Genomic DNA, 144,174 nt, shown 5'->3' on the forward strand with positions numbered 1-144,174 from the left:
AGCAACATGATCAACTGAAACCGAATGCATCAGAGATAGCATGCAATGTAGAAATGCCTTTAGTTTCTCAAGGAAATAGAAATGTCATCTAGTTCACTATCCCCAGTTATGAAGATATTCCCTCTCCTAAACCCTTATAATATGTTCATATAATCTTTACTTGAACATTTACAAAGATGAAGAATTCATGACCTCATATTGCAACCTATTTTATTTTAAATTGTTTTAATATTTAAAAATTCTTCAGTTTGAACTAAAATAAAATATTTTCATATGTTCCACCCATAGTCCTAGTTCTACATCTGGAATCTACACAGAAATATGATCACTTTTCTATTTGGCAACACTTCAAATATCTAAAGATATGTATTCTTCCCCCACCACCATTTTCATACCAAAAGTCATCTTCTCTTTTCTAGTTCTAGTTTCTAACAACTAAAACTTATTGGAAAACATGTAATTAGAGAAAGGGAAAGTTCAGTAGCTCTCTATTTCATGCAACCTAGGAATACAAGAGAAATATTGGCACCTTGATCACACTTAGTCTTACAGCCAACTGAAACTACCTGGAATACTGCAAAAGACATACTTTGGAAGTGTGGTAAAGATAAAGTGATTATTTGAAAAGTCTGTGGATTCAGAACCACCTCAGAATCCTACTCATCATCCTTTAATTGTTGCAATGAGATTTTAAAAAGAGATTCTTGACATTCCTTGTTACAATGTCAATGTGACCAAAACTAGGGAAAAAAAGACATGCCTCTCCTTACTCTGAGAGAACTCAAAGGAAATATATCTCTTTATATTAGTTGTAAGTTATACTTTCTACTTGATTATGATTTTTTTCTAATTTTGAAATTTTTTCAGGGAGCTTCATATGTTGGTAAAAGCACAGGTGTCCCAAACCAATATAATACTAATAATTTGCGAGTATATATGATATATGAAATCAGATAAACGCCCTTTTAACAATGACCGGATATCTCCCTTGGAAAACTGAACACGTAATCCTTGTGCCTTGGAAAATCAGATTTTGAGAAAATAAAATTCTCAATCAGGACGCGTGGTGGCGCTGCAGGATAAGAAGGAGAATAACTGATCTGCACTAAAATTACATTCTCCATTACGCTCTGACTCAGACTGGGGAGAAGAAGCCAGAGAAAGCAAGCTTTGTTAGCAAGAGCTGGAAGAGGGCAGGGCCCTTGAAAGGAGCTATTTACCCCACCGCCTACCATAGTGTCCATACCAAGCATATTTTAAAAGGGATAAGGATGGAAACAGGCGAGAACACAATTCGGAAACAAAGGCAAGTTCTCCTTTTCTTTGTTTTCCTGTGCATGCCTAAGGCGGGTTCGGAACCCAGAAGGTTTTCTGTAGCAGAGGAAATGGAAAGTGGCTCTTTTGTAGGCAATGTGATTAAGGCTCTGGGACTAGAAATGGGGGAGCTATCTAATAGGGGCGCCCGGGTCGTTTTCGAAGGAGTCAGACAGTATTTGCAGTTCAATCGTAAAACCTGGGATCTACTTGTAAAAGAGAAACTGGACCGGGAGGAATTGTGTGGGCCTACCGTTTCCTGCGTATTGCCTTTCCAGATCTTATTAGAAAACCCATTGCAAATTTTTCTGGCTGAGCTGCTAGTAGAAGACATAAATGACCATTCGCCTATATTCCTGGACAATGAGATGCTCCTGAAAATCCCCGAGAGTAGTCTTCCGGGAAAGATAATCCGTTTAGACGGTGCACAGGATTTAGATGTTGGGATCAACAGTCTCCAAAACTACACTGTTAGCCCGAATCCCCATTTCCAAGTTCAAATACGGGCACGCAGTGAGGGCAGGAAGTACCCAGAATTGGTGTTGAACAAAGCTCTTGATCGAGAGGAATTGCCGGAGATCCGATTAACTCTCACAGCTTTGGATGGCGGGTCTCCGCCCAGGTCTGGGACTGCCCAAATTCGAGTTCTCATAGTGGATGTCAATGATAATGCGCCTGAGTTTGGGCGACAGAATTATGAGGTGAGGATTCCCGAAAATAGCCCCCCAGGCTCCCTGGTTGTAGAGGTGCATGCTGCAGATTTGGATACAGGAAATTACGGGGAAATATTTTACACATTTTCTGATGCCTCCGAAGACATTCGCAAAACTTTTAAGATAGATGGATCTTCAGGTGAAATTTCACTAATAAAAACAGTGGATTTTGAAGCAACTCAGTTTTATGAAATTGATATTGAAGCCACAGATGGTGGAGGTCTTTCTGGAAAATGTACAGTCGTAATCCATGTGATAGATCTGAATGACAATCTGCCTAAACTGACTATATCCTCGATTACCAATCCCATCCCAGAGAATTCACCTGAGACTGTAGTAGCTGTTTTCAGAGTTTCAGATTTGGATTCGGGGGAAAATGGAAGGATGGTTTGTTCCATCCAAGATGATCTTCCTTTTTCCCTGAAACCTTCTGTTGAGAATTATTACACGCTGGTAACAGAAGGAGCACTAGACAGAGAGAGGAGAGCTGAGTACAATATCACTATTACTGTCATGGATTTGGGGTCCCCAAGGCTCAAAACTGAACACAATATCACCATATGGATCTCTGACATCAATGATAACCCTCCAGTGTTTACTCTGACAGCCTACAAACTGTACCTCCAGGAGAACAACAGTCCTGCCCTCCACATTGGCAGTGTCAGTGCCAGGGATAGGGACTCAGGAATCAATGCCAAAGTCACTTACTCCCTGCTGCCCCCAGAGAATGGAGACCTGCCTCTCTTCTCCTACATCTCCATCAACTCAGACAATGGCCATCTCTATGCTCTGAGGTCCCTGGATTATGAAGCCATCCAAGCTTTCCAGTTCACGGTGACAGCAACTGATGGTGGTTCCCCATCTCTGAGCAGCCAGGCTTTGGTTCAAGTTGTGGTACAGGATATGAATGACAACTCTCCCTTTGTGCTGTACCCCTTGCAGAATGGCACAGCTCCCTGCAATGACCTGGTGCCCAGGACTGCAGAGCCAGGTTACCTGGTCACTAAGGTTGTGGCTGTGGATAGAGACTGGGGACAGAATTCCTGGCTTTCCTACCAGCTGCTCAAGGCCACAGATCCAGGACTCTTCACTGTGTGGGCCCACAATGGAGAAGTTCGAACAGCAAGACCCATCAGTGACAGAGATGCCATCAAGCAGAGGCTCCTGGTTCTGGTGAAGGACAATGGGCAGCCTCCTCTGTCCACAGCAGCCACACTGAATGTTCTCCTAGTATATGGCTTCTCTGAACCCTACATGCAATTCCCAGATGCACCCAAGGAGCAAGTTCAGACTGGTTCCCTCACCACTTATCTAGTCATTTCCCTGGCCTCTGTCTCCTTTCTCTTCTTGGTCTCTGTTATTATGTTCATTGCTATTCGCTTGTGGAAGAGGAATAGGGATGCCAGTGATGGTAGTCAATTTGAACCAAATGGTCCTTTCCCAGGCTACTTATTGGATGCCAATGGGACAGGGACCTTGTCCCAGAGTTACCAGTATGAGATGTGTCTGACCAGTGGTTCATGGACAAATGAATTCAAATTCTTAAAGCCCATTATCCCCAGGAACCCTGCTCAAGAGGGTAGGAGTGATTTGGAGGAAAACCCATCCTTTAGGAATAGCTGTAACTTCAGTTAGGGATAGAACTATTTTGGGATGCGTGGTTATTATGTTTTGTCATTATTCCTACCCTTTTATTTTCTATCTTTATATGGCAGAGGAAAATTCATTTTAAAAACATTTGTGCATGCAATGTCCCTGAACAATCTGCAGGGATCTAAAAAACGCTATCCACAAGCAGAGGATAAACTGTGGGAGTAAAAACACTGATGAAAAGCAACTGCTTGACTACAGGGGTTGAGGGGATATGACTGAGGAGAGACTCTAAATGAACACTCTAGTGCAAATACCAGAAACATGGAAATGGGTTAGAATCGAGAACACATGTGATACCCAGTGGAATCGTGCGTCAGCTATGGGAGAGGTGGTGGGATGGGGGGGAGGAAAAGAAAATGATCTTTGTTTCCAATGAATAATGTTTGGAAACGACCATATAAAATAATGTTTAAAAAATAAAAATAAAAAAACATGTGTGCTACAGACTTCATATTTGAATAATAATTTATGAACATTAACTCCAGAGAATAAGCTGAAAAGTTAAAACATGAAAGACATAATCTATGCATATATATACATATATTGCCAGATAATGCCTTCTGTGGTGTGGGAAGGAAGGGAGGGACTACATTAAAAATATATGTGCTATAATTTTTCATGTTCTCCTTTCTCCTGCTGCTCTCTTTTTCCTCTCAAAATTTCTCTTCTTTTCGTTCTGTGTTTGAATTTTGTCCAGATTATGTTAATCCTCAATCCATTTCTCAGAATAAAGGAACTACATTAATTTTGCATTCTCATTTCAAAATTGTATTTTAACATTTTTGATGCAATTAAATTCACTAACTTCTTTCAGTATACTGAAACGTTTTTCTGTCATAGATTATATTAGCTCTTTTAATCTATATTATTTGTGAGGAAAGGTTTTCTAAAATTGTATTAGTCCCTTCCTTTTTCTCAAGAATCACAACTACACTTCTCTCTAATCTGACTAGTGATTTATTGATAACATACAAACTCTGGGTGGAATACTCACAAAAAGCTAGAAGGAAGTACATACTTCTTCTGCACTGCCACCCTTAGATCTCAATTTTCACCTGGTTTGGAGAAATGAAACCCCCTATAGGTAACCACAATCCATGCAATCAGCTCTTTCCAGGCTATAGAATAGTTCTGAAGTAGAAGGAGACAATTTAGCATTCCATATATGTTTTATTGAAGTAAACAAAGTAAACTGGAGTCTTTTAGAAATTGTCAGTCTCCAGATATGTTTGAATATAAGAATCATCAATCAATCAGCAAACATTTATCACATGTGCTATCCCAGGTATTGGATCATGATGAATAAGTCAGGGAAGAATGAATACAAAGATTGGCAAGAATTCCTTGTTGTCAGGGCCTCTTTAAAAAATCAAATAACAGATGAATCTATCTACATAATCCTCCTCTGCCCTTTGGTTGAAGGGGCCCAGTGACTTTACCCTTGCCATCTCAGTGATGACAAGTCTGACTCCTCTGAAGCATATATGCAGGTACCAGGAATAGATTTTTGGTTCATTTTTTTTTAAAGATGAGTACAAATTACTTTCAGGTTGTGCTAACTATAATTTACTGTAACTATTCTTTTTTCTTCATAATCATTAGGAAATTGTTTTTAGCATTGTTGAAAATAACTTCAGGCAAAAGAATCTAAATTTGAGTTCCCAAATAACAAAGTTGGAAAATAAAAATAACACCTACATTAAGGAACTGATTGATTTTTAAAGGAGTGGTTTTTAAAAATACTGTCTGTGTGTATATATATGTGTGTGTGTGTGTTTGTATATATCTGTGTAGGTATATACATATGTACACAAATGCATATATAATTCTTTTAAAATTTCAATATGTTTAAAAATTTTTATTTTATTGATTAAGAAAAAATTTCTTACACGATTACATAATTCATGATTCTATGATTATAAGAGATTTAGATTACATTATAAGCGATTTAGGTTACATGATTCATGTTCTTTCCCTCCCTTCCTCTCAGCCTCCTCCCGTAATCAAAAAGCATTTCCACTGGGTTTTACATGTGTTGTTGATCAAGAACTATTTCCATATTATTGATATTTTCACTAGGGAATCATATCCCCATTGACTTATGTGAATAAGCAGTTGTTTTTCTTCTGTGTTTTTCCTTCCACAGTTCTTTCTCTAGATCTGGATAGTGTTCTTTTTCATAAGTCCCTCAGAAATGTCTTGGATCAGATAAACTCAGAATGGGTGAATGACTTCAATATAAAGAAGGAAACTATAAGTAAATTAGGTGAACAAAAAATTGTATACTTGTCAGAACTTTGGGAAAGGAAAGATTTTAGGACCAAGCAAGAGTTAGAAAAAATTACAAAATGTAAAATAAATAAGTTTGATTACATTAAATTAAAAAGGTTTTATACAAACAAAACCATTGCAACTAAAATTACAAGGGAAGCAACAAATTGGGGGGAAAAATCTTCAGAACAAAAAAACTGAAAAAGGTCTGATTACTCAAATTTATAAAGAGCTAAATTGATTGTACAAAAAAAATCAAGATATTCTCCAATTGATAAATGGGCAAGGGACGTGAATAGGAAATTTTCAGATAAAGAAATAGACTATCAATAAACACATGAAAAGTGTTCTAAATCTCTTATAATCATAGAAATGAAAATCAAAACAACTCCGAAGTACCACCTCACACCTAGCAGATTTGCTAACATGACAGCAAAGGAAAATAATAAATATTGGAGGGGATGTGGCAAAATTGGGACATTAATACATTGCTGGTGGAGTTGTGAATTGATCCAACCATTCTGGATGGCAGTTTGGAACTATGCCCAAAGGGCTTTAAAAGTCTGCCTACCCCTTGGTCCAGCCATAGCACTGCTGGGTTTGTACCCCAAAGAGATAATAAGGAAAAAGACTTGTACCAAAATATTCATAGCTGCTCTCTTTGTGGTGGCAAAAAAAATCAAGGACAATTCGGAAGGACTTAAGAGAAAGAATGCTATCTACAGTCAGAGGAAGAACTGTGGGAATAGAAACACAGAAAAAGAACAACTGCTCAGTCACAAGGTTTGATGGGAATATGATTGGGAATATAGACTCTAAATGATCACTCTGGTGCAAATATTAATGTTATAGAACTGTGTCTTGATCAATGACACATGTAAAACCCAGAGGAATTGCTATAGCGGCACCTTGCTTTAGATAAGGGCTGGGCAAGTACAAGTAAATTGCTGAAGTCAAATGCTCTTGGTTTGGAAGCAGATAACTTGGTATTGAATGCTCAGTTTTCCACATTCTATCTGTATGAGTTTGGAAGGTTCACAGTCTTTTGGACTTATGCTTCCTTATCTTTAAAGAAAAAGGCTGGGAGCAGCTGGGTAGCTCAATGGATTGAGAGCCAGGCCTAGAGATGGGAGGCCTAGGTTCAAATCTGGCCTCAGACACTTCCCAGCTGTGTGACCCTGGGCAAGTCATTTAACCCCCATTGCCTAGCCCTTACCACTCTTCTGCCTTGGAACCAATGCACAGTATTGACTCCAAGACAGAAGGTAAGGGTTTAAAAAAAAAAGAAAAAGGCTGTACTGATTTTCCTCTAAGGTTCCTTCCAATGATACATCTTTGATCTTAAATGACTTTTGAGGTCCCTTCCAAAGATGAAGCTATATGAATGTATGAAAAATTCATCAAGGAAATATTTATAAATTTATTTATTATAAAAATTTAGTATAAAAAGTTTAAGGGACTGACCAATCACAGACACTTTCATTAAGAATAAAGACTGTTCTAAGTTTGGTGACATTAATTATTCTTTAGAAAAGATTCACTTATCTCAAGTGATATTCATATATGTCTAGAACATTAACTAACATAACTAAATAAATAAACATAAATAAAACATAAGCATAAATAAAATAACATAAGCTAACATGGGAAATAGGATGGGTTAGAAGAAAGTCCCAATGCTGAATCCCTCTCAAGTGGTCAACATTATCTAATCCTTTTTAGGATTTTCAATTTTTTTTCTTTTGGTTTTCTTATGGCTACTTACAAAAGCACAGATTCACTGTTGATTGTTACCTTAAAACCTTAATGAGGATGCTCCCACTCAGACATTCTTTGGGACTCAAGGACTTGTGTAAAGATTATATATCTTCTCTTCCCTAGCATAGAAAATTCTCTTCCCTAGTACAAAATTTTTGGAGTGAAGGTAATGATCTTGTAGACATGTTTTAAGAAGGGTGAAGTTTCATTTTGTTTGGATTTTTTCCCCATGGTTACATGATTCTTGTCTCCCTTCCCTCTTTCTTCCCCTTCCAGTAGTTAGTAAGCAATTTCCCTGGGTTATACATATATTATTACTCAAATCCTATTATACATATATTATTAACTTTTGTTAATCTTTGAAAACCAAAACCCCAAATCATATGCCCATATAAACAAATAATAAATCATATGTTTTCTTTTGATTTCTACTCCCACAGTTCTTTCTCTAGATGGGGATAGCCTTCTTATAAGTCCATCAGAGCTGTCCTGGAGCATTGCATTGCTTTTAGTAGCAAAGTCAATTACATTTTATCTTTCCACAATGTTTCAGTTACTGTGTATAATGTTCTCCTGGTTCTGCTTATTTCACTCTGCATCAGTTCATATAGATCAGACAGGGTCAAGTTTGAAAGCATGAGGTATCCAAACTACCACACCTCCTAATCTAACCAATTCTGGTCACTTCCATCTCTTCCCTCCTGCTTTCCAAGTGATTTGATCTCCTGGAAATCATAGATGATACGGTGTTTCCTGAATCCTAATTACTTACCTAATTATTTTCCTTTCCTCTATCACCTTTCTCTTTCTTGCGATTCACTTGTAGAAGAGGAAGAGGGATGCTAGTGATGGTTTTAAAATTTGATCCAAGGGGCCCCTTCCCAGGAGACTTGGTGGAATGAGTAGGAAAGGGACACTGTCCCAGAGTTATCAGCGTGAGATGTGTCTGGCAGTGACTCAGTGAGGGACAAGTGAATTCAAATACCTGAAGTCCATTATCCCCACCCTTCCTCCTGCTCAGGCATGTGAAAAGGGCTCCTTGGAAAATTCACCCTTAAGGAATAGCATTTTCCTTAAGTAGTTTTAAGATCCATTTCACTGAATTATATCCATCTGCAACTATTGGTTTCCTGTCCTTTTGTTGCACTTTAAAACAGACATTGTATGCTATTGTGTTAAAGTATAATTTCCATCCCATCTCCTTATTCACACATATTTTCCTCTTCTCCCTGAATCCTTAGCCTACAAAACTTTCTTTCCTGAGACTTTTTTTTTCTCACTTCTGTGTTTGGGTTTTCTCCAGATTACTTCTTCCCCATTGTTATTATTATTATTTGAAAGAATAAACTGTGATATATTTTATTTTCTATTTTAAACTTAGAATTTAGTTATTTCTTCTAAATAATTTAACAAATGTGTTTCAAACTACTTTAATTTGGTTTCTGTTGAATTCTCTCAAGTTTCATTTCCTTTATAAGTGTAAAAAATGGCATCAATATTTTATCTTGACATTAATTAATTTCAATTTTGGTTTCTCAAAATGATAATTTGGGTCTGGCTCACTTTTAGATTTTTCTCACTCTTTTATTCTTTTTTAATTATGAAATTTCTGTTGTCCTACAAATATCTTATAACCTTTCTCTGGTCATTGTAATTGATAATTTCTTTTTCTTTATGTATATAGTATTAACTTGTATTAATGTATTAAGATGTTGAGCATCATGGAAAGTATTTTCTCAAAAATGGTATCTGATATTGATCCTCAGGTGTAATGATTAGTTATAAAAATAAGTAGCAGTGAGGAATTGATATAAAACATGTGAAGAATACACTTTTATGAAGACTGTATCTTTATGAAGATAAGCAAGAAGGTGAAAATGAATTATTTTGAAGAAGGAATGTACCTAGATTAAGTGAAATTTAATTATGAAGAAAGCATAAGTAATCTGACATTTCAGTTGCCAATAACATTACTAATGATAACTAACAATAAAATTTACTAACAACAACTAACCTTTACTTGTTCAAAGGACATATTATAAAAGATATGGTACTCCAACATAGTTTTACAGTATGACTTTGAATGTTGTGGGGGCTTGTAGAAACCATAAACCAAAAACAAAGTCATTTCATATGAATATTTCTTTATTTTCTCTCTTATGAATTATTCCAGTAATATCATAGATTAGAAAAATGCCATTCCAAGGATGTTTCTCTCTTGGTCAAATTGTTTGCTTTTACAATATCTAAGAGATTCCATCATGAGACCATCTGAATGTGATCAAAGAATCTGAACCCTAGAAGAATTATGAGTTCAAAGATCTAGAGCTGAAAGAGATCAAAGAAGTCCTCTGATCTAACTCTCTCAATTCACAGCAAAAGGAATCTGGGTCTCAGGAAAAATAATGTCTTTCTCATATTACATAAGTATTAATAGAAGAGTTTAAGGAATGCTGTTTCCTCTTAATTTAATAGAATATTTCCTCCTAATCAAAATTTTAAAACCTCTAATGTATTTCTTACTTCTCAGAGGCAGGCCAAAAAATCACCTTCAAAGAGATACCCTTTGTAATAGAAAAAGAAAAATTCCCCTGGACCAAGATCCTATGGGATGAGTTTCTAGGGAAATACATGAACTCAAATTATTAGGCAGTAAAGAGAGAGGTCCCATCTTTGTTCTGGAGAATCTCACAGTTATATCAACCAGTTCTGTTATGTAGAACATTTAATAACCAGTAATATGAGATCAGGACTGCCCAAGTACATGCTTTCTTTTTAATTACTTGAATGGAAAGAAAGTTTTGAGGCTGAATTTACAGTGCTATATACCTTCTTTCCCATATTGCACTTGCTATTTATTCTCACATTCATTCAAACCCTCCAAAAGTCATAGCCAATGAATGGCATGGATGAATCTGTGGCATTTTCTGCAACCTACTGGCTGTATTTGGGACTTGAGAGTCCTGTAGGTTTTCACATTTCTTAACTTGGAAATATACTTAGATCTATGAGGCATCAAAATCACCCTAAACCAGGATGTGATGCGATTTCTGAATGTATACAACACTAATACAGATCACCCTGTCAAGAGCGAGATATATCCCTTGGAAATACACAGCAGAATTGAGGTTTTGAAATCGTGTGCTAAAGCACGTTTGGAATGGCATTATGATCCACGTGGTGGCGCTGCAGACTAACAGGCAAATAGAGCTATGAGGCTAAACCAGGACTCGGAAGGAAGTCCTGAAACGCAGACTTTATGGAAGGAGCGGTGAAGCTTTGTTAACTGGATTTGGAAAAGGAAACCACCCCTGTATGTTTCTGAAGTTTCTCTGGTGACTGTTTAGTCTAGCTGCACTACTCGGAGAGGACTGATGACAGAGTGACTAGGGGCGATGATTCTGCAACTATGCCAAGTGTTCTTTCTGTGTGTTTTACTGGGTGTGTCTGGGGCAGTCTCAGAGTTGAAGCCCTTTTCCGTAGTGGAGGAGATGCAGAGAGGCTCCTTTGTGACCAATGTGGCAAAGGCCCTGGGGCTAAAAGTGGGGGATTGTCAAATCTAGAAGCCAAAGTCGAATTCAAAGAGAACAAAGAGTATTTACAGCTACACTAAAAATACTAGGATCTGTTCTTGAAAGAGAAATTAGTCCTGGAGGAGTTGTGCGGTCCCACTGAGCCCTGTATGCTGTCTTTCCAGATCTTGCTGGAAAATCCTTTTTAGATCTTTCGGGATGTGCTGATAGTGGAAGATATTAATGACCATTCACCAGTCTTCCTAGACACTGAGATGACACTGAAAATCCCGGAGAACACCTCCCCCGGAAGTGTTTTTGTACTAGAAAATGCTCAGGATTTAGATGTAGGAAGCAACAGCCTCCAGAACTACACAATCAGCTCCAACTCTCTTTTCCACATTCAAATTCTAGAGGAACCAGGCGACATGAAATACCCAGAGCTTATACTGGAAAAAGTTCTTGATCGAGAGGAGCACCCTGAGCTCATTTTAACCATCACTGCACTAGATGGGGGAATCTCCACCTAGCTCTGGAACTGCCCAAGTCCTTGTCCTAGTAGTCGATATTAATGACAATGCACCCGTGTTTGCTCAGCCGCGTTATGAGGTTCAGATCCCTGAGAACAGCCCCATTGGATCTAAGGGTATCTCAGTCTCCGCCACAGATTTAGATGCAGGAAATAACGCAGATATATCCTATACGTGTTTGCACGCCTCTGAAAACATTCGCAAAACTTTTCAATTAACAGAGAAAACTGGGGAACTTTATTTGAAAGAAAAAGTAGACTTTGAATTGACTCAGTCTTACATCATAAACATTTTCAGGCCACAGATGGTGGGAGCCTTTCTGGGAAATGTACTATTATTGTTCAGGTGATTGATCTGAACGACAACACCCCTGAACTGACCATGTCTTCACTTACCAGCCCCATCCCAGAAAATTCACCTGAGACTGTAGTAGCTGTTTTCAGGGTTTCAGATCTGGACTCTGGGGAAAGTGGAAGGGTGGCTTGTTCCATCCAGGATGATCTTCCCTTTGTCCTGAAACCTTCTGTTGAGAACTTCTACACCTTGATAACAAAGAGAGCACTGGACAGAGAGAGAAAGGCTGAGTACAATATCACTATTACTGTCATGGATTTGGGGTCCCCAAGGCTCAAATCTGAGCACAGTATCACCATATGGATCTCTGACATCAATGATAACCCTCCAGTGTTTACTCAGACAACCTACAAACTGTACCTCCAGGAGAACAACAGTCCTGCCCTCCACATTGGCAGTGTCAGTGCCAAGGATAGGGACTCAGGAATCAATGCCAAAGTCACATACTCCCTGCTGCCCCCAGAGAATGGAGACCTGCCTCTCTTCTCCTACATCTCCATCAACTCAGACAATGGCCATCTCTATGCTCTGAGATCCCTGGATTATGAAACCATCCAAGTTTTCCAGTTCACAGTGACAGCAACTGATGGTGGTTCCCCATCTCTGAGCAGCCAGGCTTTGGTTCAAGTTGTGGTACAGGATATGAATAACAACTCTCCCTTTGTGCTGTACCCCTTGCAGAATGGCACAGCTCCCTGCAATGACCTGGTGCCCAGGACTGCAGAGCCAGGTTACTTGGTCACTAAGGTTGTGGCTGTGGATAAAAACTGGGGACAGAATTCCTGGCTTTCCTACCAGCTGCTCAAGGCCACAGATCCAGGACTCTTCACAGTGTGGGCCCACAATGGGGAAGTTCGAACAGCAAGACCCATCAGTGACAGAGATGCCATCAAGCAGAGGCTCCTGGTTCTGGTGAAGGACAATGGGCAGCCTCCTCTGTCCACAGCAGCCACCTTGAATGTTCTCCTGGTGGATGGCTTCTCTGAGCCCTACATGCAATTTCCAGATGCACCCAAGGAGCCAATCCAGACTGATTCCCTCACCACTTACTTAGTCATTTCCCTGGCCTCTGTCTCCTTTCTCTTCCTGGTCTCTGTTATTATGGTCATTGCTATTCGCCTGTGGAATAGGAAGAGGGATGCCACTGATGCTGCTCACTTCAATCCAAATGGTCCCTTCCCAAGTCACTTGGTGGATGTCAGTGGGACAGGGACTTTATCTCAGAGCTACCAGTATGAGGTATGTCTGACCAGTGGCTCAGAAACCAGTGAGTTCAAATTTCTGCAACCCATTAATCCCACCCTCCCTCAAGCAAGTGGGAAAGACACCATTGAAAACCCAACCTTAAGGAACAGTTTTTGCTTCAATTAGGTTTGATGGTTTGACAAACTCAGAACCTCCTCTTCCCCTCCCCCCCTTAAATCTACCCTTGGTTCCCAACCATTAGTTGCCTGTCTTTTAGTAGCAAAAAAAGTAGATATCTATGTTATTGTGCTGTATTATATGTTTTTATCCTTTCATTCCCCCTCCACACATTTTTCTCTTCTCCCTATATCTTTGCTCTCTTAAGTATTTCCTTCTCTCCTTTCTTTTTTTTTTTTGTTCTTCTTATATCTATGAATTTTCTCCAGGTTATTCTATTTCCCCATATCAATTTCAAATTGATTGAACTATCATGTATTCTCTAAATTTAGACTTTCCATATTTCTTACTCAAGAAATATAGCAAATGTATTTCAGGATAATCGGTTATGATGTTGGCTAAGTACTCTCACATTTATCTTCCCTGTATCACCTGAAAAGGAATATTTTCCAAGACTTCATTGTTATGATGTCAATAAATATTTGTATTTCTTCTGAAGGGCTATTTGGGCACTTGTTCTAACTTTTGAATTGATATTTTTCCTTTTGTCTCTTTTTATTTTTGTGGTGAAAGATTTTCCAGGAGTAGTGATTATCTTGTAACCTACTGGTTGTGGCCAAAATACTTTAAATAATTGCTCATGAATAAAAAAATCTTAAGATATTTGCTTGGATATTGTTCTCAAATTCACTGAAAATACACTATAATTTGTGGTTTCTGATTTAATCCACAAAGTATTATCTCTGGGTGAAAATTTATTTTTTAAAAAATCACCAAAAGTCACTTGAATTGATGGAAAAACTTTTAAGAATAAATCTTTCTGAAAGTAAGAGAATTGTATGATAAATCATTTTGATAAAAGAATTTGTTCAGTTTGGAGACAATAGTGAGGGATACAGACTAGTCTGAGTACTGAATTTACCAGTGGAGTTATAAATGATTATATCTAATTTTTACGTGTCCTTGTGTGACAAGAAGTGGTGTGGTTGGAGCCTCTGGCTATAATGCTATAAAGTAAATCTAGTCAACTACCTTGAACATACATAGCATTGTTCTTCTGAAATCCAATAGATTTAATTTTACCCATCCTTCAAAATCCCAAGACCTGAAACAATACATTTAAATGAAGAAGCCTTTGCTTTTTCTTCAGGTTTTCTAAATAATTCCCACTTTGAGGAATATTCATGTCAAGGTTGCCAAATTTTTGGGCAAATGAGTGGTTTCAAATGCTCTGCTTTAAAAATATTGGTTGGTGGTCTTACTGCAGTTCTAATTGGAACCTTTCTCGATTTTATCACAGAATGTCAGATCTTGAAGAGCATCTACCCCATTGATTTCCTTTTATGCACTTAATGTTCAATGTTGAAGAAATTCAATTTATAGTAAACTAGTAATTTTTCCAGAAGATGTAATTATCAGGGTTGGAGCGTAGAAGAAAATTATGTTTATTTGAGATCAAAATGTATAATTTAATTTTTAAAAAAGATTTTTTTTACTTTAAAATTTGATTAAGGGAAAAAAGTCTATTTAGATTTCACAATAGGTCAAATACTTTTCTTTCCTCTATGATCTGATATACAGGACATAGAAGATTTCTTCATCTTGCAGAACAGTTGTGATTTAAATAATCCCTAGAGAGTTGTCAGAGGCACAGGAATATAGATGTTAAGTGATTCAGCAATGGTTACATAACTAGTAAGTGTCAGAATTGGGATTTAATGACTGGGTATTCTTGAATTCAGATAAAACCCTCTGTTCCTGACCAACCCTGCCATGCTGTAGTTTATTTTGTGACATTACTGTAGAAATGATCTAGTTGTGTTCAGTAGTAATCCCATAATTTCCCATAATTAAAAGTTAACATAGGGAAGATAAAAGTGACAAAGGGGGAGTTTCCAATGCCAAAACATTCTCTGCATAGAAAACCATCCCAAACACCATTAGAAATGTCCTATTCTCTCTTTGTTTTCTTCTTAGCATTTCAGAAGTTGATTTGGTGAAATAAGGCTTTATCCTCTTGGTAGCAGAAGAAAGGAATAAAGTTTAAAAGTTCCTCAGAACTATTTAATTTTTGTTTGGATTTAGATTATTTTTCATTCTGAACTGGACAGACAACCCCCAAAATGAGTATTTTAATATAAAAATATATATCAAGCAACAAATCTATTTTACTTACACTTTCCTTTTCAAAGTATGAACATATAATAAATTCACTATATTACTTTAAAATATGTACTGCTCATTTGCTTTTTCTTCTGCTCTTTAGTCTACTCTCTGCATTTTAAAGAATTCTGTAATGATTTTTCTTTTTCTTTCCTTTCCTTTATTCCATTTTCTTTCCTTCCTTCCTTCCTTCCTTCCTTCCTTCCTTCCTTCCTTCCTTCCTTCCTTCCTTCCTTCCTTCCTTCCTTCCTTCCTTCCTTCCTTCCTTCCTTCTTTCCTTCCTTTCTTTCTTCCTTCCTTTCTTTCTTTCTTTCTTTCTTTCTTCCTTCCTTCCTTCCTTCCTTCCTTCCTTCCTTCCTTCCTTCCTTCCTTCCTTCCTTCCTTCCTTTCTTCTCCAAGAATCATTTATACAAGAATCATTTCTACAAGAGTCGTGTCATTAGCCAGATCACTTTCCCCTTCTTTTTAAAAATTACTAGCTTTGAAAACTCTTTATCATTTCCTGATGCCCACAGTCAATTAAAAGAAACCTTTCCATGAAATCTCCATTTTCTAGGAAAACAGAAGTCTGAACTCAACCTGTATAGCCTTAGTTTAGAAAATAGTCATAACTGACTCATAAAACTGACCGATAGCAGCAGTATCCAACATTTGCTAGTTAGAAGCCCCTTGACTTACAGAGACTTTGTATAATTCTAGTTATGCAGAATAAATTATGCTCCATTAATGAGGAGTAATTTAAGAACAAGAGCTTTGTAGAGCCTGCTTTCAATCTTCTAGGTCACAAACTCGAGGGAAATTAAAACATCAGCTACTTTTAAAAGGGACTCTACTTCTTTCTTTCTCCCATCCAACAATGTGTATTTACTCCCTCTCTTACCTTGTTCTTTAAAGGCTGTCTCCCCTAAGAGTAGTAGAATGGACCATGATTTTCTCTTATCCTAAATCATTTTGTTTGCAACCTTTGAAATACCTAATAATTGCCAGTTCTAAATCGACTGAAGGTTGGGCTCGCTTTAAAGGAACTTAAAACAATATGTATATTTATGTGGTTTGGGGCAAAGTTGTGAATGCTTATGGTTTTGATCCAGATCACCGTGTAAAAAAAGATGACAAACTGTCAAATTCAGACCAGAATTCAAGATGTGGTGTCTGATAAGGGTTACAAGTTATTTAAGAAATTGACAGCACCAAGAGAATAATAAAATGAACCGCGTGGTGACGCTGCAAACTAAGAAGAGACCGTGCAGATACCTCCATACTGAGAAAGACAGGAAGTAGAACGAAACCTTTATTAGCTGGAACTGGGGGAAAGGACCTGCCCTTCATGGTTCTGAATTTTCAACAGAACGGATGACATTTGTAGTCTGGTTGACATTTGCGGTCGATCTGAGCTACAAAGATTGAAAGAAGAGGGTCAAGGGAACAATGGAGCAGGAAGAGGCGATGATTCTGCAACAAAGGCAAGTTCTCTTTCTCTTTGTTCTATTGGGTGTGTCTGGGGCAGCCTCGGAGCTGGAGCAGTTTTCGGTTGTGGAGGAGATGGAGAGGGACTCCGTGGTGGTTCAGGTAGCAAAAGCCCTAGCACTGGAGGCGGGAGAGTTATTAAGTCGCCGTGCCAGAATTGTTTTCAAAGGGAACAAAGAGTATTTACAGCTGCACCCTAAAACAGGAGATCTGCTGCTGAGTGAAAAACTGGACTGAGAGGATCTGTGCAGCCCCACCTATCCCTGTGTGTTACCTTTCCAAGTCTTACTAGAAAACCCCTTTCAGATTAAAAGGGCTGAGCTAATAGTGGAAGACATTAATGACCATTCACCAGTCTTCCTAGACACTGAGATGACACTGAAAATCCCGGAGAACACCTCCCCCGGAAGTGTTTTTGTACTAGAAAATGCTCAGGATTTAGATGTAGGAAGCAACAGCCTCCAGAACTACACAATCAGCTCCAACTCTCTTTTCCACATTCAAATTCTAGAGGAACCAGGCGACATGAAATACCCAGAGCTTATACTGGAAAAAGTTCTTGATCGAGAGGAGCACCCTGAGCTCATTTTAACCATCACTGCACTAGATGGGGGAATCTCCACCTAGCTCTGGAACTGCCCAAGTCCTTGTCCTAGTAGTCGATATTAATGACAATGCACCCGTGTTTGCTCAGCCGCGTTATGAGGTTCAGATCCCTGAGAACAGCCCCATTGGATCTAAGGGTATCTCAGTCTCCGCCACAGATTTAGATGCAGGAAATAACGCAGATATATCCTATACGTGTTTGCACGCCTCTGAAAACATTCGCAAAACTTTTCAATTAACAGAGAAAACTGGGGAACTTTATTTGAAAGAAAAAGTAGACTTTGAATTGACTCAGTCTTACATCATAAACATTTTCAGGCCACAGATGGTGGGAGCCTTTCTGGGAAATGTACTATTATTGTTCAGGTGATTGATCTGAACGACAACACCCCTGAACTGACCATGTCTTCACTTACCAGCCCCATCCCAGAAAATTCACCTGAGACTGTAGTAGCTGTTTTCAGGGTTTCAGATCTGGACTCTGGGGAAAGTGGAAGGGTGGCTTGTTCCATCCAGGATGATCTTCCCTTTGTCCTGAAACCTTCTGTTGAGAACTTCTACACCTTGATAACAAAGAGAGCACTGGACAGAGAGAGAAAGGCTGAGTACAATATCACTATTACTGTCATGGATTTGGGGTCCCCAAGGCTCAAATCTGAGCACAGTATCACCATATGGATCTCTGACATCAATGATAACCCTCCAGTGTTTACTCAGACAACCTACAAACTGTACCTCCAGGAGAACAACAGTCCTGCCCTCCACATTGGCAGTGTCAGTGCCAAGGATAGGGACTCAGGAATCAATGCCAAAGTCACTTACTCCCTGTTGAAGTCACTTACTCCCTGCTGCCCCCAGAGAATGGAGACTTGCCTCTCTTCTCCTACATCTCCATCAACTCAGACAATGGCCATCTCTATGCTCTGAGATCCCTGGATTATGAAACCATCCAAGTTTTCCAGTTCACAGTGACAGCAACTGATGGTGGTTCCCCATCTCTGAGCAGCCAGGCTTTGGTTCAAGATGTGGTACAGGATATGAATGACAACTCTCCCTTTGTGCTGTACCCCTTGAAGAATGGCACAACTCCCTGCAATGACCTGGTGCCCAGGACTGCAGAGCTAGGTTACTTGGTCACTAAGGTTGTGGCTGTGAATAGAGACTGGGGACAGAATTCCTGGCTTTCCTACCAGCTGCTCAAGGCCACTGACCCAGGACTCTTCACTGTGTGGGCCCACAATGGGGAAGTTCGAACAGCAAGACCCATCAGTGACAGAGATGCCATCAAGCAGAGGCTCCTGGTTCTGGTGAAGGACAATGGGCAGCCTCCTCTGTCCACAGCAGCCACCTTGAATGTCCTCCTGGTGGATGGCTTCTCTGAGCCCTACATGCAATTTCCAGATGCACCCAAGGAGCCAATCCAGACTGATTCCCTCACCACTTACTTAGTCATTTCCCTGGCCTCTGTCTCCTTTCTCTTCCTGGTCTCTGTTATTATGGTCATTGCTATTCGCCTGTGTAAGAGGAAGAGGGATGCCACTGATGCTGCTCACCTCAATCCAAATGGTCCCTTCCCAAGTCACTTGGTGGATGTCAGTGGGACAGGGACTTTGTCTCAGAGCTACCAATATGAGATGTGCCTGATTACTGGCTCAGGAACCAGTGAATTCAAGTTCCTGAAACCTATTATTCCCACCCTTCCTCCTGCTCAAGCAAGTGGGAAAGACTCCATTGAAGACTCAAACTTAAGGAACAACTTTTCCTTAGTTTTGATGTGTTTTGGTAGATTTAGAGCTTCCTTTTCCCCCTCTTACATCTACCCTTAGTCCCCACAATCAGTTCCCTGTCTTCTAGTAGTAAAATAGAGTAGATATCTATGCTACTTCACCATATCATAATTTTTTATCCTCTCTCCCTTCACTCCAACATTTTACTCTTCTCTCTTTATCTTTGTTCTGTAAATATTTATTCCTCTCTTTCCTTGCTCTTGTTCTTGTTATGTCTGGATTTTCTCCAGGTCATTCTAATTCTCCATTACTTTTTCAAAATGACTGAACCATCATATATTCCCTTTTTATTTAAAACTTGGATTTTTAATATTCCTTACTCAATAAATTCAGCAATTATTTCAAGATGCTCACTGTCAATTTTGGCTAAGTAGTCTCTCTCAGAATTATTCTATCCTCTATCACCTGCAAAGGAGCATTTTCCAAGATTTCATTCTTATTATGCCAGTTAGAAAATTGCAGTTCTTCTGAAGGGCATTTTAGTCATTTATTCTCATCTTTGAGGTGATTTTTCTCCCTTTTTTTGGCAAAAGATGTTGAAGCATCAGCAATTATCTTGTAATCTCTTAGCTGTGGCCACAATATTTTAATCATTGTTTCTGTATTTAATATTGTATATTACTTATAAATAATGAGTGAATTCCATTTAAAATATTCTCACTTGTGGTTCCTGATTCAAATCCCCAAAGTGTTATCTGTGCATGAAAAATTATAAGGAAAAACAAAGAACACTATGGTATTGATGAAAAACTTTTAGGAATACACCTTTATGAAAGTAAGAGAATTATATGATAAGTAGTTGTAATAAAACAATGTATGTCAATTTGGAAACAATTGTGGAGGATACAGACTTGTCTGACCACTGAAGTTACCTGTGACATAAATAACCATTTCTAATACTTAGATATCCTTTAGTTGAGTGACAAGAAGTGGTTTGGTCAGTGACTTTGGGTATGGTGCTATAAAATAAGTCTAGTAAGCTACCTTGCGACTGTTTATAACATTTTCCTTCTGAAATCCCATAGATTGGATTTTAAACATCCTTCAAAATACCAAGACCTAAAAAAGAAATTGAAATGAACATACCTTTGCTTTCTCTTCAGATTTTGTAAATAATTTCCTACTTTGAGGAATATTTATGCCAAGGCTGCCATAATCTTGGACAAATGGGCGCTTTCAAAGCTCTGCTTTTAAATTTTGATTGGTGGTGTTTTAGTGATTCTATTTTGAACCTCTCTATATTTTAATCACCAGAATATTAGACCTGGAAGGGACCTCACAAGTCATTCACCCTTAATTTCCTGTTATATATTTAATGTTCAATGTTGAATAAATTCAATTCATAATATACTAGTAATTTTGCCAGAAGATGTAATCATCAGGTTTGGAAAGTAGAAGAAAGTTGTGTTTATCTGAAACCAAAATGTACAACTTAATTTTGAAAAAATCTGATTGTTATTACTTGAAAAATAAATTAAGGATCAAATCCTGCCATATTATTTAGATTTCATGGTAGGTCAAATATCTTTCTTTTCTCTATAATCTGATGTACAGGACATAGGTGATTTCTTCAGATTGATGAACAGCTGCAATTTAACATAATTTCTAGGTACAGGCATATAAATGTCAAGTGATTCAACAATGGTTATATAATGAATAAATGTCAGTTAGGATTTATGACTAAATATTCCTAACTCCAAATATAGACTCTGTCCTCTAATTTATTTTTGTCACATCACTATAAAAATGATCCTACTGTGTGTAGTGATAATCTGATAATCCCACATCATTAAAAGCTAAAATAGAAAAGGTGAAAGTGATATTCATTTTCCAATGCCAGGATATTCTTTGCTTGGAAAATCACAAATACCATTGGAATTTTCCTATTATCTTTTTGTTTTCCTCTTGACATTTCAGAAGTTGATTTGGTGAAACAAGGCCATTAAAACTCAAAAAGCATTTTCTTCCTGGTGGCAAAGGAAAGGAATAAAGTTAAATGATTTCTCAGAACTATTTTTCTTTTTGTTTGTTTCTATTTAGATAATTTCTTATTCTGAACTGAACAAGCAAGCAAAAAGATAAATAGTTTCATATAAAAAGTAGAATAGAAGAAAAGGGTTGTATATGAAACTGGAAATCTGTTATGTATACTTTCTTTTTCAAAGGATGTATATAATAATAAATTCAGTTTTACTATATTCAACTATACTGCTTGTTTGTGTTTTCTTCTACCATGTGCATGTTCTGTAATGACTCCCATTTTTCCTTCCTTCCTTCCTTCCTTCCTTCCTTCCTTCCTTCCTTCCTTTCTTTCTTAAAAGCTATTATCTCATGTAAGAGTCAAGTATCACTGGCCATATTGTTTCTCCTTTCTCTTCTAAACTGACTAGCTTTGAAAAACTCCTCATCCTTTTTTTGATGTCCACAGTCAATCCAAATAAAACCTTATCAAGATTCTTTTTTCTAGGAAAACACTCTTCTGGGCTCCAACTACTATAGGCTAACTTTTGAGGTAGTCATTTATGATTCATAAAACAGACAGGTAGTAGTGGTATCCAAAGTTTTCTAGGAAGGAACCCTTGGGTCACCAAATCCTTGTAAAATCCCAAGGATCTTTAATATGCAGAAATTAAGAACAAGAACTTCTTAGAGTCTCTTTTTGGTCTTAAAGGTTCACAGACTTGAGATGAAGAGTTTTGGGGTATTTTCTTAAATCCTTGCCTTCCATTCTAGAATTCATACTGTGTGTTGGTTCCAAGGAAGAAGAGCCTTTAAGGCTAGGCAATGGTGGTTAAGTGACTTGCCCAGGGTCATAGAGCTAGGAAGTGTCTGAGGTAGCATTTGAAACCAGAACCTTGTATCTCTAGACCTGGCTCTCAATCCAGTGAGCAACCTAGCTGCCATCAGTTGTTTTTAAAAGTGACTCTACTTCTTTTCTCTCATCCAAACTCAACTATTTACTCCTTTTCTTGCCCTGGCTCTCTAAAGGTTGTCTCACTTTAGTGTTGTAGGATGGATTGTGGCTTGTTCTTAACCTGCTGTTTCGTTCGAAATTTGTGAAAAAAAAAACCTAATGATTGCAACAAGGAATAGAAAGGGCTCCAGCATAGACTAAAAGCTGAGCTCCTTTTAAACGAACTTAAAAATAATACTTATATTTGTGGTTTGGGGCAAAGTTGTGAATATTTCAACATTGATGCAGATGCCCTGTAGAAAATATTACAAACTTCGTCCAATTCAGACCAGAATTTAAGATATGGTGTCTGATAAGAGGTACAGATTATTTAGGAAATTGGCAGCATTACAGAGAATAATAAAACGAACCGCATGGTGGCGCTGCAAACTAAGAATTACGTTAATGCGGAGAAAGACAGTCGAGAACGAGAACAGAGCTTGGTTAGCTGGACCTGGGAGAAAGGACCCTCTGCCCTGCATAATTCTCAGATTTCAGCAGAACTGAAGACAACTGTAGCCTCTGGTTGCCATTTGCGGTCAAGCTGAGCTACAAAGATTGAGAGGAGAGGGCAAAGGGAACAATGGAGCGGGAAGGGGCCATGATTCTACAACAAAGGCAAGTTATTTTTCTCTTTATTCTATTGGGTGTGTCTGGGGCAGCTTCCGAACTGGAGCAGTTTTCCGTAGTGGAGGAGATGGAGAGAGGCTCCTTTGTGGCCAATGTGGCAAAGGGCTTGGGTCTGGATGCCCAGGAATTGTCAAATCGGGGGGTCAGAGTCGCTTTCAAAGGGAACAAAGAGTATTTACAGCTGCACCCTAAAACTGGGGATCTATTCCTGAGAGAGAAACTGGACCGAGAGGATCTGTGCGGCTCCATTGAGCCCTGTGTGCTGCCTTTCCAGATCTTATTGGAAAATCCCTTTCAGATTATTCGGGCTGAACTGATAGTGGAAGACATTAATGATCATTCACCAGCGTTCCTAGACAATGAAATGATACTGAAAATTCCGGAGAACACCTTCCCCGGAAGTGTATTTGTGCTAGAAAATGCGCAGGATTTGGATGTAGGAAGCAACAGTCTACAGGACTATAAAATCAGCCCTAATTCTCATTTCCACAGTCAAATTCAGGACAGTAGCAAGGGTAGGATATACCCAGAGCTTGTACTGAATAAAGCCCTTGATCGAGAGGAACTGTCTGAAATTCTATTAATTCTCACTGCAGTGGATGGTGGAGTCCCACCAAGGTCTGGGTCTGCCCAAGTCCGAGTCATCATAGTGGATATCAATGACAATGCACCTATATTTATTCAGTCTCAGTATGAGGTTCAGATCTCTGAAAACATCTCAGTTGGATCCAAGGTTGTCACAGTCTCAGCCACAGATTTAGACATAGGGAATTATGGAGAAATATCTTACACATTTTTGCATGCTTCTGAAAACATTCGTAAAACTTTTCATCTCAAAGAGAAATTGGGAGAACTTTACTTAAAGGAAAAAGTGGATTTTGAGTCAATTCAATCTTATACAATAAATATTCAAGCCACAGATGGTGGGGGACTTTCAGGAGAATGTACTGTTATTGTTCAAGTGATGGATTTAAACGATAATCCTCCAGAGCTGACCATGTCTTCACTTACCAGCCCCATCCCAGAAAACTCACCTGAAATTGTGTTCGCTGTTTTCAGCGTTTCAGATCTAGACTCTGGGGAAAATGGAAGGATGGTTTGCTCCATCCAAGATGACCTTCCTTTTTCCCTAAAACCTTCTGTTGAGAACTATTATACACTGGTAACAGAAGGAGCACTGGACAGAGAGAGAAGAGCTGAATACAATATCACCATTACTGTCATGGATTTGGGGTCCCCAAGGCTCAAAACTGAACACAATATCACCATATGGATCTCTGACATCAATGATAACCCTCCAGTGTTTACTCAGACAACCTACAAACTGTACCTCCAGGAGAACAACAGCCCTGCCCTCCACATTGGCAGTGTCAGTGCCAAGGATAGGGACTCAGGAATCAATGCCAAAGTCACATACTCCCTGCTGCCCCCAGAGAATGGAGACCTGCCTCTCTTCTCCTACATCTCCATCAACTCAGACAATGGCCATCTCTATGCTCTGAGATCCCTGGATTATGAAACCATCCAAGTTTTCCAGTTCACGGTGACAGCAACTGATGGTGGTTCCCCATCTCTGAGCAGCCAGGCTTTGGTTCAAGTTGTGGTACAGGATATGAATGACAACTCTCCCTTTGTGCTGTACCCCTTGCAGAATGGCACAACTCCCTGCAATGACCTGGTGCCCAGAACTGCAGAGCCAGGTTACTTGGTCACTAAGGTTGTGGCTGTGGATAGAGACTGGGGACAGAATTCCTGGCTTTCCTACCAGCTGCTCAAGGCCACTGACCCAGGACTCTTCACTGTGTGGGCCCACAATGGGGAAGTTCGAACAGCAAGACCCATCAGTGACAGAGATGCCATCAAGCAGAGGCTCCTGGTTCTGGTGAAGGACAATGGGCAGCCTCCTCTGTCCACAGCAGCCACCTTGAATGTTCTCCTGGTGGATGGCTTCTCTGAGCCCTACATGCAATTTCCAGATGCACCCAAGGAGCCAATCCAGACTGATTCCCTCACCACTTACTTAGTCATTTCCCTGGCCTCTGTCTCCTTTCTCTTCCTGGTCTCTGTTATTATGGTCATTGCTATTCGCCTGTGGAAGAGGAAGAGGGATGCCACTGATGCTGCTCACTTCAATCCAAATGGTCCCTTCCCAAGTCACTTGGTGGATGTCAGTGGGACAGGGACTTTATCTCAGAGCTACCAATATGAGGTGTGCCTGACTACTGGCTCAGGAACCAGTGAATTCAAGTTCCTGAAACCCATTATTCCCACCCTTCCTCCTGCCGAAGGAAATGGGAAGGACTCTGTTGAAAACCCACACTTATGAAATAGCTTTTGCTTCACTTAACAATTTGGCCTCAAATTGTTTCAATAGATCTCGTACCCCCTATATTAGCTTTCTTTATGTAGCAAAAAATACACTTCTTAGATATCCAATTTATTATAATATTCATCCTCTTTTCCCTTTTCACATTTTCTTTTTCTCTCAGAATCCTGAACTTGAAAAGTCTTTATTCTCTCAGGTTTTTATTTTACTTTTGTATATGGGTTTTCTCCACATTTCTCAAATCTTTTCCTAATTTTTAGGAATGAATGAATTTTAGGACATTACCCAGCACATTGCAAACTTAAATTTTAATTCTTATGGTCAAATAATTTAGCAAACATATTGAACTTATTCAGCCTTGATTTCTATGGCATTTCCTCCATATTGTATCATTTCCTGTATCATATGTTAAAATAAGTTTTCCAAAATTCATCCTTATCTTGATGAACACAGTTGTGCTCCTCTTGAATTCCTGTCTGACTCTTTTGTTCCTCTTTTCATTTTCTTTTGTGTTGTGAAATTTTCAAAGAGGTGTCATGATTTTTCAACTTTGTTCTTCTGGTTAATATAATTTTACACATAGCAATAGTAATTTTTTCATTATATTTGTAGGATTAAGTTGAATAATATTTTAAACATTGTTCTTCATTTTAAATACTTTCTTTTTATTAGGTGTTTTTATTTTTTCTGATTACATGTAAACAAAACCTTTTTAACATTCATTTTTTGAAATGAGAAATTCTTCTTCCTTCCCTTCCCTTTCCTCTCATTAAGATGGCAAGCATTTTGATTTAGATTATATATGAAAAATCAAGGAAAATAAAGAAAGCAAAAAAGTACATTTCAATTGACATTCATATTCTATCAATTCTTTCCCTGGAGTAGATAGCATTTTTCATCACAAGTTCTTAGGAATTATTTTGGTACATTGTGTTGCTGAAAAATAGCCAAATCACCCACAAATGATCATTATACAATATTACCATTTTGGGGTACAGCGTTCTTTTGGTTTTGCTGACTTCACTTTGCATCAGTTCATGTGAATCTTCTCAGGTTTTTCAGAAAGTATTCTTCTCATCATTTCTTAAAGTACAATAATAATATTCCATCTAAATTATACACTACAACTTGTTCAGCCATTCCTCATTGATGGGAATCCCTTTAATTTCCATTTTTTTACCACCACAAAGAAGAGCCAATATAAACATTTTTGCCTTTTTCCTTTTTCTTTGATATGCTTAGGGTACAAACATAGTAATGGTATTGCTGTATTGAAGGATATTGAGAAGAAAATATTTTCTTAATGATATTCTCTGAATTTGATCTTCAGATGTAATTATTATTGGGAAATTGATAGAAAAATAATGGACATTGAGGAATCAGCATACAATTTTATAAGAATATAACTGAAAATAACTAAAGGAATCATAAAATGAATTATTCTGAATATATAATATATCTCTACTTGGAGATAATTATTAAGGAAGCATATTATTCTGATTTCTCAGTTCCCAGTAATATTATAAATTAACAACAATAATTGATTTTTACATGAGGCTAAAGTGTTATAACATAATTCTGGTGCACTATTTTTAATGAGCTTCTAATACTTTTCTCCTTAAGTTCCACAGATTTGACTCTGAACATCCTTCAAGATAATGTACTGAAATAAAATCACTTCACATAAACATTTCTTTTTTCTCCTTTTCTTGAAGGTATCCTATTAACTCCCCACTTTGTGGGATATGCCAGTCCAGGGCTTTAAACATCTTGTTCAATTGGGTGATGTCAGGTGACCTAATTTTTAATATCTGAATTTGTGGCTCTTGAGAAACTTGATCATGATCCCATTTCAAAATGATCACAGAACTTCAGATATAAAAGGGTTATAATACAACAAACCAGAACTGAAAGACACTTCAGATCTTATTTGTTCCAGCTTCATAATTATACAGATAAGGAAAATGAAGCCCAGGGAGATTAAATTGTTTGTTCAATGTTGCACAAGTAATAATAGTCAGAGGTAGAGTATGAATTTAAGTTGTACATATTGTTCCCCCAAGAAATTCAAGCCAATCTCTTTGGTCATTGTCTTTAATGCATTTTGATATTTCAAACTGAAGAGATATACTTTAATATTATTTTTTTTGTGAAACAAAGCATATTACTGGGAAGTAGAAAAGTTATTTAAACAGATGAGCAGGGGACCAGCTAGGATCAGTGTATTGAGAGCCAGGCATAGAGATAGGAGGCCCTAGGTTGAAATATGACCTCAGATACTTCCTAGATGTGTGACTTTAGGCAAAATACTTAACTCCTATTGCCTAGCCCTTACTGCTCTTTTGCCTTGGAATCAATATAATGGTTTAAAAAAACAATGGGTGCAATCTGATTTTCCAAAGGAAATGACAATTTAAAATATATAAGAAGTTCAGGTTAAGGTGAAAATCCATGGAAGGAGCCTGAAGTTCCTAGAACCTAAGCAACTTACTTAGTCACACAGTGTCACATATGATACTGAACCAAAATTTTCATAATTCCGAGTTCTGCCACTATCCAAGCAGCCAACCTGCCTCTCCTTTGGTGACATTCATGTGAAAATGAACCAGTTCTCTCCAGTGATATTCCATGACTAAGAAGCATTAATTAATACACCAGTAGCAAAAACCTGAGACAAAATAGATGCCCATCAATTGGGATATGGCTAAACAGATTGTGGTACAAGAATGGAATGGAATCTAACTGCACTAGAAGAAAAAACAAAATTGAAGATTACAGAGAATCATGGGAAGACAAATGTGAAGTGGTAAAAAATTGAATAAGACAAAACAGGAAAACAATATAAAAAATTACTTAAACAAAGTAAATGTAAATGACAACCATAAAACAGAACTAAATGTTATGAAATTGTGGTCCCAAAGAAGAAAATATTAGCTATAATATATAATTTGGTTGAGGAGTTAGTTAGCTTTGCTGATGTTTTTTCCTTCTAATTATCAATGATGGATGACTGTGAATGGATAAGGGGAGATATATTAGGAAATTAATATATGTAAAAATGCATCAATAATTTTAAAAAAGTAATACTTGAATGTGAAGTCGGAGAAGGAGAATGTTTCCTCTGACACAGCATCCTAGGATGTGCAACATCAGCATAACATTCCATGAAAGAATCTTAGCCTTTTATTTTGGTTTCCATAGGGTGTTTCACAAGGCTTCAGGAAGATTTTTCACTGAATGAGTTTTCCTGAAGAAACTTAAATACATAGAATATGGGTACCTTGATTCATTATAAAATAAGCACTACCCAAGTAAAAATTATTTTTGTCCTTTACTATGGCCAATGTAGTATGATGTGGGGAAAAGGGGATAGGATTGGGGGGGGGGTAGTAGAAAAGAACTAAAAGGAATATAAATGTTTTTCCATTAATGAATGAGTGAATAAAAGTGGTGTGTGAATTAATGCAATTATTATGCAGCAAGAAATAATAAAAAAAACAAATATGAAGATTTCAGAGAAACTTGGGAAGATTTCTAAGAACTGAGATAGCACCAGAAGCAGGAGAATAAATTACATTGTAAGCACCATATTCTAAATAAAAATAAATCTGAAAGATTTCAGAATTCTAATCAATACAGTCACTCATTATGGCTTGAAGGAACTGAAGGGGAAGTATATCTCCTTTCTCTGTAGAAAATTGACTAAAGGCATTGAATGCACACTTTTAAAAATATTCCTGTTGCATTTATTTGCTTTGCTCAATTGTATTTTGTTATTAAGATGGGTTTTTGTAGAGAGTTAATTCATTGGCAAGTGAAAAAATGTAAAAAAGTATTTATAAAAGTGATTTAAAGAAGAGCTCAGAAACATTCTTTCATATAGGACTGAGATTGGATCATCCTTAGAATAATTGATCCCAATTAAAGTTAAGTAGATCTACTCCAAATTCTTTCCTCTTGCTCAGAATCAGACAACTGGATATCCTTTCTGGGAAAACACAGACAAGATGTTGATTTCCTGGAGTCACCTCCCAGTGTGTGTGGATTTCTAGGAATATACATTCACTCATTTGGTGCTGGTTTTGGTGGGGAGGAATAGTGTAAGTTTTCTCAATGGCAAGGAACCCTCAAATCACAGAGCCATTCCTCCAATCCAGTTAAGCAGTTAATAACTAGCAACATCACATCAAGAATATGTGAGACTGGCTGGTGTGTATTATAGACTCTTGGACTTCAGTGGGGAAAAGAATGTGTAAATGCTTTCTTTCACATGTCAGGCTTACCAATTATTCTTCCCCTACCTCAAAGTCTGTAAAAACCATCTTCGATGGATTACTAAGTAAAAGTGTGACTTTTTGCTCAATTTAAACAGTGCGTCAAAATGCTCTAATGGATATTTCCTTTTCACAGGCTTATTTTTACTTTATATTTATATCCGTAAGGTGTTGGACAAAGTGTCCGAAATCAAGATGCCGTGTAATTTTATAGTATTTGCAACAGTGAGACGTATTCTCTTGTAAAGAATGAGCTAGGAATCTTTTGAAATACATAGAGGAATTCAAGATATATGATGAGAAACATATTTTCCATGTTCTATTAATTGCATTGAGATGATGAGCCGCGTGGTGGCGCTGCAGGCTAAGAAGAGAAAAAATATCGGCAGATAAACCAGTTCCCAGAAAGACAGCCCTGAATCAGTCAAGAAGAGAAGATTTCTTAGCTGGAACTAAAGAATGAGTCCATCGCCATCATGTTTCTGAGATACTAGTCCGACTGACTTGAGTTGTAGTCTCTGGTTACCGTCTGGAGTTGAGCTGGATTAGACAGATTGAGAGGAGCGAACCAAAGGAAAAATGGATCGGGAGGAGGTGATAATTCTGCAACAAAGGCAAGTTCTTTTTCTCTTTGTTATATTGGGTGTGTCTGGGGCAGTCTCAGAGCTGGAGCAGTTTTCCGTTGTGGAGGAGATAGAGAGAGGCTCCTTGGTGGCTAATGTGGCAAAGGGCTTGGGTCTGAAGGCCGAGGAATTGTCAAATCGGGGGGCCAGAGTCGCTTTCAAAGGGAACAAAGAGTATTTACAGCTGCATCCTAAAACCGGAGATCTGCTCCTCAGAGAGAAACTGGACCGAGAGGATCTGTGCGGCCCCATTGAGCCCTGTGTGCTGCCATTCCAGATCTTATTGGAAAATCCCTTTCAGGTTGTTGGGGCAGAATTAAGGGTACAAGACGTAAATGATCATTCACCATTGTTCTTAGAAACTGAGATGCTTCTAAAAATTCCTGAGAGCACTTCCCCCGGGACTGTTTTTCTACTAGAAAATGCTAGAGATTTAGATGTAGGAAGCAACAGTCTCCAGAACTATAAAATCAGCCCCAATTCCCTCTTCCATATTCAAATTCGAGATAGCAGTGAAGACCAGAGATATCCAGAGCTTGTACTGGATAAAACATTGGATCGGGAGGAGCAATCTGAGGTCATTTTAACTCTCACTGCAATAGATGGTGGAGTCCCACCAAGGTCTGGGTCTGCCCAAGTCCGAGTCATCATAGTGGATATCAATGACAATGCACCTATATTTATTCAGTCTCAGTATGAGGTTCAGATCTCTGAAAACATCTCAGTTGGATCCAAGGTTGTCACAGTCTCAGCCACAGATTTAGACATAGGGAATTATGGAGAAATATCTTACACATTTTTTTATCCATCTGAAAACATTCGTAAAACTTTTCATCTCAAAGAGAAATTGGGAGAACTTTACTTAAAGGAAAAAGTGGATTTTGAGTCAATTCAATCCTATACAATAAATATTCAGGCCACAGATGGTGGGGGACTTTCAGGAGAATGTACTGTTGTTGTTCAAGTGATGGATTTAAACGATAATCCTCCAGAGCTGACCATGTCTTCACTTACCAGCCCCATCCCAGAAAACTCACCTGAAATTGTGTTCGCTGTTTTCAGCGTTTCAGATCTAGACTCTGGGGAAAATGGAAGGATGGTTTGCTCCATCCAAGATGACCTTCCTTTTTCCCTAAAACCTTCTGTTGAGAACTATTATACACTGGTAACAGAAGGAGCACTGGACAGAGAGAGAAGAGCTGAATACAATATCACCATTACTGTCATGGATTTGGGGTCCCCAAGGCTCAAAACTGAACACAATATCACCATATGGATCTCTGACATCAATGATAACCCTCCAGTGTTTACTCAGACAACCTACAAACTGTACCTCCAGGAGAACAACAGCCCTGCCCTCCACATTGGCAGTGTCAGTGCCAAGGATAGGGACTCAGGAATCAATGCCAAAGTCACATACTCCCTGCTGCCCCCAGAGAATGGAGACCTGCCTCTCTTCTCCTACATCTCCATCAACTCAGACAATGGCCATCTCTATGCTCTGAGATCCCTGGATTATGAAACCATCCAAGTTTTCCAGTTCACAGTGACAGCAACTGATGGTGGTTCCCCATCTCTGAGCAGCCAGACTTTGGTTCAAGTTGTGGTACAGGATATGAATGACAACTCTCCCTTTGTGCTGTACCCCTTGCAGAATGGCACAGCTCCCTGCAATGACCTGGTGCCCAGGACTGCAGAGCCAGGTTACTTGGTCACTAAGGTTGTGGCTGTGGATAGAGACTGGGGACAGAATTCCTGGCTTTCCTACCAGCTGCTCAAGGCCACAGATCCAGGACTCTTCACTGTGTGGGCCCACAATGGGGAAGTTCGAACAGCAAGACCCATCAGTGACAGAGATGCCATCAAGCAGAGGCTCCTGGTTCTGGTGAAGGACAATGGGCAGCCTCCTCTGTCCACAGCAGCCACCTTGAATGTTCTCCTGGTGGATGGCTTCTCTGAGCCCTACATGCAATTTCCAGATGCACCCAAGGAGCCAATCCAGACTGATTCCCTCACCACTTACTTAGTCATTTCCCTGGCCTCTGTCTCCTTTCTCTTCCTGGTCTCTGTTATTATGGTCATTGCTATTCGCCTGTGGAAGAGGAAGAGGGATGCCACTGATGCTGCTCACTTCAATCCAAATGGTCCCTTCCCAAGTCACTTGGTGGATGTCAGTGGGACAGGGACTTTATCTCAGAGCTACCAATATGAGGTGTGCCTGACTACTGGCTCAGGAACCAGTGAATTCAAGTTCCTGAAACCCATTATTCCCACCCTTCTTCCCACTGAGAAAAATAAGGATTCCATTGACAACAACCTTAAGGAATAGCTTTCGCTTCAATTAGGGTTTGGCATTTGCTTCAGTGCATGGAGGCCATGTTTTATGACTTCTTTTCCCATCTCCCTCCCATTAGTTGGCTTTCTTCCTGTAGCAGAAAGGAGTAAATATTTTTAGCTATTATGTTTCATCATAATATTGTAATATTTTCTCTTCATCTACACATATATTTGCCTCCTCTCTCTGAATCCTTTCCCTGTAGATCTTTCTATTCTTCCTTTTTTAAATTTCCTTAGGTCCCCAAATTATTCCCAGTTACTTTTACTGAGCTATGGCATGCTCCCTTGTTCATTTAAAACTTAAATTTTAATATTCCTCACTCAAATAATTTAGCAAATATTTTTCAAGTGCTCAAACTTAATTGCGACTGTACTCTCCCTCAAAGTTTTCCTATCCTGTATCACCCTCAAACTAATATTGCCCAAGACTTTTTATAATGTTAATGAAAACAATTATGTTTCTCCAACAAGGTGATTTAGACATCTGTTCTGACCTTGTAGAGAATTTTTCCTCCTTTTATTAATCATTTTTAAAAAATTAAAGATCTTTAGAGAACACAAATAAGCTTGTGACCCCCTATAGTTGTGGCCCCTATAGTTTTCATCATTATCCATGTACTTAAAAAATTATGATCCAAAATACTTGGTTGGATATTATTTTTAAAAGGTATGTAGACATACTGAAAATACTATTTTATTTGTGCTTTAAGTCCTGTAAGTAATGCCTGTTTTTGTTAAATCCCAAGAAATATAAAAACACTAAGATATTGTTGAAAATTTTGCCAGACTACACATTCATGAAGGCAGCAAAGAGATATCTATTATAAATTCTTGTGAAGAAAGAAAACATGTTCATTTGGAGACGATCATGAAATACTAAATGTAGACTTCTTACCATTGAATATCAATGACATTAAACATAAATGATGATTTCTAATCTCTACATGTCTTTAACACATATCGAGAAGTGGAGTAATGCCTGGTGTTATTACTCCATAAAGTCATTCTTGTGAGCTACTTTGTATATGCTTATGCCACCTTTTACCTGGATTCCAATAGATTGAATTTATACATTCCAAAGAAGGTCAAGGCATCTACCTCACAAGGTTATGGTGAGGTTCAAATGAGATGATATTTATAAAGTGCTTAAAACCATTCCTGGCACACAGTAAATATCCACTAAATGCTTGTTCCTTCCTCTCCTTCTCAAGGAAACTTAAAAATAAATTTAAATAAATGTCTTTGTTTTCTTTTCTAGTTATTTAAATAGTTTTCCAATTTGGGGAATATGCCAGTTCATGAGTATCACCATTTTGGACAAATTGTCTGCTTTTATAATATTTCTCTGAAGCCTTTTAGAGACTACATCCATAGTCTTTTTGAATTTTATCACAGAATGATCCCTTACAAGGATACCGTGAATAGTCTTCACAATTCTTCCAACTCAGTTCCTATTCAAATAATGTAAATACTGAAAAAATGCCCTTAACAATATATTTCTTGTTTTCACCCAAGATATAAACACCTGGATTTGAAAGTAAAAGAAGGCCATGTTTATTTGGAACCAAAATATATTCTTTAATTTATAAAAAATAGTTTTTGTTATTTGAAAATACAGATTAAAAAGATAAATCAGATCTCACTTTATCATTATTTGGGGTTCAATGTGGGGCAGACATTTTTCTTCTTTTTATGACCTGAAGCACAAGATATTAGAGGTTTCTTCAACTTGAGGAACAACCCATTTGTCATATTGCTAGGGAGTAGATCCAGGCACATAGAATTTAAGTGGCTCAACAATGGTCACATAAATAGTAAGTATCAGAGGAGGAATTTTGACTGGATATTCCTGACTCCAATCTAAACATGTACTAAATTTGACACCATGATACCTCCTTTTTGGTGGCATTGCTATAGGAATTATATGTTGGCCCACAGTTATATTCCCATGATCTTTTATCTTTAAAACCTGAAATAGAAAATGTGAATGTGGGGATATGGGGAGTTTCCAATGTCAAAATATATTCTACAGGTATAAGCAGCATATATTCCATTGAATTATTTTCTTTTTGTTCCCCTCCCCCATCCCCGCTTTTTCAGAAGTTGAGTCAGTGAAATAGGGACTTTGTAAAGTAAAGGCAGTATCTTCCTATTTGCAGAGGAAATACTTTTCTTCTTCTTCTTCTTCTTCTTCTTCTTCTTCTTCTTCTTCTTCTTCTTCTTCTTCTTCTTCTTCTTCTCCTTCTCCTTCTTCTTCTTCTTCTTCTTCTTCTTCTTCTTCTTCTTCTTCTTCTTCTTCTTCTTCTTCTTCTTCTTCTTCTTCTTCTTCTTCTTCTTCTTCTTCTTCTTCTTCTTCTTCTCTCTCTATTTCTCTCTCTCTCTCTCTCTCTCTCTCTCTCTCCTTTTTTCTTCTAAGCTTAGGAAAAACCAGAAACACATTTCCATATAAAAAGAGAACAGAGAATGTTGTATACAAAACTACAACTCTTCATTGCTTAGACCTTACTTTAAAATGCACATAGTGTAAATTTAATGTTATTTTCAAAATTGCATGGCCTATCTTTGATTCCTTCTGTTCTCTTTTGTGCAGGTTTTAAAATACTGAAATAATGCCATTTTTTTTTTGTTTTCTTCTCTTCACCACCCTGAGAGTTTTATAAGAGTCTTTCTCTAAGACAGAAGCCAAGATTCAGTTGCCAAATTACTGTCTCTCCCTTCTACACTGATTAACTCAAGTAAATGTTTTATTATCTTCTCTTGCCCATATTCAGCCAATGGCAAATTTTCAAGGGAAATACAGTCCTGGGCTAAGGAAACTCATTTCCAAAAAGTCAGTTTCCTGGATGGTATTGTTGTTGAGTCATTTTCAATTATGTCCAACTCTTTGTAATCCCAATTGTGGTCTTCTTAGTAAAGATACTGCAGTGGTTTGCCATTTCCTTCTCCAGTTCATTTCACAAATGAGAAAACGAAAGCCATGAAGGTTAAATGAGTTGTCCAGGGTCACACAGATGAATCTTCCTAAATTTGGGCTGACAAATCTTCCTGAATACAGTCTCTGTGCTCTATCCTCTGTGTCACTTGGCTGCCCTGAGTGACATACTGATTCATAAAACAGGTAGGGATAGTAGCCAAATTTTTTTTTAGCAAAGAGCCTTTCTTCCATAGAGCCCTTGCATTATTCTCCTTGTGCAGAAGAATGATGGTTTTTGATGACCAGAAATATTAGATGAGTCTTGGGGGGGGGGCTGCCTTATAGATTTACAGATTTGAGGAAAATAGGAAGCATCAACTGCTTACAGTCTGGATGCTACTGCTTCCTTTCTTTCCATCCACTCCACATTTACTCTCTACTCTCTGTATTTCTGACTCATTTTTTTTCAAAATATTGTCCCCTTTAAGTATTGAAGAGTTGAGTGTGATTTTTTCTTAGCTCAACTAAGTCTATATTCTTGACTGAAACATTCTTTGTACCAACTTAAAAATTATATAGGTAAATATATCTATAGGCATATTTGTGTGTGATGCGGGGCAACGTTGTGAGTCTTTATTACATTTATATGGATCGCCTTGCAGAAAAGAAGTTACACACCATTTGTATTACAAAATAGAATTCGAAGTATTCTTGTTACATGTTCCTTGTGACACCATCTACTCCATCCTGAAAAAAACAATGAACTGCCGCATGGTGGCGCTGCAGACTAAGAAGAGGCCGGAAAATCCGGAGAATGAGCTAATTCCCGTAAAGATAGCCCTAAATCAGACAGTTCCGAAGGAGAAGCTGTGTTAGCTACAGCTGGAGAAGGAGATACACTCTCCTGTTTCTGGGGTACCAGCCAGACGTATGAAAGTGGTAGCTTCTGATTACCATTTGAACTCAAACTAGGCTACACAGATTGAGAGGAGGGAGCCAGAGGAACAATAGAACCAAAAGAGGCTATGACTCCGCAACAAAGGCAAGTTCTCTTTCTCTTTGTTCTACTGGGTGTGACTGGGACGGCTTCAAAGCTGGAGCAGTTTTCCGTAGTGGAGGAGATGGAGAGAGGCTCCTTGGTGGCCAATGTGGCAAAAGGCTTGGGTCTGGAGGACGGGGAATTGTCAAATCGGGGGGCCAGGGTCGCTTTCAAAGGGAATAAAGAGTACTTACAGCTGCATCCTAAAACCGGGGACCTATTCCTGAGAGAGAAACTAGATCGGGAGAAGCTGTGCGGCCCCACCGAGCCCTGTGAGCTGCCTTTCCAGATCTTACTGGAAAACCCTTTTCAGGTCGTTCGCGCTGAGCTTAGGGTACAAGACATTAATGATCATGCGCCAGTTTTCCTAGACACTGAGATAATCCTAAAAATTTCCGAAATCACCTCCACTGGTACTGTGTTTCTATTAGAAAATGCTCAAGATTTAGATGTAGGAAACAACAGTCTTCAGAACTACACTATCAGCCCCAACTCTCATTTCAATATTCAAATTCGAGGGGATGCAGAGGGCAGGAAATACCCAGAGCTCGTACTGGATAAAGTCCTGGATCGGGAGGAGCAGCATGAATTTAGATTAACTCTTACTGCAGTGGATGGGGGAGTTCCACCCAAATCTGGGACTGCCCAAATCCTGGTGCTGGTTATGGACAGCAATGACAATGCTCCTGTGTTCTCTCAGTCCCGGTATGATGTTCAAATTCCTGAGGATAGCCCTATTAATTCCCTCGTTGTTGCAGTCTCAGCTAAAGATTTAGATACAGGAAATAACGCAGAAATATCCTATTCGTTGTTCCGTGCCTCTCAAAGCATTCGTAAAACTTTCCAATTAAATGAAAAATCTGGAGAACTTCGTCTAAAACAGAAACTGGATTTTGAAACATGTCAGTCTTATACAATAGATATTCAGGCCACAGATGGTGGAGGCCTTTCAGGCAAATGTACTGTACTTGTTCTAGTGAAGGATTTAAACGACAATCCCCCCGAGCTGACTATGTCCTCACTTACCACCTCTATCCCAGAGAACTTGCCTGAGACAGCCATTGCCGTTTTCAGCGTTTCAGATCTGGATGCTGGGGAAAATGGAAAGATAGTTTGCTCCATCCAGGATGATCTTCCCTTTGCCCTAAAACCTTCTGTTGAGAACTTCTATACATTGGTAACAAAGGGAGCACTGGACAGAGAGAGCAGAAATGAATATAACATTACTATTACAATCGCAGATTTGGGGTTCCCAAGACTCAAAACTGAACACAATATCACTATACATATCTCTGACATCAATGATAACCCTCCAGTGTTTACTCAGACAACCTACAAACTGTACCTCCAGGAGAACAACAGTCCTGCCCTCCACATTGGCAGTGTTAGTGCCAAGGATAGAGACTCAGGAATCAATGCCAAAGTCACTTACTCCCTGCTGCCCCCAGAGAATGGAGACCTGCCTCTCTTCTCCTACATCTCCATCAACTCTGACAATGGCCATCTCTATGCTCTGAGGTCCCTGGATTATGAAACCATCCAAGTTTTCCAGTTCACAGTGACAGCAACTGATGGTGGTTCCCCATCTCTGAGCAGCCAGGCTTTGGTTCAAGTTGTGGTACAGGATATGAATGACAACTCTCCCTTTGTGCTGTACCCCTTGCAGAATGGCACAGCTCCCTGCAATGACCTGGTACCCAGGACTGCAGAGCCAGGTTACCTGGTCACTAAGGTTGTGGCTGTGGATAGAGACTGGGGACAGAATTCCTGGCTTTCCTACCAGCTGCTCAAGGCCACAGATCCAGGACTCTTCACTGTGTGGGCCCACAATGGGGAAGTTCGAACAGCAAGACCCATCAGTGACAGAGATGCCATCAAGCAGAGGCTCCTGGTTCTGGTGAAGGACAATGGGCAGCCTCCTCTGTCCACAGCAGCCACCCTGAATGTTCTCCTGGTGGATGGCTTCTCTGAGCCCTATATGCAGTTCCCAAATGCACCCAAGGAACCAATCGAGTCGGAGTCCCTCACTCTTTATTTGATTATTTCTCTGGTTTCAGTGTCTTTTCTATTTCTGGTCTCTATTATCCTGTTTATCACCATAGGACTGTGGAAAAGAAAGAAGGGTGAAGGAAATGATTACTTTCCATCCAGTGTCCCCTTCCCAAGTTATTTGGGGGATGTTAGTGGTACTGGGACCTTGTCTCAAAGTTACCAGTATGAAGTGTGTCTGACCAGTGGTTCAGGGACAAATGAGTTCAAGTTCTTGAAGCCAATTATTACCAACTTCCCTCTTCAGAAATCTGGGAGTGGCACAGAGGAAAATCAAACATCTTAGAATAACAATCAGAAATGCAGTTTTACGAGAAGACTTTGGGTGTCTTTTTTCTCCAGTCAGTTGCACTCACTCATTCCATTTTCTTAAGAAGTTCACTACACAACTTTTAAATTATTTTTTATTTGTATTAGTATTAGAAATGAAGTAGCATTCTTAGATAATGAAAATTCTGTTGTCAATCTCACTACAAAATCAAGCTATAAAATCTTAGTTACTGGCAAATTTGTCTTTTTAAAAATTAAACAACCCACATTTTAAATGCATGTCCATTTTTTTCTTCAGTTACACTTTTTTATTCCTTTCTTTTATCTTTTTATCATTAGATTTTTAACCCTGGAAGAACAATGAGCTGGAATAACTTAGATAATGGTCTAATGTGGGCTTTGGCATTGCTATGTGGCATCTTCCTGTACACAGTTTCTTTATGTGAAAATAATATGCTGGACTAGATTATACCTAAAATCCCTTCTAATATTAACCATTTGTTGTCCTATTGTTCTTATTAAACATATAAAATATACAAGAAAAGTTGCCTTCATTTTAAGGAACAGAGAGATGTTTGAGAATGCCTCCCTCCCCTTAATCCTGCCTTGATAGGCTACCAAAATGGACAATTTTTTGTTTCCTTTTACTTATACTATCTAACTGACCTTTTATAACCCGTGGTATAAACATTTGGACCTATTTGCACCATTTATGTTGAAAACTAGGCAGACTAATATCATTTAGAGCCCTTTTCTCCACCCAGAGTAAATTAGACACTATATCTTGTAGATATCTACACCGACATTTTCAATCAAACATTGCTCATTGTTATAAACAAGATAATCAACATGAGTAGGGGTATCTTTCTGTCTAGTTTTATAATATAAGATATTAAAATTTGGTATAAAAAGATAGTTCATATCCTCTCAGTTTCCCAACTTTTAAAATAAGAATAATAGCAGTAGATACCTTGAAGTATTGTTGTATCAAATGAAATTATTATATACATGTAAGTCATTTTTTCAGAGCTTAAAGTGCTATAGTAGTTTACATTCAGGGTCAACAGAGCTACTGACTACTTTATTATATTTTCACATTGGTTTACATGAAATCAATTAGAACAAAAACCAAGCAATCTTTTCTGTATAATAATGGCTACAGTGAAAATATAAAATAAAGAGCCATCATAAGACATTTAAAACTTTTAAGTAGCAAGTATAGCTGAGCTCTCAAAAAATGAGCCACCATTACACATTTTGTTCTTATTATTCAGTAGTTTTAGTCATGTCTGACTCTTCATGACCCCATTTGGGATTTTTTGGGCAAAGATACTGGAATGGTTGGCCATTTCCTTCTCCAAATCATTTTTTACACATGAGGAACTGAGGCAAACAAGGTTAAGTGAGTTGCCCAGAGTCCTACTAAGTCTGAGGCCAGATTTGATCTCAGGGAAATGTCTTCCTGACTCAAGATTTAATAATCCTTCCAATGTGCCACCTAGCTGTTTTCACTATACATAACCAAGGGAAATATATCTGAAGGCATCTGGAGTTCACATCTGAAAATGGGTGAAGATTATAAGAAAATTTAGTGTATCTGGCACAGGGATGTGCTGGAGTCAGCTCTAATGAATTTTCTAAATGTGACTGTTAAATTTTCAATATATTTATTTTTACCCTAGATATCAACAATTGCTACAAATGAGGGCTTGGATAATTGTTTGTTGGTTGTCTAGATTTAATAAAGTATTAACCATGCAGCTTGAAAGTGTGTGTGCAAACATTTTTCATCTGAAAATTTGCTTGTTAAACATTTATCAATACACTCCTTTATTACTCTATTAACATTGATTGAACTTAAAAGGAAAACAATAGAAGGTTTAGGGAATGAGTTCATCGCCAAGCAGTAGGGTAACAAGGAGAACAAGTTATTGACTTAGTATTATAGTTATTAAAGTTAAATTAATTTTTAAATAATGCTCTAGGTTTTACAAAATGCTTTACATCCATTATAAAACTGAGCCCCACTGCATGCCTTATCTGATTCCCTTAATTTCTAAGGCACACCTCATAGTCTTGGTAAAACACTAATTATGTCACCCTGGGTTTTCCAGACATTTTCATACTCAAATAGAATATTTGAAACACTGTATGAGAACCCATGGTGCCACTGCACATTAAATTAATTGTGTGAAGCAGAGCTAGTCCATGTTTGTTGAAGGCACAGCAGTGTCTGAAGGAGAGACAATTCATCAGAAAAGGCAACTTTTGTTTTTCTTAGTTTTGTCCTTTCTGTTTGGGAGAGCTTGAACAGATTTCAATGGAAGAGGAAAAGGAGAGTGAAGAAAAAGAGAACCATTGTAGATAATGTGGGAGTGGTAGGGCAAATTTTCTTTGAAGATAAAAGGAAGCATTTTCAGTTCAATCATGACAACAGATTTTTGGTTTTATAAGAAAAACTGACTAGGAGGGGCTGAATGACCCCTCTAACCTACCTTTCCAGATCTCACCAGAAAAGGCCTTGCAGTTCTTCCAGGCTGAGCTGTGAGTGGGAGACACAAATTTCCATTTCCATGGCAAATTAATACTTAGCTGCTTACTAAAATTTCCAGAAATGGTCATTTGTTTGGAAAAGACTAGAGATTTCAATGCAGGAAACACTAGTTTTCAGAATTATACAATCATCACTTATCCATCTATTCTGGAAAGCAATTTGGAACTACACAAAAAGGACTATAAAATTGTTTCTACTCTTTGATACAACAATATCACTACCATATCTGTACCCCAAACAGATTTTTAAAAGGAAAAGGAACCTATTTGTACAAAAATATTTATGGCAGATTTTTTTTGGTGGCAAACAATTGGAAATTATGAGGATGTCCATCACATAGGGAATGACTGAATGATGGTAATGGAATGCTATTGTGCTATAATAAATAACAAGTCCGATGATTTCTGAAAAATCTGGAATTTCTTATATGACTGAATGCAAAGTGAAGTGAGCAGAACTTGAAATACATAGTCACAGCAATATTTTATGATGATCAACCATAAACAACTTAGCTATTTTCAACGATACAAAGAACTAAGACTGTTCCAAAGAGATCATGATGAAAAATGCTGTCCACTTCCAGAGGAAAAAAAAATTGTATATTCTGAATGCAGATTGAGGTATAACATTTCTCATTTTATTTTCTTTATATTTCAAAAAAATGTGCCTTCTTCCACAACATCATGAATATGAAAAATTTTTTAAAAGAATTATACAATCACCTCAATTCATATTTTCACATTCTAATCTCTATGGCACTGATGGCAGAAGTATCTGGAGCTCATGATGGATAATGTATTGTATTGATAGGAAGAGTCTGTGTTTAGATTAATCCTCATGACTGTAGATGGTAGGTCTGGGATTCTTCAAATCTAGTTTTTGATTATCAACCTCAATGGCAATGCTCTTGTGTTTGTTAGGACCTTACAAAAGGTAGTCTCTGAAAATATCCCAATAGGTTCCTTCATGATGGCTAAAGATTCAGATGTGAGAAATTATGGGAAAATATCTTTGCATTTTCTATGATTCTGAAGAAATTTTATAATGTTCCCATTGAATTCGGAAAAAGGGGAAATTGAATTGTTAAAGCAATTGAATTTTGAGACTATTCAGACTTATGACATAGATGCTGACACAAAAGATGGTGGGAATCTTTCTGGAAAAAAAGTTCTTTTGGACCAATTGACAGATTTGAATGACAATGTCAAAGAATTGACCCTTTCATCATTCACCAGCCCATCCTAGAGAATTTGCTTGAGATTATTTTTGTGGTTTTCAGGATTCAAGATCAAGATTAAGGGAAAAAATGGAAATGTGGTTTGCCCTATATTCAAGAAGACTTCCCTTTTACCCTGAAACCTTCTCTTGAGAATGTTTATTCCTTAGTAACTAAGGGATTGTGATAAAGAGAAAGATGGTACAATATCACAATTATTGCCCTTAATTTGAGATTCTCAAGGCTCAAAACTGAATTCAGCCTTAAAATGATGATTGCTGATGTCAATGACAACCCAGTTGTGTTTATTCAGACAGTCTACACTGTATACTTTTGGTACAATAATGGCCTTGCCCTCTACATTTTCAGCATTGGTGATGGCAACTTAGAGACTAATGCCAAAGTGCCTACTTCTAGCTGTCTCCTAAGATTAGAGACCTGCCCCTCTTACATCTTCATATAAATAAGACAATGATCTTCTGTGTCCTATGATATCCTTAGTTAATGAAACAATTCAAACTTTCCAGTTCACTATAAGGCCAGCTGATGGTAGTTCTTCAGCAATGAAAAGCCAAGTTATGATTGGGTTCCTGACTCTGGACCATGAGCAATAGTTCTCCTTTCATCCAGTATCCTCTACAGAATGGCATAACTCTCTTCAATGACCTGGTACCCAAAGCTGCAGAGCCAAGTTACCTGGTGATCACGTTAGTGGCCTTGTATGGGACAAGGAACATTAATTCATGACTTTCTTACCAACTATTCAAGGCCTTAGAATCAGGACTCTTCACCATTTGGAATGATAATGGGGAAGTTTGAACAGGAAGACCCATCAGTGACAGACCATCAAGCAGAGGCTCTTGGACCTTGTGAAGGAAAATGATCAGCCTCTTCTAGTCACACAAGCCACACTGAACATAGTTCTGGTGGCTGGCCTCTCTGAATACTAACTTCAGCTCCCAGATGTACCTTCACTTCCTTACTCTCTGCTTGATAATTTCTTTGGCCTCTTTTTTTCTCTTCCCTTTTTCTCATTCTGTTCATCAACGTGTACCTATATTAGAAAAATGGGTGCCAAAGATATTGGTCTTTATGTGATTGATGAACCATTCCAAGACCAACCATTACTTTCTAGAGATCAGTGGCACTGGGAACATATCCCAGAGTTACCAGTATGAAGTGTGTCTGACAAGTGATTCCAAAACTAGATAGTTTAAATTCTACAAACTGATTATCACCAGAATTCCTGATTAGAGTAGTAAAAGGTGATCATAACAAAGCCTGCCCTTCAAAAACACAGATCCAGTTTAAAGCAGAATTGCACAGAGATGAAATGCACATCAATTTTCTTCTCTACTTGAAGTAGTGTTTGTTTTTTTTAAAAGAATGTGCTTGAAGTAGGATTTTTTAAATAGTTAATAAAGAGTTAAGATATAGCTATCCTCATTTCCCCTTATTTAGTATGATAAAATTTATACTTGTCTAATAAAAAATAATTTTATCATTCTTCCTATAAAAGTTGATTCTGAAATTTTTAATCAATATTTTCACCTCCATTGAAGCAGATTGTCATGCCTTATAAATATTATACTTTATATTCTTGAAAAATAGGTTATAGTGTTCTTTAACTTTGTAATTAAAATGAGCATTAAGTTATTTAAGTAGTCAGAGTTTATAGTTAATGAATTTATTTGAAGTCTGTAAATGATTTTTGGCTGCTTTAAGCAGTTCAGGTCTTATAAGGATCTCATAATCCTTTTTTCTGTTGTGTAATTCGAGATGAACTTTTGTTTTTCTCTCTTGAAAAATGCTTCTATATCAATGACATTGGTTATTTTTCCATACTCTTAGAATATTATACAATAAATTCCTCTATTATCAATCTGAAATATATTCATTATAAGAGCATGATGTTTGGGGGGGGGAGGGAACAAAGCTACTTCTAAGGAATCATAAAAGAGTTAAGAGTATAGAATAGTAAAAGACCAGAATAAGAGTATTGAGAAAAGTATTGATAAGCAAAGATGGGAAAACTTTGGACAGTTCTGGAAAGGGAAAATGAATAAAAGTATTTTCTCTTGTTATTTGCTGTTGCTTCATTTATTTGGTTCAGCAAAAGGTTTGAGGTAAAATTTTATCCCTTGTTTGAAATTTGTTTTTTTCTTGACAATTTTTGATGACATTTTTTACTATGCAACAAAAATAATGAAAAAAAATCTTAAGTAGGTTAGTACTTTTGGTCTACTCTCCAGTCTTCAATAGCAACAGAATATGATTTACAAACCAATTTCCATAGACATATGTGGGGAATAGCATAGCACAGCAGGAAAGAGAATGCTAGTCAAGGACTCAGTAAAATCTGGGTTCAAATTTCACCTGTGACATATTAGTTGTATGACCATTGACAAATCACTTCTATTTTCTAAGCTTCAGGCAATTCCATACTATTTTAAGTCATAAGAGAATTGTCATCGATATGTATTTTCATACATATATGTATGGGTGGGTCAGTAAGAATTTGAAGAGCTTAGAATCCATGTCCTCTTATAGAAAATGGTGTCTTGAGAAAACTGGGACCATTATTCTAAAAACCAATGTTGAAGTTTGCAGAATAAGGGGCATTCATACATAGGGAATGATGCCAGCAAAGATTTTTGTGTTTTTTCTATATACTTTCATCTATGAAATAATTACTGATAATCACATGAAGCCGAAGTGATGATTAAAGACATCATTAGCCAGTTCTGAGTATTTTCAAAAGACAAACTTCTACTACAGATACCAGAAAGTGATTCCCTAGTCACTGGCTTCCCTTCTAAGTATCTGAAGTGTAGCTATGGCAGTCAAGGACTTTCAAAACTCCATAATCATCTGTATCAACTGTTTATACAAATGTGTCATGAGGTTCAGTAATGGTGTGCTTTGCTGAATAAAGCCCTGGGCAAAAAGAAAATTATAGTGTTAAATTTACTACTTGCTGACTTGAACAGTGTCTTCATCTTGTTCTAGGATACATAGTAAAATTGGATACTCAGGGTAATATACCTCTTTCTTCTTCTCTGATATATTAAGTTTGGGTTTGAGACATTGGTTCCTGGAATCAGTTGCTTTTCCTACAAATAAAGACATTTGAGGATATGTACAGCATTCTGAAGGCCAAAAATACAAGGAAAATTTCAAGCCATCTAGTCATGCTACTCTGTTTGAGGAAATGAGAATATATTTTGAGCAGATAGAATGATTGTGATGTAAAATCTGTACGCTTTATCCAGGTCATAGGCTAGGCTTTTAACTCATTGAAACTCTTCAATGAGACTGAAACCAGGCTGAAAACCATGTTCTCATGGCCACAATATTGCTGCTAAGCTAGATCCTTTCCAACTTGACCAATCTATAACTGACTATCCTGAAGAAATTTATTGGCATTTTCACTATATGATTCTCTAGACTTAAAAGGGAAGACAGTTTGCTTTACTGTAGATATATTGTCATTCGTTGTAGCAGCTAGTTGGCATAGAGAATAAAATACTCCACATAAAATCAGAGAAATCTGAATTTAAATTCTGTTTCAAACACTTACTATTTGTGTCCCAGTAAGCAAGTCACCTAACATTTCTCAGCCTACACTTCCTCATTAGTAAAATTTTAAGGGTCAAATGAAAAAGTCCTTTGAAAAGACCTATGCAAAACTCTATAAAAAGCTTCATATTATTTAATTAGATTAATTAATCAATTCCATCAGCAAGAATTCAAACGAAACATTCTTAGTTTGGAAACTCTTATATTCCCATGTCTTTTTCAACTCAACAGAAGAAATGAATGAGAAGTTCTAAGTGTCTAGTCCACCTAATATCACCTTTCTTTATACAACAATGGAAAATACCTCATATTGCTTCAAATAAGAGCTGAATGAGAAAAACCACAGTCTAAAAATACTAAGAATCCTGTCCCTTCATAGATGCCATTTCTATGTCTCTAAATTGTGTCCTTCTACAATCGAGCAACACTGGGTACTGTTTCCTAGCTCTCAGCCACCACAGAACACTTTAACTGGCCTCTGCAGAATTCTGGACTTAAATTTGGGTTTCCCGCTTGCCAACTGAAAATCACTGGCTTAATAGATATTTTCTAAACCCATTGGAAGACAATTAGACAATTGAATTGGAAATGAAAATGTCTTTGAGAAACTTAAGCCATGAAATGAAAAAATTGCTCCTGGAAGTAATGGTAAACTCTATTTTTAGTGTAATATGTGACTTACATCACTGATTTGGCAAATGGAATTCAACTTACTGAGGTAGGGTACCTATTGATTGTCATTATAGATCATGAAACCCTTCCTCCCCACCCAACCCCCCAGCTCATTTTTCTGGGGCTCTTTTGTGAATTTGTGTAAATTCCTTTTGCATTTAGCTTTCAGGGGGAGAATGTGAAGTTATCCTTTCAGACACTGGGTGGTGCTGTAGGCTAAAGAAGGCCCGGCCTCACCTCACCACCCATCCGAGGAAATACTGAATTAGAAAAAACTCAGAAGGGGAAGCTTTATAAGGAGGAACGGAGAGCTCAAACCCGAGCTTCTTGAGACAACAACACAAGCCTGACGATTGGAATTGGAAAGAAAAGGAGAAATTTCTTTCACTGAAGGGACCTGGCATTCAGGATATAATGAAGCCGAACAGGCAAGTGATATGTGTTGTTTTCTTATTGTGCGTTTGTGAGGCTGGCTCAGCTAAAAACAGGATTTCTGTGGCAGAGGAAATGGAGGTTGGTTCCTTTGTGGCTAATGTGGCAAAGAGCTTGGGGCTGGAGGTGAGGGAACTGTCTGCTCGGGGGGCCCGTGTCCTCTCCGAGGACAATCGACAATATTTTCAGCTTAACGTGGGGAGTGGGGATCTGCTCCTGAGAGAGAAACTGGACCGGGAGGAGCTGTGTGGTCCCACGGAGCCCTGTCTGCTGCCTTTTCAGATCTTACTGGAAAATCCCTTTCAGATAGTTCACGCTGAGCTCTGGATCCAAGATATCAACGATCATTCACCTGTTTTCCCAAACACTGAAATGCTCCTAAATGTCCCGGAAAGTAGCCTCCCCGGGTCTGTGTTTTCTCTGAAAAATGCGCAAGATTTGGACGTAGGAAGCAATAATATTCAGAACTACACAATCAGCCTGAATTCCTATTTCCACGTTCAAACCCGTGCTCGCGGAGATGGAAGGAAGTTCGCAGAGCTGGTGTTGGACAAAGCGCTGGATAGGGAGATGCAGCCCGAGGTCACTTTAACTCTCATTGCCCTGGATGGAGGGTCCCCTCCCAGGTCTGGAGCAGCTCAAATCAGAGTCTTGGTTGTAGACGTCAACGATAATGCTCCTGTTTTTTCCCAGGCTCAGTATGATGTTCAGATCCCAGAGAATGGCGCTATTGGCTCCCTGGTTGCCACAGTCACTGCTACAGATTTGGATATAGGAAACAATGGGCAAATATCATACTCCTTTTTTCAAGGCTCCGAAGAAATTGTAAGTACTTTTGAAGTAAATAGCACCTCAGGAGACATTAGAACGAGAAGAAAACTAGACTTTGAGGCAATTAAATCTTATGAGGTGGATATTGAAGCCACAGATGGAGGGGGTCTTTCAGGAAAATGTACTGTAGTGGTCCAAGTGACAGATGTAAACGACAACGCCCCGGAACTCGCCATATCGTCGTTTACCAGCCCTATTCCCGAAAATTCACCTGAAACCGTGGTAGCTGTTTTGAAGATTCGAGATCAAGATTCGGGAGACAATGGGAAAATGGTTTGCTCTATCGAGGGAAATGTCCCTTTCATCTTGAAACCATCTGTAGACAACTTTTACACTCTGTTAACGGAGAGCCCTCTGGATAGAGAAAGTAGATCCCAGTACAATATCACCATTACTGTCACTGATCTGGGGACTCCCAGGCTCACAACTGAGCGAAATATCACTGTATTAATTTCTGATGTCAATGACAACCCTCCAGCTTTTACTCAGACAGCCTATGCCTTCTACCTCCAGGAGAACAATATTCCAGCCCTCCACTTTGGCAGTGTGAGGGCCAATGACAGGGACTCAGGAACCAATGCCAAGATTACCTATTCCTTTCAGTCTCCTGTAACTGGAGATCTGCCCCTCTTTTCCTACATCTCCATCAACTCTGACAATGGTCATCTCTATATTCTGAGATCTCTGGATTATGAAGCCATCCAAGCTTTCCAGTTCACTGTGACTGCAACTGATGGAGGCTCCCCAGCTCTGAGCAGCCAGGCTCTGGTTCAGGTTGTGGTCCTGGATGAGAATGACAACACTCCCTTTGTGCTATATCCACTGCAGAATGGCACAGCTCCCTGCAATGATCTGGTGCCCAGGGCTGCAGAGCCTGGTTACCTAGTGACCAAGGTAGTAGCTGTGGATGGAGACTCAGGGCAGAATTCCTGGCTTTCCTACCAGCTGCTCAAGGCCACAGACCCAGGACTCTTCACTGTGTGGGCACACAATGGGGAAGTGTGCACAGCAAGGCCCATCAGTGACAGAGATGCCACCAAGCAGAGGCTCCTGGTGCTGGTGAAAGACAATGGGGAGCCACCTCAGTCTGCAGTGGCCACCCTGAATGTCCTCTTGGTGGATGGCTTCTCTGAACCCTACCTGCAACTCCCAGATGCACCCAAGGAGCAGGTCCAGGTTGACTCCCTCACCATTTATTTGATCATTTCTTTAGCAGTCATCTCCTTTCTTTTTCTGGTCTCTATTCTTATGTTTATTGGTGTACGCCTGTGGAAGGGGAAAAGAGATGCCACAGACTGTAGTCGATTTGATTCAAATGGTCCCTTCCCAGGCCACTTGGTGGATGTCACTGGGACAGGAACCTTGTCCCACAGCTACCAGTATGAGGTGTGTCTGACCAGTAACTCGGGGACCAGTGAATTCAAATTCTTAAAGCCTGTTCTACCCATTGTCCCTCCTCAAGCTGCTGGCAGGGACTCAGAGGAAAATCCTTCCCTTAGAAATAGCTACATGCTTACTTAAGTATTATAATAGCTGATCAACAGAAATGTAATGTCATCATTTTGTAAACCCATTTCTACTGCTACTTAATGAATCTTTCATCTTTCATCTTTGCCTAGGTAGGGGGAACTTTGATCCTGATAACAAAAGTTTGTCTTAGAATGTGGTGAAAAGTGTTATTCGTTCTGAAATTTTCCTAGTGATCTTACTTTGGGTAAAATATTTGACTGGCTAATTAAATGAATAGGTAACATTCTATATAGCTTGCACATTTTAAATAGTGTTTTACAATTATATTCTATCCAAAAGAGTAAAATAGAAAGTAGATTATGTTTCCTTTGAAATTTCAATCATTACATGTTTTACCTTTAAGCCTCATATCTCATAATCCATTTAGGCATTTCCCTTTTATTTATCTTTGGGTTGAACTTCTATTTTATAGGATTGTGTTAATGAAGCTAGTGATTATGAGGTCCCTTCTTCCCCTCTCCTCTTGAATATATTACCTATAATTTCAAGTATTACCACAGTGAAATGTCAGAGAAATTTCTGAATAATGGTCAGGCTTCCCAAAGAGGCAGAGTTGACTGAAAACAGTCATAATTAATGGTACTTTTCCCTATAAGATATTAAACTAACAATATCTTCATGGTAGCTAATTAACAATATTAGCATACTGTGATGGAAAAAATTATAAATACATTACAAAGGACAAGGAAATGGGAATATCTAGGTAAGACCTGGTACCTTTCCCTTTAATCCTTACTATTACCAGGAATAATTTATTAATCTATCCCTACATTTACTAAGTAAAAACTAACTCCAACTCATGTTTAAACTCAACTTATATTCAGAAGCTTATTGATATAAACACACCCATATCCACACAAAGCTTGAAATACCTGACTTTGACATTTTGATTTTTAGGTTGATTTTATGTAAATGTTCCTTACAACAAGTGGCTCTAAGTAACCCTTCAGGATAATAGAAAACAGTTATGAACTTATTAAAAGAAAATGTTTTTGGTTTTGGTCCTCAATAATTATATGGGCATTTTAAAGAAAGTCTTTAGATCTCCTGAGGGAAAACCTGGGTTTCTGTTCCATGACCTGAACAGGGCAAAGTACAGGAGAGGCATTAATACTATCCTATTGTAGAGACACCTGTATCACAAGTTATTGATTTTTCTGAAGCTCAGATATTTCCCTCAAATTTCTACTCAACAGAATACTTGAAAGTATTATAAATTTGTCTTTAATAGTTACATAATCTGAATTGATGCAACTGGTTTTCAACTGGCTATGGCTATTCTTTATTCAGAACAAAATACAATTACATAAGAGAGATATAGCTTCATTTCTCTGCAATTATTACTTTTTAAAATCATGAATTAATGTGTTGCTATTTTATCATTATACAAAATGGAGAGACCTACTATAACTGTTGATTTACTTCCCCTCTCATCCTCTAGAGTACTTTTTTATCAATAGTATTTGCATCTAAATTAGATCAACATGTTTTTATTTCTTAAAATATGAACAAAAAGTTGCGCTATAAATAATTTTGTACATATTCTTTCCCAATGTATTTGATCTGTTTGGGGATATGCCTAGTGGATGTATCTCTGTGTTAAAGCAAATGCATAATTTAGAAACTTTTTGCACATTGTTCCAAACTATTATCCAAAATGGGTAGATCATTTCAAAGATTAATTAACAGTGCATTAGTGTGTCTGTCCTCCTGGAACCCCTGCAACAATAATAATTTTATTTTTTGTCATCTTTGCTATTATGTTGGACAAGAAGTAGAAAGTTTGAGATATTTTAATTACTCTTATTAGTGTTTTGGAAAACTCCCACATGATTGTTATCCAATACCTTGGTTTTCTTCCCTTGAGAACTGCCTATTTATCTACATTTTATCTATTAGGAAATTGCTTTTTAATAAATTTGTATCAATTTCCTGTATCTTAGATATTAGACTTTTGCAACTGTATTGCAACTATAGTTGCAAATGATATTTCCTTCAATTATTTCTAAGTTTTTCATGGGACCTTGGTTATCTAGGTCATGTTTTCATTTGGTGTTTCTTCTAATAAATGGTGCAAGCTGTTGATCTAAACGTAATGTTTCTCAATTCTTGTTCAACATTTCCTAGTAGCTTTTATGAAAATTTTACCTACACTAGATCTGATCTAGCAAACATTCCAATAATGTCTCAATTGATTTTGGCTCTCACATATTTAATCAAGTACAGTTATCAACAATTTTCTTTTTTAATCCATATCAAATTATTTTTCTGATCTCATCTTTGTAACTTCCTTTGTATTCTTTATTCCTTGAAATTCTTGACCTTTAGTTCCTCCAGATAAATTTTGTAATGAGGTCTCTCTGAATTTATAAAGTAATCCTTTAGTCATCGTTTAGCAAGGCACTATTTAAATTAATTTCAATAATAACATTTCTTATGTTGGCATGGCCAAATCATGAACAATGAATTTCTTTCATATTGTCTTATTTCATTTCTGTAAAGATTATTTTATATTTGCCATCATATAATTACCTTGGTCTGAGTCTGTTTATTGGCTTCCAGATATTTTATGCATCTTGTCATTTTAAAATGGAATTTCCTTTCCTATCTCCTTCTGCTGGGTTTTGTTGATAATACACAGACAGGTGATCTTTTTTTCCACTTTACTGAAATTATTATATACTTTCTGTTACTCTTTAGGGGTTATCTAAGTAACCTGTCAAATGTTTATCACAATCTCCTCCTTCTTCTTAACCCTTTGATTGTCCTTTTACTTTTTTTCCATTTCAACCAGTCTTGAAGTATACTGAAAAATATTTCCTCTTTTTAAAAAAATCTAACAGAACATGTATTATCACTATTGGATAAGGATCTCAACGTTTTGTTATGTCCACAATACTGCTGAGCCTTTTTCTGTATCATCTCATAAAATACTAGTGAAATGGGATGAATTCATATTTGTAACATGATTTATCTATATATGTTATATTCTATTTTAATAATGATCATGACTGATTATATGATTTCCCAGCTCAACATAGCAGTGACTTGGGTACATAGGCATAAAATTAGCATCAACTAATGAGAATATAAGCCAAAAATCAGGAATATACTCTATTATCTCAAAAGTACTTTTTCGTATAAATATTCAAATGATGCCTTTAATAGTGTTATTGGGGATGCTTTCTAGCATTAATGTCACCGTGTACTTGGACAATTCAAAATTGATAGTATACATAGGTAAATTGCATAAAGAGCCAAAGATAGACCACCTTATATAACCTCTTCACTTCTATCCTTAGCTGATATGATCTTGGAATTGAAATGAAAAAGCTAAAGAATATGGCCAAAAAAGCAGAAAACCTAGAAAAGTTAAAATATATACAATTCAGTTTGAATAATTTTCCATTTTCATATCGGCCAAATTGAGCAAAATGTGGGTTCTTATTTGAAGATAAATATTGATCTTAAGTAATGTTTCACTCTATAAAAGTTCAATTTTCACTTACTTATATCAATGTACATTGAAATCCCCTTTTCTCAATTGGTACATTTTTATGAACGAAATCTATGACTTTGCTACTCCCTGCTAATGGATCAAAGTGAATTTTAAAATGTGTATATACATATATATGTATATATATAATGGCATTTAAGATGAGAAATTATAATGAAATCAATATGGGACTGACTATAGCAGAGTGAAATAGAGAATGGAGTCAATGATCCTGAAAAAATGGAGCATATATTAACCTAATACTACTGTTATTTTCATTGTACATATGTATGACCTAATTTTTTCTCTGTTCTAGTTAGATATATATCATTTGAGGGAATAATTTCCCTCACTCAGGCCTTAGATTAGTTATATGGAAGAGGAAGTTAGATGAGCTTATTATTCATGTCCTCTCTGATTCTAACATTGAATTTTTCTATGGTTATTCCTTCATTTTGATTAAATAGACTTGGTCAAAATTTTGGACTAACACACACACACACACACACACACACACCTGTTGCTAGTTTGGTCACCATCACTGTCATGAGAACTTAATAAATAATGTCATCCAAAGGAATTAATAAAAGTTGGTGGCTGAAAAAACTCTTATAGATCATGTTCTAAAAAAGTTTTTTCTTTGTGTTTTAGAAAGTTAAGAAGAAATGCTCATTTACTCTAAAACCTTAACTTCTTATGTACATTAGGGAGAATTTGAAGTTGGAAACTTCAAGAAAATTTATCAACACTTGTAGACTTGTGATCAGTAAACTATTGATAAATTACTTATTAAATATTAGTTAAGTACATACGGGAAGGGAAACAATGCCCTTTCATTCTTTTCTTTTGTTTCACAATAACTGCTGTTTTCGATGTTTAACTTCAAAGGGAATCTGGCTCTAGCCTCCTAGGAACATAAAATTTCCGTGCCTAAAATTGTTTAAGGCAATGTTTTAATTCTGCCAGGGCTTTGAAAAGTATAACTCCTCTTTAAGGTCACATGGTTAGCTATGTACCCTTATGATGCGCTTAAAAGAACAGTAATTTTAGCAGATGCCATTACCCAAAGCAAACTGAATGCTGAAGTCACCTCGGGAAGGAAAGAGATTAAAGACTTAGCAGGGACGAAGGGACGTTCCCCTACAAGATATGAGGAAATAGAACTATTGAACTCAGAGTTTCTTCAACCAGGAAACTGGGGCAGATTTTTACCAGGACTTTCTCTTACTGAAAGGATGCCTATGGAGCACCCAGTCACCGCAATGGAAATTATGCAGGCAGAACAGGCAAGTGGTTTTCCTTATTGTAGTTTTACTCTAGTCTCAGGCGGGGTCAGAGCCCGGACGGTTTTCTGTGACACAAGAGATGAAGAGCAAGCGGCTTTTGTGGCCAATGTGACAAAGTCCCCGAGGATGAACAGAGAAAAATTGTCTTCTCCGACGGCTCTTGTAGTCTTTTACAGTAAACAAACAGAATTTGCACCTGGATCAGAGTATTTGAGATTTGTTTCTAAAATAGAAATTGAATCAAGAGAAGTTGAGACCCCTCCGAAATCTGTGTGCTTCCTTTCCAGATTTTCCCGAAAAAACTAGTTTTCGGGGCCGAACTGCTGGTAAGAGAGAAAACTAACGATCTGTTCACGTTCTCAGACCCTGAAGTTGCTCTTGGGAATATCAGAAAACGCCATGTCGGGGACTATTTTCCCTTTAAAGATAGTTCAGGACTTAGACGTAGGCATTAACTGCCTTCAGAACAATTTCCCGCATTGTATCAATTTCCTCCTTCATACTCACACCCGCAAGGATGGCAGAAACTTCCCAGATCTGGTGTTGCATAAACTTCTGGATCATGAGGAACAGCCTGAGCTCAAACTAACCCTCACAGCCATGGTGTTGTATCTTCCCTACCGTCAGGATCTGCCCAAGTACAACTTCCGGTATTCAGTCAAGGTATCAAGGATTTAGATTCTAGGGAACAGTATAATTGGCCGGTTCGTAGTGACTGTCTTGCTCTAGATATGGACAATAGAATCAACGGGGATGTGACCTATATCTTATTCCAAATCAAGCTTTTGTAGTTGATCCCTTCCCAGGAGATATTCCACTAAAAAAGCAGGTGGATTTCGAGGCAATTCAGAAGTATGAAGTGGATAGTGAGGCCAGACATCAGGGCCCTTTCAAAAAAGGCTGTTTTGGCTCAACTGATGGCTCAAATTCCAGGGAACTGATTATGTCTTCATTAATCAGTCTTTTCCCATTTCTGAGAATGTGATCTGTTTTCAGTATCCAAGATCAAGATTCCAGAGAAAACAGGATCATTTATGCCATCCAAGAAAATCTCTTTCACCTTGAGAACACTGTTTGAAAACACCTGTGCTCATGTAACCAAGAAAGCACCGGACAGTATGAACAAGTCCAGGTATAATAGGGCAATTCCTATCAGGGATATAGAGTTCCCAAGACCTAAAATTAAGCACATCACCAGTACTGATATATGATAATGATGACAACTTTTCAGTGTTTCTCAAGTATTCTATACACTCTATCCCTCAGAAAATTAGCACCTTACCTTCCAGGTTGGCAGTGTTAGTGTCAGTGACAGGGTTTCAGAAAACAAAGTTAATGTCACCTACTTGCTGCTGCCTTATGGGAACAGAATCTACACCCCCTTTTCTCCTACATCTCTATCAACTCTGGTTGTAGCTATCTCTATGCCCTTAGATTCTTGAATTATGAAGCTGAACAAACTTTCCAGGTCACAGAAAGGGGAACTGATGGTGGTTCCCCAGCTCTGAGAAGCCAGACTCTGGTTCAGGTTGTGGTCCTGGATGAAAATGACTATACCTGAGTGTTCTATATTCTGTAGAATGGCACATCTCTCTTCAATGACTTGGTACCCAGAGCTTCAGAGCCAGATTACTTGGTCACCAAGTCAGTGGCCATAGATGGGGACTTTAGAGAGAACTCATGACTTTCCTGCTAGTTGATCAAGGCCAAATGCCCCGGATTATTCACTCTATGGGCACATAATGGAGAGGTGCACACAGAAAAGCTCATCAGGGACATAGATGCTATCAAGCAGAGGCTCCTGATGCTACTGAAAGATAATGGGGAGTGACCTCTGTCCACAGAAACTACACTACATGGTCCTCTTGTTGAATGGTTTTTCTGCACCTAACTTGCAGCTCCCAGATGGGTCCAAGAAACAAGCCCAAGCTATCTCTTTCACTGCCTACTTGATAATTTTTCTGGGGTCTTTTCCTTTTCCTTTCTTGGTTAATTTTACTATGCCTTTGGAAAAGACATCTCCACCCACAAAAATATCTTTGAAATTCATGTCCCTAGGCCATTCGATCCATGACCATGGCACTGAGACTTTGTCTCAGAATAACCCATATGAGGTGTGTCTGACCAGAGGTTTAGGCACCAAAGAGTTCTAGTCCCTGAAACCCATCATCTCCAGCTTCTCTACCCCTGGCACTGGAATGAACATATGCATAGAAAAAGGAATCTTTCAGGGTACTTAATTCCATTTCAAGTAAAATTGTCTCCTGATGAAAGACTATTCTTTTCTCCTAAATGTGCTTACAGCAAAGTGATGAATTTTAAAGATGTCTGTTTTTATTGATGTTGCTAATAGATTTGTGCTTCTTAAGTTCCAGGCTTCTTATTTTATTTTACTCCCCTTTGTTCAAAGTTGAAGATCAAGTAATTTCCTGTTATGGTGGTAGATCATAAAGTCACCAGGCTCTGAGCCTGGGTGTTTTCCTTCCCTCATAAATATCTCTGTGGCCATGGACAAGTTATTTCACTTTTCTAGGTCACAGTTTCCTCATCTTTAAAATGAGACAATTGAACTAAATGACCTCTAGAATCTTTTCTATCTCTAAAACCTGGAATCTTATATTTCTGTGATCTCATGATGCCAAAAGAATATTCAGTTGTCTATGTAACTACAATTAAATGAAGGAGAAGGATAACAGGACCACAAGTACAGGACTTCATGCAGGCCTTAATAAAAGACCCTGGAAAATGTGTGTTCTTTTTTTATTTGTTGTTTTTTGTTAGTGCATTTGGTTCTGCTAAATAATGGTAAAAGTTTATTCCTTCTTTTTAAATGTTTTGTGACATTTGGATTTTAAAAAATTAATTATCCTAACAATAAAATAAATCTTTGGAAAATATTTGCCACATCTTTTGTAGTCAGGTGATACCTTTGTTGAGTTCTCTGTGCTTTGGCAACAGAAAATCTACCATCTTTTCAAGCCACATTTCATTTATATATGGCTATTAAGAGGGATAGGATTATGGTTTAGGACAGAGTATTGAACAAGTACCCCAAAAGTGGTTCATTCATTTTTCAGCTATATACAACACTTCACTACTGCATTTGGGCTTTTCTTGCCAGAGATTATGGAGTGGTTTGCCATTTCCTTCTTCAGTTATTTTTACAATGGAGGCATTGAGATAAACAGCTAAGTGATTTGTCCAGGGTTACACAGCTAGTAGGTGTGCAAGGCCAGATTTGAACTTGTAAAGATGAGTCTTCCTAACTTCATGCCCCTTACCTGCCCTGGTTTTCTGGAAGACCTAATCTCAAATCTTACTTCAGTCATGGAAAGTTAAAGATATGTTGGAGTTATTAGTATTGTAAAAGTGAGAGAAAGATTCAGTAAATTAAATTTTAGCAATGATTTGGACTGCTCACATCAAATATCTTTCTTCCTGCAGAAGATGGTGTCTGGAGTCAGCTGGGATCTGCTTCTTCTAAAAAAAAATGAAAAAGAAATAGACAATAGGGACTCTGCAATTAAGCAGATAGTTTTACTCTGTAAGATGATCCTGGACCAGATCTCACTAGGTCTAGGTGACCATGCAAAGCATGGATAAGCATTCCTCAATATTCTCTCAAAGCAATTGTGGATCTCAGAAAGCACTTCCCAGAGTTCTGGCTTCTCTCTGCTCAGTATTAGACAACAAGCTTTGATGACCGATTAGTTTTCATAACTATACATTTCTTTCTTTACATTAATTATTTATACATATGCATCAGGGAATATAAGAAAGGGGCACCTGATGAGTCAGTGTTAAATGAATTCAAGAAGAAAAGAGAATGAATTTACATTTATAGTCACATAAAGTCACAAAATCACTTTTGTCCAGAATGATCTAGTACCATTTTGCCCTCTTTGTGTTAAGGACAACATCCTTAGGTTCCTTCTCTTCTCCCCACTTTGGCCATAAAATAGAAATTCTAGAAAGAAGTTTCTTGAATGAAAAGTTTAGAGTTATTGCTTTAGACACAGCTAAAGTAAGTTGAGGACAAGTATAGAACTCTTAGCTAAAATTTCAAGGAATGTTTCAAACCATATAATCTTAAGCCTACATACAGTTTTTTTTAAAAAAAAAAGATGGAAGAATCATGGATTTGAGAACAACTGCAATGTCAAAACTCCTCTTGTCATTAAAGTCATGGATCAGAGATTCCAGATCACTGTCAGGTCAATAGTGAAGATGAAGGTGAACACAATGAGATCCTGTAAGAAAGGTTTGCATTGCTGTTAGTGTGCTTTTCATCTCTAATGTCCCATAGCAGGCTATGACTATTCTCAAAGGCTCTACTCTGAGGTACATTTCATTGTGTGATCCCTGGAGGTGTAAAAGAAAAAAAATTTTCTACTCTGGACATTATCATTGTCTCTAAAAATCTTGCTTCAAGATAACAATAAGCATGTATTCAGAAGAGAACACACCATATTCTTCTTCCAAGGGAAAGCTACCACCTGTCTTTTCTTATACAACAACTATGATTGGGGAAAAAAGAAATTGAATTTTTCCCATCTAATTTTAACCGTCCCTTACACAATAACAGTTACTAATGTTATTTCATGCATGAAAGGGGAATGAGGTAGATGTTAAAGGTGATTGATACTAAGGCTTCTGCTTTGCCATTCCATAAATATTTTTTTAAGTTGTTAAAGTGTAAGTTCCTCTTTGAGCAGATTTTGTTTTTACTGTTATAAGTATTAATCACCCCCTTAGTATCTGGTATGGATTAATGTAAAGTTCTGGAACCCAATATATGCTGATGAGTGAGTAAATCAAAAGCAAAAATCCTGTAAGTCTGACAGGTCCAAAGCCTTCTGAAAATTCTTGATTTATTATGCAATAAGGGAAATCTGGATCAGCTAGGTGGCATAGTACATAGAGCAGCAGGTCAGAAGTGAGGAAGAACTGAATTTAAATCCAGCTTATGACATTTACTAACCCTATTTGCCTCAGTTTCCTCATAAGTAAAATGAGCAGCAGAAGGAAATGGTGAATCACTTCAGTATCTTTGCCAAGAAAACCTTGAATGAAGTCATGAAGAGTCAAACATTATTTAAAAATGACAGAAGAACAAAAACAACAAAGTGGTGCCTGGTATATTAGAAATACAAACACCTTCGTGGATAAAAAACCAAATGCAAGAAGTACAAATACAAATTGCACAATGAAAGAATGGAATTTTGTTTTAAGAATACATCAGATCCATAACACTAATATGGTGAAAAAATTCAACTTACTTCCTTAAAACCTGATAGGTTTTGAATAGAGATAATTAAATCATTTTCCATATCTAAAATTATCGGCATTAATAGGAGAAAATATAACATAATTCTCACCTCTCTCCTTTAAATTTTCAGTAATTGAGAGATTCCTCAGCTCTCAGGTTTTATTTTTACTGGTTAGCTTTTCTGGGAAAATGTTGTTATACCTTGAAACACTTGGTGGCGCTGCAGGATAAGAAGGGTCTAGAGAGCTCAGCATCACATCACAGCAAAAGCAGAATTAGAAAAAAGCTCCAAGAGGATACTTCCTTAAGGAGGAGCTGAGAGCTCAAACCCGAGCTTCTTGAGACAGCAACACAAGCCTGACGATTGGAATTAGAAAGAAAAGGAGAAATTTCTTTCACTGAAAGGACCAAATCTAGGACATAATGAAGCTAAACAGGCAAGTAATATGTCTTGTTTTCTTATTGTGCGTTTGTGAGGCTGGCTCAGCTAAAAACAGGATTTCTGTGGCAGAGGAAATGGAGGTTGGTTCCTTTGTGGCTAATGTGGCAAAGAGCTTGGGGCTGGAGGTGAGGGAACTGTCTGCTCGGGGGGCCCGTGTCCTCTCCGAGGACAATCGACAATATTTTCAGCTTAACGTGGGGAGTGGGGATCTGCTCCTGAGAGAGAAACTGGACCGGGAGGAGCTGTGTGGTCCCACGGAGCCCTGTCTGCTGCCTTTTCAGATCTTACTGGAAAATCCCTTTCAGATAGTTCGCGCTGAGCTCCGGGTTCAAGATATAAACGATCATTCGCCTGTTTTCCCAAACACCGAAATGCTCCTAAATGTCCCGGAAAATAGCCTACCCGGGTCTGTGTTTTCTCTGAAAAATGCGCAAGATTTGGACGTAGGAAGCAATAATATTCAGAACTACACAATCAGCCTGAATTCCTATTTCCACGTTCAAACCCGTGCTCGCGGAGATGGAAGGAAGTTCGCAGAGCTGGTGTTGGACAAAGCGCTGGATAGGGAGATGCAGCCCGAGGTCACTTTAACTCTCATTGCCCTGGATGGAGGGTCCCCTCCCAGGTCTGGAGCAGCTCAAATCAGAGTCTTGGTTGTAGACGTCAACGATAATGCTCCTGTTTTTTCCCAGGCTCAGTATGATGTTCAGATCCCAGAGAATGGCGCTATTGGCTCCCTGGTTGCCACAGTCACTGCTACAGATTTGGATATAGGAAACAATGGGCAAATATCATACTCCTTTTTTCAAGGCTCCGAAGAAATTGTAAGTACTTTTGAAGTAAATAGCACCTCAGGAGACATTAGAACGAGAAGAAAACTAGACTTTGAGGCAATTAAATCTTATGAGGTGGATATTGAAGCCACAGATGGAGGGGGTCTTTCAGGAAAATGTACTGTAGTGGTCCAAGTGACAGATGTAAACGACAACGCCCCGGAACTCGCCATATCGTCGTTTACCAGCCCTATTCCCGAAAATTCACCTGAAACCTTGGTAGCTGTTTTGAAGATTCGAGATCAAGATTCGGGAGACAATGGGAAAATGGTTTGCTCTATCGAGGGAAATGTCCCTTTCATCTTGAAACCATCTGTAGACAACTTTTACACTCTGTTAACGGAGAGCCCTCTGGATAGAGAAAGTAGATCCCAGTACAATATCACCATTACTGTCACTGATCTGGGGACTCCCAGGCTCACAACTGAGCGAAATATCACTGTATTAATTTCTGATGTCAATGACAACCCTCCAGCTTTTACTCAGACAGCCTATGCCTTCTACCTCCAGGAGAACAATATTCCAGCCCTCCACTTTGGCAGTGTGAGGGCCAATGACAGGGACTCAGGAACCAATGCCAAGATTACCTATTCCTTTCAGTCTCCTGTAACTGGAGATCTGCCCCTCTTTTCCTACATCTCCATCAACTCTGACAATGGTCATCTCTATATTCTGAGATCTCTGGATTATGAAGCCATCCAAGCTTTCCAGTTCACTGTGACTGCAACTGATGGAGGCTCCCCAGCCCTGAGCAGCCAGGCTCTGGTTCAGGTTGTGGTCCTGGATGAGAATGACAACACTCCCTTTGTGCTATATCCACTGCAGAATGGCACAGCTCCCTGCAATGATCTGGTGCCCAGGGCTGCAGAGCCTGGTTACCTAGTGACCAAGGTAGTAGCTGTGGATGGAGACTCAGGGCAGAATTCCTGGCTTTCCTACCAGCTGCTCAAGGCCACAGACCCAGGACTCTTCACTGTGTGGGCACACAATGGGGAAGTGTGCACAGCAAGGCCCATCAGTGACAGAGATGCCACCAAGCAGAGGCTCCTGGTGCTGGTGAAAGACAATGGGGAGCCACCTCAGTCTGCAGTGGCCACCCTGAATGTCCTCTTGGTGGATGGCTTCTCTGAACCCTACCTGCAACTCCCAGATGCACCCAAGGAGCAGGTCCAGGTTGACTCCCTCACCATTTATTTGATCATTTCTTTAGCAGTCATCTCCTTTCTTTTTCTGATCTCTATTCTTATGTTTATTGGTGTACGCCTGTGGAAGGGGAAAAGAGATGCCACAGACTGTAGTCGATTTGATTCAAATGGTCCCTTCCCAGGCCACTTGGTGGATGTCACTGGGACAGGAACCTTGTCCCACAGCTACCAGTATGAGGTGTGTCTGACCAGTAACTCGGGGACCAGTGAATTCAAATTCTTAAAGCCTGTTCTACCCATTGTCCCTCCTCAAGCTGCTGGCAGGGACTTAGAGGAAAATCCTTCCCTTAGAAATAGCTACATGCTTACTTAAGTATTATAATAGCTGATCAACAGAAATGTAATGTCATCATTTTGTAAACCCATTTCTACTGCTACTTAATGAATCTTTCATCTTTCATCTTTGCCTAGGTAGGGGGAACTTTGATCCTGATAACAAAAGTTTGTCTTAGAATGTGGTGAAAAGTGTTATTCGTTCTGAAATTTTCCTAGTGATCTTACTTTGGGTAAAATATTTGACTGGCTAATTAAATGAATAGGTAACATTCTATATAGCTTGCACATTTTAAATAGTGTTTTACAATTATATTCTATCCAAAAGAGTAAAATAGAAAGTAGATTATGTTTCCTTTGAAATTTCAATCATTACATGTTTTACCTTTAAGCCTCATATCTCATAATCCATTTAGGCATTTCCCTTTTATTTATCTTTGGGTTGAACTTCTATTTTATAGGATTGTGTTAATGAAGCTAGTGATTATGAGGTCCCTTCTTCCCCTCTCCTCTTGAATATATTACCTATAATTTCAAGTATTACCACAATGAAATGTCAGAGAAATTTCTGAATAATGGTCAGGCTTCCCAAAGAGGCAGAGTTGACTGAAAACAGTCATAATTAATGGTACTTTTTGCTATAAGATATTAAACTAACAATATCTTCATGGTAGCTAATTAACAATATTAGCATACTGTGATGGAAAGAATTATAAATACATTACAAAGGTTAAAAAAATTGAAACTTCTAGTTAAGATCTCTTTCTCTTTAATCCTTGCTGTTAAAGGTAACAATTTATTAATTTGCTCTTACTTTTTCCTCCCAGATCTCAGTAAAAAACAAGTTTAACTCATGCTTAAACTCCTACATTTGGAAGCTCATTGGGATAAACACCCACACTCCCACCCACATAGAACTTTCAATAAAATCTGGCTCTGACATTTAAGTTTTCATGTTGATTACATGTAAATATTCCTTACAGTGGCTTTTATCTAATCCTTTAGGACTATAATAAAGAGTTATGAACTTATTAAAAGAAAATGTTTTGCTTTTGTTCCTTTCAATTAATTATGTGGGTATTCTAAAAAATGTCTCTGGATCTCCTGCTGTGGGAGAACCTGGGTTTCTGTTCCATGATTTGAACGTGACAAAATCCAGGAAAGGCGTTAATACTATCCCCTTACATCCTCAATCATGAGTTATTGGTTTTTCTGGTCAGATTTTACTCTCCTTAAATCTTTATTCATCAGAAAACTTGAAAGTATCATAAATTCATTTTTTATATTTAAATAAACTAAATCCAGACACAATTGGTTTTCAAATGACTATGCCTATTCTTTTTGAATTCTTGTATTAAAAAAAAGTTAAACAGAAAATAATGCAGTTACATGACCACTTCTCTGCAATCATTACTTTTTAAAGTCATTGGTTATGTCTTGCTATTTTATCATCATACAAAATGAAGAGACCTGCTATAACTGTTGGGTTACTTTCCTTCTATCCTCTATATTGGTTTTTATCAATGGTGTTTGCATCTAAATTACTTTACATATTTTATATTTATTTTTAAAAATATGAACAAAAAGTTGCGCTGTAAATAATTTTGTATATATCCTTTCCCACTGTTTTTTTAAAATCTCTTTGGGGATATTCCTAGTGGTTGTATCTCTGTGTTAAAGTGCATGAATGATTTAGAAACTTTTTGGATATTCTTTCAAACTTCTCTCCAAAATGGGTTGATCAATTCAAAGATCAACCAACAGTGGATTAATGTGTCTGTTCACCTGGAACCCCTGCAACAATTATAGTAGTTTTTGGTCATCTTTGCTATTCTATTAGGCATGAAGTAGAATATTTGAAATGTTTTAATTCCTCTTATTATTAGTGATTTGGAGCATTTCTCTATGGTTTTCAATATCTTGGAATTTTTCCTTTAGAGTTGCCTATTTATATACATTTATCTATTAGGAAATGGCTTGCCTATCAGTTGCCTATATCTTGGATACTAAGGCTAGACATTTGGATCCCTTCTGAAAAATGTACTCTTTCCTCCAAATGATGGAACTGAATGGTAATTCCTTGAAACTGATAATGTCACTATCAACTAGTCATCTCAGAAAATATTATTGAGTATGTGGTCTCTGATTTCAGTATTCAAGAAGATTCAAGGGACAATGGAAGAATTGTTTGTGCAGCTCAAGAAAATCTCCCTTTCACCTGAGAAGATCATTTGAAAAAAAATCTGTGCTCATGTAGCCAAGGAAACACTTGACAGGGAAAGCAGGTCTGAGAACAATATGGCAATCACTGTCATGGATTTGGACTTCCCAAAACCCAAAACTAAGTACCACATCATGCTGCTGATGTTTTATATCAATGACAACCCTACAGTATTTACTCAACTATCCTACACACTCTGCCTCCCAGAAAAAGTCCTGCCCTCTATATTGGCAATGTCAGTGCCAGTAACAGGGACTCAGGAACCAATGTTAATGGCACCTACTTGCTGCTGCCTTCTGGAACAGGATCTGTGTCCTTCTTCACCTGAATCTCTGACAGTAACCATCTCTATGTCCTGAGATCCTTAGATTATGAAGCCAATAAAATTTTGCAGTTGACTTCAGGGGCAATTTATGGTGTAGGCAATTCAGGACAGACCTTGTTGAGAATGACATCTCTCCCTTAGTGCACTATTCTCTGCAGAATGGCACATCTCTGCAATGACTTGGTACCCAGAACTGTAGAGGCAGGTTACTTTGTCCCCAAGGTGGGAGGCATGGACAGGGACTTAGGAGAGAACTCCTGGATTTCCTATCACATACTCAGGATTCTTCATTCTACTATGTCTACTATATTAAATGTTAACCATTCCATAATACCTATTATGAATCAGTGTAGAGTCCTGGAAGCCAATATACACTGACGAATGAGGGACTCAAAAACAAAGATCCTAGAAGACTGATAGATCTAAAGCCATTTGAAAATTCTTGATTTATTGTGCAATAAGAGGTACCTGGATCAGTTAGGTGGTACAGTGGATAGAGCACCAGACCCAGAGTCAGGAAGGCCTGAGTTCAAACCCAGTCTCAGATACTTAACTAGCTGTGTGATCCTGGGCAAGTCACTTAACTCTGTTCACCCCCATTTTATCATTTGTAAAATGAGCTAGAAAAGGAAATGGCAAAGCATTCTAGTATCTTTCCCAAGACAATCACAAATGGGGTCATGAGGAGTTGGATACAACTGAAGAACAACAATAAAGGGATACCTGATTTTTGCTAGAAATACAACCACCCTTGTACATAAGAAATGAAAATCAAAAAATTAAAATTCATACTGCATAGTAAAAGAATGGAATTTCTTTGTTTTGTTTTAGGAACATATAAGATCCATAACACTGATATGGTGGGAAAAAATTCAACTTACTGCAGTAATACCAGATAGGTTTTCAATAGAGATAATGAAATCGTTTTCCATACAATTACCAGTACTCATAGAAGATAATACATCACAATTCTAACCTCTCTTCCCGAAATTTCACTGATTGAGAGATTCCTTAACCCAAGTACATCTTTTTTTCTTCACAAATTAGATTCTATGGGAAAATACTAAGTTATACTTTCAGACACTTGGTGGCGCTACAGGCTAAGAAGGCGAGACCGAACCCAGCCAGAATTGGAAGGGGAAAAAAGCCCAGAAAAGAAAAGAAAAGAAAAACTCTGTAAGGAGGAGCTAAGAGCTCAAACCTGAGCTTCCCGAGACTTCAACACACGTCTGATGTTTGGAATTAGAAAACGCGAAATTTCTTTCACTGAAAGGACCGCCTCTAGGACAAAATGAAGCTTAAAAGGCAAGTGATATGTCTTGTTATCTTACTCTGGGTTTATGAAGCTGGTTCAGCAAACAAGAGGTTTTCTGTAGCGGAGGAAATGGAGGTTGGTTCCTTTGTGGTAAATGTAGCAAAAAGCCTGGGGCTGGAGGTGGGGGAGCTGTCTGCCAGGAGAGTTCGAGTCCTCTCGGAGGACAATGGGCGATATTTACAGCTTAACCTGGGCACTGGAGATCTGCTCCTGAGAGAGAAACTGGACCCGGAGGAGCTTTGCGGTTCCACGGAGCCCTGTTTGTTGCCTTTCCAGATCTTACTGAAAAAGCCCTTTCAGATTATTCCTGTTGAGCTCCGGGTCCAAGATATAAATGACAATTCACCCACTTTCTTAGAAACCGAAATGCTTCTGATAATCCCTGAGAATACCCCCACCAGGAACTCTATTTTCTCTCAAAAACACTGAGGATTTGGATGTAGGGGAGAATAACATTTGGAACTACAAGATTTCTCCCAGTTCCCATTTTCAAATTCACACTCGCTCCCTCAGTGAAGGCAATAAATATCCAGAACTAGTATTGGACAGAGCGCTGGATCGGGAGGAGCATTCTGAGATGACATTAACCCTTATAGCTTTAGACGGTGGGTCCCCGCCGAGGTCTGGGGCAGCGGAAGTGAAGGTTGTAGTAATGGACGCCAATGACAATGTCCCGGTATTTGCCCAGTCGGGATATAAAGTTCAGGTCTCTGAGAACAGCCTCATTGGCTCTCTGATTGTCACGGTTTCTGCTAGAGATTTGGACATAGGAAATAATGGACAAATATCGTATTCACTTTTTCATCGTTCTGAAGAAATTTGCAGAACGTTTGAAGTAAATCGGAACTCGGGAGAAGTTAGGATAAGAAAAAAATTGGATTTCGAGACAATTCAATCATATGAGGTGGAAATTGAAGCCACAGATGGTGGAGGTCTTTCTGGAAAATGCACTGTTGTGGTCCAAGTGACGGATGTGAACGACAATCCCCCAGAACTCACCATATCTTCATTGAGCAGCCCTATATCTGAGAATTTGCCTAAGACACTGGTAGCTGTGTTCAAAACTCGAGATCGTGACTCGGGAGATAACGGGAAAATTATTTGCTCTATCCAAGATAATCTCCCCTTCCTCCTGAAACCAACTGTAGATAATTTCTACACTCTGTTAACCAAGAGAGAGCTGGACAGAGAGAGTAGGTCTGAGTACAACATCACCATTACTGTCATGGATTTGGGGACACCAAGACTGAAAACTGAACATAACATCACAGTCCAAGTATCTGATGTCAATGACAATCCCCCGATATTTACTCAGACAATTTATACACTTTACTTCCAAGAAAACAACAGCCCTGCCCTCCACATTGGCAGTGTCAGTGCCAGCGACAAAGACTCAGGGACCAATGCCAAAGTCACCTATTCACTACTAACTTCTGAAATCAGGGGCTTACCCCTCTTCTCCTACATTTCCATCAACTCAGATAATGGACATCTCCACATCTTGAGATCCCTGGATTATGAAATCATTCAAACTTTCCAGTTCACTGTTAGAACAACTGATGGTGGCTCCCCAGCCCTGAGCAGCCATGCTTATGGTCAGGTTGTAGTGTTGGATGAGAATGATAACTCTCCCTTTGTTCTGTATCCTCTGAAAAATGGTACATCACCATGCAATGACCTGGTACCCAGGGCAGCAGAACCAGGTTACCTAGTGACCAAGGTAGTGGCTGTGGATGGAGACTCAGGACGGAATTCCTGGCTTTCCTACCAGCTGCTCAAGGCCACAGACCCAGGACTCTTCACTGTGTGGGCCCACAATGGGGAAGTTCGAACAGCAAGACCTATCAGTGACAGAGATGCCATCAAGCAGAGGCTTCTGGTGCTGGTGAAGGACAATGGGGAGCCATCTCTGTCCACAGAAGCTACACTGAATGTACTACTGGTGGATGGTTTCTCTGAGCCCTATGTGAAACTCCCTGATATAACTAATGATATATTGTGGCTGACTCTCTTACATTCTACTTAGTCATTTCTCTAGCCTCCATCTCCTCTCTCTTCTTATTCTCTATTACACTGTTCATTGCAATACATTTGTTGAGGAAAAAGAAGAGTGCTAGAGATATGGGGCTATTTTGGTTCAAATGGACCATGCCCTAACCATTTAGTGGATGCCAGTCATTCTCGTACCTTGTCCCAGAGTTACCAGTATGAAATATGTCTGACTACTGGATCTGGACCAATGAATTCAAATTTCTGAAGAAGAGCTAATTGTGTGCCTCCTCAAGGCTCTGTCTGGCAGGGAATCAGAAGAATATCCAGTATTCCAAAATAGTTCTAAACTTGGTTAAAAATTGGGACTTTTCAACTAAGACTAAAGGGGATAAATCTTGTTTTAAACTAATTTCCTAAAATTCTTCATTACTTAACATTGATTTTGATAGTCAAAATCTGACTCCCAATATCAGATTACAGATGGTTCTGAAAATCTATTGAATTATCTGGGCTTCAGATAATTTTAGCTATCCAGTAAGTTGAATAAATTCTTATGCTATATTTAATATGTTCGTTCCCAGTATCATTTAAATTATATACTATGCTAGATAATAAAATAGAAATTGGCTTTTCTTCCCTCTCAAATTTATTTTTCTTGAATGACTAACATTTCAGAATGCTTTTCTTATAAAGTCTTTTATTCCTTTTACCTCTGGGAATTTAACTTCTAATTTGTCAGTTTGGGTATATGAAAGCTGTGGCTCTGAAGCTCCTTACTGCTTGCAGGACTCTCCATCTACAATTCAGGTTATTGCTACAAGTGGAAAGAGAACAGTGCCCTAGCTATGGTTAAAATGTGATTGATTTATCACAGGCTTCATTAACCAATACAGATTAATTAACATATGACTAATCAATTATTCTCTTAAAAATAAAAACTAAAACTAGGAAAATATCAATAGTAGTTAATTGACATTATTAGTATGCAATATTGGGGGAAATGGCAAAGTTTAATATGAGATTTAAGAAAACAAATGGCCTGTTTGAATTGAGTATTTTTCCCTATGAAGTCTTAATTAATAACTCATTGTTCTACTCTGTGTTTTTCCTCCAAGACTTAAGTAAATAACTTCAATTCATTCTTAAATTCTTCTTACACTCAAAAGAATATGGATTTGTACGAATAACTGCCAACCAAATCTGGTTCTAAAATTTTGTAGTCTTAGAATGTTTTAATTTAAGACTCCATTACCATTGTTTTTTCTTTAAATTTTTGGAAGAAATAGTAAACACTTAAAGATTTGCCAAGAGAAAGTGTTATGTTATTTACTTAACAGTGAGTAAATTGCTATACCTTCTTGCTAACTAAACATTACTTATTCTCTTACTCAAGTAGAGTTTCCTTTCTGTTCTGTGGGTTCAGTTTGTCAAAACTGCTGAAAAGAGATGGATTGTCATCATCTCTTGTGTACATATAGACTAATTTTAGAAGTAATTTGTGTGAAAACTAGATTCTGCATGTTATATTCCCTTCTCTAATGACCATTTGCAAATAAGATTCAACTATTTTATATAGTATTATATAGTGACAACTAGATGGTGCAGGGGATAGAGAATTAGTCCTGGGGTCAAGAAGGTTAACATTCAAAGTTGGTCTCAGGTGCTTAGTAGTTGTATGATCCTGTTCGAGTCATTTGACCTCTTTTTTACTTATTATTAAGTAGCCAATCCTGCCCAATTCTCTAACATTTCTTTCATGGGTATAACTATATCTAAATTATTTCAATACACTTGAAAAATAATAACTAACTAATATAGTGCTTACAGTTTGTGGAACAATTTAAATATTTTTATAAAATTCTTTCCATTCTCACAACCTCTTGTGAAACTGAAGAAATAGGAAGCTTAAGTGAATTTCTCAATCATGCTGGGAAGTGTCTGAGGCAGATTCTAAATCAGATCTTCTTGATTCTAAGTCCTGCATCATCATCAGTGCCACTTAGCTGTCTTTCAATGAATTTTTACATTTCTGAAATGAAATGAACTGAAGGCTGGAACCAAAAAGCTTTTCCCCCAAATCCCTGCACCAGCCCAAAAAATGTTTTTGGTCTTACTCCAAATAAATGCTTTAAGTCTCTACTTCTCTTTCAAAAATGTCCATTGAGCTATAGGCTTTATTTAAATATCTGACCTAAAATGACAAATGTGATCATTAAGTTAATTCAGGCAAATCCTTGCACATTGAAAAAAGAAATTATCATGCCCTTTGAAAATCTAGTTCAGATGTCAACTTCTGTATGGAAGAATAAGTAGTGACTGTCTCTGCTCAAGATGCTTTAGATGCTAAAATCAATGGGGGTGTAACCCATGCCTTATTCTAAGCTTCAGATGAAGTCAGTCAAACATTTGAAATAAATCCTGTCTCTGGAGAGATTCGACTTAAAAAACAACTGGATTTCGAGGCAATTCAGAAGTATGAGGTGGATATTGAGGCCATGGACATTGGGGCCCTTTATGGAAAATGCACTATTTTGGTTCAAGTGATGGATCTGAACGACAATTCCTTGGAACTGACTATATTGTCACTAACCAGCCCTATGCCAGAGAACATTCCTGAGAGTGTGGCCACTATTTTCAGCATCAGAGATCGTGACTCTGAGGAAAATGGAAGGATGATTTGCTCCATTCAAGAGGACCTTCCTTTCTCCTTGAAGCCTCACTTGGAGAACTCCTCAATAGTAACTGAGGGAGCTCTAGACAGAGAGGTCAAGGTAGAATACCACATTACCATTTCTGTCATGGATTTGGAGTCCCCAAGGCTCAAAACCGAACCCAATGTCACAATACTGATCTCTGACATCAGTGATAACCCTCCAGTGTTTACTCAGACAGCCTACAAACTGTACCTCCAGGAGAATAAAAGCCCTGCCCTCCACATTGGCAGTGTCAGTGCCAGAGATAAAGACTCAGGAATCAATGCCAAAGTCACCTACTCCCTGCTGCCTCCAGAGAATGGAGACCTGCCTCTCTTCTCCTACATCTCCATCAACTCAGAAAAGGGGTATCTCTATGCTCTGAGATCTCTGGATTATGAAGCCATCCAAGCTTTTCAGTTTACTGTCAAGGTGATTGATGAAGGCTCTCCAGCCCTGAGAAGCCAGACTCTGGTTCAGGTTGTGGTGCTGGATGAGAATGACAACTATCCTTTTGTTCTGCACCCCTTGCAGAATAGGACAGCACCCTGCAATGACCTGGTACCCCAAGCAGCAGAATCAGATTATCTAGTCACCAAGGTTGTTGCTATGGATGAGGACTCAGGACAGAATTCCTGGCTTTCCTATCAGCTGCTCAAAGCCACAGACCCAGGACTCTTCACTGTGTGGGCCCATAATGGAGAAGTTCAAATAACAAAACCCATAAGTGACAGAGATGCTACAAACAGAAGCTCTTGGTGCAGGTGAAGGACAATAGGGAGACACCTATGTCCACAGTGGTCATGCTGAATTTACTCCTGGTAGATGGATTCTCTGAGCCTTTTGTGAAGCTTCCAGATTTGCCCAAAGATGAGCTACAGAATAATTCCCTTACTGTTTATTTGGTAATTTCTTTGGGTTTTGTCTCCATTCTGTACCTGATCTCCCTTATCTTGTACATTGCCATACGATTGTGGAGGAAAAGGGTTGTGTCACAAGGTGATCACTTAGGACCCAGCTGTCGATATTCAGGTCAATTGGTGGAAGTCAATGGCACTGGGACTCTTTCCCAGAGCTTCCAATATGAGATGTGTTTGACTGCTGGCTCAGCAAGCACTGAATTTAAGTTTCTGAAGCCAATTATCCACAGTGTCCCTCCCCCAGCCTCTGGCAAGAACTCAGAAGATTGAAATTTCCAAAATACCTATATGCTTGGTTAAATGTGAAAATTATTCAACTTGTATTTAATATGTAAATTTATTGTCTCTTTGGCTTTTCTATGGCTTGTTACTTAGATACTGAGATTTCATAGATCTGTGATTTTTTCCCCCCTACATGGCCAGCAATTTGATTCCTGATAGCCTTGGATCCAGATCATAGAGCTTATAGGCAGACAGGAAAACTTTTTTGTAGTGATTTTCACTAACGAACGTTTTAGCTAGCTCAAAAAATGAAGATATAATGTCATTACATTTTACATAATCTGCCTGTGGTTAATAGCATTTTAACTATATATAACCTTCAAATAGTAAAGTGGGAAGTTGAACTATCATCTCTCAAATTTTAAAAATGAGATTTATTTCTACTGTTGATCAATTTCAGAATTTCACTCACATTCTGTTTTACATACCTGTATGTTTGCCTTTCACTTCATAAGTTTGGGCTCATGAGGCAAGTGGCTAACATGAGGTTCACTTTTTCTATGTTAAAAGTGAGTTCCCTGCTTTACATAATAGATACATTCCATTATTTCAGTGTTTCTTTATTAAAATAGTGTCAAAACATGGAAGGCTTGTCATTTACCTGATTTGAGAATTCCAAGAATACAGTCCATAAATGATAGTTTCCCAGGCTCAACGAGATGAAGAGATTTACTCATAGTTGAAAAAGTAGGTAGTGTTAAGTGCAATACTTAAACCAAACCCTTCCTAAAGCCATGTTCCGCATTCTACCAAAAATGCTATGACACCTGTTCAACTATCTCTCACAAATTATTTTCTCTGCTCAAAAAAATTAGCTCCCTGCTTAGAGTTGGGGAAAATAAACTATTATAATTTTAGTACTTCATCTTCAGACAGTGAAAGAAAACATTAAATGGTCTTGTAAGAGGAACATCTGTTATGAAACTACAAAACAGGCATAGCAAATGTGGAGAAAAATGCCAGCTATCTAAATGGGAACTTGTGGTAGCTTATATTAGTAAAGGTACATCAGCATTTTGTGGCCTTAGTTTCATCACCTTTACTAAAGAACAATTTGGACTATGTGAGCTACAGTAGTGTGCAAATTTATTGAGACAACCAATAATTTTGATAAGGTTTCATTTTTTGACAGTAATGGTTATATGTATGTGCCAATGGTAAACTAACTCAGAATGCCTGCTCTTAATCAAATAAAATCAGATAAAATTTGATTGAACTGAACTTTAGTTTTCTATCAGTGGAGTGCTAAATTTCATGGTATGGTATACTTGAATATTTTGCTACTATCTTTGTGGTTTAAATATTATGATTTTTTTAAATGGCTATTGATCCAAGGAATGAACAAAGGTTACAGTTCTTAAAGCACACTTCAAAGATTTAGAGGTATTATAGTATCTGTTGATGTTGGAAAGTCAAACATTTCACAGATCATTTAAATTCATAATGATAAAGAATCAACCACATTGAATTGTGAAGGAAATATATAGTTGAAATTTAAAAAACAACATGGAAAATTGGCTCTTTTTTTACTGGTTTGAAATATATTTGAACAATGGCTCAGAACCTACAAATTCCACTTCTCGAAGCTAATTATCCTCACTGTCTTTCCTCAGCCAGCTGTCAAAGACTAACAGGAAAATCCAACCTTAACTTCCTAAATGGTAACAAACTTGATTAAGCTTTGGAATTGATTACCTGAAACAATCTCATCATTTTGTGCATCCAGTTTCTTTCCCAAAAAAGTCAATTTATGGACTTTTTTTCAAACATCACATTAATAAAGAAAATGAAGCAATAGAAACACCATGCTTAACTGCATACACATTATTCCACATCCATATTCATAGTCTTCCCACCTCTCTAGTGAACTTTCTCATGGTCAATCTTGTTCTAAATATTCAATGTTCAGGTTTGGGTAAAAAAAACCCCTAAGATATTTTTTAAATTATTAACTGCTTAGAGACTGTGATCTCAGAGAGCTGAGATTTTTGCCAAGTTAGAGTGGACCTCTCTTCAGATCACCAAAGTGTTGTTTCAATATAAGATTTTTTGCATCCTTGAAATTTCATTTTGGTAACTTCAGTCTGGGGGGGGGGATGTGTGATTAGTGTATTTACATCCTACCTAGCTTGCTTATTATTAATATCAATGAAGTGAGATATTAAGTTATATTTCCTTGCAAGTATATAGAATAATATTTTATCTTAAGAGGTTCATGTTTCAGAATTCTTTGATACTTTGCTTTAAAAAAAGAACTTCATCTTCTGTTTCAGAATCAATATTAATTTTTTGTTCCAAGGCAGAAGAGTTGTAAGGACTAGACAATGGGAGTTAAGTGATTTGCCCAGGTTCACATAGCTAGGAAGTGTCTGAGGCCAAATTTGAACCCAGAATCTCCCATCTCTAAGCCTGGCTGTCAATCTACTGAACCACCTAATTGCCCCTTTCCCTTACTTATTTTGAGCATTTTGTATCTAAGTCATATCAAGTTCATTTTCATGTTTTAAAAATGCAGGGAACACTTAACTAAAAAGGCTCTTTCAAAAATATCCAAATATCTTACTCAAAAGAACATTTGCCTCAAAATATCTGAAAAAATACCTCAACTATTAATTTCACTTCCTCAGTCTACATTCACACTTAGGTAACATTCATTAAGAGAAGTTTAAAAAACTCAGGAAGTTTAATGCATAATATTCTGGATTATTAAAAAGAAAATTATTTTGAATTTTATTTTGTTCTGACCATCTAGTGAGGATAGAATAAAGGAGTAAAAACTCAACTTCCATTTCTTTCTCCTTGATATTTTGCCTTTATCTCTTTACTTTCCCCCCTCATGTCAGGATATCAATTGCCTTAGTTCACCTAGTCTTAAGGCATTTTAAAGGTTTTCTTTTTATATATACTTACAATTTGGTGGAACATATGTTGAAAGTATTTTATTTTGCTGTGCCCCATGTTTCCCAAACTCAATAACAGCTTATGAAATTGTTTAGTGCTGGATTGTATTTGAAACATGTTGTGTTTTAATCTTTGTCTAGTTTATTTCACTAATGTTAATGACTTATTTTTTTTTAAATTTCTTGACTCAAATCAAAAAAGGCTTGATTACATAAGGATAGAAGTTAACTCTATTCGGTGGAGCTTAAGGTCCAACAAACAATTAACATATTTTTCCTTCTCAAAACCATTCCTTCTAACTTTCCCAAACACTTCCTTTAATGACTTTTATGGATTAAAAAAAAACCTCATAAATGTTAGTTTTACCTATATTGCTGAATTTTCCTCTTTATGTATACAAATCAAATGTAAAATTTCAGAGAGATCACTTTTTGCTCTGAGACTTTTATCATCATTATTGAAGTGAAATAAAGAACTAAGAAAAAAAATCAAGAAGATCCTGAATGAACAATGAAAACTGGAGTTTAGTTGGACTAATTTCCACTTAATAAAAGAATAAAACTAAGTTAAGATAGCTGATTTTGTTTAAGCAAACAAAAATATTGGTTAGGAATAAGAGTTAATATAACTATATATATTCCAGTTTATAAATAATGAATCGCTTTTTTTGTTGTTCATCCCTGACTGCTTAATGATTTATTACTGATTATTCAAATACACTTTTCATTGTTTTCCACTGTCTCAACAATTTTTGTTCTTTATCTTGAACTTGAGGGATGCTCTGATCCTAAAAATCTAAAATAATAAATTTTATATTGGGTTAAAGGGCTTTGATAAAAAAAAAAAAAAGCTTTTTGGGGGGGCGTGAAATGGAGTGTAATTTCTCAATGACGACACGTGGTGGCGCTGCAGAATAAGGTGAATAAAATAACTGCAGACCCAGGCAAACTCTATTATCGAAACATAACAAAGGCGGGTCCGGAAGAGAAGACTGCTGGGTTTAGCAAGAGGCAAGAGGTTTCTATTTGGACTATTCTGGATTACACATAAAAACCTTTAGAGACCCTCCAATCAAGAAACAGAGGATTGATTGTACTGGGAGTTTTTCTTGCGGAAAGGATTAAGTATTGTTCATCCATCCAAACAATGGAGACGGCGCCAGGAAAAACTCAGCGCTACAGGCAAGTGACATTCCTTATTTTTGCTTTACTCTTGTCTGAGGCTGTTTCAGAACCCGGGCGGTTTTCAGTAGCTGAGGAAGTGGAGAGCGGTACCTTTGTGGCCAATGTGGTAAAGGCTCTTGGGGTGGGAGTAGGGGAATTGTCTGTCAGGGGGGCTCGAGTGCTCTCTAAGGATAAAAAACAGCACTTACAGCTCAATTGTGAGACCGGAGATCTTCTTATAAAAGAGAAACTGGATCGGGAGGAGCTGTGTGGCCCCACAGAACCATGTGTGCTGCCTTTCCAGATATTACTGGAAAACCCTTTACAATTTTTCCGGGCTGAACTCCAGGTTGACGATATAAATGACCATTCCCCCACGTTTTTAGATACAGAGAAATTTTTGAAAATATCAGAAAGTACCACACTGGGGACAGCTTTCCCGCTGATGATCGCTCAGGATATGGATGTCGGAAAGAACGGTCTCCAAAACTATTCAATCAGCCCCAACTCCTACCTCTCCCTTCGAACTCGCACCCACGGTGATGGAAGGAAGTACCCAGAACTGGTATTGGAAAAAGCTCTGGATCGGGAGGAGCAGCCGGAACTGGCATTAACCCTCACGGCCATGGATGGTGGGTCCCCAGCGAGGTCTGGAACCGCCCAAGTGCGGATCACTGTTTTGGACATCAATGATAACACACCTGTGTTTGCTCAGCTTCGGTATGAAGTGCAGATTCCTGAGAACAGCCCCGTTGGTTCCCTAGTTCTGACTGTTTCTGCTCGAGATTTAGATGCTGGTATCAATGGAGATATAACTTATACTTTATTCCAAGCAACTGCAAAAGTCAGTCAAACATTTGGAGTAGACCTTATCTCAGGAGACATTAGACTGAAAAGAACAGTAGATTTCGAGGAAATTGAAATATATGATCTATATATTGAAGCCACAGATGGCGGGGGCCTTTCTGCAAAATGCAGTCTCTTGGTTCAAGTGACAGATCTGAACGACAATCCTCCAGAACTGAGAATGTCATCATTTACCAGCAATATCCCAGAAAACTCTTCTGAGACTGTGATCGCTATTTTCAGCATCCAAGATCGTGACTCTGGGGACAATGGAAGGATGGTTTGTTCCATCCAGGAAGATCTCCCTTTTGTCCTGAAAGAGCAATTTGAAAACATCTATGTCTTGGTAACAGAAGAAACACTGGACAGAGAGAATAAGGCAGAGTACAACATCACCATTACTATCACCGATTTTGGGTCTCCAAGATTGAAAACTGATTATAACATCACAGTGTTCGTCTCTGATATCAATGACAACTCACCAGTATTTATTCAGACAGTCTATACATTCTACCTCAGGGAGAACAATATCCCTGCTGTCCATATTGGCAGTGTCAGTGCCAATGATAAGGACATAGGCACCAATGCTAAAGTCACCTATTCACTGCTGCCTCTCAAGGATGAAAAGTTGCCCCTCTTCTCTTACATCTCCATCAACTCAGACAATGGATGTCTTTATGCACTTAGATCCCTGGATTATGAAGCCATCCAAGATATACAGTTCATTGTGAAGGCAACTGATGGTGGCTCTCCATCTTTGAGCAGCCAGACTCTGGTTCAAGTTATGGTACAAGATGAGAATGACAACTCTCCTTTTGTGCTGTACCCATTGCAGAATGGTACAGTTCCCTGCAGTGACCTAGTGCCCAGGGCTGCAGAGCCAGGTTACCTAGTGACCAAAATAGTTGCTGTGGATGGAGACTCAGGACAGAATTCCTGGCTTTCCTACCAGTTACTCAAGGCCACAGATCCAGGACTCTTCTCTCTGTGGGTCCATAATGGGGAAGTTCGAACAGCAAGACCCATCAGTGAGAGAGATTCCATAAAGCAAAGACTCCTGGTCTTGGTGAAGGATAATGGACAACCACCTCTATCCACAGAAGCCATATTGAATGTGATCCTGGTTGATGGTTTCTCTGAATCCTACATTCATCTATCAGATGCAACAAAGGAGCAAGCCCAGACTGACTCTCTCACCATTTACTTAGTGATTTCTCTGGCCTCTGTGTCTTTTCTCTTCATGATCTCCATAATCTTGTTCATCTCTGTACATCTTTGTAGGAAAAAAAGAGATACCTTGAATAGTGGCTACTTTGAATCCCATGGAACCTCAGCAGGTCACTTCTTGGATGTAAATGGAACTGGGACTCTGTCCCAGAGCTACCAGTATGAGGTGTGCCTGACCAGTGGCTTGGGGGACCAATGAGTTCAAATTCTTAAAGCCTGTTATTCCCAATGTACAAGTCCAGGGATGTGGAAAAGACAATGGAAAATTCATCCTTTCAAAAAAGCTCTGGAATTAATTAATGACTCCTCTGTATAATGTATCCTATGATAATAATTTATAACAATTATTCATCTTTTCTAATTATATCTTACTATAATCATTTTTATGTGTTCTATTTTGCTCTATACAGGTAACTAATAGTTTAGTTAAGTGATTTATTAAACTTATTTCCTTGGCTTTTAGCAATTTCACATCTAGCATTTTATTTATATTTGGAAGGGACTTCAGATGTTATATAGTACAGTTCCTTTATCTTACACATAAGGAAACTGAAGCCCAGTAAATTAAATAACTAAGTCTTCTAAGAACAGATCTGTTGCTTATTGCCAATAGCAGGATTCAATATTTTAATAACAGTTTAAGTTACTGGTATTTTAACATAATGAAGAACATTTCCACTAAAAATGAAATTTTGATACTTGTCAGAAGTATGCATACTAAAATTGGAATGTATAATGATGATTAATATGACTCCTGCTCCAGGATGGCAAAATCATGAAGCACCCCATATTTTACATAAAATATTATGTTTCACACATCTTTCTGGCTCTTGGTTCTCCCCGTGTCTTTATGTCAAGCATGATAAAAGGGCTTCTGTGAAAAATACATTATCTTCTCCATGATTACTGAATAATATTCTACTGGGTTTTTAAAACTATGTTTTAAGTATCTTCAGGAACTATATACTTCAATTTAATGGTATTTTTAGGTTTTTTAAGGCCTTCCACAATTGATAGCTCATTTTGTCACTGGCCATACTATTGAATGAGGGGAAAAATATGATATTTACATTTAATACTTTTCTACTTCTTACATTACTGCTATCTTGAAATATTCTCATTTCCTACAGTATCACTTTATTTGTTTTAGTCTTTTTCACTCAAAAGTTGTATATTCCTTCAAATTCCTTTGCTTTATATATCATCAAGAAATAATAATCTGACTATGTTATTATGCCAACCTAAATTGCTGGAACAAATTGAATGGTGGAAAATACCTGACAAATACCATTTTCATAATGTGAAGAGTTTTTTTAATTACCTTAAAAATTAAATTAAGAACAACTTTTCAAGGCTAATACATTTCTTAAGATATATTCTATTAATGTTTAATATTGATATAATTGTTAATATGAATATAATTCTTAATTCATTTTTATAAAGAAGTTGATTTCCAGATGTCTCAAAAGATTAAAATAATAAAAGCAGTCCAGTCCCTCTCTATTTTAAAGCCATACTCAGCCATCTGGACATATATAGCCAAACTTTGAAAACTTTCACTATAATATTGTAGTTTGGATGTTTGCACATTTTAATACAATTCCAAAGTGTAATATATGTTTCTCCATCATTTTCCAGTCTCATTCCTCTTGGAGGGGTTTTAATTAAAAACAATTTTTACAGGTTACACATTACAATTTTTTATATTCATTTTCTGGCATTTTACAATACATGTTCTCTTCCTCCCATCTACAAATAGGCAGGAAATATGATCTAGGTTGTATGTATGCTATTGTATAATACAGATTTCCCTATTAATCATGTTGTGAAATGAGGTATATATTGCTTACTCTAAAGAAAAATTCATGGAGGAAATAAAATGAAGAATGGCATGTTTCAATCTGCATTCAGAGTCCACCTATTCTTTCTATGGTGGTGTTCATCTTTTTTCATCATGAATCCCTTGGAGTTACCTTGGATTCTTGCCTTATTGAAAATAGTTAAGTCATTTACTGTTGCTCATCATGAATTGTTGTTACTGTATACAATGTTCTTCTGGTTCTGCTCACTTCTTGTATTACTTCATATGTCTTATATGTCTTCCCAGGTTTTTTGTAATCATTTTATTTGTCATTTCTTATGGCACAATACTAATTCAGTAAAATCATACAGCACAACTTGTTTAGCCATCCCTTCAGCTTCCAGTTCTTTGCAACCACAAGAAGTTACTAAAATATTTTAAGTCTGGTAAAAAAACAGGAATCCTTGGAAATTTTCTATTTTATTAAATGGCCATAAGTTCCCTTGGGGAAAAAAATGTAGTCAGTTTTGATGAGTTGGTGATTCTTCTTTGCAAACCCAGTTCCCTTGCCTTCTGGAATATTGTATTTCAAGCCTTCTAACCTTTCAGTGTGGAAGCTGTCAGATCCTTTTTAATCCTGACTGGGGCTCCATGATATTTGAATTGTTTCTTTCTGGCTGATTGCAACATTTTCCTCCTTGGCCTGGGATTCTTGAACTTGGATATAACATTGCTAGGAGTTGTCTTTGGGAGATTAATTGCAGAAAGTGATCCGTGGATTCTTTCAATTTCTATTTTAGTCTATTGTTCAAGAATATCAGGGCAGTTTTCTTGGATAAGTTCTTATAATATGATATCTAGGCCTTTTTTTTTTTTTGGTTATGACTTTCAAATAGTCCAATAATTCTTAAATTATCTCTCTTAGATCTTTTTTCCAGGTCAATTGTGTTTTAAAAAAAACCTTACCTTCCATCTTGGAATTAATACTGTGTATTGGTTCCAAGGCAGAAGAGTGGTAAGGGCTAGGCAATGGAGGTTAAGTGACTTGCCCAGGGACTCACAGCTGGGAAGTATCTAAGGTCAATTGTTTTTTCAATGAGATATTTCACATTTTTTCTCATTTTTTAAATTCTTTTGATTTTGTTTTGTTTCTTGATGTCTTGCAAAGTCATTAGCTTCTATTTGCCCAATTCTAATTTTTAAAGACTGAATTTCTTACATGACCTTTTGATCTTCCATTTCCATTTGGTCCCTTCTACTTTTCATTACATTCTTTTTTCATTGGATTCCCCCCCCCTCTTTTTTCAGTAGGTCAATTCTGTTTCTTAGAAAATTCTTTTCTTCATTGGATTTTTGTGCCTCCTTTCACAATTGACCAATTGTGCTTTTTAAGCTGTTATTTTCTTTTTGCATTTCTTTTCCCCAGTTTTTTTGAACTGTTTTATTTTATCTTTGAATTCCTTTTTTAGTTCTTCAGTGTTTGAGAACAATTTCTATTTTTCTTTGAAATTTTGCCTATGGTTGTTTGAATTGCACCATCCCCTATTGATTTTGTGCTTTGCTTTTTATCACCATAAAATTTTTCTAGAGTTAGGAGTTCCTTTTTCTGTTTGCTCATTTTCCCAGCATTTTTTTGCCAGTGGTCTGGGAATTCTGAAAGCTGATGATTCTATCTACTCTGCTGCTGGCTTACAGGGCTCAGCAATGTGACCTATTTGGCCCTGGGGCTACATCTTTACCTTAGTAGTGCAGGCTTGAACAGGCTCAAAAAGGACTTCTACACTTTACTATGGGCTGGTGCTAGGACTGAGACTTCAAGGGGGTGGATCTGAGGTACTCTTTTGTTGGTGTATCCTGGGTCCTGGAATCCTGAAGAATCCTGGGGAATCTGGTGCAATTGGCAAGGATGTGGTCAGTCAGCACTTCTCTCTGTGCAGTGTTGCTTCTGGTTCCCCCTGATCCCATGAAAATCAACTCTCTCTTTTTATCTTTCAAGTTGTGTTCAGTGGGAAAGCCCCCTCACTCTGTCTTGCTGTTGGTTTTTTACTCCTGTCATTTTGAGTTGCTTTTTAAAGATTGGTTTGGAAGGATTGTCAGAGAAATTTCAGCTTTCACTACCATCTTGGCTCTATCCACCTCATGAAAATCTTTTAGAACAGATGGTTTCTTTTCCTTTTTCCTTCATCACCTTATGAAATAAACCCAATAGTGGCATTGCTGGGTCAAAACATAGACACAGTCTCACTCTTATGGTATAATTCCAGATTACTCTCCAAAAGAGTTGGATCAGTTCACAATTCCACCAACATATTAATGTCCCCATTTTTCCAAATCTCCTCCAATAGTTGTCATTTTGACCTTTTATAATTTTAGCCAATATGATAGATGTGATATGATATCTCAAAGTTGTTTTCATTTGTATTTCTTTAATCAATAAAGATTTAGAGGATTTCCCATATTATTATATATAGCCTTGTTGATTCCTTCATCCAAAAACTGTTAATTCATATCTTTTGACCATTTACAATTTGGGGAATGGCTCATATTATTATATATTTGACACAGTCACCTATACATTTTAGATATGGAACCCCCTTCAGAAAAAAAAGTCCTATAAAAACTTTCCTCCAATGTATTCCTTTACTTCTAATCTTGGCTATATTAGTTTCATTTAGATAAAACTTTCAATTTAGCACATTTAAGGCGATCAGTTTTACATTTTACAATGCTTTCTGTCTCTTGGTTATTCCTAATTTTTTCTCCTATCTATAAATCTGATAGATAATATATTTCCTATTCTTCTAATTTGCTTATAATATCTCCCTTTGCCTAGGTCATATATCCATTTAGGCCTTATCTCGGTAAATATTGGAAGATAATGGTCTGTATCTGGTTTCTGCCAAACTGCTTTCCAGTTTCCCCAATAACTTTTACCAAATACTGAATTCTTATTCCAAAAACTTGGATTTTTACCTTTGTTAAGCCCAATATTTCTATAATCTTTTACAGCTATTTGTTGTATGTGTATTCTGTTTCACTGATCTACTTTTCTATTTCTTACCCAGTACCTGAGAATTTTGGTAATTACTACTTTATAATATAGTTCAAAATCTAGTACTACTAAATTTCCTTAACAATTTTTTCACTTTTCCTTTGATATTCTTGACCTTTTGTTTTTCCAAATGAATTTTGTTATTATTTTTCCTAGTTCAATAAAATAAAGATAATTTAATTAGTATAACATTGAATAAGTTGATTAAGTAGAATTGTCATTTTAATTATACTGGCTCTGCCTGCCAATGAACAATGAATATTTCCCTAAATATTTAAGTCTGACTATTTGTATAAAAATGATTTTATAATTGTGTGCATATAGTCTCTATTATTGTTTCTGAAAGATATATTCCTAGATATTTTGTTCTATCCATGGTTAATTCATTTGTAAGTTGTTTTTAAATTTTAATAATGAATGTCCAGATAAGTTTTCCAAAGTTATATGATCCAAATTTTCTCACTCTCTTATTCTCTCCCTACTCTTAGAGCTGGTAAGCAAGTCAATCTGGGTTATACATGTATTGTCACACAAAATCTTTTTATATTATTAACTTTTGAAAGTGAACAATCTTATAAAAACCAAAACCCTAAAACATATGCCCAAATAAACAAGATGGATATGATTCCATCTGCTTTCCTTCTCCAATAGTTCTTTCTCTGAAGATGGATAGTATTCTTTGTCATAAGTCCCTCAGATATGTCCTGGATCATTGTATTGCTGAGAGTAGCTAAGTCAGTCACATCTGATCATTCCACAGTATTGCTATTACTGTGTACCATGTTTTCCTGGTTCTTATCTTGCTTTGCATCAGTCCATGTAGGTCTTTCCAGCTCTTTCTGATATCATCTTGTTCATCATTGCTTATAGTTCAATAGTATTTCATCACCATCATATTCCACTTTGTTCAGCCATTCCCCAATGGAGGAATATTCCTTTAGTTTCCAATTCTTTGCCACCACAAAGAGAGCAAATTTGTCACTTTCCTTCATTGTCATATTGGCCAATCTGATAGGTATAAGGTGGTACCTCAGAGTTGTTTAAATTTTTCTAATCAAGAGTGATTTGGAACATTCTTTCATATGATTAGCTTTGATTTCTTCATCTGAAAACTGCCTATTCATATATTTTGACCATTTATCAATTGAGGAATGACATGGAATCTTATAAATTTAACTTAGTTCTTTATATATTTGAGAAATGAGACCTTCATCAGAGAAATTTCTCATAAAATTTTCCCAGTCTGTTGTTTTCCTTCTATCAGAAAAAGTGAGTTCTTATCATTGAGTAATATCTAAACAGATTATGGCATGTAAATGTAAAGAAATATTGTTATTTTGGTATATATAGTAAGATGTAATAAAAAAAAGAACATGATGGATTTAGAGAAATGTGTGAAGTCTTGTAGGAACAGAAACTTAGTAAAGTAAGCAGAACCAAGAAAGATAACATGGCACAGTGGATAAAGTAACTAGCTAGAAGTCAGTTAAAATCTCATTTCCAATATATACTAGTTGTGTTGCCCTAGACAAGTCACTTAACCTGTTGTAAATCTGTTTTCCTCATTTGTCAAATGAGAAGATTGGACCAGAAGGACTATAAGGTCCTTTACAGACCTAATGAATATACACAATAACTGCAGTAATGAAGAAAAAGAACACTAAATCAAAAGCAAATACTTTCAATAACTAATTTATCCCGGAGAAGATATGAGGAAATGTGCTTTTGTATTTTCTTTGGAGACTTTGGGGACACAGTGTGAAATATCACCTCAGACCTTTGACTCATTGATATCCCAGAACTATACGCCAAAGAGACTAAAGAAAGAGGAATATGACCCATCTGTTAAAAACAAAATCAGAGCCCCCTTTTTATAGTGGCAAAGGACTGAAATTTAAGGGAATACTCATCACTTGTGTAACAATTGAACAATTTATGCAGTATTTACATAATAGAATATTATTATACTGTAAGAAATATTTTTAAATAGGATAGTATTAGAAAAGCTGAATTGATTTAGATCAAAGTGAATGGCACCCAAGAAACAAACTATATGATAACAACTATATTGTAAAGAAAAATAACTTTGAAAGATTTTAAAACTCTGACAATCATGATTCCATAGAACTGTTGATAAAACAATACCATTTCCTAGGAGATGATTGATTAATCAGCAAAAGTTTCAGAATGAAACATCTATTTTTAGACATGGTCACTGTAAGGATTTGTTTTTGTTGAATATTCTTGATAAAAGTGACTTTTATTTTATTTGGGGAGAGAGAATGGGGGAGAAAAAGAGGTAGTGATAGTGATCAATTTTATTTAAAGAAATAAGAAGAGTCACTGAGGCTTTAAAAATGAACAGAAGGTAAATCAGTAGGGAATAGGCAAGCAAGACAGCTTTAAAAATAACATGTTGAACTTCAAAAAGCTTAAGAAGTCTGCTAAATACAATTACCAACCATGACTCCATAAGACCTATGGTGAAAGATGAAGTATGCTACCTAACTCCTGACAGATATATGTCCACCCTGAAGGATTCAGGGTGCAGATACATAAGTACAAAAATACATATATGTATAAAATATGTGTGTATGCATATGTGCAAATATTTATATACCTGGTCAATGCAAGAATTTGTTTCCTTGACTATTATGTATATTTGCTACAATAAGTTTGATATTCTTTCCTCCTCCTAGTGGTATGTGAAGGTTAAAGAGAAACTGAATCAAATTTTGTCAATTAAAAGCAGAAAAATTAATAAACAAAAAAGAAAACAACATGTTGGATTTGTTGTGTGCTTGGAGGGAGAAGTGAAATGTAGTTGATATAGTGCAGCTTAATGTGCTATTCCCTTTATTTGTTCTGCTTTGTGTGTAGGAAAGCACATCGTACTTAGTGCTTGTGAGTCTGAGGGGAAAAAATGAAAAATTTTAAAATGTTATTCAAATACAGCCATTCTAGTTGGTTTGGATTAACTTTTTTCTTTTTTAGTAATGAAGGTCTGCTAACCAGAGGAATATATACAGAAATTATTGTTATGTTAAAAACAAAAGGCATCGATAAAAGTCTTAAAGTATATACAAGTATTTCTGCAATTATGAAAGTTGGTTTGCCATATTAACATTCAGCATTTTGAAAAAGTGTCAATAACCAGGATGTGGAAAATAATATAACAAATGAAACAAACTATTAAACTTACAAAATCTCTATTGAAAGAGGAAACAGTGAGTGCTTTTTGTTACATACCACAGGTTGGGGAAACGCTTTTTGTCTGGGGTCAGGTCCTAGCCGACAATCATATTACAGTATTTTCTTTATATTCATGATAACATGAAAGACCGTTTTCGGACACCTGGCGGACACTTCTTAGCTGTACGCTAAGAAGGCAGGACAGGAAATCTATTGGATTTACTGATGCAGGGGGCGACATTAGCCAGAGAACAGGAGTGTAATTGTCAAGTAGTAAAGAGGCTTTGTTAGCTATAGCTGGGAAGGAAGAGAGCCTCGGGACAGTCACCCGAATAGTCACAGATTAAGAAATCAGAGACTACGGAAGTGAAGTTGAAAACCGAAGAGCTCACCGAACTAAGCATGGAGCCTAAAGCCGGGACAAGTTCTTGTTCTTGTTCTTGTTCTTGTTCTTGTTCTTGTTCTTGTTCTTGTTCTTGTTCTTGTTCTTCTTGTTCTTCTTGTTCTTGTTCTTGTTCTTGTTCTTGTTCTTGTTCTTGTTCTTGTTCTTCTTCTCTCTCTCTCTCTCTCTCTCTCTCTCTCTCTCTCTCTCTCTCTCTCTCTCTCTCTCTCTCTCTCTCTTTCTTTCTCTCTCTCTCTCTCTTTTGTGGGCGTCAGAATTTTCGGCAGTATTCGGTCGCTGAGGAAATGAAGAGAGGCTCCTTTCTAGCCAATGTGGCAAATGACTGTGGTCTGGAAATGAGGGAGCTTTCAGCCAGGGTGGGGAGAATCGTCCCGGACAACAATAAAGAGTATTTGCAGCTCAACCGGGAAACTGGGGATCTCCTCCTAAAAGATAAACTGGACCGAGAGGAGCTATGCGGTCCCACCAAGTCTTGTGTGCTACCTTTTCAGATCTTACTGGAAAATCCTTTGCAGTTTTTCCAGTTCGAGTTGCAAGTGCAAGATATAAATGACCATTGACCTCTGTTTCTGGACACTGAGCTGTTCCCGAAAATACTAGAAAGTACAACACCCGGGACATCGTTCCTCCTAGAAAGTGCACAGGATTTAGACATAGGGGGAAACGGACTTCAAGATTATATGGTTAATTCCAGCCCCCATTTCCACATTAAAATTCAAGAGAGTGGAGAGGGCAAGAAATATCCGGAGCTTATCCTGGATAAATCATTGGAAAGGGAGGAAAAGTCAGAGATAATTTTAATCCTCACAGTATTGGATGGAGGATCTTCTCCCAGGTCTGGGACTGCCCTGATCCGGGTCTTAATTATGGACGTCAATGACAATGCTCCTGTTTTTACTCATCTTCGTCATGAGGTTCAGATCCCTGAGAACAGCCCCGTTGGCTTTCTGGTTGTCTGTCTCTGCTAGAGATTTAGATACAGGAAATAATGGAGAAATAACATACATTCTTCCACTCATCAGAAAATATACGCAGAACTTTTCAAATCGATTTCACCACTGGGGAACTTCATCTAGGGGCACATCTGGATTATGAGACTATTCAGGATTACACAGTGACAATTCAAGCCACGGATGGAGGGGGCCTCTCAGAGAAATGTATTGTATTTATCCAAGTGGTCGATCTAAACGACAACCCCCCTGAACTGATCATGTCGTCATTAACCAGTCCCATTCCTGAGAATTCACCTGACACTGTTGTCGATGTTTTCAAAATCCGAGATTTAGATTCGGGGATAATGGCAAGATGCTTTGTTTCATCCAGGATCATGTTCCTTTCGTATTGAAACCTTCCCTGAAGAACTTCTATACTCTCTTAACAGAAGGAGCTCTGGACAGAAAGAGCAGGTTCGAATACAACATCACCATTACTGTCACAGATTTAGGTTCCCCCAGGCTGAAAATTGAATACAATATCACCCTAATGATTTCTGACATCAATGACAATCCCCCAGTATTTATTCAAACAGCATATACACTCTACTTCAGGGAGAACAACAGCCCTGCCCTTCAAATAGGCAGTGTCTGTGCCAGCGACAGAGACTCAGGGACAAATGCCAAAGTCACCTATTCTCTGCTCTCTCCAGAGACTGGAAATCTGCCCCTCTTCTCCTACATCTCCATCAATTCAGACAATGGATAGCTCTATGCTCTGAGATCTCTGAATCATGAAGTCATTCAAGCTTTCCAGTTCACAGTGAAGGCAACTAACTGATGTTGGCTCCCCACCCTTGAGTAGTCAGGTTCTGGTTCAGGTCCTAGTACTGGATGAGAATGACAACACACCCTTTGTTCTGTACCCTCTGCAGAATGACACAGCTCCCTGCAATGACCTGGTGCCCAGGGCTACAGAGCCAGGTTACCTAGTGACCAAAGTATTTGCTGTGGATGGAGACTCAGGACAGAATTTCTGGTTTTCCTACCAGTTACTCAAGGCCACAGACCCAGGACTCTTCATTGTGGGCCCACAATGGGGAAGTTTGAACAGCAAGACCCATCAGAGAGAGAGACACTATTAAGCAGAGGCTTCTGGTACTGATGAAGGACAATGGGCAGCCCCCTCTGTCCACAGCAGCCACACTGAATGTGCTCCTGGTAGATGGCTTCTCTGAGCCCTATATGAAGCTTCCAGATGTATTGAAAGAGGAGCCAAAGATGGATTCCCTCATAGTCTACTTGGTTATTTCTCTAGCTTCAGTGTCCTTTCTCTTCTTAATCTCTGTCATACTTCTCATCTCTGTATGCCTATGGAGGAAACAGAAAAGAGCAGTAGAAGGTGGAAACTTTGCCTGTGGAGTCTCCTTTCAAGGACACTTAGTGAATGTTAGTGGCACAGAGACCTTGTCTCAGAGCTATCAGTATGATGTGTGTCTGATCAGTGGCTCAGGTGAAGGTGAGTTCAAATTCTTGAAGCCCATTATTTCCAATATCTCTGCTCCAATTACTCAGAAAGATCCTGAGGAAATCCCACCCTTTCCTAATAGCACTGGATTCAGCTAAAAATTAAAAAAGAATATTTTCAAGAATTAACATATTTGTTGATTTTTCAATATTCTTCATGTCTTATAGAAGAGCTAAATAGCGTTTCCCTTCTACATATTCTAATTCAGTTGGATATTGATGAATTAAATTGAGATTCTAACAATTTTCTAAAAATGCATGCCTTTCCCTCATTTACCCTCCCTTGGTTTTGTAGTTCAATTTTATCCTTTATACTGGAGCTTAAATGGATACTCGCCAACTGAAACTTGGCCTCTGAATTCTTCTATCTTTTCAATATAGTCTCCTTTAGCTATGAAGAACTGACCCCCTTTAGCTCCTCTGTTCTACACTACTCTGTACCATCTACTTTACTCTAAATATGTTCTTCAACAGCATGCTTTCTAGGTTTTCTAATTTTTGTCACAATAAAAATGTTGTCACTGAAAGTAATTAGCTTATTCTCATAGCAAAATACATCCTCGATTCTCTTGTGTAGTTGGTACTTTGGGGGAACTTTTGATTTGGGGGATCTTATCATTATAATTTAACATGTACCTATGTTTCCTGCCCCCTTCAGTTGTATTGTAATCATATGAATAAGCTTTTCCGATGGTAAATTTTCTGGAGACATATTACTAGAAAATTGTCTACAGTGTGATACATTTTTTTCAACTGGAGTAGATAAAGATCATTCCAAGATGCTAGGGCTGAAAAAACTTAGCATAGCCTTGGATGTGAAGATTGACTACCTAAAGAAAGATGGTTAATAGCTAGAGCTAGAAAAATGACAAAAGTAGAATTTAAACCTAGGTCCTTTAACTTGAAATCCATTAGCTCTTTTCACTATACTATGACACTTCCTATCAAAGAATTCACAGATCCTTGGAATATTAGTAATAAGTGTTATTGAAAGAATAAGAATTTTCTTATGCTTCATTATATCATTTCAAGCTATAATCATGTTGAATGAAAAACATACAAGCTGAAAATAATTGTACATTTTGGAGTAAACAATTTAAAGCCCATTCAAAAGAAAATTTGTGGGACTTTTTACTACCTCTTTTTTTTTTACAATAAAGTGGCTTTTGAGGAGTTTTGAGGAATTTATAATCTTAACCAAGGTGGTAATGATGAGAACCTTTTCTATATGACTACAACATGCTATTAAATTTCCATTTCCTTTGATATGCTCAGAACTCAAATTAGTTATACAATTTAAAGTATATAACATTTTTAAAAATACAAATTAAAGTAAATTTAAGGCATCATATTTTCAAAATTATTTTTATTTTATTTATTTTTATGTGGTTTTATGAGGACCAAATTTGCCTTGTGCTGAGATACCCATCTACCAGTAAAGATAGGTACAGTCAGAAAGAACAAGCTTCATGGCCATAAAGATTGTTACTCCATTCTTTTTTAGTTCTAATGGATCAATTTGAATTGAATTTGTTGCTGAATTTCACTAGTAAGTCAAAGGAATGACCTGAATGAAATAGACATTTCATAGGACAAAAGAAATAGATAAATCTCATTTACAGAATTTGCATATTCTTCCTGGAATTTTGTTCAGTTCTCAAACTATTTGAACTATTTGAACATGTTATGATAACTTCTTTCTGAAGAAGTTTCTGTTTCTGTTGACCATAGCACATGCATTTTGAGTAGTAATGATGAATCTATGAAAGCTCCTTCCTCTCTAAGTATTTCTCATTGTGTAGGTGTAGCCCTGGGTTCTTAAAGATTTTCATCAGATTGAAAGCTTTGGCAAGTCCTGAACAATTTGGGGGGAAAAAAAAAACTTTGTATATGGGCTTATGCCTGATTGTAGGTCTGTCATCCAAGCAACAACCTAGCTAAGTTTATAGTCATTCACAAGCTGTCTGAAGTATTATTACTTTTTCTCCCAAAGTTAGTGCTCTCTACCAGTTATAGAATGTTATGATCTGTGTTGGTAGAAGGATTACCAGAATCTGTGACACATAGCTCCTTGAAATCTTTTGATGGTGAATTGGATCAAGTGTAATTTCTTTGGGGGTTATGGTAAATCTAGAAAATGTAAGGATAGCAGTGAAAAGACAGTTTCTACCTCAACTTACCCACTAAGAGTCCATCCTATAACTTAGAACTCAATATAAAGGTCTTCTAAATGATGGACTTTCCCTCTAGTATTCAAAATAGAACTCAAAATAAAGAACAGAATCACCTTCCCAGAGAACTCCTTCCCCTAATAGTTGAAGAACTGGAATCCTTTGTCATACCAAACACTCTGCAAATCAAGGAGAAATACCCTCGCATGTTTTTTTTGTAAATGTAAATTGCATTTTAATCAAGATTTTCCAACATGTTAAAATTGAGACATTTTTTATTTTGCATGGGATAGTGTCCTAAACCAGAACATAGATTAAAATTTCCCTTATCTTGCCCAAATTAAATATTTAAAAGGAAAAACAAGCTGTGAGTGATAAAGACTCATGTTCAATCATCTTTTTCTATTCAACTTTGTATATGGAAATTTTTTTATTTGGAATTTGTTAGTCAAATTTTTAAAAAACAATTAAAAACAATTTTAAAAATCTTAAACTAAACACATCCTGATTAAAAAAAAAAAAACCTCCTCACTCATAGCCACTTCCTCCCCTTAGAGTTCATATTCAATTCAAATAACCATTTCAATTCAAATTATTGGAAGCTTCTCTAAATAGTTTGTTTCTTTTGTGTATGTTCTTTCTCAGCCACATGTCTTGTGCAGTTTTTCTCAAAAAAAATGACCATGCCTAGAAGATTCTCATTAACCATAAAATTTAGTTTGTGACAGCCCTCAGAGCTTTTTTGAAACCTGCAGATCCCAGAGCCAGACTTCTAGTTTCACCTCTTTTAAGAACACCATCCCCATAAAGAGAGAATTTTGAATCAAGCTGGTGAGAAACATTGACGAGATTTTTCAGTGCCTGTGAAAAGGATTCATTTAGTTCTTTGAAAGAACACGTGGTGGCGCCGCAGACTATGAAGAAGAAGGCGAAAAAAATGCATTTCAGATGCCAACTCTAATACGTTGAAATACGAGCAGCCATAGATAGTCCTGACAGGATATGCGCTGTTATCCAGATCTGAAAAGAGGATTGCGAAGCTGAAAGGCATATCGTCTTTACATTTCCGAGGTTTTAGACTGGCGGGTTGCTGTGGTGTGCCTTTAAGGTGCAGCTGGAAGTTGAGCTAGGTCCTAATTGCCTGAAAGGAGGATCCCGGAAGAACAATGAAGCCCAGAGGGAAGTCGATTCCATTCCAAAGGCAAGTTCTCTTCCTTGTTTTGCTCTGTGTGTGTGTATCGTCTCTGGAACCCGGGAGCTTCTCAGTGGCGGAGGAAATGGAGAGTAGATCTTTTGTGGGCAATGTGGCAAAGGTTTTGGGCTTGAAGGTTGAGGAACTGTCTGCCAGAGGGGCTCAGATCACTTCTAAAGGGAAAAAACAGCATTTACAGCTCAACATTCAGACCGGAGATTTGCTCCTAAAAGAGAAATTGGATAGGGAGGAGCTGTGCGGCCCTATCGATCCCTGTGTGCTGCCTTTCCAGATTTTATTGGAAAACCCCTTTCACGTAATTCCTGCAGAGCTGAGAGTGCTAGATGTGAATGATCACGAGCCTGTGTTCCCAGACAGTGAAATGCTCTTGAAAATCCTAGAGAATAGCCCACCAGAATCTTTATTTTCTCTGAAAAATGCTTTAGATTTGGATGTAGGTATCAACAATGTTCAGAACTATACAGTCAACCCGAACTCCCATTTCCGTGTTCACACTCGAACCCGCAGTGATGGAAGGAAGTACCCAGAGCTGGTCTTGGGCAAAACCCTTGATCGCGAGGAGCAGCCAGAGTTCGCCTTAACCCTGACTGCGGTAGACGGTGGATCCCCGCCCAAGTCTGGGACCGCCCAAATTCGAGTCTTGGTTGTAGACATCAATGATAATAGTCCTGTGTTTGCCCAGTCCCAGTATGAGGTTCAGATTCCTGAGGACAGCCCCATCGATTCCTTGGTTGTCACTGTATCTGCCACAGACTTGGACACAGGAAGCAATGGTGAAATTTCATACTTACTTATTCAGAGTTCTGAGGAGATTACCCAAACGTTTAAAATAAACCCCCTTTCCGGAGAAATTCGATTGAAAAGACAAGTGGATTTTGAGATAATTCAGTCATATGAAGTAGATATTGAGGCCACCGACGGTGGAGGCCTTTCTGGAAAATGTACTGTCCTAATCCATGTAATGGACTTAAATGACAATCCTCCAGAATTAACTTTGTCTTCTTTAAATAGTCCCATCGCTGAGGACTCATCTGATGTTGTCGTTGCTGTTTTCAGTATTTCAGACCCGGATTCAGGAGACAAGGGAAGGATAGTTTGCTCTATCCAAGATAATATTCCCTTTGTTCTGAAATCATCTTTGGAGAACTTCTATACCTTGGTAACTGATGGAGTTCTGGACAGAGAGAGCAGAGACGTGTACAACATCACCATTACTGTCACAGATTTGGGATCTCCTAGGCTCAAAACTGAGCAAAATATCACAGTACTGATCTCTGATGTCAATGATAACCCTCCAGTGTTTACTCAGACAGCCTACACACTATACCTCCAGGAGAATAACAACCCTGCTTTCCACATTGGTGGCATCAGTGCCAGTGACAGGGACTGGGGTTCAAATGCCAAAATTACCTACTCCCTGCTGCCTCCAGAAACTGAAGAACTTCCCCTCTTCTCTTATATATCCATCAACTCAGACAATGGGCATCTCTATGCCTTGAGATCCTTGGATTATGAAACCATTCAAACTTTCCTGTTTACTGTGAAGGCAGTTGATGGAGGCTCCCCAGCTCTGAGTAGTCAGGCACTGGTTCAGCTAATAATCCAGGATGAAAATGATAATTCTCCCTTTGTTCTATACCCTTTGCAGAATGGCACAGCCCCTTGTAATGACCTAGTACCAAGGATGGCAGAACCAGGTTACTTGGTCACAAAGGTGGTAGCTGTGGATAGAGACTCAGGACAGAATTCCTGGCTTTCTTACCAACTGCTCAAAGCCACAGACCCAGGACTTTTCACTGTGTGGTCCCAGAATGGGGAAGTACATACAGTGAGGCCCATTAGTGACAAAGATGCTATCAAGCAGAGGCTCCTGGTACTAGTGAAAGATAATGGGCAGCCACCTTTGTCCACAGCAGCCACACTAAATGTGCTCCTAGTCGATGGATTTTCTGAGCCTTACTTACAGCTCCCAGATATACCTAAGGAGCAAGCCCAGCATGACTCTCTCACCATTTATTTGATCATTTCTCTAGTTTCTGTTTCTTTCCTTTTTCTGTTTTCTGTGATAATGTTTATTGCTCTGCGCTTGTGGAGAAAGAAGGATGCCACTGATGGCAATCATTTCAGGCCCAACAGCTCTTTCCCAGGCCATTTGGTGGATATTAGGGGTACTGGGACCCTGTCCCAGAATTACCACTATGAAGTATGTCTGACCAATGATTCTGGCACTAGTGAGTTTAAGTTCTTAAAGCCTATTATTTCTAGCCTGCCTACTGAGGACAGTGGAAGAAACTCAGAAGAAAGTCCTCCCTTCCAGAAGAATTTAGGGCTCAGTTAAGTATTTGTCAAATTGAGATGCTACATATTCAATTTGTAAGTTTCTATTATGTTTCTTTACCTAGTTAATTTCATGCATCTGTATGTTCATATATATTTTATTTTTACCTAATTAGGGATGGGTCTCTACCTTACTAGTTCTTATTACAGGGCTACAAAGCTTATTAACTATCTTAAATATTTGTTGCAACAATATTAGTTTAAGGAAGAATATAAACTAGTTTATAAATTGAATTTATATTGTGCTACATTCTTTTCTGCATGTGATTAATGACATACTAATGACATTCAAATACAAAGAGTAAAATAGAAGAATGAATTATCTTCACTCTCAAATGTTTAAAATATTTCATTTTCTTGGAAAGGCTACATATATTTAAGTATGATTATTATACATAGAAAGTTTCCAAATGTTCCCTTTACAAGAAAAAGAAATATAGTGTGTACTGAGTCAAGACATTTGCCTAAAACCCTCTTTTAGCATTCTTCTAAACAAATAACAGGGTTTTAAAATCTTCTATCTCGAGTTTATAAGTGTACCTTAAGTCAAGGCTATATCCAGATAGGAAATTTGAAGTGACAAACCTAAATGATCACTAAATTTATGTCAATAAACTATTGGCCACTGATAAATCAACATATTTTTATGTCATCAGAGTCAAGTTACATGCTAAGAGTCTGTCTTCACCTTGCCATGAAAATGTGATCTTTTGTATTTGTCCCACAATAATCTCTATACTTTTTATCCTATCTTAGCATTCCCTTTCCTTATTCTTGATCCTAGAGTTGAAAAACTTTTTAACACTTCCTGTTTTTAAAAAATGGTTGATAAACATACATATTTAAAATAAACACAATATAGATATAAAATTGTTACTTAGTTCTCAATTCTGCTAAGTACACATTATGGAAATTCAATAAATATTTATGGAGCTGGATTTTGTTAGATCTTTTTTTTGGCACATGGTGTGTCCTAATCTGAGCATTGTACCATATCTCTTTCAGCCATAATTTTGAATGATGATTTTCCAGCTTCACCTTGCAATGATCTAAGCATCATTTAATGGATCTTGAGTTCCAATGTACTTAATTTAGAAAATGTTTAAATTTTCCAAATTGTTTTTTTATAATTTCAACAATTTTTATGGATTGTTTTTCTAGTATAGATAGTACCTTTTTATTAAAATAATTCTTTTCTACTATATGTATCAAAATTCCATTTGTTCTCCAAATATATCACTTTGTCTGTGTTGCATTGGGTCTAGACTGTATTTATACCTGTCAAATTAAATTAAGAGCTAAGTAATACAGACAGATCAATAAAGTGGAAATCTGAACTAACTTGGAAAAATGAAAGTAAGTTTGCTTAATCTCCATTTAGGTCAAATTAAGTAAAAGAACTAAAATTTTCTGCACACAGCAAAATTATCATCCTTAGTAAAATTTTCACCTTCACCATGCATTCAGTTCTCATGCACATATGGATGCTCTCTATCTATGTTTTATTAATGCATATTAGCTATTCATTTTAGGAAAAATCACTCCGTAAATGGACAACTCTCTACTTTATTTTTTAATCCTTGCCTTCTCTTAGAATCAATACTAAGGTTCCAAGGCAAAGAATTTGTAAATAGATGCTATAGGTCTGATTTATGGCTACAGGAATTGTTCTCAACAATGAGCTACCAGAAAATACATGGGGAAATGTAATTAAATAGATTTATTAAATGAAAAGATATTATAAAATCCAAGAAAGTAAATAAGGAATTGAATTGATTATCTCAAGAAATAAAACCAGTTTGATTGAAATATATTATTCCTATAATTACAAATCTGATCCTTTTCTTTTTGAACACAACATGACGCTTCTAATACTCTAACATAATGTTAGGTAAGTCATTTTCCTTCTTTTGGTTTCAATTTTACCACTTGTAAAATAAAGAATTATATCTCAATGAGGATTCATGCAACCCTAATATTTTATGATTTTATGATGATTAATTTAATTGTATTAAGATATACTGGGCCTGAATTCAAGAATTGGCATGTGTTCCAAAAGAGTAAGTTACAAGGTAAATATCATCTAGGCTATTTATGGAAACTAATGAAAACTAAACAAATAGGGATGGTTGAGAATATAACCTTCTTGTAGACCACATGATCTGGGTGTCACAAAATTTTTGCTTCCCATAATTACAAAAATTATGAAATACAGTGAAAACATTTTGATATTGAGGCGAAATCATTGACTACAGATGTAAGCTTTGGCTTTTTTAAGGTTAACAGCCATTGTATCTATGAACAGTCCCTGATGAGAGTGAATAATGTTTTCTCTATCCTTTATTAATAGTTATGTAGGGAAGATAAAATCATTTCCTTCTTTTTCATAAGTTCCATAACTAAGGTGGATTATAAACAACTAGGTAAAGGCATGTATAGCATACAGAACTTATCAGGATGACTTGATTTTGAATCCAAACTCAGACACTTATTGGCTGTTTGACTCTGGACAAGTCTTCTGATCTCTCTAGGCAGCAGTGTCCTCATCTTTAAAATATAGCATCCACCTCACAAGGTTATAAAGTTAACTGAGTACACATATATAAAACCGCTGCATACAAACAATATCGATTATTATTATAATGTTTTTACCTAAAAAAAGGGTATTTTCTTATTGAAACGGATTTAAAGGGTAATTTGCCAGTAAGGACGCATGGTGGCGCTGTAGACTAAGAAGGCGTTAGTACTAGACACTCCCTGGAAAGGAACGTTTTCTAAGAGGTAGCTGGGGCTAAAGAAATATTTGTCTTTGCTATCTTGGCGTACATATAAACCCATCACAGTCATTTCGACCAAGAAACCAGATTTGGTTGTTCGAGCAATTTTTCTATTATTTCCCCAATCGCAACAATGGAGACTGCGCCAACGGAAAATTCTGCGGAACAGGCAAGTGGTATTTCTTATTGTTGTTTTATTCCTGTCTGAGGCGGTTTCGAAGCCAGGGAGGTACTCCGTGGCAGAGGAAACGGAAAATGGTTCCATTGTGACTAATGCTGCAAAAATCATAGGACTAGAGGTTGGGGAGTTGTCCTCCCGAGGGGCCCGGTGATCTCTGAGGATAAGACTCAATATTTGCAGCTTAAGCGTGACACCGGGGATCTTCTGATTAAAAAGAAGCTGGACCTAGAAGAACTGTGTGGCCCTGTCGAGCCCTGTGTGCCACCTTTCCAGATCTTACTGGAAAATCCTTTTCAGTTTTTCCGGGCTGAACTGCGGATAGAAGACATAATGACCGTTCACCCACGTTCCCAGAATATGAGATACTCCTGAAAATATCAGAAAGCACTGCGCCAAGGGCTGTATTTCCACTAAAGATCGCCCATGATTTGGACGTTGGAATAAACAGTTTCCAGAACTATACCATCAGCCGCAACCCCTGTTTCTTTGTCCGCACTCGCACACGCAGTGATGGAAGAAAGTACCTGGAACTGGTGTTAGACAAAATGTTGGATAGGGAGGAGCAGCCTGAGATCACTTTAACTCTCACAGCAGTAGACGGAGGGATTTCACCCAGATTCGGGACTGTTCAAGTCCGGATCTTGGTTATGGACATCAATAGTAATGTCCGGGTCTTCGATCACGCCCATTATATGGCTCAAATACCAGAGAACAGCTCCATGGGCTCTCTAGTTGCTACAGTGTCTGCTCAAGATTTAGACACAGGGATCTACAGAGAGATATCCTACACTATATTCCAAGCTTCAGATGCAGTTAGTCGAACTTTTGAAGTAGACTCCATCTCAGGAGTGATTCGACTCAAAAAAACTCGATTTCGAGACAATTCAGTAATATGAGGTGGATATTGAAGCAATCGATGGCGGAGGTCTTTCTGGGAAATGCACTGTTGTGGTTCAAGTAACGGATTTGAACGACAATTTTCTGGAATTGACTGTGACTTCACTTACCAGCAACATCCCAGAGAACTCTTCTGAGACTGTGGTAGCTATTTACAGAATCCGAGATCCAGACTCTATCTAGGAAGATCTCCCTTTCTCCCTGAAACCAACTTTTAAGAACTTTCACACTGGTCACAAAGGGAACGCTGGACAGAGAGAGTAGAGCTCAATATAACATTACTGCTACCATCACGGATTTAGGGTCCCCGAGGCTCAAAACCGAGCACTACATCACGGTATTCATCTCCGATATCAATGACAATCCCCCAGTATTTACTCAGACAGTCTATACATTCTATCTCAGAGAGAACAACAGCCCTGCCCTCCATATTGGAAACGTCAGTACAGTTGACAGGGATGCAGGAACCAATGTCACCTATTCGCTGCAGCCTACAGAGTCTGAAGACTTTCCCCTCTTCTCCTATATCTCCATCAACTCAAACAATGGGCATCTCTATGCTCTGAGATCCATGGATTATGAAACCATCCAAGCTTTCCAGTTCACTGTGAGGGCTGATAATGGTGGCTCCCCTTCTCTGAGAAGGTTGTGGTCCTTGATGAAAACGATAATTCTCCTTTTGTACTCTATCCTCTGCAGAATGCTACTGGTCCCTGTAATGACCTTGTTCCCAAAGCAGCAGAGCCTGGTTACCTGGTAACCAAGGTGGTGGCTGTAGATAGGGACTCAGGACAAAATTCTTGGCTTTCCTACCAGCTGCTCAAGGCCACAGACCCAGGACTCTTCAATGTGTGGGCTCATAATGGAGAAGTTCGTATAGCAAGACCTATCAGGGACAGAATCACAATCAAGCAGAGGCTTCTGGTTCTGGTGAAGGACAATGGAAAGCCACCTCTGTCCACAGCAGCCACATTGAATGTAGTCCTGCTGGACGGATTCTCTGAGTCACATATTTAGCTCCCAGATACAAACAAGGAGCAAGTCCACACTGACTCCCTCACTGTCTACTTGGTAATTTCTTTAGTTTCAGTCTCATTCCTCTTTCTGGTTTCCATTTTCCTTTTCATAGCTGTTTGTCTATGGAAAAGGAAGAGAAATTCAGCAAGTAGAGTTTGCTTGGAGACCAATGGTCCCTATCCAGATGACTTAATGGATGTCAGTGGAGCAGGAACTCTTTCCCAAAGTTATGAGTATGAGGTGTATCTAGCCAATGGCATGAGAAAGGGAGATTTCAAGTTCCTGAAGCCTATCATTCCTAGACTCCAAGTTCAGAACACTTCAAGAGACCTAGAAGAAGCCCCAACCTTTAGGAGTAGCTCTGGTTTCAGTTATAGCTATGAAGTAATGACAATGTATATGTGATTATTTATTTGCTCTGGACATTGCCCCAGTAGTCCTTTATTCCTTGGATTATTAGAGAGTTATTGAATTTGCTAATCTTTGAAACTGTTTGACTTCTGCAGATTGGGCATTGCAGTTATTTGGATACTCATGCATTGCCTTCATTTATATTATCATTTTGAAGTCAGAGGATAGAATTTTTTGTTTGATTTTGATTTGTAAAATAGTGGTTTGTGTTTGATCCTTAACCCACACTGAGCCCCTAAGAATACTCTGTTTTTTCTAACTTGTATCTCCCTAACCTAAACCTTTATAGAAAAAATGAAGATGAGTATAATGTGCATGCTAAATTCTCTTGAGTTATCAGGACTTAGGAAAATCTTTTTTACTGTTCGTACTTCAAATTTTCATATTCTCTTTCCATGGTGCTTTAATATAAGTAAATGCAGTGCTTTGCTCTACAAAGATTTTTTTTACAAAAGGTCATTTCCCCCCTAAGGTTTAAAAGTTTCTCTGGGCAAATAACTATATATCCACTTCTGCATGACATTTTAGAAATAAAATTATCATATGCTTGGTTAAAAAATAATGCCATACATCAACTGAAATAATTGTTAATACAAGAAACAGATATGTATTTAAGCAACCTAGAAAATTTTCATCAAATATTTTAAAGAGGGTTTTTATGTGGATAGCTCATACCAAAAAAATGCTTGGAATATCCATTAGAAATCTTTAGAGGTACGCCTATTAAATATTTTTAATATTTAATTTGTGCTTTGGGAATTTTATATAATGATCATTTCCCAATACACCCCCTCTCCTGCCTGAAGAACAACCCTTTATTACAGATAAAAACAGTTAATGAAAAGAAACCATAACAATGACTTTAATTCAACCCCTCTCTACTGAGATGAGGGAATTGTGCTTCATCATGTACTCTAGAGACAATCTGGTTGCTGCATTTAATTTAATTCTAATGTCTCTTAGTGCTGTTTTCACTTAAGTTCTTAATACTAATTTGTGTCTTTAAATGTTGTTTTCATTTAAGTCCTTGTAGTTCCTGTTTATATTATTGCCTTTGTTCTCTTTCCTTTGCATCAGTTCATTCTTGTCTTCACGTGTTTCTGATTTTCACCTCCCTTTATTTTTTCTTACAGTTTAATACTATTCATTGCATTAATATACCACAATTTGTTGTTAGTCAGTGAATGCTTTCTTTGCTTCTGCAAAATTGGTTTTGCTATGAATATTTTGGCATATATGGGACCTTTGTTTAGATTAGATCCAAGTTTCATATATAGAAATATACAGATGCCTTTGATTATTCCCAATACTCAAAGTATATTAACAAAGTGACTGGGAAAATAGGAATTGGTTTGATTAAAAAAATAAATGTAATTTTCTGAGTCCTCAGATTATCTGTGTATTTTCCTTCTCTCAGGACTATTTCAGTGTGTCAGGACAATTTTCTTAAACTAGAACTTAGTAGTAAATTAAGCGCCCCCCCCCTCCATGATACAACCTAAAACAGTTTTGTCCAAATATATTCTGAAAATTTGCTGTAGAGTTTAAATACTATGTTTGTCTCCCCTGAACCTATGTGCATGTGCAAATTCCTCTAACTTGTGTTGAAAGTGGTTAACATGATTTTATGATGTTCTTTCTCTAATGCTACACTTAAATTTTTTCTTTTTCTCCTTTTTTCTTCTCACTCTCATTCTCTTTGACTCTCTCTCTCTCTCTCTCTCTCTCTCTCTCTCTCTCTCTCTCTCTCTCTCTCTCTCTCTCTCTCTCTCACTCTCTCTCTCTCTCACACCCACACACACCCACACACACATCCACAACCAAGGAATACATACACAACCAGGCGACTGATGGGTCTTATCTTTTCTCCGCGTCAGTCTATAGAGCCCTTTCCAACTCCCGTATACCATAAGACAATGAACCTTAATATCGTGGATAGCAAAGCACACTCTATAAGTTTTGGGTAACAACGGTTGCAATAATCAAATATTTTGACATACTTTGCAAAACAAAACGAAAACACCATCACAGTTTCAACTTTTAGAAGCGGCACTTGATGGCGCTGCAGGCTAAGGAGGAGACTATGGCTCTGCCTACGAGATTCTTACAACTGTGAAACAGACTGGGAGACTGAAACAGCGGCAAGGGTGGGGATGGCATTAGCTGGAGCTGAGAAAGAATACAAGCCTGGGCCCTTTGCTGCTCACCGGCAGGATTAGAACCTGGTTAATGTGAGTTGCAGAATCTGGTTCTTATTTGAGGCGGAACTGGGTGATTAAAGCTGAAAAGGAGGCAAACCAAGGAACAATGGAACCCGAAAGGAAAGCGATTCCACTGCAGAGGCAAGTCTTCTTTCTTTTTTTTTTGCTATGGGTGTCTGAGGCCGGTGGTGACCTGGGAAGGTTTACAGTGGCGGAGGAGACTGAGAGCGGCTCCTTTGTGACGAATGTAGCAATGGCCCTGGGGTTACAGTTAGGGGATCTGTCAGCCAGAGGGGCCCGAATCGCTTCCAAAGGAAATAAGCAGCATTTACAGCTAAATCGAGAAACTGGAGATCTGAACCTTAAGGAAAAATTGGACCGGGAGGAGTTGTGCGGCTCCACAGAGCCCTGTCTGCTGCCTTTTCAAATCTTACTGGAAAACCCTTTAAAGATAGTTCGGGCTGAACTGAGAGTGGAAGACATTAATGACCATTCGCCCGTGTTCCTAGAATCGGAGATGCTCTTGAGAATCCCCGAAAATAGTATTCCGGGTTCTGTCTTGCCTCTGAAAAACGCAGAAGATTTAGACGTAGGACCTAACGCTGTACAGAACTATACCCTCAGCCCTAACTACCATTTCCACCTTCAGACTCACAGCCGAGGAGAAGGCAGGAAATTCCCAGAGCTGGTGTTAAGCAAAGCCCTGGACCGTGAGGAGCAGGCAGAGTTTATACTAATCCTCACGGCAGTAGATGGTGGATCCCCGCCCAGGTCTGGGACAGCTCGCGTCCGCATTGTGGTTGTGGACATTAATGATAATGCTCCTTTATTTGTTCAACCTCGATATGAGGTTCAGGTCCCAGAGAACAATTCCATTGGCTTCCTGGTTGTCACCGTCTCTGCTAGAGACTTGGACGCTGGAAATTACGGAGAGATACTATATTCCCTTTTTCATAGTTCTGAAGAAATTAGCAAAACTTTTGAAATAAATCCCATCTCAGGAGATATTAGACTCAGAAAAAAACTAGATTTTGAGACAATTCAACGGTATGAGATAGATGTTGAAGGAACTGATGGCGGTGGCCTTTCTGGGAAATGTACTGTAATTATTCAGGTGACAGATCTGAACGACAATGCCCCTGAACTGGCTATGTCGTCACTTACCAGTCCCATTCCAGAGAATGCACCTGAGATGGTGGTGGCTGTTTTCAGTATTTCAGATTTGGATTCAGGAGAAAATGGAAGGCTGGTTTGCTCCATTCAGGAAGATATCCCCTTTACCCTGCAACCTTCCATAGAAAATTTTTATACCTTGATAACAGAAGGAGGGCTGGATAGAGAAAGTAAGGCCCAATATAACATCATGATTACTGTCATGGATTTGGGGTTTCCGAGGCTCCAAACAGTTCATAATATCACAGTGTTTATCTCAGACGTCAATGACAACCCACCAGTATTTACTCAGACAGCATATATATTCTACCTGGAGGAGAACAATACTCCTGCCTCACACCTGGGCAATGTCAGTGCCAATGACAGGGACTCTGGGACTAATGCCAAGGTAACCTATTCATTGCAGCCTTCCAAGTCTGAAAATCTGTCCCTCTCTTCCTATATCTCCATCAATTCAGACAATGGACATCTCTATGCTCTGAGATCCTTGGATTATGAAGCCATCCAAACTTTTCAGTTCATTGTAAAGGCAACTGATGGAGGGTCCCCAGCCCTGAGCAGTCAGACTTTGGTTCAAGTTGTGGTCCTGGATGAGAATGACAACTCACCCTTTGTGCTATATCCTTTGCAAAATGGTACAGCTCCCTGCAATGACCTGGTGCCCAGGACAGCAGAGCCAGGTTACCTGGTCACCAAAGTGGTAGCTGTGGATGGAGACTCAGGACAGAATTCCTGGCTTTCCTACCAACTTCTCAAGGCCACAGACCCAGGACTCTTCACCATATGGGCCCATAATGGGGAAGTTCATACAGTGAGGCCCATCAGTGACAGAGATGCCATCAAACAGAGGCTCCTGATATTGGTTAAGGACAATGGGCAACCACCTCTGTCCACAGCAGCCACACTAAATGTGCTCCTGGTGGATGGATTCTCTGAGCCATATGTAAAACGCCAAGAATCTATCAAAGAATCAACCCAGATTGATTCTCTCACTCTTTACTTGATCATTTCTTTGGCTTCTGTCTCTTTTCTCTTCCTGATCTCTGCCATCCTGTTCACTGTACTACACCTATGGAAAAAGAAAAGAGATTCTTCAGACATGGGCCACCTTAGAGCCAGTGCCCCCTTCCCAAGTCGTTTAGTAGATATCAATAGCACTGGGACCCTGTCCCATAGCTACCAGTATGAGGTGTGTCTGGCCAATGATTCTGGAACCAATGAATTTAAGTTTTTGAAGCCAATTATTCCCAGCCTCCATGCTCACCATGATGGGAAAGATTCAGAGGAAAATCCTACCTTCAGGAATAGCTTAGATTTCAGTTAGGGGTGAAAATTTCCCCTAATAGATATTAATTCTACCAAGACTACTTCTTTTTTTCTCTGTTCTGAATGAGACTTTAAATAAATGTTAGATCTGAACTAAATTTAAAATTTTAAATGCTGATTTATCTAATTTATCCATTTGTTTCCCCAAATTTAAATGTTCTTTCCCACATTGATTGAGCATGTCCTTCAGAATATGTCCTTCCATTGCATTACTTGTAAAATATTTTGCAGTTAGTATTCTTTAAAGTCTACTTCTCCTATCTATAGTCAAATTTACCCTCAAATAAAGTACATTTTGAACAGTTAGTGAGCATGTTATAAGGCTACACAGTTTCTTTCTAGGTCCTTTTACTAACCTTTGAATGAGTTAAATTATGTACAGCTTAAAAAATTTAAATCCCATTAGTTTTGTAGTCATTTTATAAGGTAATTATTTTCACTTGTATTATGTCCCCTGAGGTAGAAGATGTTCAGGAGGTTGGGGTGGGAGGGGTTCTTCCCTTTCCCCCCCCCTAGAACTTCTTAAGTCATTCTTTTCTCAATGTAATTATTTTATCTGATTCTCTGACAAATTTACTATATTTACCAAGTGAGAAAATGAGAACCATATCTCCTTTCCTCTCAATCTACCATTGAAAGAATCACATACTGGAAGGATAACTCCATCAAACCCAGAAAAGTATCCTCAGCAGTTTCAACAGTCTCGTGTGCTTTATAAAATATTTCCTGTCCCTCTAAAGTTTTAGGTAGTTGATTCCACGTTCCTTTGGAAGTCACTGAGTAACACAAGCAGATAAAAAATTACAATCATACCTGTGGAATTATGGTTATTTTGTAGTATAAAATAAGGGGAGGTGTTGGACTATTCTATGGATTGTTATTTTCCTTTAAATTTAACGTTATTTTTCCTATTACTTCTCTGCTCTTAAAATTATTTTATGCTTATCAAAGAAACTGTGTGTAGTTGAATTTGTTTACATCTCCTAAAACATACTGAGAACATCCATTTCTCAGTTTTTAACTGGATTGAGCAATCTTTGCATTATTTGATTGAAACACTTGGTGGCGCTGTCGGCCACGGAGAGGAAAGGAAAATTCCAGGTCAAATCATTCAGTCCCCTAGTCTGCATTCCTTTCTGAAAAGCAGTCGGATCTGGAAGGCTCTTTCTGGCTCTTCCTAAATATTAGCCTCTGCTACTGGAAACGTTGCAGCTAGAATCCGAGCAGTGGACTCTGGTGCTCATTCCTCAGTATTTCCTATTTGGAGCCACCACAACAGCAACGCTGTCTTTAGTGATCATTTGGGGTGGAGAACAGGAGTCAGTCATGGCGCTCCCACCGCGGGAAATGACCAGGCAAGTTTTCTTTGTCTATACTTTTCTATTTGGGGGGTTCCGCGTGGTTGGTGAAAGCATTCGCTATTCTGTAGCTGAAGAAATACCGATCGGTTCTTTCGTGGCTAATTTTGCCAAGGACCTGGGGATGGATGTGAAAGTGCTGTCTTCCCGGCAGGCTCGACTAGTTGCAGACGGTCTCAGGGAACATTTTCTATTGGACTTGAAAACAGGGGAACTGGTCACAAAGGATAGAATAGACCGGGAAGTAATATGTGCCCAGATAGACGAGTGCATGGTCCATTTTGAATTATTGCTGCAAAATCCATTGAAGTTCTTCCGGGCTGAGGTGGCCATTTCTGATGTCAATGATCACTCGCCTCAGTTTCCAGAGGATAAGTTCATTTTAAAGATCCCTGAATCGACTACCATTGGGACTTGCTTCCCATTAGAAAGTGCCCAGGATTTAGACGCGGGGAATAATACTCTCCAGAACTACACGCTCACTCCATCAAATGAATTCTTCGTTTTACATACCTGGGAGCGCAGTGATGGCAGCAAGTATCCGGAGATGCTCTTGGCAAAGTCTTTGGATCGGGAGGAGCAGCCGGAATTCGAGTTCTTGCTCACCGCCGTTGATGGTGGAATCCCACCCCGAACCGGGACTGCCAGCATCCGCATCATTGTCCTGGACGCAAATGACAACGCCCCAGTGTTCTCTCAGTCTCTGTACCGAGCTACTGTGGCAGAAAACAGTCCAGCAGGTTCTGTAGTGAGCACCATATTTGCAGCTGACTCAGATCAGGGTAGTAATGGAGAAGTGACTTACTCGTTCAGTCAAAATGCTGGTAAAAGTCATCGTGCTTTCCATATTGACCCTCTGACGGGAGAAATTAGAATCTCCAAACCCCTGGACTTTGAAACGACTGAATATTATGAACTGAGTGTTCGAGCAACTGATGGAGGAGGGCTATCCTCTCACTGCAAAGTCCTCGTGGAGGTGATGGACGTGAATGACAACCCTCCTGAGGTGACAGTGACTTCTATTTCTACCCTTCTCCCTGAAGACTCCTTAACTGGAACAGTGGTGGCCCTTTTTAGCATCCGTGACCGGGACTCTGGGGACCACGGGAGAACAACTTGCTCCATTCCCAATGACATCCCCTTCACCCTAAAACCGACTTTCAGCAATTACTATGAACTAGTGACAGATGCAGCCTTGGATCGAGAAAGGGTTTCTAGCTACAATGTAACAGTCACTGCTATAGACTTGGGGTCTCCTCCTCTTTCAGCTTCGGAGACTGTCACAGTGCAAATATTAGATATCAACGATAACCTCCCTCTCTTCAACCAATCTTCCTACACTATGTATGTAACTGAAAACAACAGCCCTTCCCTGATGATTGGAGGTGTGAACGCTACTGATTCAGATTCAGGGCAGAATGCTAAAGTGACTTATTCTATCTGGCCTGAAAACAAAAGCTCTCTCTTTTCATCCCCATTAATTTCCATCAATTCAGAAAATGGTCAGGTATACATTCTGAAGACCCTTGATTATGAAGAAATCAAAGACTTCAAAGTGACTGTGAAAGCATCAGATTCAGGGTCCCCTTCCTTGAGCACCAATGTCACAATATATGTTGTCATTGTGGATGAAAATGACAATGCTCCAGTTATTTTATATCCTATGCGGAACTACTCTGCTTCCTACAGTGAACTGGTCCCCAGAGCAGCTGAAGAAGGTTACTTGGTTACTAAAGTGGTGGCAGTAGATAAAGACTCCGGTCAGAATTCCTGGCTTTCCTACCAATTGCTCAAGGCCACAGACCCTGAGTTGTTCATTGTGTGGTCCCATAATGGAGAAGTTCGAACTGCCAGGTCCATCAGTGACAGAGATGCTATCAAGCAAAAGCTCATTATCCTTGTGAGAGACAATGGCAGCCCTATGCTCTCTACTCCTGCAGCTCTAGACCTTCTTCTTGTAGATGGCTTTTCAGAATCCCACATACATATTCCAGATTCCATTGAAGAAGAAAAGTATGATGGCACATTAACTATGTATTTAATTATTTCATTGACTTTAATATCCTTTCTCTTTCTAGTGTCCATCACAATCTTCATAGTTATCAAGGTATATAAGAGGAAACAGTTAAAAAAGAGATCCCATTATCATTTTGGTGATGCCAATAGTTTTCCGAGAAGTTTGGCAGATATTACTGGCACAGGGACTCTCTTTCAGACATATAAATATGACATGTGTTTAGCATCTGGTTCTGATAATAGTGAATTCAAATTCCTCAAACCTATTAACCCTAGCTTCCCACCTCAACTGGAGAACAACGAAATATTCCCCAAAGGAAATTAAAATGCCTTCCAAGATTGATATAGAGGAGAAAGGAAAATAATGAGAGTTTATATTGCTTTATGTGTTTTCCAGAGTCAGATGGGGAAGACTGTGTGACAATTTCCATAGTATAAGCTTGTCCCCACATGGCCTATATATCTTTGTTATGATTACTATTGATTAGGGATTCTCTTTTTTGAAAGCATGTTTTACTTTTGTGGAGCTATTTCCTAAATGTATAATTTAAAATGTTTCTTTTAGATTCTAACATACCTAATGAGTAATTTTTGGAAGTATAATATGGGATCATATCTAGTCATCAGTCAAATAATGAGTGTTTAGATGCTTTAACTTAAATGTACTACACAGAATGCCAAGAATAAATCACAGAAAAGTTTTGCATTGAGAAAGGGAAAAAAGAAACGTTGAGAATAAATGTATCAGTAATGCTTCTTTTGGCTCAGTCTAGAATAATTGTCTTGTATTTTATGTTTTTTAAGAGCTGGAAGATATTTGAAGGAATGATTGTGGTTTTAAATATTAATGTTATCCTAAAGATTTTATTTCCAATGTGCTGCATTGGTTCTTATATATTATTAATTGCATTTCTAGAGAAAAAAATTTGGAAGGCCCTCCAAAAAAGAAGTGAGGGTTAATGAATATAATGAAGCAGAACTTTCCTCATCATTCCTAGTAGTGATATTAAGAAAAATATCAATAAGATGATAATACAATTTATATCAGTCTCACAAATTCTCTAACACAAGAACAATTTTCAATTCTTTTCTTTCATTCCACATCATTACCATGTGCTATTTGTTTTGTAATGCAATATTTTTGTGAGTTGTTTCTTTTTCTAATATCAGAGATGTAACACAGTCACATCATGTATAGGGTACTACAAGATTCTCCCAATCAACCTTCCTACCTGTCCTCTTTTGAGTTTACTCTAGCAACTTATTCTATGCATGCCTGAAACAATCATCTTCAAGTATAGATGAAATTCCCATTCTTGAAGTCTGATTTGCCTTCTAGTTACTCTGCAAATCAAATTAAAATTGTGTGATTTTTTTTTTGGGGGGGGGAACAGAAGAGAAAACAAGAAAAATAGTTACTGTGGCTAAACTAATTTGCTTATGTATGGCTTAATGATGAATCCATATATAATAGAGTCATATCATTTATAAAAAAAAAAAAACATGTTTAGGCACTTCTTTAGTAAATTCCACTGTGCTTGCCACTAAAGAAGACACAAAGGCAAACATGATAAAGCCTCTACCCTTAAGTAACCGATAGTTTAGTAGGGGTGAATAATATACACATTTATGACTATATTAAGTAATACAAACAGTATGATAAGATCAAAGTTTCAAAGCTGGAAGGGTCCTCATAGGTAATTTCATCCAACTTCTTCATTTTACAGATGAGGAAACTGAAACCTGGAGAGGTAAAGTGACTCCCAAAGACATTCATAAAAGAAGTAAAAAGAAGTTTAGAGATCTAATTAGAGGATAATCCATAAAAAACTGTAATGGCAAATCAAACATAAATTTTTAGCTGATTTGATCTTATTTTTATTTTTTAAGTATTTTACTTTCCCTCAGTTACTTGTAAAAATATTTTTAATATTCCAAATTCTCTCACACCTTTTCTTCCTCCCTCTCTCCTTATTAAGATATTTATTTCATTTAATTGGCATGAGAATTTGATTTTACTCCTCTTCCAACAGACATCTTAACTCCTATTCCTCATCACTTGTTATTCCACTCATTCTACATCTAAAACACCACAGCACCATATTGTGGAATATCATTGTTTATTATCTTTTACAACTCATGGCTTTTCCTTTTTAAAAACTCTGAAACTCAAATAGATGGATCTGCACATTGCTCCTTCTAACAATCTTCAAGAACCAAGCCAGGAAGCTCACTACATCTACAAAGGTGGGGACAAGGGAGAAATGATACTGGAAATGGAGGATATCAGTGTTACCTTAAAACCTAATCCACCATCTGCAGCATTGGACAAAGAAATAGCCTTTGTCTTCTAGATTAGCAATGTTCCAATTGTCTTATTTTTCATTTAAATACATACCCTACCCGACTTCCTCCAAGTCCTCCTTTAGTACATTTTGGACCCAATTGAAGTCTGTGGCTTTTTCATCCATTTTTTGCGCGTGTGTGCCCTCCATTACTAGCTTTCTATTCAGTCTTTCTTGCTGCTGCTCTTAGTGGTTTCTAAATGATTTTTGGCTGATTTTGTGACCAGCAACTCCTATATTTCTCAGAATATAATTTTCTTAATACTTGCATGTATGCCTTTCTAACTCTAATTGGTTCTATCTGTATTTGTCTATAATTTGTTTATGCATTTTATTATTTTTTATGTTTCATTGATGCTCTTTTTAAAAAAATCCTGTCACTTCCTAATTATTTGCAATGGCCAACCAGCAACCATTGCACAAAAGGAATTCCTAGTGGGTAATAACTTGAGGAGGAGAAAGAAGTCGGGAGAAAGGGTTAATAAATTGAGAGACACACAGATTAATTGTTATGTAAGGAACAGCGCTTGTTCCTTTAATATCTTCCCTTGTAGGGTATTCAGTGAAGGGAGATATGAATAACCAAGAACAGGTGGGATGGAGAATTCCTAGATAGGAATAGAAATCAGGTGTGAGAATAGAAATCAGGTGAAGACAGAGTGTGTTTGGCAGAGATGGAAGGCTAACCACCTGATGCCAGAACGTCAGCTAGAGGTTAGGTGAGAGGGGAATAAAAGAACAAAGAAAGAAGATCTTTAGAGATCACAGTGGGGCTCCAGAGAAGGAGCATTCCTATGGCAAGAAGTGGGAGGCACATAATGCATATGCAACAACACATAGTGGATCGCCATTGGTTTAAATGTAAATTACAATAAGTTCCAGGGTGGATAACTTTAGCCCAGGAAAGACAAAGAAGCCTGGATTCTCGCCAGAATGTTGAGAATGGTGAGAACAAAGGTCATGTGGCCAAGTGAGACCTTCACTGCTCATGCACAGATCTGTCCATGCATCTCTTAGTACAATTCCCATACATCAAACATATACCTTATACATACACATGTGTGGACTGTTACATTATTCCTCATCTTTACTCTGTAAACTTGCTCATTGTAACATTCCAATCAAAGGAAATCTGCACATTAGCTGTCTAAAAATGTATTCTTCATTCTTTGCCAAGAGGGAGTAAGCAAGCTTCACCAACAGTTCTCTAAAGTACTGACAATTGGCCACTGTATTGTTACAAATTCTAAAGTCTTTCTGTGTTGTTTTGCTTTACTCTGTTTTTGGTCAGCATGTGAATTGTTTACCTGGTTCTGCTCAGTTCAATAAAACATTTCCATTTTAGTATCAGTTAATGTTCTTACTTTGCTGAAGTGACTCTATTTGGTGACATTATTTATATTTGTCTGAATGGAAGCAGAGGAAAAATAATTAGCAAAATATAACGAGGCAGCAAATGACCTGAATTTCACATCTGAGCTCAATAATTTGCTATTTGTGTGATACTGGGCATTACTTTACTTCATGGAACCTCAATTTATGCATTTATAAAGTGAGGAGATAAAGCCAGTTGATATGCTTCTAGCTCCAAATCTGTGGAGAATCTTATAATCCTATCAAAGAGTATAATGTAGTATAGATTATGGCTTTTGAATAGTATAACTTCTCTGTCTTGAAGAACAAAATATCTTTTCTTCTAAACATAATGTAAGTATAAATACTATTTGCCACCTATTTTAGGGACTAATTCCTTTAATGTAGTTCACAAACTTCAAAAGACAACCCAAACTATATATTCAATGATTACCTGACTCCCTAATCAGACTCCCCAATTCAATGATTACCTGACTCCCCAAACCTTCTATTCTACTAGACTGCTACAGTAAACAATGTTGTTTCAGGAGAATGAATGTCATTCAAGTTTGTGTCAGATCTAATATTTGAATAAATTATAATATTTTAAAATATTTAATATATACCTACTTAATATGAGATCCCCTTCACATAGTGAATGCCAGATGTGAAGGTAGGAAAACCTTTTCTTCAAATTCAGTCTCTGACCTTGATGTGGAAATCTCAGGCAACCACTATATGTCTCAGAAAACTCCCTAGAACTTCTCTATTATAGAGATAGTTTTCTGAGTTAGTGAAAAGAATCCCCATATTGGTAAAAATCACATTAGTGAAATCCCTCATAAATTCTCCACGATGAGGGAAAAAACAGAATCCACAAGAAGGAAGATATCAGTGACTATAAACCACATATTAAAATTATATTGTAATTAAGAATTAGTGAATGCAAAACAAAAACAGATTATAATGTGCTGGTTAGCATTTTGTCCTATTTTGATTTTCCCAGGTGTAGCACTGCAACTCTGACTGGGAACTAAAAATAAAGAAAACAATACAATTTGCCATGAAAAATGGTCTCCTGATTACCTTATTTAAAAATTAAAGTTCAGGCATGTGAATATGCTCTTACATGGATCCTACTGGTATGATAGCCTCTTATACAAAGGATAGTGGAGCTGTGGGAATGGAATGTAAATGGTACTGTGACATCTTCTTGAAGCTTAGAGCAATCTAGGCTAGTGCTTGAGTCAGGACTCATTTCAAATGTGTCAAGACAACTGTGATGTGTTATGACACTTCTGTAAATTCTCAGTACAGACTTGAAGTGAGGTCAGATTGAGTTTGAGTGTGAGAAAGAAGTGTACTCTCTTTAGCTTTTCCTTCTCTATCAACCAATTTATAAACACTTGTTAAGCACCTACTATGTGCCAGGGACAGAGCTAAGTTTCTGTATCTTTTCTTTATATATATAAGCTATAAATAGCTTACTTCTATTCCTAAAAGCTTGCTACATTTTTACAAATGATGCAGAATCTAACTTGATTTATTCCACCCTCGGTTGACCTGTAAAATGGTGGTCATGCCCTAAATAAGTCCCTTCCCTTCTGTGAGAGGTTAGAGTAGTAGTTCTTACTTGTGTGAAAAGTCCTATTTGACTAATGTCAAGGATCACAGTAGTTACCAAAATTTGTGGTAGTGTCTAACTTGCATAATTTTTTCAGATGGCATGTGACTGTAAATATAAATATAACAAAGAAGACTGAACTTAAGCAGTTCCAATATTATCTTGCTGAATGGACATCCAAATCTCTGCTCATACTTTCCAAGGAATGTTTTTCTTCATTAAAGTCCTTGGTCTTTATATTTTCTTACTGTAGCCCATCTCCCATCTGTTTAGACCAGATCCAACTAATAAAAACCATTCTGGTTCAAAAATAAACCTTGAGGTAAAAGAACTATTGAGTCTGTCTCACAGTTATATAACTTCAGTTTAAAATTAATAAAGTGGATCAAAAGCAACCAGTTTTCTTTCAAGGCAAGGGACACAAAGCTGAAAAATACACAGTATACTTCCCCCAAGTCTCACGTATTAATAGCCATTAGTCTTCAGTTTAGTGGGGTGGTCCTTAATATTTTAACACTTACATCCTGGATCACATTTCTGCTTACCCTGGATGTTTTATGGTCACACTATACAATACTGAATTCTTCATATTCTGAAGTTATATTACACTACCTAATTAGTCCATCCTTTCTAGTCCCTGAGGGAATAGTATTCCTTACTATTGTGATTCTAGTCTCTCCTTGGTTTTAGGTTAAAGAGAGATAGAAATAAGAACTAATTTTTGATTTAATTAACTATAGAAAACTTCTAGATATGGAAACTCCCTCTACCAATGCAGGTCACTTCTCTGCAACTTTGAGTCTTAGAGAACTGACTAGAACACTTGAGGAATGGAATGAGCTGGCCAAGGTCACAGAATATAGATTTGAATTTAGGATCTTTTAGATTTGAGTCAAGTTCTCTGTCCACTCTACCATATTGTCTCTATGCTTAGAAAGAAACAATTCAGAGATTATGTTGACCTCAGTCACTGACATGGCTAATTCATCTTTCCTCTCTTTCTGTTGTCTCTGTCTTGCAAAAATTATCTTGATCTTTCATTGAAAAACATCCCAGGTGTTCTTTTCTGGTTCTTGTTTCTAGTAAAATATTCTTTGAAATCCACTATTTATTCCCTTTGGATCCACTATCTAGAATTCCTTAATATGTGTGCCTTCATTTATTTAATAGCTTCTTTGGTGTTTTAGTGACTTTTACTCATTTCTATCCCACATATTTCCAAAGGCCCTGCACCAATCTATCATGCTACTTTGCCTTCTTGCTGATTCCCAGTACTCATTTTAATTATCCTTAATATAATAATATTTCTTTACATTATCTCATTGATGGGCAGATACACAAAAGAATCACCAAATAATTTCTCAAAGCTCTTTTGCATTTTTGTGATATATATATATATATATATATACACATAAATAATTCTAGTTCCTTCTATGGAAGATCTTTTCCAAGCTCAAAATTAAACTCATTGGAGAAACAGATTACTTTCATAAAAAAAGGCAAGGAGAATAAAAGAAAATGAAAATAAGCAGACCTAGAAATGGTCTTAGGGTCTTAAAATAGTTTTTTTGAAGAGCAAAAACAGCATGGGTAAATAAGAATAATCATATTGATGCAATTCGTTTTCAATTCTCTCTCAATGAAGAGATAAACTAATGCTTGAGAGCAAGTACAATATTTTATTATGAGAATAAGCATTACTAGAAAACAGTGATAATATAAGCAGTGATAGAACTGATGAATCAAACCATAAATACATAAAAGTACTGAAGTATAAAGATGATTTTTGGAGAACATGATCTCTCACATTAAAGAAATAGGGTTCTCTCCTTTTGCTTCACATGGCCTAAACAAGTATTTTCTATAATGCAAATAAGTATTTTTGAGGGTTCAGAATACTACTGAATTCAAGTTTCTTGTCAATAAAGATCTAAATCAATATAGGTTGAATTTACCAGAGAAATGAACAACTTCTGGTCAAATAATGAGAGGAATGGAGAAAGAGGAAAAAGACAGAGAGAGACAGGTAGACAGAGACAGAGACAGGGACAGGGACAGGACAGAGAGACTGAGATAGTTTCCTAAACTTTACAAATATTAAATGACTCAGGATCATATATTGGTAGGATTTTAGCCCAGTCCTTCCTATCTCTAAGCACAGTATTCTAAACACAGTACCCTAATTATTTTATCCACTTTGTAGGACTGCTGTATCAAAATAAAATAAAACAAAACAATTTTTTTTAAACAAGCAAAAAAGCAAACTTCGACATTGATACCAACATTGGTTGGTAACAACGACCCTTGCTCTCATATAGTACTCTGTTCTACACCCCTCTAAAGTTTTTATTTAGTAATATTGTGTATTATGTTTATAGCATTTGTGTCTTAGTGTGAACTTGCTAGTGTGAACTCGAAGAAGTCAGAGATACTATGTTATTTAAGCTTTGCCCACACCTCTGAACACAGTGGCCAGTTAATAAATGCTTTTGGATTCATGATGAATGAGTGAGAAAGTAAGAATTAAGAATCATCACCAGAAGATACAAATCAACATAACTTAAAGCTTTGCCATTGTCAACAAAGACACTTTGGGTGTCGCTATTCTACCAAAATCTGAAAACTCAGGCACCAAGAGATGTTCTCCTGGATTATACTGATAGAACAGTATTGACCTAAACAACATAACTTGAATGTATAAGCAGATTAACTGTAGTTAACTTAGACCCTTATGCCCAGGATTGTTGGAGCTTAGAAACGAAAACAAGAGGGAAAATAACGGCATATCTTGACCAAAAACAAAAAGTGGTTCCTCCTGAAGACGAAAATGGATGCTGGACCGCTCCGAGACTGCAGAGGGCAAGTCTTTCTATCCTTTCTCGTGTGGACTCTGTGGGAGGCCAGGTGCGGGCAGTTCCACTATGATGATATGGAGGAGGCGGAGAAGGTCTCTTTTGTGGGTGACATCTCAAAGGATCTGGAGCTGCAGCCACGGAAACTGTCGGAGCAAGGAGCTCCCATCGTCTCTGGAGGTACAAAGCAGCATTTCACCCTGAATTTACAAAAACGGTCTTTTGTATGTCAGTGAGAAAATAGATAGAGAGAAAATATGTGGACAAATCCTTCGGCTTTCATCTCTCCAGGATGCGAAGGATCTAGATGTAGGCAATAATACTCTCCAGAATTACCTACTTAGTCACACACAGCGCATATTTCAGCCTCAATGTGCATACTAAAGCTGGGGGTACAAAATATGCCGAGCTGGTATTAGAAAAATCTCTAGATTGAAGAGGATCAAGCTGAACACTAGCTTCTCCTTATAGCTGCAGACTGCGGGGATCCAGTGAGAACCGAAGAAACGCAGATCCGGATCTGGGTATTAAATGTGAATGACAACGCCTCCGTGTTTCAGCTTTCTCTATGAAGTGAGTGTGCCTGAGAATGTGAAAGCCGACACAGCGGTGGCCAAGGTGCAGGCCACCGATCGTGTTGAAGATTCCAACGCCAAGATAACTTATTCTCTAATAAAGCTCTCTGAGGCCTCTTCCCTGCTTTTTCATATAGGGTCCACCAGTGGAGAGCTCAGAATAATGGGAAGCCTGAATTTCGAGGTCGATGGACATGAGCTAGAAGTGCAGGCTCTTTACGGAGGAGGACTTTCTGCCCTGGCCCACATTCTACTTCGAGTGACAGATGTTACCAACCAATCAAGTTTTAAAATTCCCCAGAAATCACTATCACTTCTCTCTTCAGTCCAAACCCAGAAGACTCTCCACTTGGGATAATTATTGACCTTTTAACCACCCATGACAGAGATTCTGGAGAAAATGAACAGCTCAGGCGCACGATTTCCAAGCAAGTTCCCTTCGAGATTTCGGATTCATTTGATAGCTATTATAGTTTGATATCCCGCGAAATCCTGGACAGGGAGCAAATTTCCAGCTACAATATTACTATTACCCCTAAGACAGAGGAGACCCACTCCTGACGTCAAACCAAGTAATACAACTGCAGGTATCTGATAAAAACGACACCCCACCCCCAATTCCACCGAAGACACTATTTAGCTTATCTAATGCAAAACGATTCACCTGGAGTTACAATATCTTCTCCCAAGGCAGTGATGCAGACACAGAAGAGAATGCTCGACTTATTTATTCAATTACCAATGAGACTTTCCAGGGATCACCTCTCTCTTCCTATATTTCTATCAACTCGTAGACCGGTGTCCTATATGCTCTGCGCTCCTTTGACTATGAACAGTTCCGGGAGCTTCAACTGAGTGATAGCCAGGGATTCTGGGGACCCTCCTCTCAGCAGCAACGTGTCACTAACTCTCTTCATCCTGGATCAGAATGACAACACCCCAGAAATCCTGTAAGCTGCCTTCCCCTCAGATAGTTCTAGCAGAGTGGAGCTGGCCCCACGCTCTGCAGTCAGCTACCTGGTGACCAAAGTGGTGGCAGTGGATACAGACTCTTGCCAGAATGCCTGACTGTCCTACCATCTGCTCAAGACCACAAAGCCAAGGCTCTTCTCAATGGGATTACACACCGGTGAGATAACCACTGCCAGAGCTTTCCTGGAAAAAGACTCCATCAAGCAAACTCTGATAGTAGCTGTCACAGACAAAAGACTCCTCTCTCTGCTACTATCAGTGTTACAACTGCAGCGGCTGACAGCATCCCTGAGATCCTTTCAGATCTCAGCAGCCTAGCAGACACCTGAATCCCCAAATAAATCCAGTCTCACATTCTACCTGTGATTGCAGTAGCTGCAGTGTCCTGCCTATTCTTTTCCTTCATTATCCTATTATTGGCACTCGGGCTTCAGAAATGGTATATGGAGCTAGGATCAACAAGTATACATTTGGAGAGTATTCAAGCTTAACAGTTTCTGGGGATAGATGGAATACAAGCATTTCTTCAGATATTCCCACAAGGTTTCCTGTATCATCAATTCTAGGAAGAGCCATTTAAAAATTTCAGCAAGTAATTCACAAGAATTTACTAGTAAGCAAGGATCTGAACAGAGAGAATCTATTATGTCTTGGGGTGCCAGCAACAAAGCAAATGAAGTGCAAGCATTCATTAAGGTGGGAATTTTCTTTTACAAATTTAATTTTAGTAATTTTAATATCTTAGCATGTTTTCCTACCAGTATGAAAGTATTCCCTTATAAAGATATGTTCCATGGATCCATGTGTTTAATCTAACTATGAAATAGTTTCAACAGGGACATTTATGAAGAAGTCAAGTAAAGGTCTTCATAATATTAAATTTCTTATCTCCACTTTAGAACTTTAATGTAAAAATATTTTAGGTAGACAAAAACCTTGATACTCTTGAGATATATAACATTGAAGATATTCTGAATATTGACAGGTTGCAGCTCTCTAAGGTCTCTATCAGAAATGAATAACTGCTGTCTCCCTTCTTTGGAGAAGTATTCCTCCTCTTCTGTGGACAAATACTACCTAGAAATCAAGATCATTTGAAAAAAAATAAAGACAGAAATTTTTTAGGTTCTGTCAAACGGATGGTGCCATTTTAAATATTTATTACTTATTCTGTGATTATAATCTAAAGAACAAAATCAGTCACATAATATAGAACAATCATATATATATATATATTGTATTTAAAGAAATTCATTAAATTCAACAATTCTGATGCCCCATATTCAATATTTTAAAGATCTTTCATACTTTAAGGACCTCTGATTCTTCCATGGTGTCACACATTTACATACACATATGGTTGTGTTGTTGTTCAGTCATTCAGTCATACCCAACTCTTCACGACCCCATGGGCCATATTACACCAATACTGTCTATTGGGTTTTCTTGGAAAAGATACCAGAGTGGTTTGCCATTTCCTTCCCCAAGGGATTTAGGCCAAGATTTACCCAAGGTCACACAGATAATAAGTCTCTGAGGCTGGATTTGTACTCAGATCCTAACTCCTTCCTAACTTCCTAACTCCAGTCCCATGCCTCTATGCACTGAGATACCTATCTCTCTCCACACTTCTGGGTAACTTAGTAGATAGTCTTTGTGAATCTGATGTGGCCAAAAATCACCTTGAAGCAAACCTAACACTAAACCTTTCTAGATTTGGTCTTAGACATATAGTCCATTGCAAGTCTTTCCAACTTAGTAAAATTTTCAGAGCATTTGAGAAGCCCAAGATTATCTGCCTCTACACCAGTGGTTCTCCACCTCTTAATTTGTAGCAATGAGAATACATAATGCATATCAGGTATTTACATTCTGAATCATAACTGTAGCAAAATTACAGTTTTGAAGTAGCCACCAAAATAATTTTTTGGTTTGGGGTCACTGCAACATGAGGAACTGTATTGCGGGGTCATGGCATTAGAAAGGTTGAGAACCACTGCTCTACACTATTATGAGAGATTCAAATCAAATTTTAAAAAATAATGAGTCTTAAAGATTAAGGTTAATGATTTTACATCTATTATTTGCAAAGAATCCCCTAACTTCTAACACACAGAACAAATTATTACATGTGAAATGTTTTCAGAAATGAATGAAAGGATGGCTACAAACTCTGTTTTTTTCAGTTCACTGGTGAGGGACAGCCATATTCCCTCTCTCCCTTCAATTCCTCATTTCCCAGAATACACCAAGACCAAAACTTTCTCCACTAACATGGCACCAAATAAAAGGCAGAGTAGTTCAAAAGTGACTAAATTAAAGCAATCCAAAAATCACTTAAATATTTTCTGTGTGCCAGGCATGAGACTAAGAACTAGACATACAAAGCAAAAGCAAAAATAGTCCCTTGCCTTTAAGGAGATTACATTAAAAGAAAGGAGCTCTCTCTCTCTCTCTCTCTCTCTCTCTCTCTCTCTCTCTCTCTCTCTATATATATATATATATATATATATATATATATATATATATATATATATATATATATATATATATATATATATATATATATATATATATGTATGTATGTATGTATATATATGTGTGTGTATGTGTGTGTTAATGTAATGCATTCAGAGTAGACAGAATATAATCTTAGAGGGGATGACTACTTATTTGAAGAAGAATTCTCTATACATTGAAAATTACAAATGAAGGACTCTTTGTTCTGAACTATTTCCTGATACTTTTATGAAAGTCTTAACCTACATAAAAGAATACATCTCTTAAGCATCATGGAGAGCAATAATCACTGGGCAAGAGGAGCACTGATACTGCCAAGGGCAAAGTTTGCCTTGATTTCTCCTCCAGATAGGCCCAGATTTCTCCTCTAGATGAAGGTCCAGGTCTAAGAAGACTACTTAGTGCCCAAGGATGTTGAAAGGAGTCTTTAATACAGAAACCTGGGACTGAAAATTTTCTTGACTGGAAAATTTTGTATATGAGCCCATTTGCACTTGTTGAAAAAATTGACAGAGAAGGTCTATTTCAAGGAACTTTTAAGGAACAGAATAAAGCTTTGTGAATCAGATGTGAAAACTTTTTTCACAAGTGTGTAAAATGGACAGCTAGGTGGCACGGCAGATAAAGCACTGGGCCTAGAATCAGGAAGACTTGAGTTCAAATATGATCTCGGAGATAGTTACTAGCTGTATGACTCTGGGCAAGTAATTTATCCCTGTTTACATCATTTTCCTCGTGTGTAAAAAGAGTTGGAGAAGGAAATGGCAAACCACTTCTATGGTCTTTGCCAAGAAAAACTCAAATAGGGTCACAAAGAGGCGAACACAATTGAAAGAACTCAACAGTAACAAAGACTGCATTTGACCAGTATTTCATGTGATGCTTGGAGCACTGAAGTAGATCCAACAGTCCAAACTGCATATCATCCTTAGTAATTCTACTAGAAGTCAGGGTAAAATTTGATTGATTAACCACTGGAGAATATAAAATATAATTTGTACTTCATATGGCTTTTTCATCAAAGCCTCTATTGTATCCTCTAGAACTCCTCTGTCTCTCACATCCTTAGTATATCTTGCTGCCCTCTTAAGATTGTTAGGAAAGGGAGAATTTGCTAGTTAATTTAAAATTTATTTACACTGTCATATACAACAAGAATCCAATATTAGTAAAAAGCAGAAAATATCAGGTTCCCTGTAGTTGTAGTTTGCTTTCAGGATTTTTCCTTTTTAGGATTTTTCTTTCTCCTACCAGAAATCATACAGAAAATCATACAAATGGTTGATCAAGATGCAACAGTCACATTGCTTACTAAACAAAATGAAAAGGAAGCAAAACTCTATAATCATCTCCTGAAACTAAAAATTTCATCATGCTTAGCTCTCCCAGTTTACTAGTGTTTGAAATGTTAAGAAGAAATCATTTGTGTATCCTCTAAGATATGAACATATAAAAAATGGGAAACAGAAGAATCATGGTAATAGAGAAATTCATATGAGACACAGAACAAATTTGATTTTTAAACTGGTCTTCAAAGTATAAAAAGTTAATGTTGAAAGCAACTTGGATTTGCAGGGGTAGGAATTATACATATTAGAAGTCCAGGCTAAATACATCAATAAACTGTTTATTAAAATTTGACTTTTTAAAATAAGCTATTTGGGGAGTCTCTGTTTCATATGCAAACCTCTTTTTTTCTGTTCTGAATATTTATCCACTTTCTGGTGTTTGCTGGTATTTGTTAAATTGAGAATAAGAAAAATAAGCTAATAACAATAAAAAGCAGGTTAATAATAAAGGGGAAAAAAGAAATAGATAAAGGAACAGACATTAATATGGACAATTACACAATGTTTACACAAAGTTTGACTGATGTAAAGCAACCAACACAACTAGACAGCCAAAATAATTTAGCTGATGCTAATACAACTAATAAATCTGATGAATAAGTTGCATCATGCAGCAAAAAGTCATCTTTTTTGCCAAGCAGAGAGGCTCAGCAAGATTAGAAGGATGATGGAAGAGTATAAGCAGTATCACCTCATAAAAGAGAAATTGTAGAAAATAAATTATTTTATGTAAAACTTGGTATGAGAAGTTGATATGAACTTGGTATGACCATTAACAAGATCCAGAAAGAATTGAAGACTGAAACTGGAAAGAGTACTATGATCATTTAAAGACAGAAAGAATTATGTCAAGATTTGTATATAACAAATTATTTTCTACATCAGTGACAATGAAACCACCACTTCAGACATCATATTATGAGAAAATGGAAATTGCACTAAAGAAAACAAATATTGACAGAGCATCTGAACTAGAAGAAGTAATTACAGAGGAAATCTGTTTCAGAGTATCCAAAAGATGGGAACATACTGAATAACTGGGGAAAATCATTTACATTGTAACTATTGCACATAGTTAACCTAACAGATACCAAACTCTATTGACCTAGATATCTGTTATATAGATATAGACACTGAACAACTAGAAATTATCACTGATTTTATGATTATAAGAATAATTGGTCTAAAAGCTATCAATCTACGGATTTTGATATCTATAACTATACATATACATATACACATACATAAATACAATATATGGCTATACTATATGCATACACATGGTATGTACATATATTCCCTATATGCATGTACACATTCATACATGTAAGCATTGTGGCATAGTGGATAGAGAGCTGGATGGACTCTGACACATATTGGTTGTGTGACCTTGGGACAATTATTTAATCTCTGTGTGAAAATGCCAATATGCAATCTTAGAGAAAGCTAACTCACCTGGGATTTCAATGAAATCTCAAACCCAGTCCCTCTCATTATGTGTAATTTACATGGCATAAATTACATGTGTTACATACTAAATCTATGTTTAACATTATATTTATACATTTTGCTTTGGGCACAATAATCAATCATAATATCACTTTCTATTTCTTAACATAAATAAAGTATGTTATAACAATAATCAGGAACCAACATTGGTCATTGTATTTGACCTAAATTCTTTTGGCCTTTAGGGTAAACAAGGAGACCTTTTCAAATGATACTTTCACAGTAGACCACATGCTTACAAGTCATATAATTTCCAAAGGATATCAAATATAAAAGGAAAAAGAATGTTCCATATATAACAGAATATTTATAGCACATCTTTTAAATTGTGGTACATTAATAACAGAATAGTTTTGTCCCATAAGAAATAACAAATATGAAGAACAGAGAAAGCCAGAGAATATATATAAACTGATGCAAAATTTATCAAGCAGAACCAGGAAAAGAATATATAAAATGACTACAACAATGTACATAATGAAAAAAAATACAAATCCTGTCTAATTATATGACTCAGCTTAGCCCTAAAGAAGAGATATGAGAATGTAACTCTTAATTCTTTGAAGAGTTGGAAGACTATGGGTGTCAAACCTAAATATACTGTTGTACTCTGTTGATGTTATATTTAGACTTCTAAAAATATCTATGGAATATCCAAATCAGTATATGAACAGGACAATTGATGAAATAAGACAGAAACTAGAGAGAGATCTTGATAAAGAGATGTGATCTTCATCTTCATAGAGGTGATAATTGAACACATGGGAATTGATTAGATAATCAAACAATACAATATAAATGGAGAAGAGGGCCCAGGACAGAAGCTTGGGTATACTCAGGGATAATGAGTTTTACTTGAACAAAGATCCAGAAAAAAACCCAAGAAGAAAGTTAAACAGAAGGAAAACAAGGGGTAAGAATTGCCATAAAAGTATAAAAGAAGAGATGAATCTAGAAGGACATGGTAATCAGTAGTGTCAGGTCTGCAGGTAGGTCAAGTAGGATGACAATTGGAAAAACTGGTCTTCTTGTTAATTTGGGAGAGAATAGTTTAATTTTAATTAGTTCTAAGTCTAAATATCTATTTGACATGAAGCAAGTCATTTATTATTTGTCTTATTTTCCTGTAAAATGAATTAAATTTTTAAAAATTAAGATTTCTTCTATATATAATACATGATTCTAAGAAGTATTATCTGATACAAAGAGTAGTAAATGTAATGAAACCATTGAATTTGCTACCCCAAGATGTTGAATCAGTTTAAAAATGTAAGTATATAAATAATTTCATAATGAATAAGGTCAGCTAAGTGATACAGTGGATAGAGTGCTAGACCTGGAGTCAGGAAGACATCTTTTTGTCACTTAGTCCTGTTTGTCTCATTTTTCTCATGTATAAAATGAACTGGAGAAGGAAATGGCAAACCATGCTGGTATTTCTGCCAAGAAAACCCCAAATGGGGCCACAAAAAGTCAGATATGACCAAAACACCTGAACAATACAGAAAAATCATGAAAAATTTAGTCATGTGAAACAGGAATGATTACAGAAGGGTCTCAATTTTTTTAAAAGTAGATAAGTCAACAACTATTTTTTTTAGTTCCTACAATATACCAGGCATTATGCTGAGACATGAGGAAGCAGAGAGAAAAGAAACAAGTCCCTGCCATCAAAGAAGCTTGTAATCAGGAGGAAAATATGTACACATATAAGTGTATAAAGATATTCAAAGTAAATATTAGGGAGGAGAATTAGCAGTTTAGGGGACCAAGAAAGGTCATATGTAGGAAGTGGCCCTTGAGCTGAAATTTCAGAGAAGCTAAGGATTTTAAGAGGCAGATGTGAGGAGGCAACATGTACATTTGAAGCAAAGGAGATGGACATAGCTATGGCATCAGAGAAGGAATGTGATCTGCAGAAGAGGAATAAGGCTGGTTTGCATGGATCCTAGAATAGGAGAGGAATGATATTTAATAATCCTAAAAAAGTACAACTATGAATGACTTGGCTATTCTTTTTAAAAATATTTACTTACTTGTCTTTCCCCAAGTCATACATTTTAAAAATTTTTTACCAATTACATGTAATTACAAATTTCCACCCAAATTTTCCCAAGTTATATGATAAACTTATTTCCCTCCTTCCCTTCCTTTTCCCCTCCTGATGCTGGCAGACAATTCAAAATGGGTTATACATGTATTATCATGCAAAACATATTTCCATATTGCTCATTTTTGTAAGTGAGTAATCTTATAAAAACAAAACTCAAAACATAAACTCGAGCAAACAAGTGAAAATATTATTTCATTTGCATTCTGACTCTGACAGTTCTTTCTCTGGTGATGGATTGCATTTTTTGTCATAGGTCCTTCATATTTTTCCTCCATAATTGTATTGCTTATAATAGCTAAGTCTATCACAGTTGATCACTCTACAATATTGCTGTTATTGTGTTCAATCTTTTCCTGGTTCTGCTTATTTCACTCTGCATCCATCCATGAAGTTCTTTCCAACTGTTTCTGACATCATATTGTTTATCACTCCTTACAGCACAAAAATATTGTTCAGCCATTCCCCAATTGATGGACATCCCTTTAATTTGCAATCCCTTGCCATCAACAAAAGAACAGGTATAAATACTTTTTATAAGTAGGTTCCCACACCCCCACACCCCCTTTTTTTAGTCTCTCTGGGATGCATAGTTAATTGTGGTATTGCTGGATCAAAGGGTATAGATTCTTTTATAGTTCTTTGGGCATAATTCCAAATTGCCCTCCCGAATGGTTGGATCAGTTCACAATTCCACTAGCAATGCATTAGTCTCCCAAATTTGCCATATCCCCTCCAACATTCATCATTTTCCTTTACTCTCATATTAGCCAATTTGATAGGTGTTAGGTGGTATGTCAGAATTGTTTTAATTTGCATTTCTCTAAACAAAAGGAATTTAGAACATTTTTTATTTAATTATTGAGAGATTGGATTTCTTCATCTGAAAACTGCTTATTCATATTTTTGACCATTTGTAATTTGGGGATTACTTGTATACTTATAAATTTGATTTAGTTCTTTATATATTTGAGAAATGAGACTTTTATCAGAGAAATGTTATAAAAATTTTCCCAGTTGGTTGTTTCCCTTCTAATCTTGGTTGCATTGGTTTTGTTTGTACAAAACCTTTTGAATTTAATGTAATCAAAATTATTTATTTTACAGCTTGTAATGTTCTCTGTCTCTTGTTTGGTCATAAATTCTTCCCTTCTCCATAGAACTAAGAGGTGAACTATTCTGTTCCCCTAATTTACTTATAATATCACCTTTTATGTCTAAATTATATACCCATTTTTACCTTGTCTTTATATAGGGTGTGAGATATTGATCTATACCCAATTTTTGCCATACTCTTTTCTAATTTTCCCAACAGTTTTTATCAAATAGTGGGTTCTTCTTCCAAAATATGGGATCTTTGGGTTTATCAAACACTAGATTGATAAAGTCATTGACCCTTAATATATTCCATTGATCCACTATTCCATTTCTTAGCCAGTACTAGATTGTTTTGATGATTACTGCTTTATAGTAAAGATTTAGCTATTCTCAGCAACACAATGACCAAAGACAATCTTAAAGGACTTGTGATGAAAAATGCTATTCACCTCTGGAGACAGAATTGATAGTGTCTCAAATAAGATCAAAGAATACCACTTCTCACTTTATTTTGTTCATATTTTTAACTCTTTATGTCTTCTTTCACAACATGATGAATATGGAAATATGTTTTGTTTGATATCACACATATAACCAACATCAGATTGCTTATCATCTCAGGGAAGAGAAAGTAAAGGTATAGAGGGAGGGAACGTGGAACTCAAAATTGTTAGAAAATGAATTAAAATTTTTTTTCATGTCATTTGGGAAATAATAAAACATTACTGAAGGAAAAATAATCCTGAAAAAGTCAGTTAAAAGAGCTATAAAAGCCAAGGGTTTTTCTTTGGTCCTAAAGACAAAGAACTTGTCAAAGAAAGGAGTAACCTAGTCAGACCTCTGCTTTAGGACTATTACACTGACATCTGTGTGGAAGAAGGATTAGAGGGGACCAGCTTGAACTGAGGAGAAAAATTAAGAAGCTTTTGCAGTGATGAGGACCTGAACTAGAGTGGTAGCCAGGTGATTAGAATTAATAAATACGGATTTTAAAGGAAAGAAAATAAATAAACCTCTTCTCAATAGAAAGTTGGGGATACTAAAGGCATGAAATATTTTTGTCTCCATGGGACTACATCTGAGACTTGTTGCTCAACTTTTCATTTGAACTCAAAGTCCCAGGAGGCAGGGGGGAGAAGGGGTGTCAGTAATTACTATGCAGATTCAAAGATACCATGTGAATCTTTACTCCTAAAACTACATAGTTCAGAGATCCCACCTCAGCATGCTTACTTTTTATAATTTTTCAGAAGATGCAATAGCTTAAAGCAAAGGCATGTACTAAGGTATGTAAGATAAGAGAAGAGAGATTTAACATTGAGGACAGAACAGTCTCTGGGAGACTAACTATAGAAAGAGTGGAGGAAGGGCAAGAAGAAGAAAAAAACCTGGGAATTCTAAAGAAGAATCAGACGCTTGAAAATGTGACTGGCTGTTACAAATATAACTGGCCTTCCAGCTTGGGGAAGGCAGAGGAGAGAGGTAGATCCCCTGAAGCTGAGAAGAAGCCTATTTCTTTGAAGATCTTCTATTCCTCCTAAAACTCTGAATATTTCCATTAAGACTCTCAGTGACAGCAGTCTGAGTTTCTCAAATGGGGTTGTGGATTGGGACTTTTGAAAGGAGCCATCCACAGACCCCCTCCCTAAGATTTCTCTTTCTCTCTCTCCCTTACATGTCCCTGGACTCATACTTTTAAGGTATAGCTAGTTGAGAGTAGGGACGAGGAAAAGCAATTGGCAAAAGGGAGAAGTCAAGGCTGAAAAGCCTGTGACCTCCAGACCCTGGGACTGGGGGCAACCCGGTAGAGGGAACCATCTGTAGGTCTTCCCTGTTTACCCACTTTCCTACCTAATATCCTTGCCACCCCTTCCCTGCTTGAACCCCAATTAATTACCTGACATTTAAGATTGAGGTCTGGGCCAGTCTCTAAACAACATAATTAAACAGGATTGAAGGTTTGGGAGGGTCACACCTCTCCCCAAGAGAGGATTAGCTTCCAGACCCCTGTGATTCAAGATTGCCTGACCAAAGGAACTGACATCTTTCCTTGGCAGTTGATTACTCCCAAGACCTTGAAAGGAGCTGACAGCTAATGTTCCTGGGGGAAGCAGAGGCATAAGAAGATCATCTTGCCTCTCAGGGACAGATTTGTTCTCAGGAGCCCTGGGCTCCTCTGAGGGAGGCATCCTACCAATTCCCTGAGCCATTCCCACTCTAGCCTCTTGTCCTCCATCTCCCAGAAAACATTTCTGGGGAGACATACTCCCTTCTTCAAGGGAATAAGACCTGGCTTATCTCCATCCCTAAGGAAAGGAGGAAGAAACAATCCCTCCATTTCTCTCTCAACCCCTTCCCTTCCTTTCCTCTTCACAGTTATTACAGGTAGTAAAGAACTATAGACATTTACCCCACAAACCTGTGCCAACACTCCTCCACAAATGCACACTGTTAAGAGACAAGAGTAAGAACAAACTTAGAATACATTTATAGAGAAACAGATTGAAAACACTTGGTCATGGCAACTCATATCTTCAATACTTTAGGTTCCTGATATCTTTTCTCTTCATATAGAATACTTAACATTGCTCCTCACTAGATACAGCATCTCTACTAGGCCATTTGATCAGATAGGTTCTCTACCCCTAATCCTCTCTAAAACTTCAGTTCTGCTGAGAAGACTAATTCTTTCTTGAGCCTATAGTTAGCTTTTTTCTTTGTTTGTTCTTCCTTTAGGGTGCCTCTTCTCTTTCTACCCATCTGTCTTACTGTCTCTCTGTTCCACTGGACAAAAAGTCTACCTCTTGGCATACAGTAATAAGAGAAGCCAATAAGGGTTAAATAAAAATAAACAGCTTCATGGTTGCTAATAAAATTTAAAGCATGACTAATATATGTTTTTACTATCTTCAAATCTAGTGATGCAATTTCTATTAACCCATCTGTGTGGTATACAGAGGCTCACACACATATATACATAAATATATAAAAGCAATAAATGTGAATATATGATGACAAAGGAGCCATTTTCCAAGCAGCATATGAGTGCATAAAAGCATTATATATATATTTGTGCACTATATGTCCATATATAACCATTAGAAGTATATAAAAATATATAACACCTATCTGAATATATGTATGTATATATGTACATGCTGCATCTTGAGAAGAAAAATGATTTTCATAATACAGAATCAGGATTTTTGAAGGAAACCACTAAATACAAACACATATGTGTCAGTTAAGTATAGGAATAGGCCTTCTCTCATTCTTTTTAAGTCATTCCCAGTTTTCAAAGGAATTAATTATTTAGTCAAAAGTATAATAAATTACTTACTTTCCAATTCCTATTTCTGTATATTAAAAGTCCACAGCAAAAAAAACCATGAAATATAGTTGTGAATATATATTTATAAACATAAAACATTAAAGTGTTACTTTTTATAAAATTATAGATATTTTTTAAAAATTAGCCTGTAGTCTAAATTCTCAATTCAAAAATTACATCAGAGTCACCCACAAATCTCTAACTGACTCTTTTATTATTGATGCTATTCAGTCAGGAAAGAAATTATTGAGGGATCCTCACAGCACTCCTTTTATGGCACCATGGATAATAATAGCTAACATTTATATAGTGCTTCCAATGTTCTAGGCACTGTGCTAAGCACTCTACAAATATTATTACATTTTCATCCTCACTACAACCCTAGGAATTGGATGCTATCATTCCCATTTTATAGATGAGGAAACTGAGGTGAATAGAGGTTAAATACCTTGGCTAGGATTACTAAGCTTATATGTGTCTGTCGTCACATTTGAACTCAGGTCTTCTTGACTCCAGGCCTGGCACTGTGCCACTTAGCTGCTTAGCTAAATAGAGAAAATTACATTTTCCAAGTATAGGAAAAAATAACTGGGTTATTAGAGAGATTGGCAATTGTCTTGGTTTGATTATCCGTTATCTCCAAGTCCTTTTGAAGAATTAATCTGCAAAATTTTCATATTTGAAATGGAGTCTCCACTACAGCAACAGTAATGAGGGCATGAATCCTGCTTTGCTTTCTCTGAGAATATGGTAAAAGCCCAGAACTATGCAGATGTCTTACTTAACATCCAACAAGTTGGAGGATATTTTTGTGAGTGATATCACCAGGGACCTGGACATGAAACCCCTCATGCTGGTGAAATGTGGAGCCCATATTGTCTCCCAATGTAAGACTCATAATTTCTCTCTTAATGTTAAAAATGGTATTTTGCTTATGAATGAAAAGATAGCTGTAGATTAGGTATATGCAAATAACCCCTAGTGATTTTGAATTTGCAAATTATTATTAAAATTCAATAAAGCTTTACCAAGCAGAGGGAAGTATTCTGGATATAAATTATAATGTAGTCAGGTTCTGCAAAATGAATATAGTATTAAACAAAGCATTTATTAAGTACTGGGAATACAAATGCAAGAGGGGAGGAGGGCACTGCTCTCAAGGAGTTTACATTCTAATGAAGAAAGCCAACATATGAAAATGAAAAGTGTGAGATAGGAGGAAGAAAGAAGAAACACAGACAAGATGCAGCAAACTGATCAGCAGCCGCTACATGAAAAGGAATATTTACCTAATTATGCTTTGAGGAGCAGAACTGAAGCTGGAGGGATGAATAAAGACTTTGAGGCAGACATTTACACAGACCAGATAATAGAGAAGCTGCACAGAAAGCTTCTTTTATCTTTCTTTGCTGGGACACAAAACAGAAAGATAACAATAATCAACAATAGGTGAATCCGGAATGAGGATAGAGATCAGTTAAGAGAGTAACTTCTAACAGATTTAGAGTTTATGCTCTAAGTGCAGATCACACTGCCTTGAGGTCATGAGAGAAGGAAGGAAAGATTAGAGAATGCAGATCTTTATAAAGAACAAAGGGGCTCCATTGAGGAAGCGGTTCCTGGCATGGGGCCAGGTGTCAGGTCAGATAGGAGAAAGGTGAAAGAGGATGTTTTCTGGCGGCTCCTCCTATTTAGTAGCATAATGATGTCAGAGATACGTAATACATCTGCAACAGCACACAGTGGATTGCCATTGGTTCAAATGTAAATTACAACAAGTTCGAGGCATGGATTACCTTAACCAAGTGAACACAAAGAAATCTGGATTTGCACCAGAATGTTAAGAGGGCTGAGATCAAAGGTCAATACCTTTACTGCCTTGTGCAGGTCTGACCATGCGTTTCTCAATACAGTTCTATAGATCAAACATCTACCTTATGCATACACATGTGTGGACTGTTACACAAGGGTCAGGTGTGGAGCCCTGGAGAAAAACAGAACAGTGAACATGGTTATCATGAGCCGTTATTTAAAATGGAAATTCCGAGAGAAACTGACCAATCAGAGGAAAAAGCCACAGAGTCAGAGAAATCTTCCAAGTTGAGAAATTTACTAAGTCATTGTGTAGACAGAGATCTTGAAGAGTCAGGAGTAGAGCCTAAAGAGCCTAGTGAGAGGCATTACCAAGATTCCAGTTTTATCTCAGTGAGGAATGAATTCCAAACATGAGAATTAATTTCTTCCCGTTCATCTCCCTAGATGATCAATTCTATAACTGTTCTCACAGGAAATACATGCATTGCCATTGGGAGATTGAAATGTAGAACTTTGGAAGGGCAAGTCTTTGGAGCAAGAGCAAGACTATACACCATCTGATCTTGACTGCAAAGAATGAAAGTGAAATCCCAGCACTGAGAAAATCCATGTTTTTCTTCTGATTGCTAATTCAAAACTCCTGCTTGTAACCAAACTACTTATAAATCCCAAATTGTGGAAAACTTATTGAAGCCAATGATGAATGTTCATATGCAAAAATGATTCCCCAATAGGAAGGACAAAAATATAATCAAAAATATTTTACATAAATTCTCAAACTAGAAAGACAAGAGTGACTGACAAAACTAACTTTGAATTATCTTAAGTCTATGAATTGCCATTAAATTGATCGGCTACAGAGAATTATCTGTCAGGTCCAAGATCCTTCTGGAAATCTTAGGTGAAAATAATAATATTACTGAAGTTAAAAGGACTTCCTGTTCCTGCTCAGTCCCAGGAGACATTGGGACCATAATTTTTCTCTTTCTTATAGAAAATTAATATTTAGGCAGAAGTGTTCAGGTTACCTACTTCATCTCCAAGTCACTTTTCAATGTAACTTCAGAAATCCTTTGACAATTATTGTAGTTTAATTACTGACAATGCTTTGAATAGAGAATTCATCTAAAACTGCAATATAGCCATGACAGCTACAAATCAAGGGAAACACAATCTCTCAGCAGCAAGTATAATCTGCCTCACAATTACTTTTAATAGTGATAATGTACCTATATTTCTGGAGAAGTCCTATGTGGCCAAAGTCCCTGAAAATAATCCACAAGGAAGAGCTATTTTTGTTCTGTGAAGGCAACAGATCCTGACTGGGAGGAGAACATCTACATCATGAAGTCCATGCTGAATGTGCTTCGCTTCTCTCTTTATGCAGCTCCATCAGCCCAGGGTCCAGTGTCTTCTATGTTTTATCCTCTTTTGATTATGAATAATTTTGAGAATTCGAAATTAAGAATAAAATCCAAGAACTCTGAGGATCTCATTACATTCACTACCCAAAAATCTTCATCCATTTTGCCAAAATATTCATCATGTTCAGGTTTGCACTATATAGTTAACAGGAAAAAGGTATTAAAGGAAAAATATTAAAGGATAGTTCTTAGGGACATCTAAAATACAATTAAAAATTCAGTATGGAAAAAAAAGAGCCAACCCTTTGTCCTGATAATTTCACAGAATTCGATAAAACTTGTGAAGGTCAGTTAGTATCCACACTTCACAAATTGTTCTAAAGTTTTTAGAAAGAAAACACCCTACAATAATCTTTTTACAAGAGTCAGCTAGGTAGCACAGTGGTTGCGGTACCAAGCTTGGGGCTGAGAATACCTAGGTTCAAATCTGGCCTCAGACACTTGTAGTTGAATGACTTGGGGCAAGTCACTTAATCCTCATTGCTTTATTGGTCTTCTGCATTGGAACCAATTGATTCCAAGATGAAAGAAAAGGGATCTTTTTTTATTTTATTTTAAAGAACTTAAAATTTTTTTGAAGAACTAATACCAAGAGAAAAGGTAAGTGTTTTTTTTTTGGTAAGCATTTTTTAAAAAGGAATCTTTTTTATGTGACAAATAAAATTCTAATAACTAAACCAGGGGGCGAATAAAACACAGGAGAAAAACTATAGTCTAATATCCTTAATGAATATTGACACAAAAATTTTTAAGAAAATCTTGCCAACAGACTACAGCAATTTATCCACAAAGTCATTCATTATAACCAAGGGGAATTTATATCAGGGATGCAGGGATGATTCAACATTAAAAAAACAATCAGCATAATTAAATATATTAAAATCAGAAACATCCAAAGCCATATGAATTATCTTAATATTTGACAAAGAAAAATATTAGACAATGTGCAGCATTCTTTTATGCTAATTTTTTTTAAAGTAGGAATTTTTTATGTCATTAAATGCATCCACCTAAAATTATTGCATCACATGCAATGGGAATACACAAGAAATATTTTAATAGATATAGGAGTAACACCAGGATGTCCACTCTCCCCACTATTTGATATAGTATTATATAGTATTGATATAGATCTGGACATGTTAGCAACCAGAATAAGACAAGAGAAAGAAATTAAAAGGATAAAAATAGGTAAAGAGGAGACAAAACTAAATTTATTTGTTGGAAATATGGTAGTATTCTTGAATAATCCCAGGGAATCAGCAAATATACTAATCAAAATAATTAGTAGCATCAAAAAAGTTGCAGGCTACAAAATAAGCCTTTAAAATTTAACAGCATTTTATATAACAAAACCTAAAAAGGAAAAATAGAAAAGGAAATCTCATTTCAAATGATACAAAATCTATAAAATATCTGGAGATTGACCTACCAAAGTAAAAGAAGACTTGTATAGATGAAATTTAAAATACTCCTTAAAGAACTTTTTAAAAACAAAAAGAAATAAATAACAACTTAAACAGCAGGAGAAATATGCAGCATTCATGGCCAGACTATGCCAATACAGTAAAAGTGACAATACTGCCAAAGTTGAATTGTTCTGTTATATCAATCAAACTGTCAAAGGAATACTTGGTTTTATTTTTATTTTTACATTAAAAACTTTTATTTTCAGTTTCATATTCTTTCCTTAATATCCACCTCTTCCCGACCCATTGAAAATATAAGAAATATGATAACCATATACATATGAAAACATTTAAAATATATTTCTACATTAGCTATGTTGGAGGGTAGAAAAGGCAAGAAAATAAAATATACTTCAAACTGCTCTCAGAATTCCTCAGTTTTCTCTTTGTAGAAGGAAAGTAGTGTTCATTATGAGTCCTTTGGAGTCAGGTCATTGTGTTGATCAGAGGAGCTAAGTCTCTCATAGTTGATTATATTTAAAATATAGCTTTTATTGTATAAATTGTTTTCCTAGCTCTGCTCATTTCATTTGTCCTCTGTTCACATAAGTCTTTCTAGGTGTTTCTGAAACTATACCCATCATCATTTCTTATATCATAACTGCATTCCATCATAGTCTAATATCACAGCTTTTTCAACCATTCCCCAATTGAGGGGCATCCCATCAGTTTCCAATTCTTTGCTACCACAAAAAGAGCTACTAACATTATTTTGTACATATTATTTTTTCCCTTTTTCATTGAGCTCTTTTGAGTATAATACAAATGGCAATAATGTTGGATCAAAGGGTATGCACTCCAGAATGGTCAGAGCAGTCCACAGTTCCAACAACAGTGCATTAGTGTATCTATTTTCCCACATTGTCTCTAGCATTTGTCATTTTTCTTTTCTGTCATATTAGGCAATCTGATGGGTGCGAGATGGTATATCAGAGTTACTTTAATTTGCATTAACTTAATTATTAGTGATTTAGAGTATTTTATGTGACAATAGATAGCTTTGATTTCTTCTGAAAACTGCTTGTTCATATCATGTTGACTATCAATTGAGCAAAAATTATTATTTTTATAAATTTGACTCAATTCCCTATATATTTGAGAAATCAGACATTTGTCAAAGAAATTTGCTGTAAAATTTCCTCCTCCCTCAGGTTTCCTGCTTTTAGGATTAATTCATTAAGTATTGGTTCCAAGGCAAAAAAAACAAGGGGTAGGCAGTTGAGATTAAATAACTTGCCTAGAGTCACACAGCTAGAAAGTGTCTGAAGTCGTATTTGAACGTAGGACCTCCTGCCTTCAGCCTGTCTCTCTATCAATTGAGCTACCTACCTGACCCCAGGATTCATTCTTAACATTGTGAAATAATATTAACTCTTCCATCTTAACATGCTTTAGGAAACATTCCATTCAGCCATCTCTACTGTTTAACTTTCACAACCCCAGATGATGAGGACCTGAAGGATTGGTAATAACCCAGGTAGGTATAGAAATTGTTAGAGAAGGCAACAAAGTGGCATAGGAGTTTCCCAATACTTCAAGCTCATTGATTCCTCTTTGTTTCCACATTCCTCTTCATTATTCTAGCCCACATGAGTATTTAGCTTGGATCCAAATGTAGAGAAGGGATAATCTTATTTGCTCAGATGTTGGATCTTTCTAGGAATAGTTCTAGGCAGAAGCCTAGACCATATAACTTCTTGAAAAATATTTCAATCCTCTGAATTCTCATATGATTTTTTAAGTAACCAAATGTTGAAACATTTATAGCACTCTCATTGTAGATGCATGAAGAAAAAGCAGTGACAGAAATAAATAGCATGAGTGATCCAAAATATTTCATGCTAAATATAGGGAAATATTCCAGTGAACAAAATATTAAGAATCTCAGACAATTTATTATTGCTGTCCTTCATGCTGAGGGAAAGATAAAAGCACTGGACCATGATTTTTTGTTCCTTAATTGAATTCAACAGACTTTTATTGAATGCTCAAGGCACTGGCTTAAATGCTGAGTGTATAAAAAGAGACCTAAAGTCCTGCTGGGAGGTGAAATATGTTTACTCTAAATATATTGCATATTTCACTAGCAGGAGCAACTAAGTGACAGTGAACAAAGTGCCATCCTGGAATCAGAAGAACCTGGATGCAAATCTGACTTCAAACACTTCCTAACTGTGTGACCCTGGGAAAGTCATTGGCTTGCCAGGCCCTTGCCATTCTTAGTCCTTTTTGCTAAGACAAAAAATAATAAGTTGTTTTTTTTTTAAGAAAAATTTCATTAGTTATATAACACTAAAGGTCTACTATAGGGAATGGTATTTGAGTTGGTCTGGAAAGGAATCAGAGATTCTAATTGGCAAGTGAGATGAGGAAGAAAAACATTCTACAGAAAGAGAGCATCCAGATGGCACAAATGAGATTATCATTATAAAGACACTTTGATTAGGGGCAGAGATTGATTTTGTGGGAAATATGTCCTTTTCATTTTACTATATACCATTTCAGAGAATTTTTTAAAACTTGCATTAAATGCTTCAAATTTTCATGATGCCCCTCCCCATCCAGTTTCCCCAAAAGAATTTACAGCCACTGAAATTCCCGAGAATTAAAATGTTCACCAAATCGTGAGTGTTTCTTTCACCACCCTAATAATGTTCTATCATTTTACGAATATTTGTGCCCTCAATTTATCCAGACCTTGCTGGGTTGCTGGGTGTTTATTCCTTTCCCAGCGCTGACTTCTTTGACTCTGTGATTGAGCCTCTGGGAGCCGCTGTTGGCCCAAGCCAAGAACCATTGTACAACTATCTGGGGGGGTTACTGCGCAGTCTCCGAGAACTCTTAATTGAGGAGAGCCCCGACTGATCCTCTCTGGTTGGCTGTTCTTCCCATCCCGCCTCAGGACCTCAGAATTTGCTGTTTCTTTAGAAAGAAGTCTCCCTTTTGACGTGTAACAATAAACGTATCTGGGAATTTTCAAAACAGCGGCTGAAACGGAAGACGGGACTGGGTAGCAACGCGGATTTGAGGGATAGGACAATAAGGCCTCGGGTGATGTTTCCGTTCTTGGCGTCTGTGTTCTGCTAGCCCCACCCGCTGCTCGATTCCGGAGGAGGTGTAGAAAGGATAAGTCACCGGGACGCTGGTGAAGGATCTGAGACTGGAGGCTCGGAAGATCAGGCTACTCTCCAGAGTCAATTTTTATTTATTTTTTTTTTTACCGCGAATGTAAAGAATGGGGTTTTTGTGAAGGATAGGTTAGATTGAGAGGCGATATGCGGGAAATTACCGTTTTGCTTCTTAAATTTCCTAACTGTGGTTGAAAGCTTTTTCCCCCTATTTTCCACGTGAATGTGGAAATACAGGATAAAAACGATCGCTTTTCTGTTCTCAACCAAAATGACAAGAATAAGAAAGTATTAGAATCGGTAATTCAGTTGGCAAGATTTCCTCGAGAACCAGCGTAAGATCTAGCTCCTAGTAACAATTCAGGCCAAAGTTACAGTCTTGATCCTAATGAGTTTTTCTAACTGAACTTTCAAGAAGTTAAGTACACCTGCAATGTCAGTAAACAACCGTAATTAATTTTGGAGTCTTTGGACAAGGAAAAGCAGAGTATCCATCACTTGGTCCTCACAGGAGTGGACGGGGGAGACGCAGTCCTAAACTGCACAGCTTAGATCAGGATCACTGTAGTGGGTGTCAATGATAATGTCCTAGTAGATGTCCCAGGACTTCTACAGAGTCAGTCTGAGGAAGAACCTACCCCTGAGATCCTCTGTGCTGGGCGTGATGACCACGAACCTGACCGAGGAATCCATGGGTTTCAGGACACTTCAAAAGTATTCAAGAGACTTCACAATACCTTTTCAGGCGATATTGTTCCTGGAGAAATAGCACCAAAAAAGGAGGATTGGATTTCAAAGAAACTAAAACCTGAATATCCAAAGTAAAGATGGTGTAGGTCAGGTGGCTCACTGTAAAGTTCTTATAGAAATCCTGTTTGAGAATGGCAACGTCCCCCAAATCACGTTTAGACAATCACCAATACCGTTCCAGAGGACTTTGACCTCGTAACAATGATAGGGCTAAACAGTGTACATGACAAGGATCCCAAAGGAAATAGCCAAGTGCTTTATTTACAGAGATATTTCTCGGTGAAAATCGTTCCATTCTCTAACATCTATTACTAATTGGTAGCAGAGAATACGAAGAAATCTCATGTCATAATATCGCTGTGATTGCCACAGGCAAGGAAAAGTCTCCTTTGTCTTCCAGTAAAATCCTAACTGTAAATTTCTGATCAGTGATATCCCCCTATTTTCCACCAACCTTACTATGTTGTTTACATCCGGAGAATAACCCATCTGGAGTTTCCATCGCATGTATCCCAGGCCTGGAAATGAATTATCATGTGTTCTGTTCCATCTTCCAGTCACTTGGCTCAGCCTTAGTTGTCTTCTTTTTGCGTCTGTCAATGACCATAACAGAATTGTTTTTGAACAGCACTTTTAAAACTATGACCAAGCCTGAATCTTCGATTGAATTCTAGGAGACCACGATGCAGTCTCTCCCTCTCTCTGAGCCAGTTTCACTGGGTAAGTGTTCATTATTGACCACAATGGCAACGCCCCAAGATCCTTTATCCTTCCCTCAGTCTTGACGGCTTGGCTCTCTTCAACATAGTTTCTCGCTCCAGTGGAGTCTCACTACTCGGTCACCACGGTGATGGCGGTGAACTCAAGACTCAGAACAAAATTTTTGGCTGGCCTATTGCGTACTTCAGGTGGCAGATACGGGACTTTTCAGCTGCGACCGCAAACAGATGAGGTTGGGCGCTTGAGAACTTTGCAGGTAGGCACCACTGTCTAGTCTCTACAGGATGGGATTACTCCCCTCTTTCAGTCACTGTCTCTGAAAGTGGTTTTTGTAGATAGCCTGCAAGATTCATTGCCTGAGATGAAGGGTGATTCCTTAACAGTTTGGGGCCCTCATTCTCACCTGCAGTTTTGCCAAAGCTAGCCCTAATCTCATCTTTCTTATCACTGTGACAAGGGCTGTGACAGAGCATAGTAGTTCAGCTCTTTTGGAAAGACTTAATTCCAAGGTTTGTGGTTGTTTCCTGGAACATCTTTGCTCCAGGTGTGTACCCAGAGTTCTCTCAAACCACAAGGAACTATGCCTTATCTCTATAATCTCTATGTGATTTCAAGTCTTGGAAAGACAGAATTAAACCTATTGAAATCCAGGTGTATGAGTCAAGATGTTGACCATTTCCTTTACAATGACATTCCAAGCCTACTATTTGTGAAGAATAATAAGACTTTCTGTGAAACATATATTGTTCAAGAGGTGAGCTCTGGTTCTTCTTATTTAAAATTTGGGTATATGATTGCTATAGTTTTTCTGTAAACACTGGAATTTATTGAATAGATTCTGAAAATCCAAACATCTTAAAATGTCCAACAAAGGCACTGGTATGTTGTGAACTATCTCTTTGTGAAAAGTATTTACATTTCAAAAACTTTTCTTGTAAATTGTAGGTTTTGATATGTCATTATTTTAGTGTCTCCAATCATGTTATTCAAATCATGTTATAAACACCCATATAATATGGGTGGTTTCTGTTTTAAATTACAGTTACTAGTTATTTTGCTCAGGAGGTAAGTCAGAACATATGAAAGCTCCCTATTTCTATTCTAAATTATTTCTTCTCCTTAATGTTGATTCCTGTAAAAGAGCTGAACCTATGGGCTCCCTCATTCTCTAAATGCAGAAGGCTGTAAACTGGACTATAGGATCTGTGGACTTCAGACTGCTTGAGGAGTTATGAAATGGACATTTTAGATTACTATTTTTATCAGTCTATTATTTCAGTAACCATAGCTAAAGAAACTGATTTTCTTTAAAAATCTTCCTGTGTTCCCTTTGAGATTTTACTTCATTGCAAATTAAAGAAGAATCTGTGACTGTAATTCTCTCTCTCACCCCTTCCGAATAATTATCTATAATCAATACCCATATTAATAAAAATTAATGTAGGATTGGTCACAAATTTAGCAATAATATATGTGGAAAATAACATTTGAAAATAACCACTGTGCATAGCTGCTGGTTAAAAAAAAATCATCCATTTTCTCCTCCAAAGATAATTTCTTCTCCTCTGAGGAAGTAGTTTGATTTTTCACTTAGTGCTGACATGCATACAGCTCAACAATCGATTACATAACCACATATGCAATAGTAAATTTGAAAGAAAAAATCCCAACACAGTCTATAAAAATAAGTTATTTAAAATAAGCTATATTGTATTGGGAATGTGTACCATTGGAAAAGACAATGGACTAATGGAGGGCAAAAAAGAATATCTACAGAGATACTCCTAAGTCTTGAAAGAAAAGTTTCAGAAATGGTAGACCTATGAAGAACAATAAAGAACAATAAAAGGTGAAAAGTGCTGACTCTAAGGAAATCAATATCCACTAGAATATAGAAAAGGGCATGCATTTCGATTTCACATTTATTGACCGCCCTAATATATTCTTTGCGAAACCTTCCCAGTTTGAAAAATAAATTAAAATCTAGATGTAACTTGGGGAAAATTTCGAGAGGTAGTTTGCAGTACTTGCAGAGGATTCTGGGCGCCAATGTTTACTATTTACCCAGACCAATTCCAGAAGAGATACAACCTGCGTTTGCTGCTCCTTAAGCACAAAACACTGCCCAGATCAGACCGGCAACCTCTGTGACAGCAAGAACAACCCAGTCCTCTACTATTCAGATTTTTCTGATGAATACCTAGACCTTAGGACTCAGAGGAGGAAAGAATTGTTTCAAACACCTCGGTTGCAACCGGGACTAGTTTGTGGATCAGTGAGTTACAAATAGCTGCTGTATAGAGGCTCCTTGGGTATTTTTTCGGAATCTTGTGCCTCACAGATCCGCTAGTCCATGCGTGAGGAAATGGAGGACTCTTGGGCTGGAGCCCCGAGAGCTTTTGGAAAATTGAGCCCAAATTGTCTCCAGAGGTTAAGATGCAGTTTTGTTCTCAATTCGAGAAGCTGCAGCTTAGTCAGGGCAGACAGAATAGACCGGGAAGAGCTTTGTCCCGAAGCCCCAAAAATGTCTTTTGAATTTGGGTGGACATTCTTATGGAGGACAAATGAAGATTTATGGAGTGGATGTGGAAATAACTGATATCAATAATAACAAGCCCCACTTCCTGGCTGAGGAAGTGAAAGTAAATTGATTCAGATGTCCGCGTGAACTCAAGTCAGGGCCATCAAGTGAAGCCGAACCATCACTTCTCTCTTCCTGTACAAAGCTAAACAGATGAGGTCAAGTACCCAGAACTGTTGCTGGAACGGGCCTTGGACTGGAAAGAGGAACCGGTCTCTCACAGCCTCAGATGGGGGAGATCCTATCCTCTCTGGCATGGTACACATTCTCGTAACTGTCTTTGATTTCAATGACAATGCTCCAGTGTTTACTTGGTCCGGTTATAACGTGAGTGCTCCTGAGAACATTCCTATTATAATGTGGCTACTCTCAAGGAAAGTCAGCCACTCTGATGAGAGTCAATGGGGAAGTGACCTACTCTTTCAGGAAAATGGCTGAAAGAGCCTCAAAGATCTTCCAAATGAACACTTTTTACAGGCGAAATATCAACATCAGAAAATAGAGACTATGAAGAATCTGTCCTATATGAGGTGGAAGTACAAACTAAGGACGGCCCCCAGGCTCCTGGGGAAAAGCTAAAGCCGTGGTTTCTGTCTCGGACATAAACGACAACACTCCCAAAGAGAGTGTAACATCTCTCATGAGATCAGTCTCTGAAGACTCTTTCCCAGGAACTGTCATTCCCCTTTTAAATGTGTATGACCGGGACTCTGGAAAGAATGGATGTGTGATATGCTCCATATCCGAGAATTTGCCTTTTAAACTTATAAAATCTTATGGAAAGCTTCCTAAATTGATAACAGTTGAAGCCCTGGACAGAGAGAAAGTCCTCGTGTACAATTTCAGAATGACAGCTATACACCGAGGGATTTCGGCCCCAGTCCACGGACCTTTACATCCCCCTGAGCGTAGTAGACATTAACGACAACCCCCCCCACCTTTGGTCAGGCATTCTACTCCTAGTACATTCGAGAAAATAACCCCAGAGGTGCTTCTATTCATTCCGTGGTCGCCCGAGACTCAGACAAAGAAGAAAATGGCCGTTTCACTTACTCCACTGCGGAATATATTCTTCAGGGGCACCTCTCTCCTACATTTCCTTCAACTCTAACACTAGCGTCCTTTATGCTCTGCCCTCCTTCAAATCACTTACAGACTTTCTCCTGTTTGTGATTGCCCAGTATGCTGGGGACCTGCCTCTCAGTAGCAATATATCTCTGACTCTTTTAATCCTGTATCAGAAGGACTATGCCCAAGAAATCTTGTACCCCGCCTTCCGCACAGAATGCTCCACAGGATCGGAAATGGTTCCTCGCTCGGCAGAGCCAGGCTACCTAGTGACCAAGGTGGTTGCGGTGGATGGAGATTCTGGCCAGAATGCCTAACTGTCCTACCATCTTCTCAAGGCCACAGAACCAGGCCTCTTTCCTGTGGGCCTGAACAGGGGAGAAATCAGGACTGCTCGAACCTTCCTGAGAAAAGACTCCTTAAAACAGAATCTAGTCGTATCAATCACTGAAAATGGAATCTTTCCTCTCTGTCACTATCAGTGTCACAGCGGCTGTAGCCAACACTGTCCCCAAAGTCCTCTCAGATCTTAATGACCTGGCTGCTCCTGAAGACCCCAATGATATTCTATCTGGTCCTGCCTGTTCTTTGGCTTCATCGGTGTCTTGCTATTGCTTAGAATGTGCAGGTGGAGAGCTTCAAAGCTGCTAAGGTTAGGCACTAACCATTTTGTTGGTGTCCCCACCTCAGAATGTGTTAGCATTGATGGAGTCCAAGCTTTTCTCTAGACATATATTCAAGAGGTTACTCTCACTTCAGGTTCTGGGAAAAGTTACTTCTTCTTTCTCCAAGGTTCCTATGCAAATATATATATGGGAGAAAAACAGACTACTTTCAGCACCTTAGAATTTACTGGAAGGTAAAAAGGATTCTCATAGTCTCCTAGTAAGATTCCTTCTGCATTTACTACATTTTATTCTTGCATAGTTTATAAGATTAATCATTTCATCCTTCTCTCTTGTAGCATTTGCCCCTTTCATGAGCACATGAATCTGTAAATCTGCATTAGAATTATATGCCATCTTTAAGTAAATGCAAATTTTTATGAATAAAATGTTATTTTCATAAGGACCTTTGAGGGCTATCATTTTCTGATATGTTTGAACTTGAATTATCAGTCCTAACTGTATAAATAATGAATTTAGGATTTAAAATTTAAAACTTGAATCCAGTCACATTTTATGAAGC

The 144,174-nt window shown here is 37.6% G+C and overlaps 12 protein-coding genes and 6 pseudogenes across 12 annotated transcripts in view; all 18 read left to right on the plus strand.

The window, feature by feature from the left end:
- Positions 1–931: 931 nt before the first annotated feature.
- On the plus strand, positions 932–4,504 carry LOC100016125 (protocadherin beta-2-like). Its single transcript, XM_001370014.4, has one exon. The coding sequence runs from the start codon at positions 1,272–1,274 to the stop codon at positions 3,660–3,662; it is 2,391 nt and encodes a 796-aa protein (XP_001370051.1). The 5' UTR covers positions 932–1,271; the 3' UTR covers positions 3,663–4,504.
- A 975-nt stretch (positions 4,505–5,479) lies between these two features.
- LOC100026982 (protocadherin beta-11) lies at positions 5,480–14,809 on the plus strand. Its single transcript, XM_016428646.2, is given in 3 exon segments — positions 5,480–11,739; positions 11,741–12,043; positions 12,046–14,809. Coding segments are annotated over 3 exon segments (1,977 nt in total). The 5' UTR covers positions 5,480–11,496; the 3' UTR covers positions 13,477–14,809.
- A 1,115-nt stretch (positions 14,810–15,924) lies between these two features.
- LOC100027018 (protocadherin beta-16-like) lies at positions 15,925–21,694 on the plus strand (annotated as a pseudogene).
- A 79-nt stretch (positions 21,695–21,773) lies between these two features.
- Positions 21,774–26,250, plus strand: LOC100027053 (protocadherin beta-2-like). The gene has a single exon (XM_001377427.4). It carries the CDS (start codon positions 23,027–23,029, stop codon positions 25,397–25,399), a length of 2,373 nt encoding a protein of 790 aa, XP_001377464.1. The 5' UTR covers positions 21,774–23,026; the 3' UTR covers positions 25,400–26,250.
- Positions 26,251–27,767: 1,517 nt separating this feature from the next.
- On the plus strand, positions 27,768–40,673 carry LOC100027073 (protocadherin beta-16-like). The gene has a single exon (XM_016428481.2). It carries the CDS (start codon positions 30,253–30,255, stop codon positions 32,623–32,625), a length of 2,373 nt encoding a protein of 790 aa, XP_016283967.1. The 5' UTR covers positions 27,768–30,252; the 3' UTR covers positions 32,626–40,673.
- LOC100027094 (protocadherin beta-2-like) lies at positions 36,573–40,673 on the plus strand. The gene has a single exon (XM_007473777.3). The coding sequence runs from the start codon at positions 36,573–36,575 to the stop codon at positions 38,919–38,921; it is 2,349 nt and encodes a 782-aa protein (XP_007473839.1). The 3' UTR covers positions 38,922–40,673.
- A 3,971-nt stretch (positions 40,674–44,644) lies between these two features.
- On the plus strand, positions 44,645–51,810 carry LOC100027112 (protocadherin beta-15-like). The gene has a single exon (XM_007473778.3). The coding sequence runs from the start codon at positions 47,341–47,343 to the stop codon at positions 49,708–49,710; it is 2,370 nt and encodes a 789-aa protein (XP_007473840.1). The 5' UTR covers positions 44,645–47,340; the 3' UTR covers positions 49,711–51,810.
- A 3,493-nt stretch (positions 51,811–55,303) lies between these two features.
- Positions 55,304–63,565, plus strand: LOC100616984 (protocadherin beta-15-like). The gene has a single exon (XM_007473779.3). It carries the CDS (start codon positions 60,194–60,196, stop codon positions 62,561–62,563), a length of 2,370 nt encoding a protein of 789 aa, XP_007473841.1. The 5' UTR covers positions 55,304–60,193; the 3' UTR covers positions 62,564–63,565.
- A 2,537-nt stretch (positions 63,566–66,102) lies between these two features.
- On the plus strand, positions 66,103–69,763 carry LOC100027160 (protocadherin beta-15-like; annotated as a pseudogene).
- A 133-nt stretch (positions 69,764–69,896) lies between these two features.
- On the plus strand, positions 69,897–74,420 carry LOC103100513 (protocadherin beta-15-like; annotated as a pseudogene).
- A 1,690-nt stretch (positions 74,421–76,110) lies between these two features.
- On the plus strand, positions 76,111–80,314 carry LOC100027191 (protocadherin beta-16-like; annotated as a pseudogene).
- A 128-nt stretch (positions 80,315–80,442) lies between these two features.
- Positions 80,443–91,948, plus strand: LOC100027213 (protocadherin beta-7-like; annotated as a pseudogene).
- Positions 91,949–92,115: 167 nt separating this feature from the next.
- On the plus strand, positions 92,116–95,270 carry LOC100027226 (protocadherin beta-16-like). Its single transcript, XM_001377545.4, has one exon. It carries the CDS (start codon positions 92,653–92,655, stop codon positions 95,035–95,037), a length of 2,385 nt encoding a protein of 794 aa, XP_001377582.1. The 5' UTR covers positions 92,116–92,652; the 3' UTR covers positions 95,038–95,270.
- Positions 95,271–96,386: 1,116 nt separating this feature from the next.
- Positions 96,387–101,708, plus strand: LOC100027236 (protocadherin beta-15). Its single transcript, XM_007474414.3, is given in 7 exon segments — positions 96,387–96,392; positions 97,822–98,140; positions 98,143–98,319; positions 98,322–98,859; positions 98,861–99,115; positions 99,117–99,529; positions 99,532–101,708. Coding segments are annotated over 7 exon segments (2,085 nt in total). The 3' UTR covers positions 99,909–101,708.
- A 918-nt stretch (positions 101,709–102,626) lies between these two features.
- LOC100027257 (protocadherin beta-16) lies at positions 102,627–105,973 on the plus strand. The gene has a single exon (XM_001377563.4). The coding sequence runs from the start codon at positions 102,627–102,629 to the stop codon at positions 105,015–105,017; it is 2,391 nt and encodes a 796-aa protein (XP_001377600.1). The 3' UTR covers positions 105,018–105,973.
- LOC130458202 (protocadherin beta-16-like) lies at positions 105,973–112,082 on the plus strand. The gene has a single exon (XM_056821623.1). It carries the CDS (start codon positions 106,346–106,348, stop codon positions 108,716–108,718), a length of 2,373 nt encoding a protein of 790 aa, XP_056677601.1. The 5' UTR covers positions 105,973–106,345; the 3' UTR covers positions 108,719–112,082.
- Positions 112,083–116,542: 4,460 nt separating this feature from the next.
- Positions 116,543–119,297, plus strand: LOC130457208 (protocadherin gamma-A7-like; annotated as a pseudogene).
- A 24,142-nt stretch (positions 119,298–143,439) lies between these two features.
- Positions 143,440–144,174, plus strand: part of LOC103092598 (protocadherin gamma-A11) — an 11,571-nt gene continuing 10,836 nt past the window's right edge. The window contains 1 exon segment of the mRNA XM_056816539.1: positions 143,440–143,614. Coding sequence (XP_056672517.1) covers positions 143,440–143,614 — 175 coding nt within the window.

This window comes from Monodelphis domestica, chromosome 1 (assembly GCF_027887165.1).
Source record: "Monodelphis domestica isolate mMonDom1 chromosome 1, mMonDom1.pri, whole genome shotgun sequence".
NCBI classification, from domain to species: Eukaryota; Metazoa; Chordata; class Mammalia; order Didelphimorphia; family Didelphidae; genus Monodelphis; species Monodelphis domestica.

Excerpts from the sequence above, each read along its gene's own strand:
- LOC100016125 (XM_001370014.4), top strand. The coding sequence starts at position 1,272 with ATGGAAACAGGCGAGAACACAATTCGGAAACAAAGGCAAGTTCTCCTT.
- LOC100027053 (XM_001377427.4), top strand. The coding sequence starts at position 23,027 with ATGGAGCGGGAAGGGGCCATGATTCTACAACAAAGGCAAGTTATTTTT.
- LOC100027073 (XM_016428481.2), top strand. The coding sequence starts at position 30,253 with ATGGATCGGGAGGAGGTGATAATTCTGCAACAAAGGCAAGTTCTTTTT.
- LOC100027094 (XM_007473777.3), top strand. The coding sequence starts at position 36,573 with ATGACTCCGCAACAAAGGCAAGTTCTCTTTCTCTTTGTTCTACTGGGT.
- LOC100027112 (XM_007473778.3), top strand. The coding sequence starts at position 47,341 with ATGAAGCCGAACAGGCAAGTGATATGTGTTGTTTTCTTATTGTGCGTT.
- LOC100616984 (XM_007473779.3), top strand. The coding sequence starts at position 60,194 with ATGAAGCTAAACAGGCAAGTAATATGTCTTGTTTTCTTATTGTGCGTT.
- LOC100027226 (XM_001377545.4), top strand. The coding sequence starts at position 92,653 with ATGAAGCCCAGAGGGAAGTCGATTCCATTCCAAAGGCAAGTTCTCTTC.
- LOC100027257 (XM_001377563.4), top strand. The coding sequence starts at position 102,627 with ATGGAACCCGAAAGGAAAGCGATTCCACTGCAGAGGCAAGTCTTCTTT.
- LOC130458202 (XM_056821623.1), top strand. The coding sequence starts at position 106,346 with ATGGCGCTCCCACCGCGGGAAATGACCAGGCAAGTTTTCTTTGTCTAT.